This window comes from Strongylocentrotus purpuratus, unplaced genomic scaffold (assembly GCF_000002235.5).
Source record: "Strongylocentrotus purpuratus isolate Spur 01 unplaced genomic scaffold, Spur_5.0 spur5_scaffold_11, whole genome shotgun sequence".
Classification (NCBI taxonomy): Eukaryota; Metazoa; Echinodermata; class Echinoidea; order Camarodonta; family Strongylocentrotidae; genus Strongylocentrotus; species Strongylocentrotus purpuratus.
The window spans coordinates 16997269-17141447 of NW_022145596.1; the positions used below are offsets into that span (position 1 = coordinate 16997269).

At 37.5% G+C, this 144179-nt stretch overlaps 3 protein-coding genes across 3 annotated transcripts; 2 read left to right on the top strand and 1 right to left on the bottom strand.

The window, feature by feature from the left end:
* Positions 1-338: 338 nt before the first annotated feature.
* Positions 339-9967, top strand: LOC105440229 (coiled-coil domain-containing protein 158-like). Its single transcript, XM_030981303.1, has 10 exons — positions 339-423; positions 1444-1581; positions 2370-2441; positions 3108-3235; positions 3968-4231; positions 4861-4930; positions 5529-5638; positions 6072-6162; positions 7993-8330; positions 9853-9967. The coding sequence occupies exons 2-10, from the start codon at positions 1483-1485 to the stop codon at positions 9965-9967; spliced, it is 1287 nt and encodes a 428-aa protein (XP_030837163.1). The 5' UTR covers positions 339-423; positions 1444-1482.
* On the top strand, positions 7488-24604 carry LOC592956 (myosin heavy chain, striated muscle). Its single transcript, XM_011670150.2, has 17 exons — positions 7488-7596; positions 7993-8330; positions 9853-9963; positions 11149-11263; positions 11846-11965; positions 12402-12590; positions 13389-14084; positions 14267-14435; positions 14935-15047; positions 15930-16088; positions 16637-16729; positions 17421-17795; positions 18462-18616; positions 19166-19275; positions 20242-21006; positions 21539-21646; positions 23048-24604. The coding sequence occupies exons 4-17, from the start codon at positions 11183-11185 to the stop codon at positions 23137-23139; spliced, it is 3225 nt and encodes a 1074-aa protein (XP_011668452.2). The 5' UTR covers positions 7488-7596; positions 7993-8330; positions 9853-9963; positions 11149-11182; the 3' UTR covers positions 23140-24604.
* A 6-nt stretch (positions 24605-24610) lies between these two features.
* LOC581546 (probable dolichyl pyrophosphate Glc1Man9GlcNAc2 alpha-1,3-glucosyltransferase) lies at positions 24611-61976 on the bottom strand. Its single transcript, XM_030980828.1, has 12 exons — positions 61893-61976; positions 52964-53042; positions 52462-52655; positions 40758-40870; positions 39155-39222; positions 30374-30500; positions 29723-29826; positions 28941-29204; positions 28199-28338; positions 27099-27196; positions 26662-26734; positions 24611-25538 (listed from the first exon to the last, which is right to left on the bottom strand). The coding sequence occupies exons 1-12, from the start codon at positions 61958-61960 to the stop codon at positions 25277-25279; spliced, it is 1590 nt and encodes a 529-aa protein (XP_030836688.1). The 5' UTR covers positions 61961-61976; the 3' UTR covers positions 24611-25276.
* Between the last annotated feature and the right edge of the window lie 82203 nt (positions 61977-144179).

The window sequence follows — 144179 nt, forward strand, 5'->3', positions numbered from 1 at the left end:
CAAAATTATATTTGCAATTTAATATGTAAGTAGGAGAGGGATGAATATATAGATATTACAAAAAGTCAAATAAAAATCACACCACACTAATAATGACCACGCCCCCACCACGCCCCTCGCTCCAAAGGAAAATTCTTTGTTTTTGTGTTTATTTTGTTCTTAAATTAAACTGGATTGAATAACTTTATAACTCATTCTTTCTGCTCATTATAAAATGAATAATTTGTTTTATATATATTTTTGTTATTGTGAATATTCTCTTTCATTAAAAACACTTGTGTGAATACAAATTCAAATAATTCTATGATCTCTTCTCTGAAATTGGCAACAAACTTTGCGCACATAATTCAAAATTAACATAATAATAAGAAAAACACCTGCCGAGTATTTACAACCGGAAGTGTCATCCGGAGCTAAATTTGGGTAAGACGAAGACCGAGTACTGGAAATGAATGTATTAAATTATAAACGAAACAAATAGAACGATAATAACGATAATAGTATCAATCGAGTGTTTTAAAATCAAACTTGAAAGTATTCTAGGCCTATTTGTACCTCATCATGCGAACGGTTGTTTATTACGAAGCGCTCATGAAATGCGCGCCCGAGCTTCGGGGCACCGTAGCCGTAGTAGCGTCGATGTATGTGGGTCGTATAACGGCGTGCTGTGCAGTGCAGTAACTGAGCTGAGTATGAGTGACTATGTGTACACTCCACTGCAATCGTTGTGATTTGTGAGTTGCCATTGTCTGCCTGGTTGTGTGTGACAAGCTGTGCCCAATCTAGACGTTTCAAATAACCGTCTGCCATGGTCATTCTTTAATAAAACTGACATTTTATAAGGGGATTCACTAGGTACAGACAGGAATGATTAGATATCAGACAGGAATTGGGTTAAAACACCTTTAATAAGGCGACAACGGCCTTAGAAACAACAATCAGAATCTTACAGACAACCGTCCATTTTCTCGTCTCTCGATCCCCATCCCGATCATATCGGTATCGGTATCGGTTATCACGATATCAATCCCTATAATTTGACAACCTTCCCCATCATGGCATAGATCTACATAGAGGCGGCCAGCGCCAGTGGAGCTGGAGCCAGATGTAATCTCAGTGGAACAACCGTTGTTATCAGAGACTGAAGCCCTCAATCTATGCATGCTCAATCATGACTTTGGCTGTGTAGGCCTAGTGTTGGTGAATATGTGATATAGACCGTCTAGGTCTAATGATGAGATGTCTTCTTCTTCCTGAGTCATGTGAGGGATGGGGGGCTTCAGTCAACAAGCTGATAATTCTGTCATTTTCATGTAAAAAGTTTTAAAATATTCAAAATATAATGAAGGGGATTGAAGCTAACAAGGAAGAGGAGGAAGAAAGAGAAGAAAAAAAAGTTGTGACATGAGCTTAACAGTCAAAACATATTTCCTCTCCTAAAAGATTTCAGATATGATGGAGTAGTGTGACCTGACCAACCAGATGGCATCTTTTGTTCCATCACCTACCCACAGCTCCCTGACCACCTCGCCAAATCTACGCAGTAACCTTCAGATGGTACACGTTCAAACCAAGAGACAGGTAAGGATGATATCAAATCTTGGGGTAATATTTTTAATGTAGTTATTGCATGCAAAGCACGCCATCTTGAAATATGTGTAGCATGAGTTACATTGAACTTGGTAAACAACTATGCTAATGATGTTGCACTTAGCTATCCTCCTTGCATCTTATAGTACATGTAAAAGACGAGTTTCAATGAACAAGTTCAGTATTCTTTGATTCTGTGATATCTCCTTTGTGAGCATTTGGAAGACATTTTCTATCTAGACCTGTGATCAAGGGTTGAAATGGATACTTTTACTTCAAAATAAACCTGGGCTGGAGAATCTAGAAGCTATATTTGTATTAAAAAGGGTGAAGTCTGGCACAGCAGAACAATACTCTATGCAGCATATGAATACATAACAAAATAAATTTCTGACTTTGATAAAATTTACCTCACAGTAACAAGCAACAACAAAAAAAAATAGTAGAAACCAGAACTGCACTGCATGAAATCTTATCAGTTGATGTGTTTTGTTTACCCCCAACCCTTTGTTTCCAACCTCTGCTGCACATATCTCGTTCTATGTCTGTTTCAATTACGACGATTGATCTCTTTATTTCTGACTACCTTTATATACTTTTCTGATTCATCTTTATAAACCACGCATCTTGTTTATGGAAACTTTCTGCTCACAATCTTCTCCCTCCTTCATAACACACTGTCCTATTTAACCGCTTTGTTATGGTACCCTATTGCACGTATGTTGTTTTGGTTTCTGTAATGTTATGTATGCAAGGCACACATTCTTGATGTATTACAGGATCTGCTGGACGAGAAAACATATCAACTGGAAGAAATAAAAACAGACATGAATCTGGCTGATTTCGCAGAGGTAAATGATTTTATGTAGTATGTACATATTAAATGAGCTGGAGTGCTTAATATTGTTTGACTGAAAAAGGAGTATTGGTAACTTTATAATTGACAATAGAACAAGGTGAGAACTTGCATTTTCAATGAAATAAATATAACTTGTAGTTCTGTAGTTATACTTATGATCTTTCTTTATTTGAATGTCAAATGGAATCTGAAATAATGAATAAACACATGCAGTTAACAACTAAATCATTTATACCCTTACATAGTTTTGTAATTTTTCTAAGTATGGGAAAAAATGGCTTGTCCTGATTTATGTTTCTTGAGAAAGTTACATATTAAAGGTTACATTGAAAAGTATTCCACATTTTTTAGTTAAGAAAAAATAAAATCAAAGTTACATGGATTGTAATGAATATAAAACTCATTTGTTACCTGCACATGTTTATTACTGTCAAAGTTCTAAAATTGTATTTATTAGTGGCTGCGCCTTGCAAAACAAATTCATATTTGATATATTGCTGGTGGCGTATTGGAAAATAAAGATGTTGAAAGCCATTGACAACTACAAACACAGTTCAGCAAAAAATTTAGAAGATATATCCCTTCTGTTTAGCCTTCATTATTTGCAAGTGAAATTTCTCAGAGACTTGTAATGAAATAACCATTTTTCTTGTTATAGACCACATCATATGGCAGACCTGCATCCAGGGGGCATTCTTTGTCCCCCTCTCGTAACCTGTCACCCTCTCCTAGCCTTTCACCTATTGGTGGGATCTCCATTGAACATAGAATGATATCTGATCTACGGTAAGTCAAAAGAGAGTGAGAAAGCAGTGAAATTGTTTCACATCAAAGTGCTTTGAATATAAAATCATATAAATCCATGACTTGTACACAGACACCTAAACTTTCCCAGTTGTCTCCCTCTGAGTTTAAATTCTGAGGTTTCATATGATATAACAATAATGTGACATATTTTGAAATCCATCATAAAATGTGTGCACTTTATGTACATGTATGCGCAGGAGTTCAATTTCAGTGCTGAATGGCCGTGTTGGTGTGGATAATGCTGCGGAACTCTTGCATAAGTATTTTTATAAAGTAATATTGGCAAAACATTTCCAGATATCCAATGTATTATATATAGTCAGTCCCTGTCATGGTTATATTTAACTGAACCAAGTTTAGCTAAATGGAAAACTTAGAATTGCTAGTTCTTGTATGCACTTGAATGTGTGATATTTCAAATGTACATATAGTGTATGTAACATAGATATTCTTGGATTGTTTGTAATGCTGTGTAAAGCTTGAAAATCAAGTGTTATGATCCCCTGTAGCTCGTCCTTTAATCAATAATATATGGAGGCTTAGTAGAGCTTAAAATAATAAAGTCCCCTAAGCTTCATACTGGAATCATCAAGTTTCTGTAGGCGATATTTGTTTTAAAGTTCTTGTTTTATATAATCTATTATTTTAAAATCTTATTTTGGGTTTATTTTTATTTTTTTAAATATGATTTTTGTATAAATATTAATGTAGAAACCAGTTGGATAGTCAAGCCTCGGAGAATTCCAAACTGAGACAACAAATTGAATCTGCAACGTCAAGACAAACATACATCCCTTCAGTCCAAAGATCTTCTGCCACCCCTACTCTGAACCATGGAACAGTCCCAAGGAGCCTGTCAGACTCCTACGTCTCAATGACACCCACAGTGAGGGAGACGGTAGAGTCCATTCTCGCAAGGGGGAGTAGGAGATCTCCCATTGATAATGTATCACTGCATACAGAGTCTGCTACTGAGTAAGCACATTGCATTTGTTCTTCTTTATCTGAATGTTTCTATACTTTTACTAATCTCTGCATGGAAACACCTGATTTTGGGGTGCAGCAATACAGATGTACAGCAATACGGATATACTTGTATCAATAATGTATAAAAAGAGTGTTCATGTCAATGAAGATACCCTTGATTTTTACACAACTGAAATATTAATGAGTGTACACACAAGTTTTTTCTGTTTCAAGCAAAGAAAGTTGAGCATTACATTAGTGTACTACTGTTTTTGCTCGTTTTATTTTATTTATATAGCCAGGTTAACTGGGCCCATTTCACAAAACTTGTCATCAGTGACAAACAAAAGTTTTTGTCATAAGCTAGTGAAATCCTTGCTTCTGATTGGTTATCAGCAGATTTGTCACTGATTTTTGTTTTTTGTCATTGAAAAATTTCTTTGTGAAACGGGTCCCAGTACTTTCAATAAATTGTAGCATCTTCAATTTCACTCTTCTTGTAAGCTTCCTTCAGAACCAATCCAGTTTCAAAAGGTCTACAGTGTGTGTGTATTTATATAATGGGATTGAGATATTTTTCCTGTATAGCTGTAGACTGTATAGATATAAACTGTTCCTTTTGTTCTTCTTCTCAATAGGGTTCTTCTAAGAAAGCAACTTTCTGACGCCAGAGCTGAGATGACGGTCCTCAATGAGAGACTTAGAAATGTAAGTCATGCATTAGTTATGAATACAATCATTTTTGTTACTGTTTTGTTAGATGTACCTGTATATGGTGATCAGTTGATTTGATGATTATCACCAAGTGAGTTTGCATTTTGTTGATAAAAACTTTAATCATATAAATTAATTGGTGTGCAGGTCATGGTATGGTAAACTTTTTTTGTGTTTGAGCCTCTGTACAAATAATTTCAATTAATAAATGATAGTGCATTGAATGTAATTAGAAAGTCCAGGGGGTGTTTCACAAAGATCGATTTTAAGTTGGACTTAAATATGGCAAGCCATTCATGCCACTGGTTGCTCTCACCATTGGTCTCTTAATTATGATCTTTAGATAATATTTTTCCCTTCAATAATGAAGTATCAAATCAGGTAAATTCTGGAGATTTGTGACCACGATTTATACCTCCCTTGAGAAAACAATTCCAGGAATGGTTAGAGGAACTAGTGTCATGAAAGGCCTGCCATAGTTAAGTCCAACTTAAAGTCGATCTTAGTCATTGTGAAACACCCCCCAGGATGCTTTATACACGGTAGTGAAAATTTACCACTGGTAAGTCCCATGTACATGTCCTCCTTACAGGCAGAAACCAACGGTGATCAGCAGAAGGCGCAGTTCAGGTCAGCTATCGAGGACCTTCAGGCAAGGCTCAACGAAACCATCGTAGGCAGAGATTCAGTGCTAGACCTCAGGTAGGTTAGATCGAGGGTTAGACTTTTAGATTACTTTTCAAGCCAAATCAACATAACTTTTGTCATTTTGGGGTGGGGGGGGGGGGGTGGATGGAGACTGTTTTGTTAGTCATCTAAATCTTATACTATTAAGTCATGTATTGCAGATCTTATCTAGGACTTGTATTATAAAGTTATATACTATTTCAACATTTCATTACCAAAATTGTAATGCCCTCAAAAGTATGTAAGCACAAAATTTATTAGCTCTGCACCACAAAGTGGTCTCTCTAAGTCTCCATGCGAATAGTTAAAGTAAGAATTGTTCACTCGTAAACACATGTGTGTAATGATTCATTTTTTATATGCATCTCAGTGATTATTTTTTCATAAATTTGGCATTATGATAGCATTTCTCTTAAATTCCAAAAATATATTCAAATTAATCTTTTAGAAAGAAGGAGTCAGAAGGCCAAGAGAAGATGATTGCTCAACTTCGGCAATCAGTAAAAGACTTGGATGCAGTAATACGGCACCACGAAAAGGTCAGTAGAAAAGACTAACACATAACTTGCTGTTTTACTACCGATTTTAATTGTTTTTGTGTGTACAGTAATTGGGTTTGTACAGACGTGTATCAGTTTTTGTGTATTTTTTTTTCTGTCTGGGGACCGACCTTTAAATGGAATTGGTAGTTAGTTTCCATGTGCAGTAGGTCATAATTCCCTGAAACCAAACTTGGTGTTAGTCTCATACACAGCAAACCCGTCGTCCCATCAAGAAATACCCCCAAGTCCTCAGGTAAGGGAAATGATAATGACCTTATCATATGGGGCGATTGGTGGAAAATGCAGAGCATTACACGTTGGTCATAAAACTGAAGGCTAATCCTGTTGATTGACAACATCTGGTATCAGTTAAACACCAGAATTTATGATGTCAAATTCTCCATGAGAGCCCACTACTGTGCGTCTTTAATGTTATCATCCCAGAAAATGTGTGTCAATTTTCAAACCAAAGTCCGTCTTAGCCAGGTGAAAACAGAGCTGAATGAGTGAATATATATGTACGAGACAAACTCATATCTCCCTATCCAAGTTGTAGCTGACAGGGAAAATAGTAACAATATTATCAACAATTACGATTAGTTTATTGATTTAGGTAAAGCTTAGGGTTAGGTAAAGTGTTTTGTGTAAGGTTGAAGTGAGGCATTTGGTTTGTGTTGAAACAATTTTTCTTGGCCAGGACATGTGTTGTACAACAATGTTTACAGGTCATGTAAAGACTTATGTATAGGTGCTAATAGGCCCTTTTGAAGCTGTCGAAAGCACATTGAGTGACACATGACTTGACTGTCAAGAGGTACCCCTCAATTAGTCAATGGTCAGTCAAGTGTGTCAGAGACCACCATCAATATAGAGCCTCACAACAGGATTCTCGGCCACTATGAGTCTCTTAATTGAAGCTCTTGTTCCTAATGCCAGCCTTTGTGTTTCCACAAATGAAGGATTAAAGTGGCCCTGTCACCAGGTGAATGAATGCTGTAATAACTGTTGAGGTTTAGCCCATAGGTAATTAGGGATGTAACTGCTTGCTTAACATTGTGTTCTTTACTTGTTAATGAGAGGAACATGTTCCTAGTTTTAGTAACTGACAAGTTCAGAGGATGAAAGTGAAAGAAAAGAGTGTGACGTAGGTGTCCTACTCTTGACTGATTGATCTATTCATGGCAGGACAAAGGGGTGATATGGTTCTTGCATTTCAGAGCATCTATCATTTATTCACTATCTTGCACTCTAATGTCGGTCTTCAAGGCATGCTACAGGTACCTGCTTTTTCATCTTCTAGTTTGTAGGATGCATATGTGCTTGGCTCAAGTAGCGACTTCTGATTTTCGACAAAGTGATACATTTCTCTTGACATGAACAGAACTGTCTTTAATCATTGCTGCTCTTCTTCAAACTGACATTCTTTTATAAGTAGGTGGCCTGGATAAAACGTAACACTGGTGATTGTTATCATTACTCTTTTGACAGAGTAAAGGGAACATTTTCCGGAACGTTTATTTGTGCGATTATGAACAGAATCATTGCCTTGTATTGTAGCATCAGATCTGTCTTCACTTATGTACTTTTGTTCTATTAGTGGTTAATTTTATCATCAATGGACAGATTTTTCCCTTTTATTAATTGTGACTTGTGTGTGAAGAGTATTTGTGAAGCAAATGACCAGTGATGTGTGCCTCATTCCTGGTCTGTTCTTGTATATGTCATGTCAGACCGACAGGTTTTACACTTTTCATTTTGATGTCTCTTGGCCCTTTTTCTACAGTCACTTCATCATTGCCATGACAACCGCTTAATTTCTCCTCACAGAACCTCCTGGAAGCCAATCACAGAGCAGACTCAACCCAGCAGACAGCCTCATCCTGCTCCTCCGCTCTGCAGCAGATCCGCTCCTTGCTCTCGGCCAATCAACAACCACACCCCAGGGGCTCACTGCAGTACCCCTCCCCCACCAGACCTGGGGACGACCTCACTCGAACCCTGCCACCTTCCCATGTTGTGAGGCTAGTGGAGGAGAGTCTGAGAGGTAGACTAGAAGCTATCAGAGAGCTGGAGAGGTCTGTGACAGACCTGAAGAGGGAACTAGCGGCTGTGAGGAAAGAGGCTGAGGAGCAGACTAGAGCACTGTCCGTTGAAAACAGAGAAAAGTGAGTTGCAGTTAACTGCTTCCAGATCAGATCCTGTATTGTACCAATGCTATCTTAATGCAGGGTTAGATATAAAGGTAGTCATAAAGGAAAATAGCAAGACTTTGATTAGTGTGTTCATGTAATTGTTAAAATTATGAGGTTCTTATGAAATGTAAGAATGCAATAATTTCATAATTTCATGATATTACTCAGCAACCAAAAGTCTTTTATTTTTGATGAAATTCCCCTATGTTTTAAATGTGGAGCCTATTTTTATGCCTCCGTTACGAAGTATCCAGAGGCATTATGTTTTCGGTTGTCTGTCCGTCCGTCCATACGTCCATACGTCCCGTTCTTGTGATCGCGTTATCTGAAGAACCAATTGATGGATTCCTGTCAAACTTTAGTCATGTATGTATCTTGCAGAGCCAATGAACTGACTAGATTTTGGGGTCACAAGGTTGAAGGTCAAAGGTCACAGGGCTCATTATGTATGCAAAAACAGCTCGTGATCGCGTTATCTCAAGAACCGATTGATGGATTCCTGCCAAACTTTGGTCATGTATGTATCTTGCAGAGCCAATGAACTGAGTAGATTTTGGGGTCACGAGGTCAAAGGTCAAAGGTCACATGGCTCATTATGTATGCAAAAACAGCTTGTGATCGCGTTATCTCAAGAACCGATTGATGGATTCCTGCCAAACTTAGGTCATATATGTCACTTGCAGAGCTAATAGACTGATTAGATTTTGGGGTCATGAGGTCAAGGTCAAAGGTCATGCGGCTCATTATGTATGCAAAAATAGCTTGTGATCGCATTATCATTAGAACAGATTGATGGATTCCTGCCAAACTTAGATCATGTATGTATCTTGCAGAGCCGATGAACTGAGTAGATTCTTGGGTTATGAGGTCAAAGGTCATGGGCTCACTATGTATGCAAAAATAGCTTGTGAACGCATTCTCATTAGAACTGACAGATGGATTACTATTAAACTCAGGACATCTTGCAGAGCCAATGAACTGAGTAGATTTTAGGGTCATAAGGTCAAAGATCAAAGGGTCATATATGTATTTGAGAAATTGCTTGTAATCACAATATTCTGAGAACCTGTTGTTAATGGATTACAATTGAACTTGAATTTGAAAAATTTCTTCTGTTTTGGTTTGAAAACTTGCTCTATGACGGAGGCATCATTTTCGACTGTGCGCAGTTGAAGTTCCATCTAGTTAAATGTGAGTTTCTTCACTGATGTATTCCTTTATATAATGTCTTCACATTCCCTCAGTAAGCCTTATCAGCCTTGAGACATGAAGAGAGTATTGAGGGTTGATTTCAGGATGGGACGACCTGTTGATCTATATGAATATAATATTTTCAAAGATTGTAAACATTGTAAGGATAAAACTGCAATTTACAGTACCTTTGTAGAACCAGGTATTCTTCATGTGATAATTGCTTGATTTAGAAAAGAACAAAATAAGAAATTTTAGAGATTTTTTAATAAGATTTATGTGATGCCCATTCATTGATTCACAGACTTTTGCATGCGACAGAGGATCATAGCAAGCAACTGGAAACTCTCACTGATAGAGCCACCAACGCTCGACAGCAAGCAGCCGGGCTGCAGACACAGTTAGCAGAATTACAGTAAATGTCCTCAACATTTAAAATCAGGGCCCCGTTTCATAAATATTGTTATCAATATCAAATGCTAAATTCCTATGACGAATCTGCTCTCGGCCAATCAAATGCCATTATATCCTGCATCAAAAATGTGTCGGCTTTTGATTGGTTGAGAGCTCGTCACATGACCAAAAATATTTGAGCTATTTTTAGAAAGTACTATATGAGAGTACTATTTTGGTTTACTATTTGGGAGTTGAACAAAACTGGGATTTTGTTTTTTTAATTGAATCAATTTTTTTTTTTCAAATCTTAATTTAATGAAAATAAAATATTTTAAATCTTTTTAGATAAAAATTGACATTTTTTTTGTTCTAAATTTTTTTTCCCCAAAATGTTTTTTTTTTTTTTTTTTTTTTTTTAATAATTTTTTTTATGCAGGATATAAAACAAATATACCATGCCTTCTATTCGAGGTACTGGTTAAACTATGGGCCTCGGTGACTCCAAAAGTACCATTTGCTTCGGGGCTGTGCCCCTCAGCAAATAGTACTATTGGAGTCATCTCTTGCGCATAGTTTTAACCAGAACCTCTCAAGGCAGTGTATATTTGTATACTATTTTAGTAGCTTATAAAATATTATCTCAACTTGTTATTGATAACAAGTTTTATGAAACAGGGCCCTGACTTCTGTATCACGCTGAAACATCTGGCCCTGTTATTGTACACCTCAAGGAAGTTAAGAGATTCTTACAAATCATATCCTCATAAGTTATGCATAAGTCATATTTTAACTACTGCATATTGCTAGAAATTTACATTTTTGAACTTTGATGCAATTTTAATTATACAACAAATTAAATCAATAATGCATTAATCACCATAGTAATTAGCTCCATAGTATACACAAATAATTATTTATAAAAAGCAATGGGTGGCAAGGAATTGCCCTTTCCCAGAACTGATATCCCTGTATCTTAATATTGCCGCTCTTCTTATCAACTGACCTGTGGCTTTGCCTTGAAATGATGTTTGTTTCTTTGATCAAACAAATTACCAGTTTAATAGGTAACCTGGAATGTGAAGATGTGAAGGGCTGAATTATCTAATTTCCATAGGTTTAACACAGGGACCACAAATAAGTATATTTCCATCGCTACGGGTGATCGATGGTCTCTTGTCAATCTATTTTCTTTCTCAATGTTTAGAGAGCAGTCCAGCAGGCAGTTATCCCTCAAGACCATGGAGCTTGCTACTCTGGTTGGTCAGTATGAAGCATTCAAGAAAGAGGCTGAGAAGGAGAGACACCAATCTCATCAAAAGGTACTCAGTTATTCTTGCCATCCCATCCTGGTATACAATGAAAGTCATAATATGTTCTGTTGTATCGTTTGATTTAAGTCTCATTGAAGTAATTTGACATAATTTCGACACAACCTGTCTCTTTCTAGAAAATTCTAGAGCAGTCCACCAAGCGGTTATAACTTAAGACCATGTGGTGGCACGTTTTACATAGTAATTGGAACAGATAGATAGATTTTTATGAAAGGATGTCAGGTGATGTTGGTGAAAAATGTATGATGCTATGTTGAGCAATTAAGTGTAGTGACTTCAAAGACAAAACTGAAAAACATCATGGTTAGTGTATGGAGGATTTTGATATAAAAATAGAAAAGGATTAAAAAATTACTTTGCTTTACTAAATTTTCTTCATGTATAAATATTGAATCTGAGATTCTGGATATTCATTAGGAAACTCATATCATTCCATTATGTTTTATTTTCTTTCATTCAATACAAATCAATATTTTTCTTTCTATTACCGGTATCATAATACGAAACAACAAATGAACAGCATTTCAAATTCAGAAACAAAAAAGTTTTGTTTTCATGTTACCATGATAGATTGATGACCTTACAGCAGAATTGGATGCAGATAGAAATAACATGCAAGCAGCTAGGGAAGAGATATCCAAACAACAACTCCAACTTGCCGATGCCAACCTTACTCTACAGTCTAACAAGGTGAGAAGACAAATTATTTGACTAGAGATGTCGGTTCTTTTCTCAGAGCAATTAGCTATGAAAGTTGATTTTCCATCAAAAGACTTTGGTTGCTTTGACTAATTGAATGTTTTTGTAGATTTGTCTTTTTATTTTGTTAATTTTATAAAGAATATTCAGGTAGTATACTAATACAGAAGTTGTATTCTGTTTTTAAATAAATGTAATGCTTTAATCATTCACCAAGAGGATCTGTTCACTATGCTGAATTTTCTAAACTGGAAACTATTGCAAGCTTAGTCCTGAAAAACAAAACAAAAAATGTGTGATATTCTGAGTAAATGAATGATATGAATCAAAAGTGACCAAATTTGACCAGTCATTTGACCAGTCATTTGACCAGTCATTCGGATCTAGGAGTGAGTTGTCTGATAATTTTCTTCATATCTTGTATTAGGAAACCTATGCTTCCCTCACCACCCAGCTGAATGAAGAGAAGGAGAAGACCAGCGAGTTGAGGTCACAAGATGGTCAAAGGTTGACCAACATCCAGAGAGAGCTTGAAGCAAGGTCACTAGAGGTCAGACACATGCAGGAGATGTTAGAAGCGCAGAAAGCAGAGGCCGAGGCAGTACTGAGACAGAAGGTGGGTATGATACAGATATTGACTGGTAGGGTGTGCGGTATACAATTTGTTGGACCCCCGAAGGGATTTATATTTTGCCTAGAGGTTATATTTTCACAAACAGCGCAGCGCTGAAGGCAAATATGATCATGAGGGAAATCATCACTCATATACGGTCAAATGCGCATAGCTAAGACAATGCAATCAATGAATGGGTACGCACTAGTGCGCAGAGTTGCTTGAATACGGTATGACACAAAAATATACTAATTTGACTGGTCGGTCAATATAACATTAAAATTAACCGTGAGTGAAATATGCTCATTACGACCCTCGCAGTCGATATCACGCGACAAGCTTTTGACCAGTTACAACTTTGTTTTCATTGTTATGTACAGGCTCATGTACAAAATTTCTGTAGTTTATTCATTCAATTTCTTTTCATATGCCAGTTTAGGCTATTTCGAAATATCCTTTTCATTTTTTTCCCCCTGATATTTATATTGTACAGACTGTATAGTTTGCTGGGAATCAGATGGGTGTTAGCTTTTATCCAAAAACACAGAGTTAGTGTCATTTTTTTCTTTCAGCAGATGATATTGTCCTGTAAAATGTCTCAGTTTCTTTTCAGGCTCAGTAGATTAAGTCAGCTGGTATCCCCAAATGATATAAAATCAGTACCTTTTTTCATGACATTTGATAAAGTATCAGATAAATCTGAAATATGGTGAAACAGTTAATACAGCTCATAGCGTGTCATATCTTTGTAGGGTGTCTTAGAAATGTTTTTTCATCCTTCTTTCATGATGGTGTTCACAGATTTTTGACGTGCAATGCGAGGAGCAGAAGAAAGCAGTGGACAAGACCAGTCAACTCCTGGCTGACCTTGAATCCCATCGATCTGAGAACAGCAGACTCTCCCTCGAGATGATGAAGAAGACTTCCGAGTGGGAACAGGCCAACCAGAGCAGAGATAGACTCGCCACTGTGCTGGAGGAGACATCTGCTAAGCTCGAGGAGCTACAGAGCACCCATGGGGACCTCACAAAACAACTGGTGGAGAAGTCTAAGATGATTGATATTCTCACGCAGGAGAGGGACCACTATCAGCAGATGTCTATGGAGAGAATCAAGGAGCTAGGCTCGGCTACCAGTCTCCAGAACAGATTACAGAGCCAGGTTACAGAGAGGGAGCACGAGTACCAGATGATGTATCAAGAGAAGGTGAATCTGACTCAAGTCATCGAGTCCAGTGAAAGGACAAGTTCTGATGCGAGGCAGGAGAAGGATAATCTCATCAAACTCCTGGATGAGAAGACTAAGCAGTGCGAAGAGGTCAAAGGTATGAAGGATGACCTGAACAGGAAGTTGAAGGTCAGAGAGAAGAGAATTCAGTCTCTTGATCTGGAAGTGAAGACATTGTCGGAAGCTGTCAAAGAGAAACACGGTGAGGTGGAGAAGGTGATTGAGGGAAAGGCAGGACTGTTGGAGGGATTTAAGACTTTTCAACAGAAGGTTAGTCCATAAATTCTGTATCATCATGGCATTTGTCATCAATAAAGATGGCCTTTAACTAATGTGCCCTGTTCCAAAAGCACAATCAAATCTTTAACAAATCTAAAAAGTGATAGACATAACTTGATACCACCTGCAGAATAGTTTCAATAGTACTGATACCATCTTGATTGACTCTCCAGGTCACGCATTTGACCAGTGAGAAAGACGTCCTGGAGACCCGTTACCTGGATCTTGAGGCATCCCAAGAGAAGACCAGGAGCAAACTACAGCTCCAAATCCAAGGCCTGGAGCATGATCTCCGGATGACCCTGGAGGCTCTCAGGGCCACCAAGTCTACCGATGCGAGGGGTAAGATTCTTTGTAGATCTTCAAAGGTCTTTAGAGTTAGTATATGTCAAACATGGGCCATCTACAGATCTGCATCAAGGCCTGGAGCATGATCTCCGGTTGAACCTGGAGGCTCTCAGGGCCACCAAGTCTACCGATGCAAGGGGTATTGATTTATGGTGGACTTAGGGGTTGTGTCGCAGATTCGACAGAGACTAAATACTGCACACGGTATTGCAGTGAATCATGGAATTGATTGTTCAAATATCAGTAAAATACACACCAACTCTGACGTTTGCTCACATGAACACAATTGATTCAAATGTCTGCTATATTCTCCTTTTACCACATGTATTTCTTTGTACGTATATCATAAATACTTCATATTTTAAACTAATTATTATGTACATTAGTTCAAAATGGCTTATCTTGCTTAAGGTAATGACATATTAGTAGCCCCTTTACTAAGCTGTGTTTTATAAAACTGTTGTGAAATGTATGCCTTCCTCGTGTTTCCTAGCTGTGGATATAGCAGACAGTGTGCAGCAAGAGTTACTGACCAAAAGACACCAGGTAGACTTCTTACAGATCAGGATACATGGACTGGAGGAGAACCTTGGTGCAGCTATCAAGGTATGATTAGACTAGAGTCTAGGTTCAAGAGGTCAGATATCAAAGGTCACAGAGTGGTATGATTGTAAACAAATCTCAGGAAATATCCTTCACAACATTTCATAGGTTTTAGACAATCCTTATTCAGGTACACAAGAATAAAAATGACGGCTTCATGGATTTTCTGGGTTTAAATGGTCCCACAAGACCCAAGACGAAATCTTGTTACTGCAATAACCAGATAACCAAGGACCAAGAGGCTTAGTCTGGAGGAGATAACATGAGATTTTGAGATAATCAGAACACAGCACAATTAATGATCAAGAGCCAATTGGAAACTGATATGTGGAAGCCTACGGAAAAGGCAGATGCATTCATCTATTTGTATTTCATATTGTTGTGGATTCTGCGTACATACATCCATCATAAGAACCTAGACAAGTTTTATACTAAAACTTATTCCTCCTTTTGGAGAGGAATTTGCTGCAATTTTTTGTTGTTGTTCGCAACAGTTCAATTTCAATTTATTTATGTTTCAAACAAAACATTTCAAATCAATTATAATTATTTACAACAAATTTAGGAATACATTGGAAATGGGGGGGGGGGGGGGTCTACTAAAAAGCGATGCTTGTACAAGTGTGGACGCTTCAAATGATACTTAGGAATAATGAGTAATTAAATTAACAAGTCCGTAACTACAAAAGGAACTACAAAATAGGGGGGAAAAAAGGGGGGGGGGGATGCCAACAGAGACGAGAACGGGACAAGACAGTACCTTACATGACAAAGATAGGAGAACAGTTGGATTCATTTCTTGTCATACATGTACATGTAGCTCTCAGAATGTTTAAGAATTCTTTCTTCTTTTTCATACGACTCTTTTGATAACTCCCGATGCAGGAGAAGTCTCTGTTGGAGACTGAGAAGGCCCTCCTGGAGGAGCAGGTCTTCAAGCTGAAGGAGCAGATGGAGCGATTCCAACGCAAGCTCAAGAGTCTGTCCGACAAAAGGACATCACAGAAAGACATTGTAACCAAATTAGAAACTGCCCTTGAAAAGGTAGGACCTGCTTTACCAGTAAATACAGTCATTAGGAATAATTTGGTATGTTTTGGTTTCGATTGAACAAGAATGTCGTTGCTGTTTATTTACCAAGCTGTATTGCTACAGAGCATACATACTGAGATTGTATCCAAGGGATTTAACATAGTAGTTTAACAAAACTTTTCTCAAATTTGGAAATAATAGTTGAAACCATGATCAAAAACTCTTGTTTGTGGTGCTAAATTTTACCTGTTCTTCCAAATAAGTATTGTGTTATTATCTCTTGGAAAAGTATTACAGGAAAAAACTCATCTGGTGAATTAATCTTCAAAACTTTAGCATGCTAGAAAGTGGTCCAGAGTCGTGGAAGTTTCATGCTTCTTAATAAATGAATCATAACAGAGAACAAAATGGAAGACTTGGATCTTCCGTGCCTTGAAAAATGCCATCATTACCAACTGCCAAAAGTTTAATTTAGCAAAACTTTCTGATTAAACAGTGATGTACCACATTTGATGTGACTCATTAGGTATACATGTTTTGGTATGATTTGAATGTTCCAGGCTGCTTTGAAACACACCGATGCCCAGCGACTGATTGAGGAGCAAGAACAAGCCATCGCTAAGATGACTCTCAGACATCAACTAGAACTCAAGGTATGTCTACTAGACCACAGTCCTACTTCACCTCAGTCCTACTTTAGATATATGATAGAGAAAAGTCAAATTGATTTGGATGAAATTGGACCATATTTAAAAACAAACACTATTTATGCTCGTTAAGACAAAGATAAGTGAATGGGTTTTTTATATTTGTTTTAGAGCGGGACTGCACTACTTGTAGATACTTGCACCCTCTAAATAGCCAGCAATGCCTAAGCGGTACCCATTGATCCCATTGTTGTTGTTGGGAACAGTCACTATTCATATATATAAACTTCACAGGGAACATAAATTTCTGTAGTGATTAAAGAATTCAGTGCTGCTGTTCATGATCATTTGTAGTAGAGATTTGATTTCGAAGCAACCTCCAAAAGATAGATTCTAATCTGATTACATGTGAGAATTTTGGACAGAGCATGGTCCCAGAATCATTCACTTGGTGTGAGGCAAATCTGTTCAGTGTAGAATTAGGGCAGTTATTAGTATCTGCACGTAAATGCAGACACTATTCCTGATTGTCGTGTTCAAGGAAAGTGCCATCCATGATTTCTGTCTCCCGAGAGCCTGGAAGACATTAAATTCCTGTCAAAATGGTAAAGATTTACTCTCCTGGGGCTCTAGGCAGATGATTTGTTTCACGGAATGTAACCCAGACTATTGTCTATATTCATGATCATGATTAAAGGCACTCCAAAGAACCCTTGCCACCAGCAGAGCCTCATCCTCCAGGACCACACCCAACCAATCCTCCATGTCCACCCAGCAGAGAATGACCACCAGGGGTTCATCGTCCAAGACCACGCCCAACCAATCCTCAATGTCCACCCAGCAGAGGATGACCACGGTGGAGAAGGTCCAGACATCGGAGTCCGCCACCACCCTCACCAAGATCCAGCAGTCCTTGGGCAAGGCCTCGACCGGAGTGGTAGCCAGTCATTTTTTGCAGTCGGCCAGCGTTCAGGCCATGGAGGGACTGGTGGGGAGAAACTACATCAGTCCTATCCCGGTGGTTGTCATGAACACGTCTGGGATACAGGGAGATCACCAACCAGACAGACATGTGAGTGCCAAGACACCTTATAACTTGTATTGAATCACAAAAACTAAACAATTCTCATCCTCTATTTGGCAGAGTTCTTTATTTTCACTGAACCACTCGGTGCCCATTATTTAGCTGGATATTGAAAGATCTTGTTTGTTGCATACTGCTCGACTCATGTTTTGACTCATGCTTACTTGTTTTCACACCTCCTTACAGAATTTCAATGCATGAAATGAAATGACTTAAAAAAAAAAAGAAGATATACAAGCGTTAAATGTCCTTTTATGAAGTGTTTCAATTTTACTTTGGGGACATTTGTGAGGTGGTACATTGTCTCATGGTGGAGCGAACCGTAAGGCTTTGATGCTACATGTACTAATTAAGTTGACTTCATGCAGGGACTAAAGTCATGTTATTAAATTTAAGGGAACTTTTAGACCTCATTTTAACTTCTTTTGTTAAACTCGACTTTAAACTAGGCTTAAACCTGTTGTTTAGTTTGAATTCTTGTAGAATGTATGCCTAAATGTACCTTCTTTGAACAATCTAAATTCTTCACCAAGTCTTTTCTCTCTGCCACAGTTAAGAAAGATTTTGCATCATATAGGCTAAACCATGAGAACTGCCTTTTGATTGATTGATTGATTGATTCTTAACATTCCCCGTTATTGATTCATTCTCCAGGAGACATCGGGAGCAGTGGAAGAAGCCCACAACGTCTCCTCGGAGCTGAAGGATCTTCTGGAGGAGGTCAAGAGTGTCTTCTCTGCCAACATGGCTGCCTTGAAGGATACACAGTCCGGTCACAAGGAGGCTAGTATTCATACCGGAATAGACAGGTAGGTTGACAGTTAAAAACCAAAACATAAGACAGTTTCTCTAGAGTGTTGTTGTTCTCTTATGCTACACCTTCAATGATATCTTAGATTTTGTATGTAATTACTAGAACTGAAGAGTTAAGACGACATTTGATATTTAAATTACCAAGAAAAGTATAAGGTTAGTACTTCATAGGTAGCAAATATGAATACAAAAGATAAGTTTCTGTCCATCCAGTGTTAAAGAATGGAAGGATTATGCTAATCATATTGGATCCAGACTATTTTTAACTGAAAATTATTTTCCATAAGCTGTGTAAAAAAATGGGGACAACATTACAATTTTTGGTAGAGAAATGATTTCTCCTACCAACCAAACTTTGTTTTTCGTTCCCAGTTTACTGAGCATGATGTTAATTTTTGTTTTTTGGTGCCCTGAAGTATCCACTATTGTTATCAAAAATGCTGGAAATGTTGCTCTGAAGTTTTGTGTATCATGGCAGTAATTGAGCTGTCAAGTGGAAACTGAATACATGTATGTTCCTATTTGATTCTTTCCCTCCAATTTAGAATCGGTCTGAAAGAAAAATCGACCTTCAACTCAGTGAATGGGCATGGTGTTTATCAGCTCGTGGAACCAGCGAGAGATTCCCACTCAGTCCCTCCTCCAAACACAGAAGGTTAGTCAAGCTATCTTTACCTTCTCATGTTGGTTTTAAAGAAAAAGTTGAGTTCTAGTCATGCGATTGCATTGTGAAAGAAACGGTGTGGAATCGATCAGAAAAAGTTGATCATGTAGCATATAAGTATTGGTGTGTACTGGTTCTGAAGTCATCAAAATGATAAGAAATTTGGCCCAGGCTTGGTAAAGTTACAAGCACTGATCACAGAAAGATGTATATTCGACTACATGAACATGTGGTATAAAAATCTGTCCCGATTTTTATGATGTTACATGCCATATTTAGAATATTAAGGCATTTGAAGAGCCATGATTTTTAGGGAACATTTTTATTCTGATGTTCTTCCACACTTGCATAATACAATGATAATGCTCACAAATTAGTTTTCACCTCTATCCAGAACTCAACCTTCTCTTTAAACAGTAGTTAACCTCTTGCCTACTGGAACCAGGTGACTCCTGTATTAAGCTTATGGGAAAGAGAGAATTCAATAGTCGATGGGTTCCTAAATGAAGGAAAGCTGGTAGTAATTAATGGAGGTAGAGGATATCTGTAAACATTTAACATCACCTATAATGGCTACAGTGTTGTCCCATGATAGATGAAGGCTGGCAGGAGATCTCTTGAATCATTATGTCTTTATGTATTAGAGTTTAGATTTGGTGATTATAAGAATTTGACGAAACAAGTGATTTTGGTTGGAAGAGAGAAAACTCTTTGCCATGTGCTATTGTGCCTGGCATTTTTGTCTACTCAATTTGGGCTTATCAACAGATTTAAAATGTGTATGTTTTTTGTATTCAAATTATTAAGGGAGGTAATCCTCATTAGGTAAAGTTATAAATTGTAAACATGTGTTGTAAGAAAAGTCTTACCCATGAGTTCCGTGGGTTCTCTATGTCTGCGACATGATGCAATGAGATTTTCACCGACACCCATGTCAATCTCTGTTCCTTTGTGCAGATATGTTAGACCCTCCACTCCTGACATCATCCCCGTACAAACTGGACAGCGAGAACACACCTCCTCCTCCTCCTGCCTACCAGCATCTCCATCTCAAGGGAGACGTGGAGCTGCAGACGCCCTCCTCCCCAGTCACCAATCTCCTCGGTCTTCACGGTAAAGTGCAGAGCGATACAGCCCTTCTGAAGCTGCAGGGACGTCACGCCAAACAGACGGATAGAGAAACATCCCTTGGACCTGCTGTAAACAGGGCTCAGAGACACTGCACGACAGGGGCCGCCGTCATTACACACAGTGCGAAAGACACCACTGAACGTTCCGTGAGAAGCACGGTGACTAAATCGTATAGTGTGAACAGACCTGCAAAGCATAGTTCAAACACTGGTAATGTCAGAGACAGTGCGTGTACCACCAAACGTGAAGCGTCGGGTACAGTCCGTCCTGGTGTCCATGGTGTCCATGGTGCTTCAGAGTATCAAGGTTCAAGAGAAACTGCGTTCACACGTAAAGTTAATCATTCCCATGAGACGGGTTCTACCACCGCCAGTGACATCTCGGTTCCACTCAGGATTGAAGTCCCAGAGCCAGGGCACGTTCACACGAGGGAAGCTAGACTTGGTAGTAAAGACCTTGAGGCACTTAATCAGAGGAACAGAATTGAGAGCGGCTATGGAGATGTGGAGATGATCAGTGAATTGATCATTACCGATGATGATGATGATGATGACAATAGCTCCATCACTACAGTCACTTCTTACAGTACTGGTAAGTGTTGTGACATTGATATACTTTAGATACCATTTTCAAAAGCAATGAAGATGAAGAAACAAATGGGAGATGTTACATGTAGTTATTCAGCGCTAGAGAGCTGTGTTAAGATGCATTAAAATCACCCCAAGAAATTATCTACCGGTATTCTAAAAGAACTTCAGTGAACAAACGTATACATTTTACACCTTTCAAAAGAACTGATTAATTGGAACTAATTCTTAATTGCTATATTTCCAGTGTGGGTTTGTTATTGAATAAAGTAGACTTAATTGTAGGCAAATACAGATATATTAGCATAGTCCACAACACAATTCTTTAAGTCGTAAGAAGAAATGCCAGAAGAAATACTTTACTTCTTTCTGTAGGACAATTGTTTACTTTCATTGACTTGAATATTGATTTCAAGTTCAGTTAATAATGTGAAGCTACATACATTGTACATGACACAGAGCAAACTAATCACATATACATGGAGCAAAGAATTATTAACTGTTTGTATTTTGTATATTTTCCCATAATCCTTCAGATGTCACAAGCAACGACCAGCCTGATCGGTCTGACAGCTTGAAGAGTCTGAAGGAAAGACTAGCTGCTCTCTCACAAATGGGTAATCAACTACAGAAAGGAAATAAAGGTAAGTTTCCAACTCTGTTTTACAGAATGATTGACGGCACTTATGTCCTTTGGCAAGGCATTTATCTTCAATTGCCACACTCGACCCAGGTGAGGTAAATGGGTGCCTGGCAGGAATTAATCCCTTGAAATGCTAGAACGCTGTAATGGCAGCTAGGCTAAAGCCAGGGTAATAATAAATGTGCCTTTGAATTGAATTGTCTAGATAGACGGCGCTATAGAAATGTCTATTATTATTATTATTGATAACTCACTCATTTAACCCTATGTTAACTGGGGGGGGGGGGTCAATTTGACCCCCCCCTGTAGAAATTTCGCGACTACTCCGAAACCGCGGCAGATATAAAATTTTCCTTTCATGACTTTTTACTTTCGAGTCTTACGCTTCTTTAAAACGATTTTTTCGAAAATCGGACCTACGGTTACAAGGTCACGTGACCTTTTGTCTTTGCATGTCAGCCCGAAAATCGCTCATTTTCGTGATTTGTCTACAAAACGTATGTAAAAGTCATTTTTCCTAAAAATAGATAAAACATTGGTTATTCAGTCTTGTTTGAAGTTTAGATGTTTGTTTTGGGGTCAAAATAGTTGAATTGTAGTTATAAATGAAATAAAACAACAAAAACAATAAAATACATAAGTTAAAAAAACAATAAAATACATAAGAAATTATAAAAACAAGAGATAACATAAGGAATAACCTGGCTCTTCCAATTTTTTGTGTCGTATTATTATTCCAAATGGTCTAATAAATATATGTAGTGAAAAAGAATATGTAAACATGAATAATCTATGATTTATGGGCAGAAATGTGAATTTGATGACCTTATTTGCATAAATTACCATAAATATGCAAATGAGTGAATTTTTAAAAAATTTGAAATTACTATAGTATTCTATACACTTCACTTGATGTGTATGCAAATTTTCGCGGCGATCGGCGGTGAAACGGCCGAGATCTTAGGGGGGGGGGTCAAATTGACCCCCCCCAGTAAAAACCTGGTCTGAAATAGCCCAGTTAAAATAGGGTTAAGGCACGTTTCCCTTTAAATTCTACTGCATCAAGGTGTCTTTGAAAGAAGTTGTTTACTTTGTTGTTTATGAGGAATTGTGCAAGCCTGAGAAATGTTGCTGTAACTAAGTATAGGGATCACATAGGTTTAAGTATCCAGCTGCTAAAAGACTCTAAAATTTACTTTATAAACATGTGTCTGTTTAGGTGTGCACTTGTAATAAATATAAACATTCTGAGAATTAATATTTAAAACAGGCGTCTGGTTTTTATTCCAGTTTATGTATTCAACACTTCTTCCATCTTTACTAGACCTTTAAAGAGTTGATCAGTACCAGTAGACTGTACAAAGTTTAATATTTATGCATGATGTTTATGCTCTCTTCACAGAAATGGCCGGCCTAATAAGGCGTCAGGACGACAAGCTCAAACGCTGCAGACAGGAGGAACGCAATGCCAAAAGAATTATCAACTCAAAATAGAAATCAATTAAAGAACATAGTTTAAGCTTTCTTTAAAAGTTGCAAGTCGAGAACTCATTATTTCTACTTCTAAATAACAGCACATGAACTTGCAGGTTTTTATGATATAGTAATTAATGCTTTCATGAGAATTTGCATATCAAGAATTCATCATTTCAACTTCTTAATAACAGTCCATGAACTTCCAGATTTTTATAATTTATTCATCAGGTTTTAAGATCCACCCGTATTTAAAATGCGGTGTAGTTACATTTTGCAATTGTATTGCCTCACTACTGTACCATGCTCTTGAACTATATGAAATATCGGTACTTGAAAGATTTTGGAGGCTGAAGTTTTTTCAAATGATTAATCTACACTTTATCTATTTATTACAAGTGCCAAAAAAAGTAGTTTGCCTGATGATTCGTTTCACTCGTACTTTGATAATCCTTGCAACTCTTTCTCTCTCTTGCTTACAAACTCTTCTCTGTATATTTTCTTACTCTTTTCCGATCTCCTCTGTCGTTTCTATTCCTCTTCCTCTCTCTCTCTCCTACCCTTGAGATAATGCAGAGCCCGAGTGCGTGACTCTGTAATTTTTTAAAATCTACAATGTGCTTCACACTATGAAAGTGTGATTAAGTGTTTCTTATATTTTTTATTCCAGTACAAACTTTGTACATATACATTCTAATGTCTCTTCCAGTTCCAGTTCAAGTTCAGACTTATTTATAATTAAATTTTAAAACTTGTAAACTATCACCTTATTGTTATTTATTGTGCTCTTTTGTAAATAATATTTAGTGTCACATAACGTAATAATAAAATATTGGTGCAATATTCATTCATTCATCGAAGCATGTGCTTAATCCATAGAAACAGTACAATCAAAGTATTATTTTGTAATGATGTGTTCATTTGTCTCCCTTTCACAATAATTGTAATGTATGCACATGTTCGTCTTCACCAACATATAGATGTAATATGCAAGGATTCTTTTGGTGTATCAAGTCCGCCACAAATTTTACAACCCCCGAGTTTGCAGATCATAAAAGAAAATACAAGTATAATGTAATGCTATTTATTTCTGATTGAGGTTATATGAATGGTGATTTTTGACCTTGGGGAATAACCTGAGCCTCCCGATGGTAGAGAAGGCCTGATCGGTATATACCCAATTCTTTCATTGCCATAGGCTTGATACAAGAGCCACCTGATTCCAGTTGGCATCAGGTTAATATGACTATTCATTACTAGACTCTGGCTCATCCGGGAAGAATGAATGTATCTAGAAAGAAATCAATTTCTATCACAATTCTTTTTTCATGGAGTTGTATGGTGTACGCAGGCCTTGTAACTCGGTGTAAAAGACACACAAAATATTATACAGCAAGAGAATCGTAGCAAAATCACTTTCTCATTTCATTCGTGCAAGCAACATTAGTAAATGGTGTAACAAACTGAAATAAATTGAATGTTCACATTTTTCTTTTGAAACTAGTATTTATTTATTGCTTTGTGAAATATCAGACCAGTAACATGACATGACATGATTAAAAGATAATTTGAATTTACAAAACAACAGTAATTTGCATTGTGCATGTTACATGTGGCACAGCAAGTGGCACAGTTGGCTTATGCTCCCCTAACCTTTGGAATTCAAATCTAAGTTCTCCTATTTATTGCAGAATCGTTCCATATATTTTTTTAGTAATAATCCATGATATTTGTCAATAATTTTTGGTGGGTATTCTATATAATAACAAAAACTCTTTTTGATCATCAGAATGAAAGCAAAACATATCTGAAGCTTTTTTAAATGATTCTTGTCAAACTATCTTGCATGGCCTCGACGAGTCGCATCTTTGGAAGATAATAAACATCTATATTTATGTACTGTAATATCAAATCAAACATAATTTTTTAACATTGCAAGAAGATGGCAATTCAATGTAAATTTGGAATGATAGAGAAACGAGAAGTACCCATAGAGAAACGAGAAGTATTCTTGTTTTATGTAGAAATTGCCTCTACTTTATAAAATCTATCAAAGTTGAGGGTTCAAAGAAACAAAGGAAAAAGAGTAAGCTACAAATATAAGTACCTTCACCACATAAATTTGTATCAAATAGTGTTTTATCAAATTGACTTGAATCTATTCTTGCTTGCTATGTTCTACTTTCGTACCCCCTCTCTTGAGTGTAGTCCAGTATAGTCGCAGCCATGAGTATATTACACCTACGGAGCAATAAACGGACATCAGTAACAGAGGGAGGAATGCCAGTGTTTGTGACAGCCCCAATATAGGGTGTATAATGTCGCAGTAAACGTACAGGGGGACCAGCCCCACAATGTACATGGTGTCAATGGGATTCAGCAAGGGGAGGTGTGGAAGGGAGAACGTGTAGTTGATGGGTCTGCAGATAAGATATAGGGAAGATAAAGGAAGGATGTGGTTATGGTGATACATAATTTCAAGCAAAATCATTTATTTACAACACTCTAAAATGTATTTTTAAGATGGCCAATGAAGAAGCCAGACCTACACATTTCAAGCATAAACAAGCACAAATTCAAAGTATTTCTAGATGATTAAAGATAAGGCCTGATCTAGACAATGACTATCAAGGAATATATATAACCCAGTAAATTGTATTCTTGTTTTTTCTCTCATTCAAAGAAAAGGAGGGATAATTCATGAAGATTCTATCAACACTCTAACTCGTGGCTTCTTGAACTCCAGACTGCGGTATTCAATTGTAACAATTCCCCTTAGATCAGATATAGATCTAGAACAAGCCTCAACTTCTTTAAAATGACAAAAGCCGTCACTTATAAATTTTAGGAGTAGAATTTCAGTGTCTGAAACAAAATTTAATAATGTTTAAGTTGTGTCTGGCTTTCTAGCAATTAATAGTACATATATATTGTTCTGCTTTCTTTGGATATCGTGTGTGAAAATTTACAGTCATAGGTTCTGAAACTTCTTTGTAAGAAATGAAATCTAGTGCCGTATTAATATCGTTGCAGAATGAGCTATTCTCAAATCAACAGATATAACGGTCAAATTAATTTTGAATTGCGTACACAAAAATTCTCGAGTCTAGAATATAAATATCTGGAGAACATTTAACATTTATTTGTTGAAAGCCAGTTTCTATTTTTTCATTTGGTTGGAAGTTTCTAATAACAGACCCCTTCAATATAACACTGGATTACTGGAACTTCAGGTTTATAGGTCTGCAAAAGGGACAAACCATCTTTTAACATTATTTTGCTTCTTTGTAACTTTTGGTAGTTGTTTCATATATATATGAGGAGGCGCGATAGCTCAGTCGGTAGAGCAGTGGTCTCGTTATCCGGTGACCTGGGTTCAAAACCAAGTCGATGCCCTAGTGCCCTTTGGCAAGGCACTAATCCTCATTACCAGGTCCCTCGGAGAGGACCTTAAGCCGTCGGTCTTCTGGTTGCTTACTAGCAAGCATTTATTGCTTTCTTAGCTGTCAGGTAAAATAACCACCACTATCAATATTGACTCACCTGTAACAAGAGTCCATGCTCACAAAGCAGAAGCTGGTATATGCTATCATCAGACAGACTTTGATGGGTGTTTCTGTAAAAGAATTGGAGAGAAATATGGGGTTTACAATTTGATGGTAGGGATGTTTTGACTGTATCATTGTGTCTCTAGCAGAGGGGTGGAAATACACATTTTGTTCAAAGTGTCCACTGTTCTGAGGTTTGTAATTAAAGAAGGATAAAGAAATAAGAAAGGGAAATTACAAACTTATCTCTGATAAACATTTTTAACTAAAAAAACAAACTATTACATGCATAGTTATAGAAACATATACATGTACCTGATGTTTCCTTTGACATGCAAGGGATAACATTAATGTTAAAAATCTACACATGACAACATTTAATTTTAATGATTACATTTTCAAAAATAAACTGAATTAAAGATATATTCTTACCAGCTGGTGTAAACAGAAGAGGGAAGAGTGAAAAATGTCCCACAGTAGATAATAGAAGGAAGACCTGAGCATCTTTAAAGCTTTGTACAGCTAGTAAACTGGAAAGAAAATGACGCAAGGAAATGATACTGTCATCACAAATACCGGTAAAGAATAAGAACAATAGTATTCATCATTTATACTATGTACTAAATGAATGTGGATATTTCAATATCAGTACCGGTAATGCATTTGATCATCGCATTCTAAGTTTGCACACAAGTTTAAGGTCATATCAATGGAGGCTATTTTTTTAAGTTTAAATATTTCACTATTATGTACTTGCATTTTTTACACGCAAAAATTAAATAAATAGGGAGATATTTATTGCAAAGCAATATGGTAGAGATCACTTTACAAAATATGGCTTCTATTTTTTTAAGCTGAAGGATATCCTTTTTTTCTAGTTACACCACCGAGGATTAAAAAACAACAACTTATAAGCAATAAAAAAAAAAACCCATTGTGAGTTTACTTCTATAAAGACAAGGGGAACATTCATGGACAAGACAGCTTTCTCATGGATATGCCAACAAAAGATAACAAGTACAGACTCAAGCTGTGTCCTATTTGTAACCTGAGGGGCACAATCATTAGCAGGGTTCCTTTTTCATGGACATACCATACAAAGAAGAAGAAGAAAAACATGAACAACCCAAAACAAAGTGTATTTTCTTTCTTATCTGAGGGGCACAATCATTAGCAGCCACCTTTCTTATGGACATGCTAACCTAAGATTAAGAAACACATACACTGTAATGCATGATGCATCTTGTCTGTTACCTGAGGGGCACAATCATTAGCAGGACAGCTTTTTCATGGACATCCCAGCCAAAGATAAATAGTTGAAGGCACATAATGTATCTTTTGAATGCCTGGGGACACAATCATTAGCGGGACAGCTTTCTCTAGGACATTCAAACCATAAGAATCATAGCCATTTCTAACCTGAGGAGCACAATCATTAGCAGGACTGCTTTCTCATGGACATATGTGTATCATCCGAAATATAAAATATAAATAAACCCAAAAGCACATAATGTTATGTATCTTTTGAATACCTGAGGGGCACAATCATTAGCAGGACAGCTTTTTCATGGACGTGCCAGCCGAAGATGAATGAACTGAAGGCACATAATGTGATAGAACGGATGAAGCCTTTAGGACCACCTGGGTACCGCCATAGATGCAGCAAGGACGGCTGTTCAGTAAAAGAGAAGAGAGAGGGAGGGAGGGAGGGAGGGAGGGAGGGAGTGGGGGAGGGGGGGGGGTTACATGTGTTACGCTTACATAATCCAAGATATATGTATATACTTCAGTAAAATATAATATCTTGGCTGAGGCCAATAAGGCAGCAAAGACAAAGCAGTTGAATATGAAGAAAAAAACATGTAACTGATTTGTTTTTTTCTTCTGAATACCGTAGTTCATTTCAGCTTTGATGAAACCTTCAGTTTCTCTTCAGAGATACATGTACTATGCCTACTCTATGAAATGCAGAAGAGTTCATTCAAAGCTGTAGCAGCAGATGTATGTAACCACAATCTTTTCTCTTATATCCATTGAGAAATTGTTGTGGGTTCTAGTTCCACAGTATCATACTTATAACAGCATTTTCCTCTTTGGGGTATTCTACTTCCAAAATGAGGATACTACATGTACATGTAATATTTAAAATAAAAAAATTCCTTTTATATCTAGGATCATTTCAAGAGATTACCGGACAGAAAAGTAAATTAAAATATCTACATGCCACATAATGAAAAAAGCTAATTCTATGATAAAGCTCATCCTTTTGCTTACCAACATTGTAAGCCCTGTCAGCGCAAAAGTGGCTATAGGTGGGACTGAGGGTAGAACCGTGTGTTCAAACTCCTGCACCAGACCCGCTGTCATGGACGCCTTGTGCTTGAGGACATCGCCAGAGACCACTCCAGTCTTGACACCTACAACGGTCAGGGCCTTGTCGGCCACGTTGTAGAGGGCCCAGAAGTTGGGTGCCCAGTAGGCGTGGCAGAGACCCCGCTTGAATGGGAACAACCGGGAGAGGACCTGAGGGAGCTGATCCTAAGAAAGAAAGAGATGAGAAATATTGGAATAAATCAAATAAAAATAGGGGGGAAAATGCTTTATTCAATACATCAAGCAAAGAACTACTGAGATGGTAATATGATATAACAATTACTTTTAACCTCCAGAAGACTAATACTGTAACATCTTAAGGTTTAAAACTAGAGGGAGTACATAATCATTGTAAAAATAAACTCTGTTTAAAGGCTTAATAAATTGCTATGATAAAAAACAACTGCATGGCATTGATATCTAGAATAAAAAGTTCTTGTGAAGGCTTGATGAAATAGGGATGTCTCAAATTCCAAAACATGTATGCCTGATAAATGTACCTTATCTCAAGGAAGATAAGGATGGGTATATCGAAATACACATTAGTACGGTCATGCGGTTAGGAGAGAAAAGGGCCATTGGCTTCAGACAACAACGCTCTTCCAGGATGCTAGCTCAAAACCTTGCGGCAGACCTTGCAAAACCTGGAAGGAAGCACTAGATCAAACGCTAATTACACTTACCATAGCAATGAATGGACCGAAAGACAAGGCACACACCGATATCACCAGGACACCTAAACAGAGAAATCTCACAGGAGAAAAACTTGTCCATTTTACACCGCCATCTGCAGGTACAAAAAAAGTTGATGAAAGCTGTGTCAACATTCAACTTAACAGTGATAGTGGACTTAACAACTGCTTTCAACATTCTTTCTTGCTCTACTGAATTCTCCTTGGAATTTTGTGGGTACGATATATTTCAACGAACTGCAAATGGATGTGGCACACTGTACTATTTTGCAGTTCTGTTTCTACATCTACATTGAATATGAATATTAGGTCAGAAGCACATCCTTTTAAATATAATTAACATCCTCCCAGCTCTCAGAACATAATACGAACAGAGCACTTTACAAAGAGTAAGTACAAATTCATGCCTTGTTCTAATCAAGGATTCACAATTGTACTAGAACAAATCTTTCAAAAATTTACGACAACCGGAAAGTGTTTATGTGTCTTTCCCTCTCAACTTTTTGCTTAATAATAAAATTACATTAGGAAATCCGGACAAGCAAATTCTCATTATGAAAATCAATCAAGATTATAATTACGGTAGAGATAGAGAGAGACGAAGGCAAATAGAGAGAGAGAGAGAGAGCGAGAGCAATTTACTTTTGTTTGACGCAGTAAAACAGTATGTCCTCAGAAGATAGACAAAGTATGCCGGAGCCACGTAGATATAGATGTGCTTGAAGTTCAGCAGCACAGCAAACCAAAAAGCTCCCTCTAGTGTTCGATCCTATGAAAGGTAAAACAAATATCATAAATAAAGAAATACTAAATGATTATCAACCATACACTCATATTTTTTGGTTTCAAACCTGTGATCATTTTTAATTTTGTTGTCAGATTAGTGATATTGATTTATGCAATCAAGGATATAATATCTTGTATCATAAGCAATATAGTTCGATATCATTGTCCAAAAGAATACGGCCCATAGAGGAAAAGAAAAGATTGAAAGTGAAGAAAAGAAAGAGAGTGAGTGGAGTAGAGAGGAATTATAGTGAAGAATAAGAGAAAGACAGAGAGAGAGAGAAAGTGAAAGAGAGACTGAGTGAGAGAGAGAGAGAGAGAGACTGAGAGAATAAGAAGAAGTGAAAGAGAGAGAGAGAGAGAGTGAGAGAGAGGAAGTGACAAAGATTAAAGAATACTCAGGACTAAAGGAAGAACAAGATTGATGGATAAACACTATCACCACATGGGAATAATAAAAGCAAGGATTACAGGGAAAAAGTGAAATAATGTAATAAAATGAGAAGATGATCCAAGTGACATGTATTCCACACCCCATACTGTTAGAATGTCTACATCATACACATCTCAAGGGCTTCTAATAGTACAGGCATACCTGTAATGGTACACCTTCCAAAACCGCAAAAGATCCTAAAATAAATCTCGTGGGGGAAGGAAGGATACACGGCCTCAAGATACATCAAGCAGTTTTCTTTGAATTCTATTTCATCTCGTTGAAGAGTAGATCTATCGGGTCTCTCAGAAAGCTAACAGTAAATGTGCTTCTTTTTGTTCAAAAGTTCATCAGTCTTCACATACCGTTTTGTTAGTTTGCAGACACACACCCTTGTCAGCTATTGTGCGCACCGGTGTCTGCAAAATAAGGCTACAATAGGCTCTGTACTTAAGCTGCTCCAGACACAGCCAGAAACTGGCAGATCTAGGCTGTGCTCAAGGCTGTAGGAATTGTGATAACGTGTCAAATTAGAGTCTGTGCTTCCAGACTACAGTCTCTTATACGTACATTCAACGCTGACAAAAACCAGCCTGAAGGCTAAAAACTCTTGAGTGATTGCAGTAATCAACATTTTTCCTCCTGGAATAATTTCCTAGAATTGAATCAATAGCCTTTGGCTTAGAGGATGCAATATCATTTTATAATACAGAGCAATTGTCAAGTTAAATACTCGAATACTGGCATCATTTTTGTGTCATTCCTTTATAAAAAGGAAAATAAGCTTTAAAATACTTAGGGGGATGATAGAGAGAGTGACATTGTTTTTAATGACAAGTTTTTGATAACATTTTCACCAGGTATATTGTTTTTAGAGACATTAAAAATTTATCTTAATAATGTTGCAATGAAAGAAATGTATTATTGTTGCCTATTTGAAGTACAATATATGATCAAGTTAGCCCTAAAAAAAAAAATTAAAAAATCTGTCCTGAAAAGGGTTAAAATTGTCTAACATCAAGTGTGACAGGTGGTATAGTCAAGTTTAGTTAAATGTTTGAAATTAAAAAATGTATACTTTTCAATGCAATATACATGTGCATGTTTTTGGGGGTTTAACTTCAAAACCTACATGAAAGTATACCTTTCACATTGAGTCTTAGTCTTTTGAAATGTCACATAATTGTTATGGAATACTGATTACACATTTTGTTACAGATATTCTTCATTGCTCTTCTATGCACTCGCTGGGGTGTGAAGTTGTGAACATTCTTGAGTAAAACTGTCTTTGTCTTATTCATGAATTCATCCTGCCTTTATGGATTGATCCACAAAGACTGACTTTTGGTGAGAGAATGGTAATTGAACCTCTCTCCCAGAATATCACATTCAATGTCCTGGATGTTTTGCATTAGTGACCTTTGAATAATGGAGTTTCACCACTCTAGGTGGGAATAAAACACAATTAAAACGATTCGTTTTCATCCAAGCTCATGAAATACTTCAGATCAAAAGTGGAGTGTATGTTACAGAAGTAGGAGTCGTGGAATCACCAGGGGAAAGCCTGGTAAATGATCCTCTCTCTTGGAGTGTGACAATTTTCAAGACCTACATTTTCATGCACTACTGACGATCTTTGGAAGATGTCAATGCACCACTCAAGATAGCAACATCAGGGAATTTCAAATCCCCTATGAGATTATTTTGCAGGCAGGGAGACTTAAGGGTTTATTGGTGATTCTGGGAAGAGTGGTGCATGATCCTTTCTCAAGGAGCATGACCCATTGCCAGACCTTGAATTAAATACACTTTTGATCTATGCATGATAATGATGCACCACTCTTGGTTAGAACATAGTAGAATGAAATTAACACCTTGTAATAAGAGTGGTGCATGATCCTTTCTCAAGGAGCATGACCCATTGCCAGACCTTGAATTAAATACACTTTTGATCTATGCATGATAATGATGCACCACTTTTGGTTAGAACATAGTAGAATGAAATTAACACCTTGTAATAAGAGTGGTGCATGATCCTTTCTCAAAGAGCATAACACATTGCCAGACCTAGAATTAAATTTGATCTATGCATGATGATGATGCACCAATTTTGGTTAGAACATAGTAGAATGAAATTAACACCTTGTAATAAGAGTGGTGCATGATCCTTTCTCAAGGATCATGACACATGAATAGACCTAGAATTAAATGCACTTTTGATCTATGAATAATAATGATGCACCACTCTTGGTTAGAACATAGTAGAATGAAATTAACACCTTGTAATAAGAGTGGTGCATGATCCTTTCTCAAGGAGCATGACCCATTGCCAGACCTAGAATTAAATACACTTTTGATCTATACATGATAATGATGCACCACTTTTGGTTAGAACATGGTAGAATGAAATTAACACCTTGTAATAAGAGTGGTGCATGATCCTTTCTCAAGGAGCATGACACATGAATAGACCTAGAATTAAATGCACTTTTGATCTATGAATAATAATGATGCACCACTCTTGGTTAGAACATGGCAGAATGAAATTAGCACCTTGTTATTCCTGCAACCCTTGCCATTCCTGTGATCATGACATTTTAAAGACCAATATATGATGTGCATAATTATGAGGAAAATACAAGCTCTTTGGGGGAGAAGAATGGTAACCGGTCCTCTGTCTACAATGTGACTAACTGCTAAGTAATCTAACAGGAGCAATTACAAGATTTTTATTAACTGGCTGACAATTTCAAATAAGATTATCAGCTTATGTTTGCAGGGTTTAATTCTTTCTTTAAAGACATGACTTTGATGTTCAGACATAATGAATAAAATATCTTTTAGCAGAGAATGGTAACCAGTCCTCTCTTTTGGAGCATGGCACCTTGTCAGACATATCGTCGCTGTTTTCACGAAGTGACGGTAGTGGAAAAAAATTGTATTCACTTTGCGTTACGATTTTCCTCACTACCGTCACTTCGTGAAAACAAGGACGATATATGTCATGCACGGGTAATTTTTGATGGTGATGCACCAATCTGAATAGGAACATATCAAAATGAAATAACACCACCATACTCATGAATACTTTTGTCTTTATTGAAATTTACAGACAACACTCTCATATGCAAGCAGGGAAAATAGGAATCTTTGGGGAGAGAACAGTAATCGATCTCTCTTTTTATAACTTTCTGCACTAGTAATTTTTTAATGTGTTTCATGAGTTTCACAGAACACAGTTGAAAATATTGCCTCCGCACCCCGTCTAATTCTCACTTCCGCTTTAACGCATTTCAAGTTATCGCGGTAACAAGATATTTTATGGCATTTTCCAATACTTTTATGACCCTACGACCTTTGAACTAGATTTTCTACCTTGCTGGTCTTCAGAATATGATGATGCACCAGTCCTCTCTGAGAGTATTAAAGTCCCACTGCACTTCTTACAGCTACATGCGCCCTCTATATAGCAAACAATGCCTAAGCGGTGCCCGTTGGTCCCCTATGATCCTCTTTTTCTTAGGTTAATTGAGAGCTGATTTGATGAGATAACCACCTGTCAGTGACCTTGCAGGAAGGTCTAATCCCCCTGGCCAAACTACCTGTAGTACAGACAGGCTTCAAAGGAGGGTGGAGAAGGGAAACTGCTAAGCTTAACAATTTACCATTCTTGTAACATTTCTTGAAGCATTTCAAGGAAAGAGGAAAGAGAATATAGATGATACCTGTTCTCCAATTGGAAAACTGTGACAGTAAAAACTGCTAAATTCATATACCCTTTCATCTTCTTTCTATTTTCTGAGGCGTCAGGAAAAAGGAGTAGGTATAGATTAAAGCTTCCATGTGAAAGTACTACATGTATTTAGATTACCGTGTCTGAAAAAGAATGATTGTTATTGATATCCTGCATATTTGGAGATGGAAGTGGTTCTAAACCTAGATTTGTGCCTTTTTGCGGCACTGATATAGAATAGCTAATAGAATCTCACCCTCACGCATTCATTTCCCAAACACGATTTCACCCCCCAGCGAAACGAGACAGGCCAAATATGTGCAAAGCATACAGACAAATGCCCCCCTATCGGATAACAAATCCGCCGCCAAAATGGCTTTAGTTCACACTGCACCAATCACCCAAGCCATTTATCAGTCCACGGTGGCATCGCTAATGGATCTCCGCCAGCAGTTGATCCCCTCCGTCAAATCCCCAGTGAAGTCGTAAACCGGCTATGAACTGCTTGACGACACTCCTGTAAGGCAATATCCTGGACGGACAACCTCGGTGAGTCCCTCTACACCCATCTCCCTTCAGACGGAGGCGGACAGTAATGTGATCGGTCTACAGCCAGCCGACACATGACGGCTCTCCACGGGTCAGGGAATTGTGGGATAAAGCAGACAACTGACCATATCGCAGGATTTCGGTAAACAAGAAAGGTGCCGCTGATTTATTAGCAGTGAACGTTTTTACCCCCTCATGAAGAAGCTCTGCTCCTAAGCCTAGTCTCTAGTAAAGACAGCCTTCATCTCAAGTCATTCAGGGATCTTTATCCATATCATTGTTCTACATATTCTATCACACTGATCTCTATGTAGGTTTCTGGGCTGAGGACCACAAGACGTTCTGATCTGCCGTTACTCTGACACCGTATCACTGTCATCCAACTGTTATTTTTAATGATATCTGACCCAATGTTTCGGATTAACGGAATTAAGATGGCTCACTGATTTCCCAGGAGCAAATATCTTAATCACAATCAGATCATGCTACACTTATGATTTGAAAATGACTGATGGTTTGAGAGAATGAGAGTGCTTAGGTGTTAGCATACTGTATCTCTATAATATCAGGGCCCCGTCCAACAAACAGTTGCGATTAATCAGAAATTATCAGGTATCTGTGATTGATATCGATCGCAACTATGTACATAAGGGCAAGGAGACTATAAACTTACAATTGATTGGAGGACTGGCGATTGATTCGAATCAATCACAACTCTTTATAAGACAGGTCCCAGTTATGTACATGTAGCTGGACCAGTCTCTGTCTTGTTTTGTGTGATCTTGACCTCGGTTCTGACACTAGTACCACAGTCACCTTAGTGAGACCAGTTCAGTTCTTGTCTTATCTTTTTATGTAATTTTTATGTAATTTTCCTGTCCTTTGTGTCCCGTTTTGTCATTCTTTTCTTCTTGTAATTTTTTTGGATTATTTTGATACTTTAAAACAGTTTACGAAAATATGTTATTATATTATATCTATTTTACTGTGATTATTAAGACACTTTAAAATGATTCATGATAATAATGTTCATATCATATTTATTCTTGGGAACCTACAAAAACAAGCTATGCTTTCCAGTAGGTTCCCTTTTCATTTCATAATTTTGATCTTACTTTGTCAACTATATTCTTTATTGTGCAAACAATTGTTATATGAAATGAATAAATAAAATTAATTAATCAATCAATCAATCAATCAATCAATCAATCAATCAATCAATCAATCAATCAATCAATCAATCAATCAATCAATCAATCAATCAATCAATCAATCAATCAATCAATCAGTAGTCAATGTAATGAAATGTTTTTCACCTGGTCTTGGTGGGACCATGGTCTCAAAGACAAAAAGCCTAATATACAACAAAGAGTTTGGGCCCTGTTTATTCAGAGTATCAATTGATCACATTCAAGAGCAACTCACCTACGTGTACTCAATGGGAGTAATATCAATTTTTGTAAAGAAATTTTGGCTTGCACCCGATAAATAAAGATTGTGAGCTCAATCTTGTAATTGTATTGTATTGTATTATTTATTCTGCACTTTCAAGAAATATAACAATATAAACATGGTAAATACAAAATTGGAATGACAAAAACTGTGCAAATACAAATTTTTGTAGCAATATGCTGAGTGCAAAAGATGGCGGCCAGGGAAGAAGAGAGCAAACTTAATTACTGTAACCGTAGAGGTCCCTCCGCCCAACCAACTGATGCACTCAGAGACTGGTAAAAATATAGCAAAAGGACAAATAAGAGAGTAACAAATCAAGGATAAACAATAAGAATATAAAAAAAGGCGCGGCACGAGCATATCTAACGCAAACATAGAAATTATATGTAACATATTAGAAAATTTACATATTAGAAAATTGATGACAAGACAGAAAAAATCTTGAAACCAACAAGATTTGAACCTGCCATCTACTGCTTGCCAGGCAGCCACTCTCCATTTCATAAGTGTGTAGATTAACGCAAAACTGGGGCGATCATGGATCTTGAAACAAGGCTAATCCTGTCAGTTGGATTATGGAGACAAGGCTGTGTGTAAGGGGAAGACAAAGGCATTCACACTGCAAGAAAAGACCCTATTTTTTTTTAATGCTGGCCAAAACTCTGCTGGTTTTCGCAGTGTAAATGCTCGCTTTCAAAACAATGGTGAATTAGTCCTGTTTTTTCTCATGTGACTCGCCCCCCTTCTGCACTGTCACATTTAGTGAAGCAACAAGTTGCACATGGGTACAACTCACAACAATCAGAAACAGGGGACACAGACGGTCCTGTATGGGTTTTCCCAAACTGTATTTACAAAAAATAATAATAAATTGGGTTTTCTCCAGTGTAAATGGGGCTAGAGGGTTAGGGAAAGAGGAGATTGGATGTTGGAAAAGATGGGGAGAAGTGTCAGGGTCACTTTTTATTGCTTTACCGCGGATTAATTCCAACTGGAGGCAAGTCCTCTATAAATTGCTCCCAACTGACCGTTTGATGTATGCCTGGGGGGAGGGGGAAGGGGTAACTGCACACTCATCTCTGGTCGATCGTCATTCGCTTTCCAAGGAAAGAGGCCAGTTTTCCTTTCGGCTGGCCTTTTTACTTGTCCTGATTTTCTTGAATTAAGCTCCATTTATGAAGAATTATGCATTTTGACTACTCAAAAAGACTGGGGGGTAAGTCCACACTTATCTCTGGTTGATCGTTATTCCTTGTCCAAGGAAAGAGGGTTGTTTTCCTTTCCGGCTGGACTTACGTAAATTTAGCTTCATTTACGAAGAATCATGCATTTTGACGACTAAAAAATTGGATAGATGGGCTACTGGGAATATATTAGATATTGATGAGAGCACTCTGACAGATATAGATATGCACTTGTGTTTTCTCGTTCATCAGATTCGATTCTACTTTTTTATGCAAAAAAACAAACATGTACCAGTGCATGGGAAAATGAATATGTTGATATCTTGAAATAAATACAGAAATTCATGTTAAATATAAATCTTCTTTGTTGACTGCCATGAAAGTACACAGAGGGTACATAATTTATCACAGCCATTTTTTTAATACCTCATTTTAACATACCATTTATCATACACAAATAAATTATGTTTGTAAATGAAGTTTAACATTTTGGAGGATATGACCCCTACAGCCCCCCCCCCCCCCCCCCCCCCCCCGCAAAAAAGGAAAGAAAAATGCTAAAACAGTTGTAGACAGCAATTTGGTTACCAGAGTCAACAGATTTATAGAAAGAAAGAAAGAAAACATTACTAATTGAAAGCCGATATCCCTCTACAAATCCTGTTCTCACTTCTAAATACAAATGAATAATTTTGAAAAAACGTCCTTGAGACTTAAAAAAAAAATAACAATTCAAATACAATCCTAAAACTGGAAATGAACTATTACTACAGTTCCAAGCACTGATTTATATTGTCAATGAATCGTAACACTTACTCTCTGGTCATCGAGCACCCAAGAAAGGGCTTTAGGTCGTCGTTCAGGGGCAATCTTATCTGTACCCCATCTGTATCAAGCTGCCAAAGATTTGGGTTAAGACAATAGGCCTGTCTTCTTCATCAGTTCGAGGTTGTCAAATAACCCGCTATTTTCAGACTCAGAATATTATCCCGAAGCTTGAAATTGCGTCTTCACCAGACTGATATGCTCCTCACAAACGAGCTCAGACGGGCACAAATTAGCCCGTTATTTCCCAAATAGCGGGATATTTTGTAAACAAGACCGACATTTCCCCATGATATTTTCTCAACCAAATATCCTGCTAATTGCAACTACGAGCTGATGAAGACGCAAATTAACTGGCTAATTTGCGGTCGGGATAGATAAAATTAGAGGGTCATCTGGCAAACTTGAGCTGATGAAGACAGGCCTAATGATTGGAACAAATTGAAAGAGGGATGTACCTGGCATATCCTTGTGATGGATAACAGCATTAACCCAAAGAGAAAGCCATTGTACTGAAAATGAATGTCTGACAAATGAAGAACGGGTCAAGGAAATCTTAACCACTCAGTGTACACATCTTTATACAAGAATATATCTTCAGTTCAATTTTTGTTAAAAATGTATATTAAGCACTTTTAAAGTAGTACTTGTAAGTCAACTACGGGCCCATGCCAGACTCTTATGATTTTAGTTGATAAAAAGAAATCAACAAATCAATTATAGAAGCACAGTTTGTTTGAAATGAAGTTAATAAGCACATCATACATGTACAGTAGGTGACTAAGATAATATATTACCCGGCAGTGTTACAAATTAGCATTCGTTAACCTGAAATTCTTCACCTCTGATCCAAAATTCAGACCTCTGATCCAAAATTCAGACGACTGATTCAAATTTTCTCTACATCAACAAACGTTTCATGGTCGCACTGTTTTGACGCTTGTACTTATCGTAAATCGCCTTTAACAAGTAATTTATAGCATGACTTAACCAAAATAAGTTGTCAACACATGTATTGGTGACATGCCTACAACTCTGACAGAACAATTGAATTCCCTCTTGACATTTCCGCAAGCAGAAAACAAGATGGATAAGAATAATATTAACCACCTCAATTACAAATATTTAGGCATCAATGAGGAGCCAGGAGGGCGTTAACACATATCATTTCACATAGGATGAATTTGCTCTCTTTTACAGAAGATCAATTGCTCTCAACAGATGCTTACAACATGCCCGCAAATCTTACTGAATATTCCAATTCCGTCTTGTCTTTCCACATGCAGAAAATAAGACAGATAAGAATAACATAACCACTTCAATGACAAATATTAAAGAGAAGGTTGAGTTCTGGGAAGAGGTGAAATTTGTGAGCGTTATCATTGTATTATGCAAGTGTGAAAGAACATCAGATAAAAAAAATCAGATAAAAAAAATGTTCCCTGAAAAGCATGGCTCTTCAAATGCCTTAATATTATAGATATGGGATGTAACATCATAAAAATTGGGACAGATTTTTATGCCACATGTCCCATATACATCTTTCTGTGTACAGTGCTTGTAACTTTACCAAGACTGGGCCAAATTTCTTATCATTTTGATGATTCCAGAACATTGCAGTACACGTCACCAATACTTACTTGCTATTATGATCAACTTTTTCTGATCGATTCCACACCGTTTCTTTCACAATGCAATCGCATGACCAGAACTCAACTTTATCTTTAAACATCTCAGTACTATTAAGGCATTGATAACATTGACTGCTGAGAGTCAGAAGGGCGTTAAAACATATCATTTTACATAGGATTAATAACCTTCTCGCTCTCAACAGATGCTTACAGCATGCCTACAACTCGGACTAAATACTTGAATTCACTCTTATCCTTCCACATGCAGAAAATAAGATGGATATTAACAACATTAAACACTCCAATAATGAATATTAAGGCATTGATGAAATTTTCTGCTGAGAGTGAGAGCAGAAAGGGCGTTAACACACATCATTTACATAGGATTAATGACTTTCTCGCTCTCACAGATGCTATTTCAAGAGGATACGATCAATGATGAGAAGACCAAAGTTAGCGACGAGGAGGATGGAGAGAGTGAAGCCGGGCTGAGACCACCCCCGTACACCGTCCTCCCGCGGCTTGGGTAGAGTTAGGCAAAATCTGCAAATCAAAGAACATTCATTTTGGTAAAGCGGTAGAGTTAGGCAGATGGGTTTTGATGAATTGTTACAAAGCAACTGAAGTGCTGTTCTGTTTGTAGAGTTAGGAGAATATAGTACAGAAGGAAGATGGAATGAAAGTACATGTTGCTTGACACAAAAGAACATATACTGTTTGGAACCAGAAGAGTGTTTAATCATATCATTTTACACAGAGTTAACACTCTTCTGATCCATACAGATGACATTATAGAGAAAACTAAGATGGACACTGATGTAGAGAAGAGTAAGCCAAGAGAGTGATAAATCAGCAGATCAGATGAACAATAAAAGAAAGTGGACATACATGTACGTGTATGCACATCTCAAACACGTACCCTCCAAAATCATATTCATTTGAGTGGAAAAAAAAGGGTAAAAATGGAGAGAGAAAGAGAGAGAGAGAGAGGGAGAGAGAGAGAGAGAGAGTATAAAAAGGAGGGGGAGAAGGGTTTTAAAAAGAGAGTTTGAAAAGGAGGGGAGACAGAATTCGGACAGAGGGTGGGATAGGGATAGATAGATACACATGTAGAGAGAGAGAGAGAGAGAGAGATAACAAAAAAAATCATGTTGAAGATGTCTGACTAAGATGAAATTTCACACCTGTCTGAATTGTTGCTATCATACACAGAGAAATGCAAGAATTTGGATAAAAACCATGAAGTCTTGGTTCCCAATATAGTAAACAAAATGGCAGACAGACAAATTGTTCAAGAGTTGATCATTTCCCAACAAAATCACGATGGGAATGCCAAGTAACTAACATCAGACAGTAAGGTTTCGATGGTAACAAAAAACAAAACAAAAAAAGAATTAGAAAACAAATCATATGGTTAGTTTTATCAGGAAAATCCTTGGCTTCACAAGTAGATGTACATTACTGTATAAAAGTAGAAGAAATACTGAGCAAAGCATCACAGAAATAAATATAAGAATAAAACTTATCAAGAGGCCAATCACATGATCAAATTGGGTTGAGATGAATGAAAACAGTGTGCAAAACATGAAAAAATAAAGAAAAAAATGATGGGTTCAATGTCTTCCATCAGTCCAGGATTAAATCAGCAACTCACACCCAAACACACACGCACACACACAAAGAAGTAAACACCATTGTGAAGACAGTACAGTTATATTTAGAGTTGTATCAGCATTTAACTTTTAATGAAGTCAGCTTTATATTACCAGAGGGAACATTGAAGGGTCCTTGTGGATTCCATGGTTTGAATATAGAACCAGAAGTGTTATTTTTCACGCAGTTATTGAATTTTATTTCCATAATCTCATCGTGACTACCTTCATAAGCCCCCTCTGTTTTTTTGCACCTCTGTTTTTTCTTAACATCTCATTTTTGGTTTTGAAAAAAAAAAAATCAATTTCTAGAAATCATATGACGGGATCAATAAACTGGAGCATCTGCTGAGCCGGTTGATACCAATGAAATAAAAAGTTCATCTCTTAAGAGCAACTGTATACTCTTGTTTGTTGAAGTGATGATACCCTTAACAAATTAGATGATATTCAGACTTGAATTTGTTGAGTTGATGTAGTCAGAGAAAGACTATAACTTTGGAAAGCACTTTAATTCATTATTTTTCATTTAGTTATTTATGGATTTTTGAAGTATACAAGATATTCTCTCTTTACTCTTGCTTGTTGAAGTAATGATACCACTAACAATTCAGACAATGTATGGACTTGAATTTGTTGAGTAGATGTAATCAGAGAATGGATATAACTTTGGAAAGCACTTTATTTCATTATTTTTTATTTATTAATTTTTTGAAGTACCGGTATACAAGATGTTTTCTCTTTACCCTTGCTTGTTGAAGTAATGATACCACTATCAATTCAGATGATGTATGGACTTGAAATTGATAAGTAGATGTAGTCAGAGAAAGGTTATTACTTTGGAAAGCACTTTAATTTATAATTTTATTCATTTATGTATTTAATTTTTGAAATGCACCTTGTTGTCTATGCACTGTTTGCATCCTTCTGCAGGGCACAATATCTTTCACTTCAGTTTTCTCCCTCCTTATACAGTGAAACCTGTATATAAAGAGAATTATTAAAGAGAAATGAAAAATGGTCTTTATAGGGAGATGGTCTTTATGTACAAGTTTCTTTATTACATGTTTCAATGAGAAACCATTTTTCTAGGGAAACGAAAATGTGGTCTTTGTAGACAGGTGGTCTGTCTATACAGGTGGTTGCTAAAGCAGGTTTGACTGTAATGCATCCACTCTTATTGTTTGTATTTGAAACCCTTTCATTTCCTTATTACATACTGCCTACATGCATCTATAGTAGATATGAACACTGTTTGTTGGAATCCTTTTTAACGAGCCATTTATGTGCTTTTCATGATCCGCTTGCTTCAGATATCTCATTATATATGTTTTTATTGTGAAGATTATACAATATTGTCTTTTATCTTGACGTGGAAATAAATACAACACATGAAATGAAAAGTTTGCCAAAAAGAGATTTATCATAGAACTAGCATCTATCTGGTTATCAATCCCCTAGAATATGGATATACCGATATAGAGTGGAAGAGGAAGACGAGATGGGGGAGGTAAGGAGGGAGGGAAGGAGGGAGCGAAGGAGGGAAGGAGGGAAGGAGGGAGCGAAGGAGGGAGGGAAGGAGGGAGGGAGGGAGGGAAGGGGAGAGGGAGCAAAGGAGGGAGGGAAGGAGGGAGCAAAGGAGGGAGGGAAGGAGGGAGGGAAGGAGGGAGGGGAGGGAGGGAAGGAGGGAGGGAGGGAAGGGGAGAGGGAGGAAGGGAAGGAGAGAAGGAGGAAGGGAAGGAGAGAGGGAGGGAGGGAGAGAAGGAGGTAAGGAGAGAGGGAGAGAAATAAGGAGGGAGGGAGGAAGAGAGTGAAAGGGTGATATAAAAATAGAGGCATAAGATAAAGACATACATCATATTTTAAAAGACAAGAGATCAGTAGACATGAAGAAATAAAGAGATAGCATGTGTTTCAAATTCTTTCAAAGAAAAAAAGAGAAAGAGGGATGATTCAATCTCCCCAGCTCTTTGTGTCGCACACAAAATGATGAATAACTCTGCAACCGTGACTGAAGACACAGCATCATATTCTCACTCATATTTATTCAACACGATGAAAGAAATATCAGGACCTTCCCAAAATAGGAAATATGAATGAGTGAAATATTTATGAATTTAAACATATTTCAAAATGCAATGCACATATCCTCATTAAGTCCTTGAATACCAACTACAAGTCACTGCATCCAAAGTTGGCAAATACAGGATTAGTCTGGTGTGTGATTTTTTTCTCCAAATAATGTTTTTGCATTAAAGAAAGAATCATGAACCTTGGAATCCCATTGGACCTCTTTGATTTTTTCTCCAAATAATATTTTTGCATTAAAGAAAGAATCATGAACTTTGGAATCCCGTTGGACCTCTTTAGGCTCTCTCGGTGGGGGGAAAGTGGCGGGAGAGAAAAGAGTGAATGTTTATTTCAAAACCAATATTTTTCCACATCATTCCTAAGCCCTGACAACCTCTAAAAGCCCTTAAAACACTTTAAGTAATAATACTCTACCTCTCACTTGCTTACTTTCAAGTTTTTGAGCAATAAGCATGCTTTCCAGAAGGGCCCTTATGAAATGATCTGCCATATTGCAATACATTAATAACACATTCAGATGCTTTGTGCAAACTACTCAGCCGAGAACTGAATGACTCTCATGTTGCAGTCTTCAATTATTCAAGAGAATGAAATCCTCCAAATCTACTGTAGTTTCACATTAAATCAAGTGGAGTGAATATCTTTCCACGGTCAGAAGCTGTTTTTAATGGTCCCTTAAGTGCCATGCCAAAGTCAGATATACATGTACAACCAATATTTATATATTGTGTCTTATGCTATTATTTTTTTTCCTCTTCTAAATTCTTGAAATTCAATATGAATTCCAGAATTGTAAATACTCTTAAACATAAATTTTTAAGATGATACCATCTTTGGGCAAAAATAGTTTTATTTTTCTTCAGATCCAAACATTTCTGTGAATTTTAAGTACCCTGGAATGTTTGAAAGCAAACAATGAAACAAATAATCATACTTAAATGTTTGTCTCTTAAAATCTTCTTCATGAAACATGTCTTTCAACTAATAATAATATAATCTTTGAACAGTAGAGTATTTGCATAGTCAAGTTTGCAGATAAATATTGATTCTTAATTTTTGCATCAGGCTTGAATGAAACCTCCAGTTTACACAATGCAAAATAGTGAAATAGTAGCGGAAACATTCAGTCTTGTTCGCAAAATATATTTCTTGAATTTATACTCACTATAAAGGGTACAGCATTGAATAACAGCATATGAAGATGTCTTAATATTGATTTTTAGTTTTGTCAATCATGTTTCAAATGAAATCTACAGCTTACACAATGCCTTTGGTGAAAAAGCTGGGAAACAATAAATCTTTATACAATATATTCCTTCATATTATCACAATTAAAGATATAATGTATTCTTTTATTCAAATGCCCACTATAAATAGCACAGTATTGAAAATCATATTAATACAGACTTTCAGCTTTTGTTATCATGCTTGATATGTACATATACAGCTTACATAACGATGTTGGTAAAAGAATATAAGTGGGAAATAATCAATCTTGTTTCTCTCACATCTTTCTTTACTCTCACACAATAACAGATATATCTTTTTTCTACATATTGACTATAAGAGTGCAATATTGATCACAAGAATTTCATAATGACAATATCTTTCGATTCTCAGTTGTTATTATTCTGTTTGTATGTATAAAAACATACAATAAATAAAATGAAATAGCCGGGAAATAATGCCTTCTTGTTTCTGTAATATCTTTCTTTCATATCAGACAATATACTAAATGTGTCTTTTTCTTGACATGTTCATGGATAATATCATATGTGTGCACACATTTAACAATTTGGAACATACTGTACATGTACTGAGTGAAAGAGAGAATGAGTGAAAGAGAGAATGAGAAAAAGAAAAAGAGAAAGAAATAGAGAGAGAGAAAAAGAGAAAAAGAAAAATAGAGAGAGAAAAAGAGACAAAGAAAAAGAGATAGAGAGAGAGAAAGAGAAAAAGAAAAATAGAGAGAGAGAAAAAGAGAAAAAGAAAAAGAAAAAGAGATAGAGAGAGAAAGAGAGAAAGGAGGGGGGAGGGTGAATTATTCAAAGCAAGGTTGAGAGGGATTGAGAGAGACTGACAGAAGAAAGAAGAATGACAAGAAGGGGGAAAAACTCAGTCAAACATACTTATCACTAAAGAATACAAAAGTTAGATAAAAACAAGTTTATTTACAATGTGCCTCCGTCATTATCAAATGTATCATGCTGAAAAGGCTTAGGGATAATTTAAGGATTGTCATAAATATGAGATGGAAATGTGGAAAAGACGAACAGACAGTGAAACTACAGAGGTATTTTGCTTTCTCCTTATTCATGCTTACTTTGTGTGAATCATGCTAGGAATGTGACCCAAAATAAATACCGCAATGTTAACAAAAGAAATGCTATGTAGACAGTCTTTCGGGTCACAAATGTTGCGATTAGTGCAGCAAACCAGAAAGCTTGAATGCATCTTTCTGATTATGCTTCTAAAGGGATAACTTTAAGGATTATTATAAAAATGGAAATGTGGAAAAGATGGACAGACAGTGAAACTACAGAGGTATTTTTCTTGCTCATGATTCATGCTTACATTGTGAATGTTTCTGGGACTGTGACCCAAAATAAATACCATGATGTTGCCAAAAGAAACGCTATGTAGGCAGTCTCTCGGGTCACAAATGTTGCAATTAGTGCAGCGAGGCAGAAGGCTTGATTAACTTCATTGCATGCAAATTAGATCGACACGAGCCATGCATTCTTGACCGGTTTACTGTGTTTTCGTTAAGTATTTGACCTTGGTTTTGAGGATTATAAAAGAAGAAGATTTCAGTAAATAGCTACCTGGTTTTAAAGTTGTTGCCCTCGATTGTCAATCCAATCAAAATATTGATTCAGATAAAGATGAATAAAATAAAGCTTGGGGTAGGGTGGGGGCTAAATCCTAGGTGAGTATGAAAACACCCCAAAATACTCATGCATCTCAAATGTTTGTAACTTTGATTCTTTCTGCAAAGTGATGGTGGAGCAATGAAAACAAATCACAACTGATGTTTGGTCGGAATTTTTCCAACACGACCCACTTTTTATATACTTAGGCATACAAGAATTATGTAGTGCTGTTTTCCGACTGGATGCCTGATCTTATTTCAGTTCCCTCTATCTTTAATCTCTGTGCATTTCATTCTCTCTCCCTTTCTCAATCTATCTTTCTCTTCATTATTTTGTCCATGTTTATATTGTATGTAAAACCAGTGGAAAACAAATTTTTATGTAGAATATGGCCAATAAAACGTTGAATGTTGAATCTTCCCCCCCCCCCTCTCTATCTTTCACATTTTTCCTCACCTCACTTTGTCTCTCTTTTGAGATGTTTCCCACTTATTCTTTTTTGTTGGGTTCTTTGTAGCCTTTTATAGGCTGCACTGACCGCTCTCTTTCTGCCCTCCCTTAATGAATGCATAATAAAGGCTTGTGTTACGTCTAAAGTGATTGGGTCAATACGTCAAGTACTGACCACAGCACAGCTTACAAGTACTCTGACCATGCAAACGATCAGGTTGCCATGTTGACTAGCTCTAAATACATGAACTGATGGGCAATTTCGAGGCGAAAAAATGCAAAGAGAGAAAGAGAGAGAGAGAAAGAGAGAGAGAGAGAGAGATAGAGAGAGAGAGAGGGGGGGGGGCACAGAATACATGTATACAAAATGTGGAGGACAGAAAGTTGAACAAGGAGAGGGAACTGACAGAGGAAAAAAGAGAGAGGATTATTCTCCTATTTTTCAAAAAGGGGGACGGTTTGAATGCTCATGAGAAATTTGATATCACATAAATATCTTTTAGAGGATTCATATATCCCCTTTCACTGGAAAAAAAAGGCATGTAACCTTTAAAGGGCAATGTTCTTAACCACATCCACTAATCTTTCTCTTCTCTACATCTGAATTGCGTCATTAACAAGGAAGAAAGTCTTTCCTTTTCATTTCTCTTTATGTTCCTGTTTGTTACATCACCTTAAGAAAAATGGGGTGGGAGCGACTATATGTGTCCAAAAATATCAGTCAGACATTTATCAATGTTTTCTTATATAAAGAATAAATGTGTGTGATTAACATTAGTTACATCAATCCATGTCAACAACATAATATTGTTTTTTTGCTTTTAGAAGAAATTGTGAAAAGGAAATCACAAAACACATACTGTTTCATAAGAAAAGGAAAAGAGAGAGAGAGAGAGAGAGAGAGAGAGAGCGAGCAAGAGAGACTGAGGGAGATAGAGAGAGACATAGAGACAGAGCGAGAGAGAGAGAGAGAGAAAGAGAGAGAGAGATAGAAAGAGAGACTTAAGGGAGATAGAGAGAGAGAGAGAGAGAGAGAGAGAGAGAGAGAGATAGAGAGAGAGAGAGAGAGAGATAGAGAGAGAGAGAGAGGCAGATAGAGAGAGAGAGAGAGAGAAAGAAAAACTGAGGGAGACTGAGGGAGACTGAGGGAGATAGAGAGAGACATAGAGACAGAGCGAGAGAGAGAAAGAGAGAGAAAGAGAGAGAGAGATAGAAAGAGAGACTTAAGGAAGATAGAGAGAGAGAGAGAGAGAGAGAGAGAGAGATAGAGAGAGAGGCAGATAGAGAGAGAGAGAGAGAGAAAGAAAAAAAAAAGAGCGATTGTTAAATGCTCTTATGGGAGCGACTCTCCTAAAGCTCCTCGGAGACACAGAGGGAGCCTTTTCTTCCCGGTTGAGAGCAACAGGGTACAGCGATAAAATGTCAAGACGTTTGTTGCATCCACCATTTAACTCTATTTCCGAGGGCCTCTGGGGACTCAGGAGTTTAGCTGGGCAATCAACCGGTAACAGTACATGCTTAACCACAATAGCTTATTCCCTCGTCCCAACTGGGAAGTGAATTGTGATAGTCAATGTCAGACTTTAGGCAGGCATCTACAATTTTTTTGCTCACACTTCTCTCCTAAATTGGCTTTAAGTGCCGTACATTGTACATGTAGATGTGAACAGATAAGCTGGAGTGCTTTGAAATCTAATCCTGTATCAAATTTCAAATGCCAGAGGTAAAGTCCGAGCCCCTGAAACTGTACACTTTCCTGGATATGAACGAAATTAAAGAATAACTACCAGTAGATTTACCTTCATTTGTCTCTATATCTACGTTATTCAGTTAGGCCTGGCTCTAAAGTCACGTTTAACAGAAGGAAACACTTAGATGTAGACCTTAGACTAACCATTTTTGTTAAACCCTTATTGTTAAACCCAATTTTGAATAATAGCCTACACCCAGCACGGGGTTCAAACTTTCCTTGAATACGAGCCATAGAGTTGATTTTCAATTCAGCTTGCTGGACCGTTAAAGAGGGCTTGTGCAGTACACAAGGACTCCCCAAGTTTCACTCCAGTTCCTGAAAAAGTTTACAATGAAGAAGTTTACAATGTAAACAGGGACTCACATAGACCCCCGATATTTCTCTCCAGCCTCCACAAATTTCCTTTCTGCAAGATAAGACTTGACTTAGGTGTTTTGGTAAAAAATTTCCCCCAAAATGATGAGCTCCTCATCAACCTTCTCTAAAGAGGTTTAGTAGCATTGACATGCTGAGACAGAGAGAGGCCACCTTCTACATAATATCTTTACCTCATAATACCGGTAAAATATCAATAATAGCTATGATTTCATTGCACCTGTTTTGTGTCAGATTCTTCCCTGAAAATACTTATGAGCAAAGTGAGGCAGATGGCGTTGGTGTTATTGATCTCGACATCAAGGGTATGTTTATGTAATGACTTTTGGAAGGTTGTCCTCAGTTCTCGTTTCTAATATCATGCACTGTGATATTTCTATTTCATGCAAGACTAACAAGATCGATCAATCGCTGTGAGAGATTAAATAGATCTATACACTCTAACTTTGAATGAGGTTTAGTAAAAGAGAAAATAAAACTCATTTGAATTATCACCTATTATCTATTTCAAGAAAATGGCCCCCCTTCAAAATGTTTACAAATGGAATTGTCTTCAATTGCTAGTCTGTGATTTAAACTAAAGCAAACTAACCCTTCTTTATATACCCCATGTTTGATTCTAAGAGGATACAAAGTAATATTAAAGTGACTTGGTAACATTGTTAAGGTTGATGAAAAAAATTACTTAATTGTTGTATAAAATGTTACTTACTATATTCCCTCTACTGTACTAACCCTCTGACATGCAAAAAATCCTGAAAAAATTCTCAAACCACAAAGATATCTATGGTTTTCTTTGAAGGAGTCGATGTACGACTCCCTCTAACAGTGATTAACAGTTAATTCTCACAACCATTTTTGAATTTTCCCAACCGTTTTTCCATGAAAAAAAGACATAAAACAGGCTATACAATATCTGTCAACACCTAAATGTCTGGAATGGAATATAGAGCCATTTTATTGCTTTGTGAGATTTCCATTCACCTAAAATGTAATTAAATATTGTAATAATATAGATGGGAGAATTAAGGAATCGATCTGATCAGTTTTTCCCAATTTGTACCATGAATAATAGTCTGTTTTCACTTAAATTTTCAGATTATCTTTTATTGTACATCTAGCATTGAAGTCACTACCTTAGCACCACTATCTCTCATCTGAACAATGTTACCAAGTCCCTTTAAGTGAATAAATCTAATAAAAAAAGCATGATTTTTTTCACAAAGTATGTTCATATCTACTGAAGATGGTATAATGTTCTCAAAAGAAAATCGGGACAAAAACAGAATGAGAAAGAGCAAAATTTATGCTTTACAGAAGATCCAAAGAGCCCCTGGAAGTAATAAAATGGAAAAATTATTCTCCCTTCAAAACCTGAATGAAGAAAACCTTTGGACATTAATCGCATTTGAAAAGCAATTACTGTTTTATAAGATGGGCATCATCTAGTGAAATTGGATTTCCCGGCCAAATGAAGAAAGAAAAGTGAAAAAAAGAGAGTCTTTGATTGAAGATCATTACCTAGTCGCGATCTCTTTGATTCACAGAAAGATTGGCCTGTTTAGTTTAAATCTAAATGAAAGAAAGAGAATGAGGAGATGAGCCCAATATTAACATACTTTCATTGAATCCCCCTTCATAAGAAAATAAGGATAATGTGATGACACAATTAGGCCTCTTCTTTCAAGCGCTCCTCCTGGAGTAGAAACCGACCGGGCAAGGGGGATTTACGGAAACCGGATTCCTACCAGCGAATCAATTGAGAACAAACGAGGTAGTCTGCTAGAGTGACAGAATCAGATCCGTTTCAAGGAAGAAGGAGAAACTATGGGTAACTAGAGCAACGACCCGGTTGTGACCAACAACATCTTGTGTTACCACATTTAGAAAAAGGTCTTGCATTCTGACTTCTTGCACCTCTGCAATTTGGTATTCGTGTACAAATTACAACGCAACTATGAGTGCTAACAATATTCTCATTCTATTTAGCTCTCTCCAGTAGACTATACACACACACAAAAGAAAAACAAACGTGACCATCCATTTCAATATTATGTGATAGCACAATTCAAACTAACAGAGGATGATAGATGATAATTTGCACTTTAATTGAAATTGTTTAGTTTAAGTTAAAGTTCCTTTCTTTCAATCATAAAACAAAGACAATTATAAAAGGTGATGTATAATTTATACATAATTGGACCTAACCACACTCACTCTTTTCTATCATGACTCTAGGGATGTCTAGCTTCTATCTCATGTGTGAGGTTGTATGCAATTATGTATAAATTATACATCCACTTTTTATTATTTTGTAGGTTTTATGACTGAAAGAAAAGAACTTTAACTTAAAATAAATTATTTCATTTCAGGTACAAAATAACACCTTTCCTCCTCAGATAGTTTAAAGAAATGTAAAGTACATTAATGAACGAATGAATGAATACATGTAGATAGAAAGGCATATAGATGGGAAAAATAAATAAAATAAATCAAATAATTAAACAAACAAATCAATTAATTCATCAATAAATGTATAAAAACAAACAATTTTTTTTTAACCCAGGGAAGTCTCATCAGCATCAATGCTGTTCTCACTGAGGGCCTTACAAAATACCCCAGCAATTGCCAGGTACCCATTTACACCTGGGTGGAGAGTGGCAAATGCGGATTAATGCCTTGTCAAAAGACGTAGTGCCTGGCTGGGCTGTGATGCAAACCCTCAAACCATGGATTGACAATCAAGTGAATGGACCACTTTACCATGACACCCCTAACTATGTAAATAGTAAGTAAATAAATTAATAAACACAAATATATACACAAATTGAAGAATATATAAATATTTAATAATATTAGCATGTGTTTGGGCAGACTGCACAGCACAAAGTGAAAATGCAAAAACAAAGGACAAGCCCCGTGATTTTTTAAGAGACTTACTCTTTGACTGCATAAGCCAGGACGAGATCCGTTACGATGACAGAGAGACGCTGAAACAGGATAGTGGCCGACGAGGCATAGCCAAGGTTATTGACCTTTAGCATCTCGGGGTCAAAGAGCACTGCGATCTGTGACAGGAGGTACTCAAACCACGCAAAGAATGGTGGGTAATCCAGGGTCCATTCCGAAGTGTCCTTCAAGAAGAAGACACAATTTTGAGAAGTGTGAATAGCTTTCTCCTTTTCTACAATAAACTGTAGGACATGCCTTATAACTTAAACTCTCCACTCATTGATATAATTTGGTACAAGAGTTATTAGTTTTAAATATTTTGTTACTACAACACTTACTTCGATTTGGTGTAAGAGTTGTTAGTTTTTAATATTTTGTTGTCAAATAAAAAACATGTACATGTTGAAATACGTTCCCATAAATTGTATTCCTTTTTCAACAATGAAGTGAAAATGAATCTTTCACTACTACACTCTTCAAATTTACTTACTTCAAAATACCATTTGGAAATGGGAAGGCTGTGTGTGATGGCTAGCCAGTTACGATGCACTTCAAAATCAGTTGATCGACTGTATGAAAATAGAATTTTAAAAATGTTGACAGAAAAATAAGAATTAGGGGATATAATATAAGAATTCATATCATTTTCTCATTGAATGCTGAGAGTTTTTTGTTGTTGATGACTTTTTCTTTGTGCAATGGCCAAACTCTTCTCAATTTGTATAAAATGTTGAAACACAGGCACATTAAAATGTTCAAATGATCACTATTGATCATTGACCATGATACCATCAACAAAAACACATCTAGATACACAGGAGAAATGTTTTCAGACTTACAAAAACCCTAAATATATCGATAGCACTATTGCCAAGTAGAGCATGTATTTGAGAAAAGAATACTGCCACTCGAGTCCTATGTGGTGAACACATAAAAAGTTTAATCTTATAGGGGAGGAAAATGTACACCATCGATACCAAATTGCTCGGACAATACACCCAATAATATGCAATGCTTGGGGCTACAATATATTATATTTCCCGCTGAATTTATTGGCTCATCCGTTACGCTATTTTGATGAACTTTCAGTCAAGCGCCCTTGTGAGGGGCCTACGGGTAGAGGGACGCTGACGCGGAGTCGTAGGATGTCGGAAAACTGTGAAAGTACTGATTTGCTTGTAAGAGCATTGTTACTCCGCAATGATAATCGCCTTGCCTAAAGCAATAGACATGATTTATTGCAAAGGGTAAGAATTATGATGGCAAAATGAGAGGAGATATTACGAAATAACAGCGACCTAGAAAGCGGTAGATGGCGATACCTTTATACTTGTCTTATGATTGTACTTCAAATGAATATACACAGAAAAGAATCATCCCGTAAATTGAGAATGGTCCCTTTATACTGTGCAATCTGAAACACGTATGCTTGTTTCCTACACCAATATGTCTATACGTGGCCAACTACATCAAACTGAAATCTCAAGTAAAACACTGTCAATTCAATACAAATTCTGTCTTTTCTTCCACATATGAAGCAAATGAGTTCATCACAAAAAAATGCACACAAATTCCTTTATACTCATGACAAAGATGGCATCCAAGTGACAACAAAAGCAAAAGAATGAGTGCAGTGAACAGTTGAATTATTTAGGAAAATAAGTACTATCAAAATAATTCAATTTATTGATCTTTTGCTAGAAACATATACACCAGATTGGATTTGTATTCAAAAGATAAGTTGGACAATATTAAATTGTACCATGCTTGATGAGAGCGATTTGCTTTCTAAACTCTTTAAACAAAAATAAATAAAAAGGAGCAACTATTTGACTATAATTTCTGTCAGTAGGTTGTTACTGAATAAGACATCTGAACACAAAACTGAACACTGGTAGCCACACAAATATATATTCTAAAAATTTCAATTCTCCCTCTCATTTGTTCCAAAATGAAGGCCTCTAAACTACAGAGCAATGATGAATAACAAAATAACTTACATAAAATTGTGTTATCCTTGTGATTGGAAAGTAACATTAAAGCCAATAAAATACCTAAAAACAGCCTTGCCTCCTTGAACCTTCAAAAGCAAGTATCTTTATAGTACTCCTGCTTGCAATGAAATTTCATATTACACTAACATTACATGAAGCAAAATATTATGAAGGCAACCACCGTTCCTTGCTATTTCATTCAAAATCAGTTCATGATCTGCCACATAGTCTAACCTTACTAATTGGAACAGAAGACATGTTTTTCTTCCCCAGGGGCGACATGAACAAAATTGAGGCAGCCAAAATAAATCTAGCCTATTTCGAGGTTCACCAAAAACAAGATTCAGTATCAGCTGCTCTGCTCGATGCATTCGCTTGTTTTTCTAGGGATCGACAAAATGATCTTTGCATCCAATGATGAAAGAAAGATTTCCCGAGTTTTTGGGGCGACTTTATTATCCAGGCCCCTAGGGGGAAGGATTACCCGACGTTGCAGGCCAAACAATGTTCAGTGTGGTGGAAATGAATGTAATGAAGACTGGTTGCAGTTTCTGTCATGTGAAGATCAGTCAGCTCACTACAGAAAACAAATAATAAACTACCCCGTTCTCCCACCTAGGTTTAATTGAGAAAAAGAAGCTGCAGTTATGAATGAAAAGCAAGTGCAGTCAATCTTATTCCCATCAAAGAGCTGCAAAACAGGCAAACTGAGAGACATTTTTTTTTACCCCAACGAAAAAAAAGATCATATTTGTTTGTTTTTTAAATAAATGGATTTAGACAGATTAAAGGTTAAGAATAGTATTGGACATGCCCTAATTTAAAAAAATGAAATGGAAGCTCTTATTACCAATCATGTGAAAGAAATATGTTTTGACTTATACAGTACATGATGATAATTTTTTTTCCAGGAAACCGCCTACTAATTGATATATTTGGTAAATTAATTTATCTATTGGTATGTGAGAGATAAACGCACGTGTCATGCACTTGAGGGTAGTCCGATATACATCATTCTGTGTACAGTGATTGTAACTTTACCAAGACTGGGCCAAATTTCTTATCATTTTGATGATTCCAGAACCTTGCAGTACACACCAACACTTATATGCTAGATGATCAACCTTTTCTGATTGATTCCACAACGTTTCTTTCACAATGCAATCGCATGACCATAACTGGTCTTTATATTTAAGAGCATGCAACCACAACATTTCTGTAAGAAATTTTAAAGCACATGTTGAAGCATCATGTGACATTGTGTCTCTCTATTTTTCTTTCTCTTTCTTGATGTGTGATTTTTTGAATTCCATTGCTTTTCGTCAGAAGAATACAGGTGTATGTACCGTTTTAAAAGAGAGATAGAGAGATAGAGAGAAAGAGAGAGAGAGAGAAAGAGAGAGAGAGAGAGAGAGAGAGAGAGAGAGAGAGAGAGAGAGAAAGAGAGAGAGAGAGAGAGAGAAGAGAGAGAGAGAGAGAAAGAGAGAGAGAGATAGAGAGATAGAGAGAAAGAGAGAGAGATAGAGAGAAAGAGAGAGATAGAGAGAAAGAGAGAGAGAGAGAGAGAGAAGAGAGAAAGAGAGAGAGAGAGATAGAGAGAAAGAGAGAGAGAGAGAGATAGAGAGAAAGAGAGAGAGAGAGAGAAGAATGGACCAATAAATAGAATAATATAGAAATAGAAAGAGATGGAAAGACAGAGATGGAAAGACAGACAGATGGAGGACTGAGAGATAGATTTGATTTGATTCATTTACATGTGATACATTTTTCTAATTCAGTAAATGTTATTGTATAGAAAATGTATAAGAAATTAAGTTTAGAATGAGTGAAAATATTTGTATACATGTATATGAATAAGATAAGCATGATATAAACGGATAGGAAGGATGGATACTTGCTCCATTTTTGCAAATTTCTTAATCACCAATTTCCTCTCATTCTCATTTAGGTCACTGATTCTTTAATTATTTCTACTTTATAATCCTCTTGAAATGAACCAGAAATCTACAGTTCAGAAAAACGACCATTTCATTTACCAGTACAAAAATAGATGAAGCCAATGAATAATGCAACGTTTTATTAAAAATGATTGCTTCTTTTTCCAGTTGATAAACAAAATTTAATTATAATCATTGAGCTCCTATATTATCAACCATAAAACTATTATCTCATAGAAACATGATTAATAAAATTAAAGAAATATTTAAAAACTAACAAATGGGCCATGGGTATTAAGAATGGATTAACTAAATTTTACACAACAACATTACATGCAAAATTGCAAATGGATGCATTATATACAATCACCAACTTAATACAAATATTCTGAAAGCTTCTTCCTGCTGTTAAAATGCAAGGTCAGCATAATATATTTAAATGTGGATTTAGAAATTATGGATTAAATTGTATGGATTATTGAGAATACTGAAAATGGCAGCCCAAGGGCTGAAATATATTCAGTTTATAATAAAAGCACATGAAATACATAGGAATATTAAAACAATTTTTAAACTAAGCTAACAAGAATACATTCAAAGATAAGATTAATAAGATATATAATTATTACAAGAACTAAGTATGACCAGCATTATTCTGAAAGTTAACACACACAGCCATGTTTTTGTAATCATACTGAAACTTAAGAAATGACAGAAATCTTGAGGAAAACAAAATAAAAACCAGTATAGGTGAACTTTTGAAAGGTTTGGAAGTAGATACAGGTATGCGGAAGAAGCATAACTGAAAGTTTAAAGCCACAGCAACAAAGTTACAATATAAAGTTTGTAAAGATTTTTAATATGGTGATGAGAGAATACAGACATTCACCCTTTAATCTAAATGCTGATAATTCCCTGTGTTTTCAGATGGAATATTCCTCATTTTTATGAGAAAATAAAATTCTTTCTCAACAATTTTTTCTCATACTGTCCTCTAGACAGATGTCATATGAGCCCTTTTGGAAAGGTGATATTGCATTTTTTCGCTTTTGATGAGCCCGCTCCCCCCCCCCCCCCCTTAAAAAAAAGAAAAAAAAAGAAAAGGTGATCTGTATTTTGTAGCCAGGTGGTGAGTATCAAGCAATATATATGTGGTCAATTCCAGCATAACGGACATGAATTTCAGACCTATATTTCCCTATTTCAAAGAGTCTGACAACATCTTTAAAAAGTCTAAACCAGAGTTGAGTCATATGACCTTTTTTGTCCATCTAGAGCAGAGATGCCAACCTTCTTCAACAAAAAAAGTATTCTTAAGAGCAAAAAACAGTATTTTTGAAAAAATCTCTCAACTTAACATATCGCCCAATCGAGCAGCTTAAAAAACCTAGCAGTACCACGTTTACGTACCCGGATCGGAGCGCGACGTGCATACATTACACGTAGGTTGTTCGCAATGTGCGCAGTTTGGGGCCCGTATCACCATCCTGCATGCATCGATTGAAGATGTAGGTGCTTAATACACTTACGACACAAAGCCCATGATCAGAAATTAAGAAAAATGTCACTAAAAAAAAAAAAAATAAAAAAAATAAAGGAAACAAAAATTAAAATAAAATAAATTTTAAAAAAATTAAAAAAAACGTAACAAAACATACAAAAACGTACTGCCGTATTCATAGCGAAAATACGGAACAAATATGGCAAAAACGGAACAGTTGGCATCTCTGCTAGAGCAGCGTTTATTAACCTTTTTATAGTCACAGCACCCTTTTGAGAAATAAACAAATTTTGTGTCACCCCAACTCCAGATTCACTATAGAATATTCAGAGTATCAGTGACATTCCCAGGAAATTACACAGTATTCCACTTGATAGTTGAAGAAAAAATGGACTCTTTGTAACTGCAAAACAAAATGGACAAGGAATTTTTGTTACCTGTGTGACCAGTTGAAATGTCTGTGAATTGAAATATTCAATGAGTCTAATAAAAGATTATTCTCCAGGCCAAGCTCTAAATGTGTTGTAAAACTATCAGATTAAACATTTCCTTCCTTGTCAGAGCTAAAACAGTGGAGTAACAGACTTGACAATTTTATCAATTTAGCTATTCAATATTATTTTTGGGGTACTCACTCACAAAACAACAATGTCAACATGTTTCATTCAATTTTTAAATGTCAATTTCACAATCAAATTCTCAATACATTTACAAGTAACTGAATATTTTACTTATTAGTCACACAGAAGATTAAAGTCGTCATGGTATTATTTTTAGACAAGATCTCTACAACACTTAAATAAGGTTTAGATATAAATACATTCCCTCTAGAGATTTGTGATAGAAAATCAGTTGCAGTGTTTAAAATTAATCTTAAAACATATCTGTTAATTCAGCATATAACCAATTGGTGACATTTTTGTGTGTTCTTTCTTACTTCTGTTCCTTTGTTTATAATGCAGATGCTTTAATTTCTCTTTTTTTGATTCACAAGTGCGCCTTGATCATTTTGATTTCAAGTGGATTCTGCGCCTAATAAATCTTATTATTATTATCATTACTATTCACAAGCTAATTTTAATTGGCACCTGCTCTCATGCCTTTCTTTCTTTCTTTCTTTCTTTCACATTCTCTCTTACACTTTTTTTTTTATTACTTGATCTGCATGTTAAACATTCTACTGCCATTATATCAGTAAGAAAAACACACCATGTTATAGCCCACTCATAGCAGCATTAATATATTTTAAAGTTAATAGCCTATACATGATTTTGAGCTTGAAATCGGCTGGAAATAACAGAACCGATTTTTTTTTATGGTTATTATGGTGACAGTATGATTTAGAGGAGTCATATCTAAAATTAAGTAGATCTAGATCTACAATCTATTACACCAATAATTTGCACTCCAGGAAAGCGTCAATTGAGTCAATGCTAATGCGTATTGACCTCTAGCACTGCATACTTGCTGATAGGCAGGTATAACACACAAATACACACACCACACACTACTACATACTAATGCACACAATAAAACCGATGTGGCTGATCAGCAAATTTGACACTAGACTTATAATTTGAATTTTTACATCATTCTTTTTAAAGATAAAGGTGAGTTCTGGTAATGCGATTGCATTGTGAAAGAAAAGGTGTGGAATGGATCAGAAAAAGTTGATCATAATAGCATGTAAGTATTGGTGTGTACTGCAAGGTTCTGGAGTCATCAAAATCATCAAATAAATTTGGCCCAGTCTTGGTAAAGTAACAATCACTGTACACAGAAAGATGTATATGGGACAACACAAATGGTGTCGGGGCTCGTACTCAGAGATGCCAACCTTCTTCAACAAAAAAAAGTATTCTTAAGAGTAGTGGCTCCGGTCTGCGGCCGATCGGCGGGAACTGCCGATTCTATTTTTATTGGAATACTCACAGAATACTTCAATACCCTCAATAAAGAGTCCATATACTTACTTATTAAATAGAAGTCACAAATAACCAAACTGACCCACAGCGTGGTCAGCATTGACCATGTTTCGAAATGCTTCGAGTTCCCCGGTTTGCGGGCACGCAGTACCGGTTTGCGGCACGCGTACGTCACAAAGCTTTATGCGCTACGTCACGATGAAAGCATGTACCAAATTACTACGGGTAACCCAAATTCTCATGTTTATCTGTTGCTACGGTAAATTTGTGAAGTTTTAAACAATTTCACCTTTTCCTCGAATGGATCATCCCATACGGGGGTACGTACTACTAGAAACTATCGGGTCATAGGGGGTACACACATCAGCACACATACCATCATACACGATCCCGCATGTTATGTGTGTATTAACACCCCCCCGCCGCAAACCAGAAAAACACGTAATTACGTGCCGGTTTGCGGTCACCCCATGCAACTAGCCATGCGGTGGCACAATCAAAATATCTGCGATAGGAGACAGACCACAGCCATCATACTTCCACAAAAACATCAAATTTCACCTCCAATCGGACAAATATCGGACAAATAGAGCTACAATATTGATCTAGTCATGCCTCGATCTCTTAACTTAAAAGTTAGCACCTGCTGGAATTTTCATCGGCGACTGGTGCCGTAGATTTCCGACATCGCTGACGGATACTCCGTACCGATAGGAGCACCTGCTACGGACATTTTCGGCAAAGCAGAACTTACCGTGGAATCCACGGTAGGTTTCAATGATTATTATCGAGTCATATTCATTTTATTTTTGAAACAAATACCCCTGGCCGCAAACCGGGCGATGCCGCAAACCGGAGACTCTACTCAAGAGCAAAAAACAGTATTTTTGAAAAAATCTCTCAACTTAACATATCACCCAATCGAGGAGCTTAAAAAACCAGGCAGTACCACGTATACGTACCCGGATCGGAGCGCGACATGCATACATTACACGTGGGTTGTTCGCAATGTGCGCAGTTTGGGGCCCGATGTAGGTGCATAATACACTTACGACACAAAGCCCATGATCAGAAATTAAGAAAAACATCACAAAAAAAACCAAAAAAATAGATTCTGTGAGAATTCATTTTCTTTTTTTACTCAGGTTTAACTTTAACATCGGTAACTTGAAAAAAATTGTATTTTACTGCTATTTAGGTGTCATCAATTGTCACTGAAGTACCAATTTTGAGTGAAATCAGTTGAGTTTTGTACAGTGGTGTTTGAAATGTTGAGAATCAATAAAACAGCTTAGTTTTAATACACAGCCAGGATAGTAATGCTGCTATGTGTGAATAATTTTGTATTTTTCTCCCATTTTATTTGTTTTGCGTACTGTCGATTTGCAGGATGTGTGTGAAAGATTTGTACTCGTTAGTGCTAAATATGGTATGAAATCATTGTAGGCAGTGGTGGATCCAGGGGACTCGGGGGCCCCCAATTTTACCTTTTAGTTTAGATGGGCCCCCTCCCCTGGCGCTCGAGCGGAGGGGGGAGGGGGGGGGGTGCGTTTTTTCCAAATTTTAGAGGGTCCCCCCAAAAAAAATTAGTGCTCACTACCCCCCCCCCCCCCCCCCCCCCCCCCCCCCCCCAACCCCCCCCCCCCCCCCTCTCCCCACTGAGTAAATTATCGGCTGGCACGATTTTCCCAAATTTTCGGGAGCATAAAAAAAAATTGTGCTCACTTTCCCCCAAATGAGCAAATTATCGGCCAGCTATTTCGCCGCTAAATATTTTCTCACAAATTGGGCCCCCTCCCCTGCCGCCGGCTGGATCCCCCCCTGATTGTAGGAGTGCTTTCAGAAGAATCCATGTAGACTACTGTAAAAAGAACAGGAAGGATCAGTCCTCATTTACTTTACTAACACCTTTCAAAATACATGGGACTACATACAATTTTTCAAGTAACATTTCTACAGCCTGAACCGCTAAACACGATTCATGTAGTCCTCAATTGCAGCTAATACATTGTATTCAATATCATAATTAAATAATCGTATTAGATTTACTCTTCAAACTTACTATGACGGAATAAGCAGACATTTCAGTGTTGATAAACACGCCACGACTACCCAGATGTAGGCTGCCATTTTGATGAAATGTCTCCCTCTTTGGTTAAATGATCTGAGGGACAACATGTTTCGAGTCCACAAACTGAACCAATACAAGTTCGAATGAGGTTGAAACCTTAAAAAACATTAGGACTAGGCCTATATACTAAGATCCTAAAACGTTTATATTTTGTTTTTAATTTATACATTGCGTCCCTTTCGGGATATGCCGAAAGATTTTTCTCTTTATGGACAAATTATTTCCTTTTCATCTCTCTCCAGTAACGGGGAAGGGGGAGGGGTAGGCTTTTTTTTTTGGTAGCCCGGTGTGTCTCCTCTGTAAATTTATAATTACATTTGCCCTTTTTCCCAGATTTGGTTCACGAGCTTATCAATATCATGTTATCCCCACTTCTACACTATTCCTACATGTCCAAGTGAGCATCACTGGTACATAATAAAAAAAAATTTTATTTTTTTAAAGGCAACAAAACAACAACACTAAAAAGAACAAAGAACAAAGCCCTCCCCCCCCAAAAAAAAAAATACTTGATAAATTTAAAATAGGCGGCCTTATAGGCCTATCGTAATTATTGCGCTATCTGAGAAAGGGAGAGAGAGTGAGAGAGAGTGAGAGAGAGAGAGGAGAGAGAGAGAGAAGGGGGAAAAGGGGGCAGTTTGCATTACATGTAGTGGAAAGGGAATGGGTGGAGAAGCAGTTCCATTTTCCTGTCATTGCTAGATAAGTAATTGATAAGAGAGATTATGAAGGCAAGTGTATATACGAACAACCAATTTTCATTTCGTAATTTAAAATCTATCAAGAAATCACATTTTGGGGGTCACAAGGGCGTTTAACGCAGTATGTTGTAAAGAGCTAAATAGAAGAAAAACAAATATTTAGAACACACGTCTAACTTGCTCGCACTTATAAAATGAATTATGCTAGAAAATAAATGGGGTTTTATGAGAAAAAAACCCAGCATTGCGTGATTTAAGAAGCGTTCTTTTGATTTGGCGTTTAACGGCGCGAGTTGATTCACAGTGAATGACTTCTGAAGATTTCTGACATTTCAGGTGTTGGTCATGAAGACGAAGAACCCAATGTCGCTCGCTCGCTCTCTAATACCCCCCCCCCCCCCCCCGCTTTCCCCCGTCTCTCTCTCTCTCTCTCTCTCTCTCTCTTTCTCTCTCTCTTTCTCTCTCTCTCTCTGTCTCTCTCTCACTCACACATACTCTCTCTCTCTCTCTCTACACACACACATACAACATACATAATATTTATATATATATTATATATATATTTGTATATGATATATAACTAAGAATAATAATATACCGTACTTATATAGCGCATATATATCACAATATGTCTCTATGCGCTGTAAGAAAGAGCAAGAAGGAAAAGTGGATAGAGTAGCATAAGAAGAGTGAGATATGCTCAACATACTTTCTCTCGTTAACATTGGAAAGTATTTTCACCATTTAAACTGATACTGATCATCCTGAAGAGTATCAAAGATGGGGCTTATAATCAAAGATTGCGAGGCAAGAACTTACAAAAAGATATCGGCTTTTCCGTTATACATGGAGCATCGGGAACGTGATCCGTAACGTATGATAAATAAATTCCCTCCAAAAGACATAAAAATATATATAATTATGAACCTTCGAAATTGTTACGTAGGCTAAATCATGAGATTCGATAATTCGTTTATTTGAACAGTTCTACAGAGATTTTGGCAAACCATAATGCTATTTCAAGCTGGCCCCACAGCGCCGATCACTTCTGCTCATATAAAGAGAGAAATTAACAAAAAAGAAAGGAAAAGAAGACAGCTGTGAAATATGATGACTTACTCTCGTAAACTCTTTCACCGGTTTAAGAGTCATTCCGCAACTCATATTTTTTCAAATTTTACAGCTCTTTCTGCTTCCCCTCAGAGTGCCCCTTACCTGCCCCCTTCGAAAAAAAGTGCGCTGCCCCTCCTGGACAGTTCAAAGACGATCCTTCCGAATCGATTATTGATCATAAATGTTTATATTTATTCAATATCTAACCTAGCATGACCCAACAAGAGATATTTTTTTTCAAAATGATGACATTTCGGGGCTGCCGGCGGACGTCGAAATCGAATATCCACGCTGTTTGGGGCACAATTATTGTGATATGACGAACTGATGACGGCGTGTAATAACCGAGCTCGTCACGTGTATGTCCTCCTGTATTTCTCCTCATCCTCGCCAAATGTCAACAGAATTAAATTTCACGACTTCATCGACGCCCAGGTTCTGGCCCGACGAGGGAGTATAGAAAAAATAAAATAAAAATAAAATCGTATACATCTCGGCCTTGGGAGCGCATCGGAGGCGTTGGAAATCTATTAATACGCCTCCGTATAATTGGGCGCGTAAATGGATAGAATTACTCCCCGACGACTGCCTACGAAGAGTGGCGGGTATCAAGTTGTAAGCCCCAAAAGATCCTCGCTAACACCGTTCCTCCAAGCTCATCCTGGACGCCAGTAACAGTGGAGACACACGGGTTTTACGGATTCAAGTTCGGAGAAGAAGATTAAACAGGAAAGAAATCTATTTGGACGAAGAAAGGGGATTTTTTTTGTTTTGTTATAACGAGTGAAAATGAGATATGCAGATTCAACCAGAAGATTTATTGGAAATGTCAAAGATCTAGCTATGGTACATCCTTTGAAAGGAGGGGAAAAACAGATTAACAATGTTCTAGTCAGTGACAAAATTCAAATTCTCAATTCCCTATGGAAATAACCTCTCCAAGCCATGATTGTGTTTAGAAGTAAAAATGTATTAAAGTTATTGATGATATATTCTAATCTGTAAATGGAGGAATGGGGGGGGGGGGGGGGGGGGGCAACTGCACAAAGTTGCTTTTAAAGAATTATGAAAATACAAATTTAGTTTGTTTTGAAGTATTTTTTGTTCTTTCTGTAAATTTGTAAGTTTGAGATGCTTTTTGACCCTTTTACCTCTTGCGATTCTTAGTTATTTCACCCCCTTGTTTTAATATTCTATACCTTCATCGTTATACACATTTTTAGGCCGTTCTATCTCGGAAAACTTATCAATAAATCTGTTTCTACAAAATCTCCTGACCCATAAAACGTCCTAGCGATACCCCTAGATGGAGTCACCCTACACCCCAGCCCCCACTCACAATCCCACTCCTAACAATCTTTGATACCCTGCTCCCAACGACTCGATCCCAGATGACCTCTCGCAGAGTGTAAATTCTCGCCGTCCGTCTATTAATGATCGAGGGTATGATACGGTGGATGACAGCCCGACATCGCCGTACCTTTCCCTGGTCGAGAGGGAAGGCGATCGGGTGTCGAGCACAGGTCGATTTATCTCAACGATTCGATCATCTTTCAACTTCTCATCATCGGGGATCATCTCGAATTTGGGAAGTAGAGCACGGCGGAGAGGTAATCGTTACCAGTCTCGTTACCAGTCTAACAAGTTCAAGGTGCGTTGAACGATCCGCGCATTTCTTGACACATTTTTGGCGCCAAAAAATGAAGCCGCCTAAACGAGACAGGAAAAAAATAAGAGCTCCCAAAATACGTTTGACGTGTTGGAGCTTGTGATATTTAATGTGGATGGCTTGTCTCACCAATTGCAAATGAAGTGTCTCTGTCGTATTGATTTTTCTTTTCTAGGAATCGACTGCCTTTTTTTTCCCTCAAACATGTTCTTCATCCATGCTAATTTCAATAAAACACAATATCAGTGAAAAAAATGGCACCGCGAAACGATTTACAATTGGGTTATTCTTGACAAACACCGTCGACCGTTTTTTTTAGAAAAATAGAGAAGGGGTGGGGGGGGGGGGTGTGCAAAGTGAGTAAATTGCCCAGCGGAATGATGTTCTTGTATGGGTGTTGATCTGTGTGGTGAAAAGAGGGTTAGCATGTCCCCTCTCCACCCCTCCCCCATGAGCCCCCCCCTCCTCTCCCGCGGGCCCTGATGAGATGTATCTATATTCTGCTTATGCCCCTCTCACCACCGAAATCTAATGTTGTTTTTACTTTACTATGTGCATCCATGCGATTTGAAATGGTCAGTGACTGTTTCTGAGAGTACTCGTCTTCCTCATCTCGATGCTGATCCAGAAGTTGGATACTTGGGAGGAGCTTCAAAGAGATTGGAATCGCTCATCCTTTCATCCTTAGTGGTAATTACCACTGACGATTAAGATGATCTCGCCTCTCAATTGGGGCTTCATTATATCTAAATACATTTACCAGAATCACTTGCGTATAAGTATAATTTTTGATATTATGAAGATTCAAGTCAATTTCAATTAGAATCATGAATCATTTGATACTTGGGAGGAGTCTCAAAGAGATTGGAATCGCTCATCCTTCATTCTTAGTTCTTATTTTCCTCTGGTATTAAGATGATCTCTACCCCCCAATTTCGCCTCTCGGTTGGTGCTTTATTATATCTAAATATATTTACCAGAATCATTTGCGCATAAGTAAGATTTAAGAAGATTCAAGTCATGGGTTGAAAATAGAGTGAGAGCGCTACTTATTACTGAGTTTGATATAAAATCTTTGAAAAAGGATGTCTATGTGGAAAACAATGATTATCAATATCTCATAGGCATTGTATAATGCCCCTATTTGTAGCATACGTGGATCCAACAATAATTGATTGGGAATTACACTGGTTTTATAGTGTGAGTTGGGGGGGGGGCGCCTGTCTTTCTTAGTCGATGTAATCCAATTGCAAAGAAAAAAAAACGGGGTACGGGTGTGGGATGAATGGAGAAATCGCCCCTTTTCTAAAAATACGTGGCTTTCCCTTCTTCCTCTCCCTCACTTTCCCGCTATTCCTTTTTACCATTCGATTGGAGATAATGAAGGGGGGGGGGGGGACACGTCCGCTGTAGCTACGCCACTGGCCCTTATAACAAATTTCCATTGTCTAAATACTTGACGTACGACAGTTTTATTCTAGTAGACCCTTAGCAAGATTCAGAAATATTTGTAGATCATTCTCATGAAGTTTAAATCCTTTATTTGTATTTTCAGTTAAAGTAAGTAAAAGCAAATTTGGGGTGCGGTTCAGCAACAAATCTAGACATTGAGTGGTTGATGTTCGACTGCAGACATAACGACACTAAATTACCTTTTTATTCCTTGTATGTCCTGGATTGAGGCACTTTTTTACTTTTCAGAATTTCTTATTTTATCCGAAATTTTATGGAACTTAGAATATGTCTATAATGCAGATTATGCATAATGTGTACTTCCAATTACTTTAAATTCTAACTCCGTGTATTTTTCAGTAGAGGATCCAATATTTGTATACGGGGGGGGGGGGGGGGGGAGGGGTATTTCAATCTGCCAACAAAGAAACTGGACCGGGGCACAGTTAAGCATACTTTGACCGGGGGCACCTAACTGTGTGTATGATATCTTTTTGTAAGGTTTTTAGGAACATTATCTGGTCTTCTCCTTCGGGTAGCTGATAAGAAATTAGACATTTCATCTTCGATACCAGTATCGATTGCGCATAACACGTCATTAACTAAAGGTCAACATGAATGTGATACAGCGTAAACTCTTTGCCATCGGAAAGTGTTATGGGGAAACAGAAATTCTAACTCTGTTGGATGAAACACAGCAAGTATATTTCGGAAATGCAGAAGCTTGGCATTTTTCATGATAGCAAAACTGCGCAAGCTAGGCCTCGTCATTGTGTGCGTTCATCTGGACAAATATTGGTACCTGCAGTTTAAAAACGAGTGATGATAACACAGAAATCTCGCTTACGTCAACATGATTATTTCAAAGAAAAATACATGGGAAATAGGGGTAAGTACATTGTTTTAAGGAATATTTAAAGAACATTACCCCGAAATTACCTTCCGTCTCCAGTCTAGCGTGCACATCCACTAGACGGCAAGTGCAGAGGCCGGTAGCGGAGCAATTTGAGGAGATGTGGTGGGCGGAGAAAAAACCCTAGAACAGTCTGGAGAAGAGGGGAAAAATGAACTGCCGTAGGGAGGGCAAGGCCGGCCCCTCTAGTGTCTAATGATGCGGATATGGGCTTTTACCTTAATGCCCGTAGATTATTATTGAAGGAAAAATATGCGAGGGGTGGGAGGAGGGTGGGTAGCGGTAAAGGAGGGGGGGGGGGGTTGTGATGAAAAAAAATGAAAGCGCGGGGAAAAGTGGGGAAAAGTGGAAGAAAAAGGAAAAAAATAGAGGGAGATGGACAAAATGAATGTGTGTGAAAGATAAAGAGAGAGAGAGAGGGAGGCAAAGGATGGGAGAGTAGAATGGAGTGAGGGGAGGGTGGCAAGGGGGGGGGGGGGGGTCGGCAGGGAGGGCAGGGAGATAAAGATAGAGGGGTAATAGAGAGGAAAAGAGGAAAAGAATATGAGAGAGAAAGAAAGAGTGAAAGGGAGAGGGGAGGGGGTGAGAGAGAGAGAATAGGGAAAGAGAGGGAGAGAAGAGGAGAGAGAAGAGGAGAGAGAGAGAGAGAGAGAGAGAGAGAGGAAAGAGACTGAAGAGGAGCGAGAAAAAGAGAGTGACGAGAGAGAGGAATGGATAACAAAATGGCTGCCGGGGATTATGATATTCATCCTACCCTCTTTCAACAAACAAAGTGCACCTGCACAATGGGAATCTAATCGGTTTCATTAATTTCTAATGATTTTGAATACACCGCTCCCCTGACTTGAGGTTCATAAGAAAACGTTACCCTCCGAGCAAGTCATTAGAGAAAGACGAAACGGCGCAACCGGGTCGTTGAACAGAGAATAAAGAAATTCCATCCGTTAAGATATTGCACTTATTGTGCCTCGTTGAAAACGAGCTGCTATAGCTTCAGCAAAAGGTGAAGGTAAGCTGAGAGATAAATTGAAATAAAAGGATGATGGGCAGATAAAAGATGGAGTCAGCGTTTGTTTATTTTAATATGAAAGCGGTATTATCGGGATAAATGGAGAAATACATCAACAACGAAAGAGAAGTGACTTAAGATAATTGTTAGGGGGTACTTCAAAAAGAGAAAGGGAATCGAAAGAGGAAAAATGTGCAAATTCTGTGGCAAATGAGAAGGTGAAGGACAATGGAGCTATCATGACAGAAATAAGAGACTGTGGTGAGACTTAAATGCGCAAAAGGAGGGCACGTAAGGAGTTCAACTTTCCGACGCCACATACAGTTTATTTTTCACTTTCCCATCTTAAAGGGGAAGTCCACCCTGATATCAAGTTGCTTTTAATGGAGACTAATAATGAGAGAAACAATTTTGTGAAAGTTTAAGCAAAAATAGATTTAAACAAAAGAAAGTTATGAACAGTTGAAGGTGCAATAAATATGACACGAATCGGCAACTCTGTGATGTATCTTGCGAGCTCCCCTCCCATTTGCCCTGCGCTAAGAAAACTTCAAAAATCTATATTTTCCGTTAAAATAGTTTTCAATCATAAATTCACCATAAATATAATTATCGCAAATATGTTTTGTTTATACAGCCCCTGTATGGAACAAATATTCCATCATCAATAACTATTAAAGAAAATGAAAGTTTATAACAAAAAAATGTACAGAGCAAGTTGGAGAGGAGCTTACAGTGTTCCAAATTTGTGTTTCACCGATGACAACTTCAAAAATTCATAACTTCCTATTTTTAGTCGGATAGTGCTCAAACTTTCACTGATTTGTTTCTCTTATTTCCGTGCTTTTATTAAAAACCAACTTTATATCAAGGTGGACTTCCCCCTATAAAGAGAAGATTGAGGTCTGGTGAAAAATGAAAAATTCATTGTGAGCTTATTCATCTTCTATATATCAGTTTTGAATTATATCGAATAAAACATATTCCTTTCAAAGATTGCTCTTCAAATGCCCTGATTTTCGAAATGTGACTAGAAATGATTCCAAGACTCTGCAGTATAGGCTATACCGATTGTGTATGTACCTCAAAATCAATCTTTTCAGATATAATTGCTTCTAGACAGTTACTTTTACAATACGAATGATACCTTATAAACAACGATTAATCGTAACCTATTTGCGATTGGTTGGAGGACTTGCGATTGATTCGGATCAATCCCAACTCTTAACAACACGGGGCCCTTAACTCAGCGTTATCCTTATACTGAAGAGCAATATGTCAAGTTAGCTCACTGTATTCTTTTGAGTATACGTTTATGTAATACCTTTAATAATCATAGGAGAAACATCCTTACTTTTCTTTACGTTTCGTAAAAAGTAGTATACTAAGTATGAAATACGTTCAGAGTCAGACTATATATTTATTGGTTCTCGAGTGTTATGCACATTTTTCTCTATTCCTGTAAAATAATATTTTATTTTCTGGATGATTTGAAATCCATCCTCATCTTAACTATTGAAATTAGACTACTTTCGAATGTGTAAAAATATTGTAATAAGGAAAAGAAAAATAATGATAACAAAAAATATGAAAACATGTACACTTGGGACAAAAAAACCCGACAATGAAAACCGAACCACCGCCTTAATCATGCACGTGGAATCAAAACGGTTAAAGTGTTCGGATGCAACTCAAATCCCTCGGATAGCCGTTCCCCCATCGTCCTGGCCCCTGACTTAATATGTGTTCGAGATATTTCATATGCACAGTTTTATCCGATAATCATGGGTATTTGCATATAAACGAATTGATAGGGACGGGTAGATAGCCTATATTGGAAGCAGAGATCTACCCATTCTATTATCCTCCGTAGAAGAAATGGCGCCTACTAAACAGGTCAGGGAGCAAAGGCCAGCTTGAAAAAGATTGGGGAAAAGAGAAAGAAGAAGAAGTTTCCCTATTCCACAGATTACTACAATCTACGACGATGGAGTTAATATCACTTAAAGATTCTCTTTAAAGAGAAGGTTGAGTTTTGGGGAGAGGTGAACAATAATTTGTGAGCGTTTTCATTGTTGTTTTGAAAGTGTGGAAGAACATCAGATAATGATATAAATACAATTTTAACGCTTTTGCTCTGCTGCCATCCACGTGCAAACGAACAAACAAACAACAGCAACGTGCGATATAAATAGAGATGCAAAAAAAACAAATGAAAGTACGGAAACATTCTAAGAACATCTTCAAAAATGATTGGGAGTACGTTAGGATAAACTAAAACGAAGAAAAAAAATACTTAGAGGAAATCAATTAACGAGAACATAGTCGAGGAGAAGGAGGAGAAGAATAAACCACTCCGAAAGCGAAGAGAAAATGGGAATGGATGAAATGAAATAAATATTTTCCATGAAAACAAATATGTCGTCAAGAGGCTTAAGGGAATGTGGAAAGGAAATTAAAAACCGCAGAATCTAGGCAGAGCCGTAGTCAAAGAAGAGAGACAAAAAAAAGCGGTTTCAGATTGAGAATTTGTAGAAATTAGCTAGCGCAACTCTTGAATCTATACATGTAATCTGACACCTGCAATAACATTGCGAAGAAAAATTACGTGAGTGTGAGAAGTGTCAGAGTGCATCTTATTTCCGTGCTATTATGACAAATAGAAATATCATACACATTTCAGTCAGACATCTATCTACTTAAATGAGTCGATGTTGTAACAAGATTAAGTAAATCAACAATATAACAAAAACATGTGTATGAAAAACATACAAAAATAATTAAGTGATAGGGAATTTATAACAAAAATACAATAACATGATGATTTGATAATGCAACTATATTATAATTAAACAAATGCAATAATGATAAATGTATGTAGTCTAGAATCCATATTTTGGCTCGTCACGCATGTAATATTTTCGCTAAGTGGCTTCATTACCATGCCTTTGGCTCCTGCAGCCGCCCATTCAAGTGCATTATAAAGAACAAATCCTACTATTTACTAGGGACCCAATTTACTACATGTGTCGAGAGGGACAACTTCAGAAAAAATGGCTTGTCTAAGTACAAATATGATATGAGCCGCGATTGGCATATACAATTCTATAATATTGATACTTTTTTTATCCTCTCTATTTCCATTTTATTTTCAAAGGTCGTGGTTCGATCCCGACACGGCATTAATGTCCTTTGGCAAGGCGTTAATCCTCATTTGCCACACACGACCCAGGTGAGGTAAATGAGTACCTGGCAGGAATTACTTTCCTTGAAATGCTGGAGCGCTATAATGGTAGGTATAGGCTAAAACCGGGGTAATAATTAGTGCGCCTCGGAATAGAATTGCTAGATAGACGGCGCTATAGAAATGCCTATCATTATATTAATGTAATCAAATTTAATGCATAAATCTTAATCATGAAGTGCCATGCCACAAATTATTTCATTCATCTGTTAAAAATAATTGTACTTCAATGTAGTAGTAGTAGTAGTATTTATTTTCGTATAAAAAACATAGTAGAAATGCATAAAATACGATGGATAGCCCACATTCAGCTAACCCGACATGGGAAAGCTGGTCTTCCGTGGGGTCCGTGGGGTCAATAGACAGAATGCGAATAGTATACATTGAATGTTGCTTACAATGAGCTTACAACACGGAATGTATGCAATACCATATTCATCAATTTCCAAAAAACAAAGGTCTTCTCTTCTTGAAATTTTTACCACTCGACAAAATCTTTAATTTCGGGCTCCAATTGCAGTACATATTAACTAATTAACATAAAATCATTAACAGAAAATTTGTAATTGTTTTGTGCAGACAAAATAATACGAAGCAGATAAATATAAGCAAATATCTTAATTTATTTACATATTGTGGTAGCAATGAAAACTTAGCAATCATCCGTGAAGTTATGATACACAAGACGCAATGAAAGAGGGAGTCATATTGGACTACATTGTCTTCACGCTTTTCATTGAAAAGAGTAATGCCTAGTGCACAATATTAAAATCATCCTGCGATTCGATTTTCGAAGAAATTGGTATTACATTTAGATATGGAAATCTAAAAATGTATCACCTTCCCTATTTAGTTTCTGAATGATGATAAGAACATTAACAGCCGGAAAAGTTAATACATTTAAGCTAGTCAGAATTAAGCTGAATCGGCTTCAATTCGTGGACAATTGCACAAATATGGTGTGACGTCACTACGATTCTGAGCCGATTTGCCCGTTCCCTCTCCATAGAAGCTTGAAATCCCTTGAAATTCAGATTTTTATTAAGCAAATGAGTATTCAAATCATCGATCATTGAGATTTATAAGTTCGAATGTTCATATTTAAATACTATTGCAAATCATCCCTATATCGGATCGTGGTCAGATCGTATAGTGTACGATGGGCTTGAGTTTTCTTATCCCTTTTTATCGACGAAAATGGCTCTAGAAGACACGACTGACGTATCGTCTTATAACAGAAGAACGTACGATTTTGATAAATTTTTATTTTCACTGAATGTCGTGAGTTGAACTCCACTCTGAAGTGAGGCAATGTCGTGCCCTCTCGTATTTGTTGGCGCTCTATTACTCAAAATCCATCATCTATTATTTCAGCCTAACTAAACTGAGTGAAGATCGGACTTCCGTGAAAAAGGGTTGACTGGGAATAGGATAGTTTTAAATAGTTACCATGGAAATAATATGCGTTGTTCCTACACGGTGAATATTCTCAGGAGATCTCTTACTCTCTCTTTCTTGTCTGCATCATCTGTCTCTCTTTCTGTCTCTGTTTCTGAAGCCCTTTCTGTTTATTTATTCATCTTGCTCTATCCTCCTCTCTCTTTCGCGCACTTTCCATAATGCTTTGAAAAACTTAACACAATTCGTTATCTTTCTTATCTTCTGAAGCAAACCATGATCTCTTTACCATTACCTTTCATGTATGTACCCTTCCTATTGCACTTTGTATATATATATATATATATATATATATATCATGTATTTCATCTTTTGCACAAGCTGCGCCTTGAGCATTTGACTGTCAAGTGGATTTGGCGCCTTATAAATCTTATGTATTATTATTATTATTATTTGTAACATTTCACACTCTCCCATCATGTATCGTCGAGTCATTTAGCCTGACCGTTGACCTTTAACTTTTCTCCTAGTTAATGTTTGTATGGTTCGTTTAGGCCTACACTTCTTGTGGAAAGAATCTAGAAAACAAAATGGCGCACATCGGGAAGAATAAACATTACAGTGAAAAAATGACAATTATATTGACGACAGTAAAAACATCGATGATTCTAAACGAATAGGACAGAACAAAAAACAAGAGTTTGGTCGAACTTTACGAGATCACGTGACTGACATCTTCGGGGAGGAAACTAGATCGGATGGAACGAGTCGAGGACAAAATACACCGTCGTCAAGACGTCGCCAAACAGGATCTAATGGACTAGATACAAAGTGAAAAATTAGGTCAATACTGCATAATCAAGACTAGGTATAGAGAAAGGAAAATTCGCTTATTGTCTGTTGACATATATATTTTTTTATTTGCTCTAAAAACGTGCGTGAATTGCAGAGTATTTTATTGTCGTCGCTTTAAGTGGTAGAAATGGGAATAAGACAAGCAACTGGCTGTATTAAATTTCACCAATTTGCGGTAATGACCTTTTTTACTTTAATCACTAAAGAATAGACTGATGTCTACACTATAGCGAGTCCCCTTTTTTAATATGTCTTTTATCCATATCACAAAAGTAATTTCCCTGAAAATTCAGCATCAGGAAATGCATAAGCTATATATTCTGTTTCAATCTGAATGGAAATCCAACCTAATTAGCAAGTTGATCGAGATAAATCAGTATAACAGGTTGGTGAAAGCTATTAGAAAGGTTCTTGGAATTACAAACGAAATTCGTATGTATTGCAATTTCCTCCCACACACAAACTAAACCAACAATAATTATACTATCCTGCTTTTATACAATTTACCATGATATCGAAGAAAAGCTGGAGTGCCTCTTTCTTTTCAGTATTCATTTCATTCTCTGTCTAATAGATTTTCACATTTTCCAAGACATTTTCATACAATGATCTCATCGAATATGCATAACATAAGCACGGATGAGGAGATAATTATTGCTTAGAGTATACCTCGATCTAGAACAATAATAAATATTTCTTCCGCAAACCCGGTATGCAATTAGCATTTCAATACCCGAATGATGATGAAAAAGTAATTGATTTGGGAGTTATGTTGGCAGAAATGAGGCAATATTGGTAATCATTCCACAATGATTGTGCCAATGACCAGTGGTTTGATGTTTTTTTTCTTCTCTCTTCTCCATTATTTTATCACATTTGTTCTCTCCGAGAGTATTTTGTTTCTAACTCAATTATTATTTTTTATAATGACAATCGTATCACGCCTACTCGTATGGGTATCGTTATTGTCAAATGCAATTTATTTTGACGAAAAAAATACCCAACATAATTTTTTCTGGGATCAAGCAAACAAGAATTACAGAATAAAACCCATGATGGAGCGAAATATTGGTTCTTTTTAAAAAGTAATTTATTTCATTGAGCACAGATAATATGACTCTAATCATGATAATCGAGCGGGAAAATCCTTTCTCGAGACGAGTTCATAATTTCGGTGTCCCGCCCTATATGGTGGCACAATTTTTTGGAGCAGACGACAAATGTATTTGAAGCAGAATCCGAATTAGGTTAACGATACTTCAGTTGGTGCTTGGCTAAAAAGGGAGAAATAGAAGAGGGAGAGAGAGAGAGAGAGAGAGAGAGAAAGAGAGAAAAGGTTGATATGGTCTGGGGAGTCTTAAGAGATATTGAAGGAGAAAATCTCCTTGATCGACAAGAAAATCTTGAGGCTACCTGGCCTCTATATATCTTTTTAGTTGGAATATAATATACAAAGAGAAAAGAAAATCCGGTTAAATTGACGACACAGTTACATGGATCATCTTGTTGCCACAATAAAGATTAGTTACCTTTCGTCAATACCATACTTGATATTTAGGCTCGAGTACTATGAACTTTTTCAACCACTCTCCCTTAAAAGTAAAATGTGCAGTGGCAAGAAATTGAGAGTACGAGAACATAGTCTTAAGTAGAATAATGACAGTCAGGATTACGAGCCCAATATCACCAGATGACGTCTTTGGACCGTCTTCAAATTGTTTCAAGCCCGCGTATATTCCAAGAAAAAAAAAATCAGCGATCAGAGAAAATAAGGAAGATACGTTATAACAGTGAAAGTATAATTTTGTTACCAAAACATTCTAGACAAGGAATAAAAGCTTTTCTGAATATAAAATGAGGGACGCCCAAATATCGGTGCCATTAACATTCATATGAAGGCTGCAGCTCAACCCCCCCCCCCCCCGATAATTTTATTAAAAAAGAAATAAGCTCATAAAGTTAAAGAGTCTTTAAAAAATGAAATAATGGAAGTATCGTCATGTAAGCTGCTCGTTCTATATACCTCATCGTGCTCAGGAATTTCTATGGTATTGAGAAAACCTCCTAGCACAAATTGCTTAAAGATATTTTCAGTAATATCGAATTATGGCTGTAATTTATTTAACTGGAAATAGCTATTACGTCCATCAACTCAAGTCTAGTCCTTTGCGGCAAGTGTTGTGATTAACTCTATAAATAGCTCAATAAGTACCGAGGCGCAATTTTGGAACCGTTAAAGACATAAGCGAGCACATGCGATTTGAAATCGATCGAATTAAACATGGTCAAAGAAAGTGATTGAGGGCAGTGACGCAGCCCGTAGGAGGGAGGTTGTGAAAGGCGATTAAACAACTCTCCAACGTCATCAAATACCCTTTTCATTGATGGCTCCCTTTATTCTTTCTGAAAATAAAGGATTGAAGTGTTTTAAAAAGTGCATAAATATTCGTTATATCACCTATTCTCTCCCATTTTTTTTAATAGGAACAAATGATTATCGTTTTGATGTTTAAGACACTTTTGCAAAAACCTTTTTTTTCTTCTTCTTCTAGAAAGTCGTCTTTTCTGTCACATTGATATTTAATCTTGTCTTTATATAAGTATAGAAGAAATGGTACGAATAACGTCCCGAATATTTATAAAGTCCTCTCTTAGTTATAAATGACCGTTACCTTCAAAATCCACTTTGCAATATCGACAAAGATCAAGTTTTCCGCGAGAAATGAAATTACATGTTCTTAATGGAAAGCATGAAAAGGCAGAATTTCTAAAAACAACAAAAAGATGAGCGACCATCCCGCGATAAAAATGCCCCCAAGAAATCGCTGCTGATCGTATTTCTTTCTCTACCCCCTGACAAGCCAGAAGAAGGTGGAGAAGGAGAAGGAGAAGAAGAAGAAGCAGAAGAAGAAGAAGAAGAAGAAGAAGAAGAAGAAGAAGAGAAAAGAAGAAGAAGAAGAAGAAGAAGAAGAAGAAGAAGAAGAAGATGAAGAAGAAGATGGAGAAGAAGAAGATGGAGAAGAAGAAGAAGAAGAAGAAGAAGAAGAAGAAGCAGAAGAAGAAGGAGAAAAAGAAGAAGAAGAAGAAGACGAAGAAGATGAAGAAGAAGAAGATGAAGAAGAAGAAGAAGAAGAAGAAGAAGAAGAAGATGAAGGAGAAGAAGACGAAGAAGATGAAGGAGAAGAATAAGAAGAAGAAGGAGAAGAAGAAGAAGAAGAAGATGAAGAAAAAGAAGAAGAAGAAGGGGAAAGAGAGAGAGAGAGAGAGAGAGGGAGAGAGAGAGAGAGAGAGTGGGTGGGGGGGGGGGGGAGAAAGAAAGAGAACTGGGGGGGGGGGGGGGTGTGGAGAAAACAACACGAGATCTCTGTTACGAAAGAAGAAGAAAGAGCACTGCCCTAATATTTCGTAATGATAAAGTCTTTATATCAGAATGTTTTTTTTGACGAATCCATTATCAGCTTGTACCTTTTGAGAAATCAAATTTCAATCCCTTATTGTATATCTCACACAAATCATGTTCGGGCTATTTAATATATTACTGTGAGGTTCGCCTATATCAAAATATAATGGAAAAGGCCATTGGAAAATTATGCTTTCAATCGAATGTTTGAAAGACTTTGCGATGGTGTTAAAAATAAAAGAACAACTTTCGTCCCTCTCGACATAAAAAAAAACCCGTTTCCCAGGGAAGATTTATCTGTGAATTCGCGTTATCCATGACCTCAAGAGTAATGAAATTTCGTATGGGCCAGTAATCGGTAGATTTTGCTTTTAATCCAGTCAAGTATGAAAGCATCATCATTCCTTTGGTAGCGTGGTTTCTGAGATGGCTCTTCATGTTATGAGGACCTCTATCACTGTTTCCGCAGTAATTCAGTTCGTCGCCGTATTTCTTTAGTCTATTAATTATTTTGTAAATATAATACCCTGTGTGTTTGAATCATATTCAAGCAAATGATTTCCGAGTGGAGGCTTTTTAAGGCACTCAGTCGATGCGAATGTGAGTAAATAGCGCCATCTTACACCAGACCGATTACATGTTCACCCGACTATTTTGATATCTGAAGAAGATGTTGAGTTAGTGATATAGAGAGTGATTAGCGTAAGAACGAAACCGTCTCGGGTAACGTATTATAAACTCGGCCATGCGCGGATGCAACTTTTAATAATGGCCCCAAAATTATTTAAGGGAATCGATTTGCTTTATTCGAACCGATTAGGTTCCAGCGGGGGAAAAACAACCCAAGGAGAATAATTATTGTGATTTTTCTCTTCTCTACCCCGTCACTGAGAGAGAATTGGTGACATTTCCCTAGTCCAGTCCCTTCGACCACATTTTTATCTGACAATCCTTCATCCGAATATCGTATGAAGTTGAAGGTCGAAAATGGACATGGTCGCAAATAAATTCCACCTACATTTTTCATTAGGGACAACGGCTTCTATCGTATTTTTCAAATGTTAGTTTAAAAGTGAAAAATGTGAAACATAATAACATCATAGTAAATGTAGCATGATTTCGAGCTAATGTCGAGCATAATACATTAGCAAAGTGGAAAATTAAAGGTCGGAATTATCTTCTGTTGTATTTCAACAAAGTTGATTGGAAGAATGGATAGCTTGTCAATACATTGACAAAATACGTTGCCATTGTTAATCGAAACACATTGAACTCATATGATGTTTGTTTAATGACGTACGAATTTCATCATCTTCATGAAGGAAATCCGAATCCATATGTATTTATGTACTTGCTTTCACAGCCATGTTGGTGTTGCATTTTGGTGTTGTCTGAATAATGAGGAATTTCGTAACATTTCTTACTCGATGGCGTATCCACACATCGGCTTCGGGCATAATACCCCCTCCCCTCCCCTTGCTCCTGATTGCCCCTCCCCCCAATTCACTTCGGGTCTTATTTGACCTTCATAATGGTGTGCTCAAACTTTCATCTTCTTCGCAGTTCATCATCATAATCACGGTAGACTCACGCTTGATTGCCCGACATAGCGAGCGATGGCTACTAATGGGTCAGCTTAGCTACTGGAATCAAAATGTCAAATTCTAGCCTGCCACATCCACGTCAGAGATGATAGGAGTGGAAGGAAGGACCAGGAAAGAAGAAGCTAAACTCATCATGCTCTAGTTCTCTGCCCAGCGTCTTGGAAAATCGTCCAACATCCATCGAATACCTCCTTGCAAACATTTGTTGTCAGTGTGACGCTGTATTATTATTGGTGATATTTTGTACATAATGTTTTTTCTTTTGGATACAGACTTGCTGAAAAAAGCCATGCGGATGAAAGCAGGTTTTCAATTTTGTTTTATCACCGTATCGAAATAAATAAAACTAACATTAAAAAAAAAATGATTTAGCATTACATTAATAAAAATAAAGTTTTTCTTTCGCCGTCGTATATTCAGTGACTTAAACTTAAACTTAAACCAACCTACTTTCTTGATCTTGTAGGCGAGGACCATGTGGATGAGAAAAGTTTAATCTAATTCGGGAACGGTTTTAGTAAAGTTATTAATGTACGAGGTTTCATGTCAACCTACATCATGCCTGCCACGCAATCGATGAGTTCTGAAAACACTGCTTTCCATCACGTTATCATGCGACATTCTGTTTTTAGGAAGAAACAGAACAAATATAGATGGCGATTACAAGATTTCAAATTCTTCTTTAACTCTTCTTTCAAAGGGATCTCTTACTAAACCAAATCCTGCTTGCTACAAAATAGATGCAAATTCCAAGACCTGTGGTTTTCATCAGGTCAAGCTGTCTTAGGAAGAAGTAGAAATAGTTGTTCAAGATTACCGAGATTTTCATAAATCCTTTAAGATTTTGATATTCAAAGGGGCTCCATGTGAAACTAGATCCTACCTGCAACGAAATGGATACATTTCGAGGAACTGCTTTCCATCAGGTTTCCATAAGACAATCTGTTTAAGGGAGAAGCAGATAAAAAAAAAAAGTCGATTCCAGATGTTTGATTTTTCTATGATTTTGATTTCAGAGGGGTTTCATGATAGACTAGATCCTACCTTGCATAAAATAGCAGGATAATAAGGAAACTGCGTTGGTTTTCCAAGTAACGAGCTATTAAGAAACGGAATTTTCTAACGTTACGAAAATGAACCCATAAAAAGAGGCGCTGGTTAATTTAAAACCCAGTATTATCATTAGGCGAAAACCATCACAATGAGGTTTGTCAATGGGGCGTCGAAGACAATTTGACGACAGAAAAACAATATTTGCCGACAGGGGTTAAAAAGGCCATGATTATTAATTGAAAATACAGTTTTCCAAGAAGACATGAGGGAATGGGGGGGGGGGGGGGTTGGGGGCAGTGGCGCTATGGAACATAAGCCTTTCCGACAAGGGCAAGGCATTTTCAATTTCCAGAGAGCTGGAAAACGGATTTGCAATAACAAAGTGGAAACAAACAAAACTGGCAAAAAGCTGAAGATAACCTTGACTGTACATGTTATATCTCCTTTGTTGTAAAACAATGCTGAAATGATGTATCGTTGGTACAAATTGAAAAACATCGATCTATCCTTGTGCATGAAAATAGAAAACGTTGAAAACGTTAAGTAAAAAACATTCCTTTTTTATGATGGAAAGTGGTGAAGAGAGACTGAATTGATGTAAGGTATCTATGCTTCATATTCAATGCAGATATTTTTGGAACGAATTAGGTAGAAAAACTGTGATTGATATACTGATAAAGGGTTAACAAAACAAATCAACAACAGAGAAATCGGTAGGGGAAGGTTGGTATTAAGGGCATTGGTGACAGCGGAGTAGCGCGAGACAAAGGGGGGGGGGGGGGAGAGGGGGGGGGGGGGGGGAGGGGGGAGGGGGTGCATGGTACCTGCCCCTGTAGCTAGCTATTGGCTGACGGAGTAAGACATTTGAGGATTCACATTGTGCTTTGACCACGTGTCACACAATCATGATTACCTGTATGTTTTGGTTTCAATGGGTACGAATGTATCCATGCTAAATATAACCTCCATTGGGTTCTAATAGGCTCCTCAGAAAACATTTCAAGAAGCCGGAAGCTCGTGAAAAAAAGATCAATGAATAGTACAGCGGTACTACAGCTATGTCCAAGATGCTTACTTTAAACTGTCACCCGGTCTCTCTCTCTCTCTCTCTCTCTCTCCTCTCTCTCCCTCCCTCCTCTCTCTCCCCTCTCTCTCTCTGTCTTTGGAGGTATACTTGCATTTGGGAGAGATACATACACATAAGGGAGGGTAAGAGGGACAGAGAGAGAGAGAGAAGCTAGAGATAGTGGATCTCAACTGGAATGGAAGAGAAAAACGACCCAGATGAACTGCATACGAAAGCTGGATTGAGGTGTGAGTTTCAGCGCCAGTAAGGGCATGACGGGCTCGCGCGCGGGAACTGACGGGTATAAATCAATAAAAACCTACATAAATATTCGATCGAGATAGTATCTGTTTCCCCGAAAATGACGGCTTACACACTCGCTTCGATCTGATCTCAACGTGTTGAATATTTGAATGTGATTGCACTGCTATGTGCGGAGGTGGTGGCAGCATCGACGTGACTTGCTTGTGGAGCCAAGGGTTGATATAGAGAAAGAGAGAGAGAAAGAGAGAGCGAGAGGTATATAGAAGGAGAAAAAGAGAAAGATATATATAATTATATGGAGAGGAAGAGAAAGAGAACGAGAGAGAGAAAGAGAGAAAAAAAGAGAAAGAGATAGAGAGTGAGAGAATTCCTTCTAATACATGCACATGCCTACCCTACGCCGCGCCGCGGCGTCCGCTAGATGACGCGCCCCATCCCCCTCCCACACCCACACGCGCGCGCACACACATATGTGCTTGCGTGCGCCACCGTACTCACAGCTCAAAAGAAGAAAGAAAGAAAAGGAAACAAGAAGAAGAAAGAGAGAATTAGGAAAAGAAATACACAGTAGGGGTGAGAGAAAGTTCCTAAAGGCAAACATGCTTGACCTTTAACCCAAAGTAACTCTACATCAGCCTTAGATATACATTTATACAAAATATTTTGAATTAAATCCTCTCTCAGAAGAAAAGTACGACTCCAATGATAACTATGACTTATATTCTTTTTCTATAGCAACCTCTACCAACACCTATCAACAGATTGTTCACAGAAAGAGAAATTTGTTGTCAATTTATTCTGATAAAGATATTATTCTGATTATTCTATTCTGATACTCGATCGTATTTCCAGCAAGTTTGTAATGTTATAATAATTGTTTCGCTCAACTGAATGTTTTGGTTTCCATTATGAGAACTTATTAGTTTTTTTTTTCTTTTTAATACACCGACAACAGATATGTAATTGCTACTTTAAGTGCTTAGAATGGTTCGAAATGTAGGTCAATAAATCAATTAAAAATCGTGAAAGACTGAATATGGTGAACAACAAGCTCTTTAATAACGCATGCATGTTTAGCCGATTTACACCCACTCTTTCTAGTAGCGATTATCAACGGTTGAAATGCAATCAAGGTCATTTTAATGATGAATTTTTCTGTGTCTTCCTGAAGATTACGTCGTTACCAAAGCACCGATCCATTTTTGAGATAGGCCTACCCATTTCTTCGCATCGAGCATGATGGTAATAATCATTTTCGATCGAACCCTCGATTGTATTAGTTATGGCCCAGCTGCCTCAGATAATTGCAGATTGTGTTCTTGTTCTAGAAAATCATGTAACAGAGGATTTCCATTTATATTAAAATCCAAGCCATTTGTGCAACGATCTTGATGACAAGTGAGTTCCTCATGATAACAACTTAATTTATATGCAATCTAGCATAAGTCTCATGGCTTTGCATACCACAATTACTAATGTTTTATCTTTGTATTTTTTACAATCCACGATTGAATATTTTTCCGTTGAAAGTTTGATCGAACGAACAGTAATCTAGCAATCAATTTTGTTGTTGAAATTTTTATCCTACAGATGTGACTTTCATGTCGGATTCCCTCGAAATTAGCTGGATAATACGATCGTGAATGCAGTAAAATAATGATGAATGTGTGTGTTTTCTTTATATCGCGGTTAAAATTAGTAAAGGAAAAATAAATACTTTGTATACTTCACAATATCGACTTGTACAGCTTATTGTCCTGCTATTCATATGATAAAATGACTAATTAGAAGGCCATTCAGTAAGGGTTTTTACAATCTCCTGTTCCTCTTTTTTGTCTTCAATTTGCCTTTCCACATTCCCCATATCCTTAATGGCTTTTCATTACGGAGGCCATTTTTTGGCTATTTTTTGTCGTTTGGTCGGAAAGGGCACATGTAGAGGGCCAATGGTAGCTAACCACGAAAATGTGTATTTTTACAGGTAATTTTAAATACGACTCCTTGAAAATACAGATATAGAGAGCACTGAGCTCAAACGCCCCTATACATGGATTAGAAAACACAATCCTATTTAAATTTATATGCGGAAGGGCCCAAGTAGATGGCGATGACAGCAGACGTACATCCCAAGAAAAGGGCAGTTTGTGACCGTATCATCATTTTAGTCTTCCTTGCATCATTTAAAAGCTAACATTTCTCTTTTTTCTTCAGCCATGAAAGCAAAAACGTTAAGAAACTTTCAATAAAAATTGTTGGCGCCCTTTTGCTGATTTATTTATCTGATATTCGCAAGCAATTTTTAAAGATTTGTACTTTTTCTTTTCCTTTTATACTCAGTTGAACCCAGTTTAAAATTTGCATCCAGCTACGTACCGCAGGGTTGGGTGTGTGTGTGTGTGTGGGGGGGGGGGGAAGGTGAAGCAATGTACTAAACACGCGTCGTGCTAATTATTGGTTGAAGATGATACTGACTAAACATGTGCCCCTTTGAGCAATGGAACAAAGTATAAGACCAAAATATGGCTATGGATAAAGGCATTACCTGGTTTGTAACATACGGCAGAAGTCGATAACCTCGTCAAAGGCACACATATGGACGGGGAAAAAAATTTCGGTGACAATTTTCGTCTTTCTCAAACGCCGCTCTTTATTACGTCATTGTTACAGGATATTCCGACAACCTCGCATCCGGGTGTGGTGTATTTGAACTTCTCAAAGGACCCCACGACTGGGTTAGGATTACCCTCCCACCGGCCCAACGGCTTCCCGCCATTTCCACCGGGATATGAGATTGAAACGTTCAGTCAGTGCCCCTTTTCTCTCTTTTGAATGAAACTCAATACCCGCCTAACCCAATTCCCTTTGTTTTCCTTCCCGTAATTCGGCGATTCGAGGTGTAAAATTGTCCACCCTATATTTGAAGTTTAATATTTCGCCCAAAGAAGTGAATTTCGTTCACTATCACTGACGTCAATCATAAATATCGTCATTGCCGGTTAGTTTTTTTTCTTCAAAATCTGATACTAGTATGAGATTTTCGTGAACATGGTGAATATCAAGACAACAAAGGAAAATTGTAGAAGGTTGATTACATATATTCATAATACATCTACAACATAATGAAAAAGGCTTTTGAGGCATTTATCAGAAAAGCCCCAATCTAACAAAATTACGTGTAAAAAAAAAAAAGGAAATCAATCGGGAGAACTTTAACAGCTTACAGGCCTAGTTCTTTATACTTGTGAGTTATGGCACATTCACCGTACATTAAATACATGAAAACATCACATTGGAAGCAATCAATTAAAAAGAATGCCCACAGGCATTCCAAGAAATTGTATGCAACAAAATCAGGACGGATGTTTCCCCGTTTTCTATTTTTCTGAAAAATCCAAAGACGCAAAATCCCAATCGTTTCTCATTTCTACCCGTTTAATATTTTTCATAAAAATCCAAGGACGCCGAACCCCGATCGTTTCCTATGTTAATCTTACTGTCAAAAAATGAGTGAGCATGTACAGATTACTTAGCTGAGAGCAGAATTTTCTGTATGTAATCACATTGTGAACTAACTAGGGACAGATTGTGAAAATTCAACAAATCTTCAGGGACTTGCTTTTCCCTCTGTCACATAAATTTATCGAACTACATTTATTTTTCGTGATAAAGATCTATGACCGAAAAAGCCAAGAATATTTTGAGGTCACGTCACTGGTACTAAGTAACAAAACATACTCTTGCGACTATTGCTCCAATCTAATTTGTTTTACACTGCCTGAATGTATACCTAAATTCGACCCTTGGTCAAAACATTATACCTCACCTTAACCCTAAATCTGAGCCTAAACCCTAATGCATCCCTAACAATAACCTTATATCTCTGTCGAAACAAAGAACGAGATTAAATATCAAAGGAACATACATATCAATGTAAACAAGAATCGCCATTATTTAATTTGATTTAAGAATATAAATTTGAGTGTAAACGTTTAAGCTATTCATACCCTTTATACCACGTTTTGTAATTCATTTTTAAAAGTTTTTGAGAAATTCACTTGTACCGATATATATTTCTTGGGAATGTGACATATCAAAACTTATTCAACAAAGGCCCTAGTTCAATGACCTCGTTTAATGACCTCAATATTTTAAAGTGACTATCGTCTCATTTCTTTGTAACAAATTAATTTGCTTGCTGTATTTGCTATTTTTGCATATTTTTGGCTTGTTTCACGTTGTACATCATCATATGTCAAGGCATTCTTGCCAGCCTATTATTATTGTTACGTCCTTCACCATTACAACCACTTCAACCAAATGTTAGTTTTATTTATGGGAACCTATAATCTACAAGCTGAGCTTTTTAATAGGTTCCTCACATTTCACTCTGTATAACCTTCCATTCATTACAATTAATTTCGACGTCTTTTCAAAGAATTAATTATATAATGTGACACTCTGGGTATATTTCATATTATGTTCTAATTTTGTCAATTATGTGAATTCTTTTTTTTTAATGTGAGACAAAAAAAACTTGAAACTTGGAACTTGAATCCACCTGTCATTCTTGAGTGGCGAAAAACATAGAAACATTTACAAGGGTTAAGAATAATTCATTTGTGAAAGGTAAGGCAATGAACTAGATGAGTAAGGAAACATGTATGTATGGATTGCGGTAATGTAAGATGTATCAGAATCGTCTCAAATGCCTTATATCTACTCCAACGGTCCGAATAATATAACAAAAACAGGAAGCAACTTCGAGTCCACGGTTTAGAATATCAATCATACCCACCACTAGGCTACTACATGCTACAACCAAGCAGTTCCGAAATCCCTTGATTGCGGCACATATCTCTACTAGCACCCCCTCCCATTGTCATAACTGACCCTCCATTTTTCCAAATAATTCAAGTTTTCCACCATTTCATTCAAATTAACATCTTTGGTTTTGTTACTAAATCGCTTATCTGGTTATCCTCACTTTGATATTTTTGCTTTTGGCTAATTTATTATGCTATTTATGTTGTCAGTCGAAGTTATACGTACAAACCATACATTATTTTTAACTGAATATGAGAAGGGACTTAAATATGGGTTCCAATATTTTCATTATTGGGCATTGTTTTTGTGATAAAGCTGCTGATTTTTAAGCTCTCGTGATCATACTCCTTAAAGATAGAGTTGAGTTCTGGTCATGCGATTGCACTGAGAAAGAAACGGTGTGGAATCGATCTGCACAAGTTGATCATGAAGCATATAAGTTGATCATGAAGCATATAAGTATTTATGTGCACTGCAAGGTTCTGGAATCATCAACATGATAAGAAATTTAACCCAGTCGTGGTAAAGTAACAAGCTCTGTACACAGTAAGATATATGTGGGACTACACAAACATGTGGCATACAAAATTTTATATATGTTTTGTTCTTCCACACTGTCTTGCATAATAACAATAATAACGCTCACAAATTATTGTTTACCTCTCCCAAGAACTCAACCTTCTCTTTAAGCCCTCATGATCATTATCCTTTACTCTGATCAGTCGGGGAATGATATCATGCTGAAACCTTGGTGAACTTAATCTGGCCACATCACACCTCTGCAAAGCAGTCATCTCAAATCCGGGCACCAGGGGTTTGAAGTAGTGCGGGCAGTTAATGGTCATGCAAGACAACCTTTATTATTCAAGAAACACGAGCCGAAGATACCATCCATGTTTAATTCCAAACTTTCACTCAGAAATAAACGTGATCGCATTTGTTGAATTTGTGATGAGATCATCCCCAATTAAATGGTTCATTAGAGGTACTTTTAATGCGTTTCATGAAGGACCTTCCGCTATGTTTTTCTTTTCTTCATTTTTTCGAGTGCATATTGAATTATGGATTTTAATGTAATTGGATTTCTTATAAAACCTCTCATGATGTACATTTTTGGCTGACGATATTGCAAACATGCTAACTTAAAAACATAGAAATTAGAATGCATCTCATGGCCGCCATGACTTGTATTTGATTGATTAAATAAGAGCTAAGCATTGCAAAGGCAGCAAAGAGAAGAATTGAGTATCATACTGTGACATCATACTGGCCGAGTTGTCAAGGTTGCTGGTTTTAAACAATTTTGTGCTCAACAAATCGCGTGGTGATCACACCATCACCAAACACTGATATTGCCCTGCTCCAGCCCGTTGCTTGGGTGAATTTGCGGTAACCCTCATGCGCAGGCTCTGTTGTTTGGAACCAATAACCTGGACGACGAACGAATATGAAGTTATTACTTCGTTATTAATATATAGGAAGAGACCGGTGAGCCATTATGCTTGACGAGAGGGCTTCGCGAAAAAAAATGACTAAGTTCAAATTTATATTGTTTTTTTAAATCTCTGAAACAGATATGAACAGGACAGCAAAAAGCAGTAAACTTATCTGGATCAAGATCGCAAATACTTTCAAGAAATTTCATTAACGTCTTGGATAGCCTATAATTCATGTTTGGATTATGACGTCATGGTACACATCGCACATTTCTGTAGATCATGAACAAGACTATTGAAAATGTCTTTTGTTCATTTTGCGAAAGTCCGCGCAATCATGTTTCTGGAATTCATCAAAAAAATCTAATGTAAGAATCTTTTTTAAATGTTTTTACATTTTTTAAATCTCCCTGTGCTACATTGCATATTATTAGATAGATGTCACAGAGAAGGCCTCAAGATTATTTGCCCGTGTCCAGTGCAAGATTAATCTGTGCAGGTCTTGAAAGTGTTGTCAAGCAACTAATCAGGACATGAAATGTTAATTGTGTTAAGCCGTTGTTTTGCACAAAGCAATCCTTCCGTATATAATTGGTGTGTATTGTTTTGTGCAAAATTGCACGTTTGGAAAACGAGCAACAGTGTATAGAGGCGAAGAAAATAACCGAGTGTTAACAATTTTTGCATTTGTTTTCTTTATTTCTAACTCCAGCGTTACGGACATATTGTAATTCAAGACATTTTTCGATCACAAAATTCATCTACTGCCATCTTCGAGGATGCTGCCAAACCCATCATGACTGTAATCTTGCAAATGAATACGTCATCCATTCCAGGGAGATTGGAGCGAGGATCCAGCACATGCATGCTGACGTAATCAATCGCGAAGGAAGATGACGGATTCAGGGGGAAAGAAGAAGATGAACGGTTGAGTAGCTGGGGCAAGATGCATGATGTTCTTGTTAAGCTGCTTGATGTCTGGCCTGTTTAATCACCCCTCCCTGAATGATTTGGGCTGATTGCCACGCCGCGCCGGTTGGTGGTCGTCAGTGTTCGAAGGACTTCATCACGAAGGGGTCGCCATAGGATGCGGGAGCATCCCTCCCGCATCATTCCATTATTTTCCATGATTTCGACTCTTACCTCATACAAATACAAGACATGTTAGACAAATATGTAACCACCCTCTCCAACAATATCCAAATTTGTGGTGAAAGTCACCAGAAACAAACTCTTTCTTGAAGATGAGACGTAGCATGGCATGAATGACTTCGTGTCTTTAAAAAAATATGCTTTGATCTATGATAATACGGGAGTTTTACAGATAGCACATGGTACAAATGACCCCAAATATCCACAGATCTTTTACACATGGAGAAGTTCCACTTTGAGCATCTTAGAATAATAACTGCCAAAGTCCTAGATGTGCTTCATGAATACCTTTTGTTTGACCTCTTGAAAAAAATACTTCCACCTGCGTATCCTAGAATGTACCGTTGGTGCATAAATGAATAATGTTACATAACTTTCATGAGCGTATATCCAGTATTCATCTCTGTGGGTTTTACCATTTTGCTGCAAATGACCTTCAATCTGCCCATGCGCAGATTGTATCTGTGAACTGGCTTATAAGACTATAGATAAACTCTCTTTGAAATATTTGTTCAGAAAGACGTTTGACTATCGGTTTATATGTCATACCGAATGTATGGTCTATGAATTAATGAGAATGAGTCTGTTATGAAGATTATTTCTTTTACGCAAAGAGAAACGGAAGGGTAAAAGAGCAAAAGTGCAAAAGCTCATCGAAGATTGTGGAAACAATGTTTTCACGAAGTGACGGTAGTGAGGAAAATCGTAACGCAAAGTGAATGCATTTTTTTTCACTACCGTCACTTCGTGAAAACAGCGACGAATTATACCCACTTAGTGTGTGAGATTTAAGATGTAATATGAAATGGCTGAACCCTATTTACCAATATTTAATGATATATTATTTTAAATGGTATTACAAGAAGAGCATTCTGGTAGGGATTTCGAGAAGAAAGACTTTGACTATTTCAGTATCAGAGGCCGAATGTATGTTAAAGAGGTGACCGAGATCGATTAGGAAATGATAAGTGGCCCTACTCGCAAATGCAAAGGAAATGTAGAAGAAAAAAAACAAGCCTCTAATAATCTGAAGAGAGAGATATAGAGAGAGGGAGAAAGAGAGAGAGAGAGAGAGAGAGAGAGAGAGAGAGAGAGGGGGGAAGGAAAGAAGAAGTACAGATCGCAATAAAGAAAACTGACACACGAAGGAAGAATGTATGTTTCCCAAACGAATTCTTAGAGCCCGATTGACGTCATCAGCTAGGAACGAAAAGCAACATTTTGCAACATGATTACTTCTAGACGTAAGCCTATTTCAGATGGGTCTTGAATGACAAATTAGCTTAATATAGTGTACGCTCATGATCTGGGGTTTTAGGTTTTTTTTAGGGGGGTTTACACACAAAAAAATTCCAAAGGGGGGGGGGTTTAACCCCCCAAACCCCCCCCCCCCCTGCGTACGCGCCTGATTCCAGTGGTCCTACATTCATCTAGTTGACCTCATGTCCACTCATGATAAGGTCAACATTTCCATTTTTATACCAAATATAAACATGATCTCAGTCGTGATTACTTCTACATTGTATTGCAAGTGCAGTCGGGAAACATGTAGCCACGAGCACGACGACCGAACGAGGAGTTTTGAAAGTTTAGGTTTTATCGGTTATTCGCACTTCATGAAATAATGAATGAGGAATACCACGAAATGAAGCATAATTATGAAGAACTACCCCTTACACCACGATGCACATTTTTGTTATCAGTAATCTGTATTCTATTAAGACATTTTAGATTCAAACTATAGTTAAGTGAAATACGTTTATCATTAAGAATGATAAATATTATCGGATAAAGGCATGTACTCCCGGATAAAGCTTGTGTTCCCGCGCTAAAAACGGAGCCCATAGAGACGACATTAAAGGTAAAGACCAGTTATGGTCAAGCGATTGCATTGTGAAAGAAACGTTGTGGAATCGATCAGAAAAGGTTGATCATCTAGCATCTATAGCATCTGCAAGGTTCTGGAATCATCAAAATGATAAGAAATTTGGCCCATTCTTCGTAAAGTTACAAGCACTATACACAGAAAGATGTATATGGGACTACCCTATATCTCTCACAAACCATGAGAGAAACAATTTTACCAAATATATGAATTAGTAGGCGGTTTCCCGGCAAATTTTTTATCATCATGTATTAGTCAAAACATATTCTTTCACATGATTGGTAATGAGAGCTTCCATTTCATTTTTTGAAATTGGGGCGTTTCCAATACTGGTCTTTACCTTTAAGATGCAGCGAACACCCCACACGATGAAGGTTAACGCCATACGCCCCTTGGATGTTGGATGTGGATCTTGAGGCAATCTTGGTAATGATGAAGATCGCACCTGTGTCTGGCATGTCAGAATCATCATCATCATCTTACGAATCGCTCAATGAGACTGGTATAGGATAGAAAAAAAGAAAAAGAAAAACTCTCTAAGGTTGCGGCGGGAAACATCCATGTGACTTGGAAGCAGGAGGACTGTGAATGTGTGTGTGCCCTATACAATAAAGTGTGTGTGAGTGTGCGCGTGTGTGTGTGTGTGTGTGCGAAAGAGAGAGAGAGAATGAAAAAGAGGGAGAGAGAGAGAAAGAGAGGGAGAGAGAGAGAGAGAGAGAGAAAGAATGAGGATGGATAAATAGTGATTTATAAGAGTGTGTGTTGAAGAGAAAGAATGAATAGGGTGTGTGTGCGTGTGTGTGTGTGTGGGAGAGAGAGAGATATAAAGTGAAACAAAGATAGATAGTGAAACAGAGACAGAGAGAGACAGAGAGAGAGACAGAGACAGACAGACAGACATAGCAAAAGTGGGCAGGCGTATTTTGTGAGTAAGTGTGCGTGTGTGTGATAGACAGAAAATACACGGAGAGACACGAGAGAGATTTACAGATAGAGAGAGAGAGAGAGAGAGAGAGAGAATTCTTTTCTCTACAAATAGAAGTATTTTTTTCCTGTCAATGGGCCAAGGAGAAGCATCACCTATCACGATATTTCCAATAACGCTGGGGCAAAAACTATCAAATCGCATCAGAAAACAAAATCTATTGAAACACTTAAAAATTGTGATTCTTTTGTTCCTTCAATGTTATTTTGATTAAACGCCAGTTTTTGTAATGCATGATTTCAATTGTGTTATTTTAAGGGGAAAAAGTGCTTTCAAACAAAGTTGTTTTGATAGATGATGAATCTTTTTGTATAATAGCAGAGGAGGGTGCTCGGATAATCAGATGATAAGATGTCACGAAATGTCCACATTTGAGAATTTTAAATTCTAACCAGACGAGACAAAACAAAAAAATAGCAAAACTAAACAGCGCACAGACAAAGAGTCTAGGTGTCGAGGCATCTTATACATTAATTCTTTAATAACCTTTTGTAATTGCAGAGAGGCATTAATGTGATTGAGCTTGTCGAACATTAAGATGACACAATAACATAAATCATTCCAACGAATAGTTGATGGCATATCACCTGAGGAATTCCGATGACAAACGTCTAGATTTTAAAACCTCGTCAGCCATGATCGCCCCTAGACGGATGAACGCGGCAACTGGAGGGCTTTTGTCCTCAAAAATGGGCGCGATCCGGAATAAAATCAAGACCCGACTCTGCAGGCGTACCTGTGACATATCGATGTGTCTTAAATTATGACAAGTTTACCTGAAATAACCGATTTCCCGTCGACTCCATCCATTACAATTTTATGAAACTCGCTGACGATGTGAAGAGTTCGACACGCGACGCGACGCGGCCCTGTTTGCTCGGATTGGCGACACTTTGCGTCGATTTTCCGGGAGAGATGTGACATTAGCAAGCTATATTTGGAAGAATGTTTGTATGGTCGATATCATGTACCGAGGTGATAGAATTTTGGAACCGCACTATGGAAGTTCTTTAGAGGTTTGTCCAGTCCGATGAAGAGGGTGAAATCTATTCAATTGTTTTTGTATTCTATATGATAGAAATAAAATAATAAACAATAAAGTGCCAGATGAGATAAAAAAGGGTTTAGGCTATAGCACAGTAATAAAAGATCTAGGATTTGTTTGTTTTGTTGTAAGTTAAGCGACCTATTGCGTGCTGTTTCTCAGTCCCAGTAATTAAAGCTTCATGCAAACGCACTATTTGTTGTCTTATGAGTAAAGATTGATCACGTGGTTTTTAAATTAACCACGTGTTCAACGCATCACTGGTTGGTCAGGTGATTAAACAAGCATTCCAAACTCTGAAGAAAACACACACACTTTAAGATCTCATATCCGGGTGTAAAAACATGTATTAATAAGCCTATACGGGTCACTTACCTATTAACACTATATTTTCTATACTTTTCATACTCTTATATGCGATCTGATGGTGTAGTGTGCCATTAGTATTGACGGGTCAGATACATTAGATAAGATTTCATCCTTTCCATAAACTTATCCTTTTGGCGTGGCTATTCATTCCGGATCAGATACCCAATACTCGTTTTCCTTTATTTTTTCCACAAACCTATCCGTCTTGGGGACAGAGAACGAGCTAAAAGCACGGATCTGATTTAGTTGAAATGGGTTTCCATCTATATTTTATAAACATATCCGTGTTGAATATATAACTATCCGTTCCGGATCAGATACCCAACACTGTTTTCGACGTTTTGAGAAATTTAAACACGATGATCGGATTAGAGGGGAAAATTGCGTTGTACTAAGGTCTTTCGATAACAAAACAAAACATCTTCTACAACAATACGAAACAAAGGAGACAGCACGAAACAAATTTAGATCCCTCCCCCCCAAAAAAAACAACACAACAACAACACAATCTACCCCAATTCCATTTTGTAGAATGCTCCACCGAATTTTTAAGGAATTTTAAGATCTATAGCCTGTACATTTTCTGGCTACGTGTTAAGCTGCGTAGACTTCGCTTTAGCTCATGTCGCATCCGTCCTTTTGCGTAGGTATTTTTTCGCGACTCGGAACAAACAAACTAAAAGGAAGGACGTTGTCTCCAAATTCCCTTATTTAGAACGCATCACAACAATTCTAGGAAAATGTTAATATGCACGTTACTTCTACGTTATCTAACAAACCACTTCTTGAGCTCATCCTTTTGCAAATGTATTTTCCCGGAATCATTCTAAAACGACCCCCAAAATACAACAAAAATAAACTTTAAAAAAAACAGAACAAACAACCTGAAATAACGTTAGAAAGTATCGACCCCAAAGTATCCTTATACATGTTATATCACCAAAATACAGGCTACATCTACTTGATATAATATGGCTACTTAATATATTTGCGACCTTCTAGAGAGGTGTTTTTCTTCTGTTTCTCCATCTTTGCGACCAACAAAGACAGGAAGAAAGAAAGAAGACACCCCCTCCAAAAATTAGAAAGAATTGACCCCAAAGTCTTCTTATACATGTTATATTACCAAAGTTTTGGGTAGATACATGCTATACCTACATGCTATGGTATGGCTACCTATTTGCGACCTTTTACAGAGGTGTTTTTCTTCAGTTTCTCCATCTTTGCGACCAACAAAGACAGGAAGAAAGAAAGAAGACCCCCCCCCCCCCCCAAAAAAAAAAAAAAAGAAAGAATGAAAAAAAAAAAGAAAACGAAAAAAGAACGAACTCGGATGCGGTGTCAATTTCTACATATCAATCACCAAATGGACAGCGATTCCTCTCGGTAAATGCAGTGGCATCCGCTCCGGTGACGAGTCGAGTTTTTTGGTTGTCAATTTTGAAATTATTTGCTTTACATTACACCATCTCGCACGTCTGGGTCTATGGGATATAGAACGAAGGGTAAGGAGAAAAAACAATGACAATGTGCTATTTCGGAATACCGTGTGAATGCTTCGATGTTTGTTCACTTTTGTCCCCTTTATTTCTTGACACGATTTTGAATTGCACCGTTTTTTGTGAACAATCGACGTAACTTTAGGCGACTTACTAGACTGTTTTATTATTAATTTTGAATTTCATGACATGGTTTTGAGTTTCAAGATTTTGATTAGTATAAGGGATTTCATGTAACTTAGTAGCCTTCGGGATATACATGTAATATTTCAACGTTTCGATTTCATTTTGTATTATGCTTATTTGTGTAATTGCTTGTACCTCTGTCAAAACACAAAGTGATCTTTTTTGTTAGGTGGAAAGAAAAGTTATCAGTATTGATTGCTAGCACATATCAATTTATTTTAAAAACATTTTTTTAATCTAAAGAAGACCTATCGAATAACGGTAGTTTACTTTTGGGTAAGGAAACATCTCAACGCCGGGTTAGGAAACTTTTTTTGTGTACGTCATCATGACGATTTTTACAATACTGATCAGGTTAAAATATACTTTGTGATTTTAACGTTAAAACAAATGTATTGATCAAGTCAATTAATCATTATGTATTTAGTATCCTTAATCGGATAATCATTTCAAATGAAATGTCTAGTAAAAATGCAACAATGTCCATGTACGTTGTTAGGTAAGATCATGCTTCTTTCATTGTAGTCAACATTTAGCAATTAATGCTACTAACACTCTAAAAACTGAAACGTTAAATGTCAATTTAAAAGGGCCGAGGAGTGACCACTCTTTCAAAATGTCAGATTGTTTCTTTTAACCTGCTAGATTCAACCTTTATAGTGTTGGATCCAGCACGTTCAAAGTGTAAATCTACCATTTTGAAAGAGTGGTCACTCCTCGGCTCTTTTAAATGGTGATTTAACATTTCAGTTTTAAGTAATAATTGTTTGTAGATTTGTATAAAAAGAGTTGATTATTAACATTAATAACCCTTTTATTTTTGTTCACTCTAAGAGCCATACTACAAAGCATGGTTAACGATATTTGACATTTGAAATACATGGGAATAAAAAACCAATGGTACACAAGTCTACATGTCTCTTCAAGACGTAATGTCTCTTTTTACATGTCTCTTCGGCGTAAATATTCACAATTGAATGACACACGCCCTTAAAACTAAAACAACAACAACAACACAGGCGTATATGACAAGCAATGTAAAAAAAACAAACACTAGGCCTCTATCCATAAACTTGACAATAACATAATAATTAAGCGTTATTTGTCTTTTCATTTACTTCTGTAACGAAGGAGAGGAAAAATTTCATAATGAAACAAGTTCGCACTTATTATAGAATACCTGAGGGCTGGAAAAGTACACGTAAACTAGGAAATGTGTCTCAAAACACTTGGTATGGGAATAGAAACTGCTGGTACACAAGTCTACTTGTTTCCTCAAGACCGATGTATGACAAATTATTGCAAATTTGTGTATTAACCGCAATCCTGTTGCATGATAACGTTGATACCCTATAGCTTTCACTTTATGACATCGGACATTAAGGTATTATCAATCATGTATGACATCTCACTTATCGGTTTTATCAGTGACTTAGAAATTATGTTTTTTATAAGTGCATGGTTTTATTGAACATGATGAACGTAAGAGAGCAAATAAGTTTTCCAATGTTTGAAAATGAAGAGTTACATTAAAAAATGTACTTTTGAGCGTAGGAATGCATTGCCATGAAATTTACCCTGTCATTAGGCAAATAAAGATAACAGCATGTTAAACGTGTTCTTCTTCGTAGACCTGGGAGGAAGGTGGAATTCAGTGAATTTATCGTCTGAAGTAAGAAAAGGATTACTCTTAATCAGGGTTGAGTGGGTTTTACTTCCAATCGTTACGTTGACATGGGATGCAGTGCACTCGCTCACTTTCAGTCCTAATCATTTGATTGAATCTAGCTATCCTCAGAATAAGATCGTTGTGCATAGAAATCTAATTAATCAATCTGAAATTGCAGTACCCGTCTTCAAATTAACGTCGTATAGCACAGATCCTCCTTGTAGATCCGCTGGGTGGTTCAAATAGAACTCGGTGACACTTGGAAGGTCGAAGTGATCCGTTCATCTGTTCCCTCCCCTTTTCTCCTATTCTTCTTATTCAAAGATCGATTTACATCTTCCTTTCTTCTCTTGTCTCAACGTATTTTGACATTTTCGTCTGTCTTCAAATTTAAACCCAATCCATCTTACGCGTGGTTCCTATAATCGCCGGCATCGTCTAAGCCATCTTTATCCTAACTTTCTCATTTTAATCCATTGCTTATCCACTTATCTCTATTCCAACATTCTTACCCTCTCGATTTTTTTATGTTTCGGTCTTAAATGCATTCTGTTTGGTAATGATTTAGTAGTAGAGGTAACTGAAAAATCCGTAGAATAAATACATTTTGTAGCAGAAACTTATTATGCTCTTTTAATCAGGCCAATATTTTAAGAAATTGAGAGATTCCTCTGTCATGTCTATTTCCGTGCACATTTTTTTGTAATGTAAGTTAGGATTGCTGACGATAGAGTTTCGTAGAAAACGGAAGTGAAATGTTTAGTTATCCGTGTTCTTGTTTCATGTCTTCCACAACGTCAATCATTGGAGTGCTTTTCCATAATGTTTGTTCGTATGAATCATTTAAAAGCCACTATGAGGAAATGCACTTTGATATATCCGCCCACAATCTGGTTCATTGCAGAAATCTCGAATGATCTTTTTAAACTGAAAAGAAGTTCGAGAAGAATTCAAAAACAAACGAACAAATAAAAAATAAATAGAGAACTAGAGGAACCCTTAGGATGTACGTGTATGTTTGGGCGCGAATGTGCGTGTGGGTGTTTTAGGGCATTTGCCTGTGTATTGTGCTCGTGCGTGTGCGTGTGTTGTGTGTGCGTGTGTGTGTTTGTGAGGGGGGAGGGGGTCGTGGAGTAACCAATGAAAAGAAATAATGACTCGTGACCCCGTTGATAATCACCCTGACCCTCAACTGTAATGCACTCCTTAATGTGGATGAAGATCCCCCATCCCCCACCGGCAATGTGTCTTATGGCGCCGAAGCCCAGATTAGCAAGCCTAAACGAACAGACAGGGATGATCATGAACCTCATTCACGTCATCATCCCTTCCTTCCCATCCTCCCAAAGTCTCAAACAACCCTCTCTGACATTAATCACCCAATATCTCAATCGAACATCCTCCCCATAAATGCCATAAAGTACCAAGATAGATGCATTATTATGTCCTGGAGATATATCATATATTTCTGTAAATCACCATGACTGTAGTAACTTCCGTCATTAGATATATCTATATAATTAGCAGTATATTTTGTTGTTCTAGCGGTAATACAAAGCGTTTGTAAAAGTTAAGGGGGTAAAATCAATGACTATTTTTCTTCACTTTCCTTTTTCGGTAGAGACATATGAGGGTGCAACACAATCAAAATATATTAAAGATATTTTACTTTAACGACTGCATTTTTGAGAAATCACACAGGTTGTTAAGGGATATATCGGCAACGGGGATCCACATATCCAATCCAGGACTTTATAAAGCGCAAATATCTAGTTGCCTAATCAATGGCGCTGAATACTATTATGTGGCGACGTTCGATCCAGGCTTTCTTTCATCAAAAGTAGAGGGGCTTGAGTTTCAATGAAGGTTATTTTTAGGTTTACGTTTATTGTTCGGTTTCTGTTAGTGTTATGACAAGGGTTGAATTTAAGAATTCGATACACTCTAAATAATGAAAAGTTAGATAACCATTCATAAGGGCCGAGGAGTGACCACCTTTCTTGAAAATGTCAGATTCTAATATTCTATATTCATCTTTCACAGTTCTGGACTCGGCATGCACAAAGTGCCAATCTATCATTTGAAAAAGTGTTCCTTTGAAAGTGTGATATAACATTTACGTTTTAAGAGTGTAGCTATTGCATGTGTTATACAGAAAATGTATAAAGAAAAGAGAACGCTTTGAGTTTTTCAGTTGATCGCTCAACATCAGTCTTGTATGGGCCAAATGCATCCATAGATAGCATTCTTAAACACAAATCAACAAATAGATATTAAGTTGAACATATTAGGACTAAATAGAATTTTGTAGGAAATTATTATTGTTTGGTCTTAACGATATTAGTATACAGAGTGCGTCCCAGAAAAAACGAAATCGAGAATTATCGATGTTTTATCATAACTTTATCACAATTATAATTAATAGATGACACATATTTTTAAAGCTTAGATCCTCTTCTTTCATTTAATGCAATTCATATGATGCATATTTCACGCATGAGTGATTAAAATCAATTTGAAGAGAGGGAACCAAAAAAGTCATTTGGCGGACGATATCTGAATTTCAAAGAAAAAATCACATTTCTAAAAAGTTCATTTTTCGCCCTTTCATATGACACCTCAATCAGGAAAAATGAGCAAGGAATAACAAAGTTCTGTTTGTTTAAAGTGATGCTTGCATTTCCACAATTTGATTTTAAAAGTTCGTTTTCACTGGCTGCCTGCCGTAGCAACAAGCAGAATCGACAAAAGACTTAACTCTGTCTCGTTGACGATCAGCCATAAACGAAAGACTTCATGCATGGCTCATTCGTTTTTTCTGGGACGCACTGTATAGTAAATAATACGTGATATTTTGTCGAACCAAAGGCCATAGGAAAGGACATCTACCACCTCGACCACCGCCCTGCTGGACTTCTACTTCCGGACAACTATCTCTAGGACAATTACACCCGGACAATTTTTTCAAACAATTACCTGATAGGCAGCTATACTTTAGAGGATAGAAGTAGAGGGGTATTGTCCTATATGAGATAATTGTTAGGCACTACAATCCGGCAAATAGTCGTATGAATAAACTTGGTTTTAGGATCCACAGGAAACTTCTTGAAATCGATTATCGCGTAAGACGCTGTATAAATCATGACTACATTCAACTGCACACGTCTATTTTTTCAAATCCTCTCTCCAGACAACCAAACTCTTTTTTTATCATTCGGTAAATCTTTAATCATCGGCGTCAATATACTCACGGTACTGGTGGTCGGTTCATTCACTGGTGCATCGACCAGTGCATTGACACCTTCTGTCAACAGTCAACGTTCATATGAAGGTTTATTTTCCTAAGGTTACGTCCATACCAAATTTTGTGTTCCCAAATTCTGTCATTCTGAATTGATCATAGAAATCGAGGATTCTTTGAATTTTTTTCTCTTCAACAACACAATAATCGTTTGGAATATTTTTGGAAAACGGACCCTACGATCTACATCTTGCAAGGCGTGTTTAGTGTATCAGGACCGCTTCATAAATTTGGAATCATAACTTAATGTTTGTATTCGCAGATAATTCTGTTTAAGCTTACACTCTTTGACACTAGGGACATTTAAATTTGCACGTCGACTGATACGTGCGACGTCCTTTTAATGCACTGGCAGCGCCTTAAAAGGACGTCACAGTGCCTTAAAAGGACGTCACAGTGCCTTAAAAGGACGTCACAATATTATTGTAGCAGTCCATCATGTCGACGTGCAAATCTAAAAGTCCCTACTTACTCGGATCACGAACTATCCAACTTGAACATGAAGAAGTGAAATTCATATCTGGAAGACCAATAGTTTTGAACACAAGTCAAACATGAAGCTTCAGACAATAATATATTGTTTGAGAAAGAGAGAGGGAGGGAGGGAGGGAGGGGGAGAGAGAGAGAGAGGGGGGGGGAGCGCAGCGTTTTTGTGTTGCTTGTTACAGTGAGAAGCTTTGTGTTTGAGATTTATTTTTAAAAAGCCACGTGGACACTCATCTTTTGTTGAAATACTGACGGAATCAAACAAGTTATGAAATTTTTCTGTCGATATACTCGCCAGTTTTCCTGATCAATCAGAATATACAAAATTTCCGAACCTAACCAGAAGAAAATGTTGTATGAACGCACTATTGCATATGCCTGGCATCGCAGCATGTGTCGGTTAATTGAACACAGACAGGTAATGTGCAGTGAGGAGTGTTTACTTTTAAATGCATATAATTCAATAAGGCAACGAATTATCGAAAAGTCTAGACACATTTCTCGCCTCTCTACCGTGCCTGCACTTCTGTAAACCCATTTCACATTTGTAAAAAAAAAAGAGACGGAGTAAAATATTCTCTACTTCATCCAGTCTCGTCGTTTTAGTATATGTTTTTTTTTTAAATTCAATTTCAAAAGACAAACAACAAATCAAGGGATGTCCTATTTTCAGAAGAAAAAAACACAATGAAAAATTGCAATATGTATGTCATTGTTGTTGCATTAAAAAACTTAGCACTTTTATCTCACAACTTATTTTCCATACCCTTTTGTTGAGGGGATGGGACAGTGGTGTTTCTGTGTGTGTGTGTGTGTGTGTGTGTGTGTGTGTGGGGGGGGGGGGTGGCATACTGTTTCACATGTATTACATCAAGAACATGAAAGTCTCTTTTAAGATGAGTGACATGTAGATGTCAGTTTGTTATTTATAGTTTTCGAATCGTTTTATGTCCCTTTGCTGTTATATATCAAAGGTGGCGTATACTTACTTCAAAGACGTTTAAATTACTCCCACTTTCAAAAGACGCACGCGTTCTTTTAAACATTTTGAGTATGTGTGCATACTTGTACCACTTCTAGCCCGTTGGAAGTGTATAGCTTCAAATGGACTTATATCCAAAACGTAGGTTCATCCAGCAAATGAAGGAGGACATTGGCCTATCCGCATTGGACGAATGTGATAAAACTAATGTTTCGTTCCACTCTGTTTGGGACGTGATACATTACTCTTCCTCCAGAAGCGAATTGATTACTTCATTCAAATGCACATACGTATAGCCTAAAGACAAAATATCTAGTAGACTTTTATGCTAAAACCAAGGGTGGAAGGTCTTCCTCTGTTTACCAACTCCTTTATCATCCTGAATCATAAATGTATAAATAAAACCTGCAACGTTAAAGTCATCCAAAGCTAGATTAGATAAGTACAATTCTTAATTGAAATTCACGCCTATCCACACACCCTCTTTCTTTGTCGGTATGCTTCGCTTCCTCACTCCATCTCTCTGTTTACTCATGCTTCTCCGTTCCCGCCCCCTCCCGTGTCTCTTTCTTTCTCTTTTCGTATACTTTAACCCAGTTCTACGAGATGATAACGTAATACGTGCTTCACCCGCATCTGTCGGAGCCACAAGGGCGTTCGTTACCTCATGTACCTTAATACACAGGGTTAACGTCCTTCTGGCTCGTAACTGATGATTTATTCATAATTGTTACGATTGCCATTACTTTACATGACCCTTAAAAGCGCCAACATATTGGACGTAGCTCCTTTCTTTCTCTTTTCGTATAGTTTAACCCAGTTCTACGAGATGATAACGTTATACATACTTCACTTGCATTTCATCTGTCGGAGCCACAAGGGCGTTCGTTACCTCATGCACCTTTAATACACAGGGTTAACGTCCTTCTGGCACTTAACTGATGATTTATTCATAATTGTTACGATTGCCATTACTTTACATGACCCTTAAAAGCGCCAACATATTTGACGTAGCTCCTTTCTATTTTTGTATAGTTTAACCCAGTTCTACGAGATGATAACGTAATACGTACATGTACTTCACTCGCATTTCATCTGTCGGAGCCACAAGGGCGTTCGTTATTTCATGTACCTTTAATACACAGGCTTAACGTCCTTCTGGCTCGTAACTGATGATTTATTCATAATTGTTACGATTGCCATTACTTTACATGACCTTTAAAAGCGCCAAAATAGTTGACGGAGCTCCATTATTCATCCCATGTCACTCGAGCTCTTAGAGTGCCTTCCGGTGCAGAGCTCATTCACATTCCGTGTGCATGAAACGACTCGACGCTCCATCAAAACATCACTTTACCTCAATTCCACGACAGAGTGGGTAAATTGAAAAGTTAAGTTCTTCCAACTTTAAACACACATGACTGATGGAGTGAATCAATAATTTTGATGGATCACAAGGAATTAGAAATAAGGTTCGAAAATGCTTTTCATTCAGTTTATCTAGAAGAATATAACAGAAAATGTTGCCTAAATTTACAAGTATGTCGCTGCCGAGTTTTGCACCATCACTCTATTACTTGAAAAGTAGAATGTGCGAAAGAGAATCGGGCAGTCGGGAGCACATGCGAGTGGCTAAAATAATGGCGTGATAACTGAAAATGATTGTGCACACAAGCCTGAATCCGCTAACGGGGGTAATGATACAATATATAAAAGCGTTTAAAAACACCATCGATGTATCAAGCGGTATAACAATCCAGAATATTGTTATTATCATTATTAAAAGTATGGTGAAAACTTCATGTTGTTTGGAGGTGCGTAAAATAAAAGCGTTTTTTCTTAAACCTTTATTATTCTTTCTAGCTCTTTCATACAATGACTTGGTAGTGTTGATGTCACTAAAGAGGTAGGATTTGATGTCCCGCACTGTCTTCTCTCCCGTGCCGCCCATTCCCTCCTCATAAACATGAGCACATTCAAGCGATGGATTGATGGATTTGAGCATATTTCAGCCTTCTTATCCCCCAATTCAAATCATAAGTCTGCAATAGAGATGAGAAGGAAAAGAAGAGTCAGGGGATAGAATTTCAAGCGAACTGGAGGCTCGCAATAAGGCATTTCGTTTGAATGTTTATGAGAGTGATCACATTACACCCATCGCAAGGAGCGCCATGGGCTTTGCGCTTTTGCAATCGGAGAAAAATAAACGAAGAGCGAAGAAGCAGCCAGATTGCAATGAGCATGGTCTTTCTAAAAGGATTCGAGAGAGAAAAAAAAATCGAACTGATTGCCAAAATTGATCTTGATATCCTACCCACTCATGATATCACCATTTAGATATTTGAGCCCCGTTTCATAAACTCTACAATGGTGCAAACATGCTAAAGAAATATTCAATTTTTGACCTGAAAGATTTCTGGGCGAGGTCGACAATCTCATATAGTTTGTAGTGTTTCCACGATATCTAAGAATATCGTATGCTATTTCGTTTCAGAAGGAGTTGTTTATTCCTTTCCACTTATCAAATTCTAAAAAGCATGACGACAGTTAGCAGTACTGAAGTTTTGTAAACTCGATTCTATTTAGAGTACATCTTACAATAGATGATACTATCTTTTTACGTCACGAATATTTTTCAAGATTAGTCTGGTTTTGTGCAGTATACCTTACTTTGAAAATGTGTGGTTGATACATTAGGAAGTAATCCTATACAAGCCACGGAATTTTTAAAGTTTCGGGTAACACAAAGCATATGCTCGTCGAACAATGTATACAATGCATTACAAGATATAAGATACAAGATACAAGATATTTTACGTATATCTTAACACTTTAAAAATAAAGAGTTGGTTGTGCCGAACTGCAAGATTTTTTTTCTCGGTCACTCATGTTCGTCTGTTTAATAAACGAGAACGTTATCTATAGCTTTCCCTTTGTTATACGCTTGGAAGTTACACTTCTGAAATGTTAAATGTCAATTTAAAAGGGCCGAGGAGTGACCACTCTTTCAAAATGTCAGATTGTTTCTTTTAACCTGCTAGATTCAACCTTTATATTGTTGGATCCAGCATGTTCAAAGTGTTAATCTACCATTTTGAAAGAGTGGTCACTCCTCGGCCCTTTTAAATGGAGATTTAACATTTCAGTTTTTAGAGTGTACCTATACCTGTGACGACACCTTAACTGGATATTTCTTGAGATATGGCGAGTGAAACGAAAAGTAAATTAAGAAAAAGTGAAGCACAGACAACCCAACTCTATTTTGTAGCATATTAAACGATTTGAGATTGATTTATGCATATTTTAAACATTGCAGTTTTTACTAAAATGTTTTTAGTAGTTTCAAGTGACTCGGTAACATTGTTGAAGGTTGATGAAAAATACATAGTTTTAGTATGAAATGTTACTTAATTATCCTTCTACTGTACTAACCCTCTAACATGCAAACAATCCAGACAAATTCTCAAACCACAAAGATATTTATGGTTTCTTTGGAGGCGTCACTGTGCGACACCCTCTGACGGTAAATTCTCCCAACTATTTTTGAATTTTTCAACCATTAAAATGTAATTAAATGGTAATAGTATAGTTGGGAGAATTAAGGAATCGATCAGATCAGTTTCCCAATTTGTATCGTTATTAATGGTCTGTTTCTACTCAAACTTTCAGATTATCTTTAATTGTACATCTAGCATTGAATTCACTACCTTAGCACCATTTTCTCTCATCTGAACAATGTTACCAAGTCCCTTTAAGAACATTCGATCGAATGTCAGGCTAATTCTAAGGAACATCGTACATTGTTAGTACGCACGAAGGTTTCTCCTGTATCACTATAAAACGGCAGAGCTTTACCGAAAGCAAAGATGCTTTCCAGCAGTCCTATAGATTCATGAATCATTCAATGGTATTAAATGTTTTTGATGTCATCATGCTTGCGTTACGAAATGCAAAAAGGAGAACGGAAATCCACTATCCAGTGCCCTTTTCGGAGGATCCTTTTTACCGAGGCGTAAACCCTGTGGGCATTTTTCAAACTGATAGTATAATGGATCGCTGTGGTCATGAGCATAGGTTAGCCGGCTCAATACTCGAATAAACAAGTCCTAGAGCAGATTGAAAAGCCTGTAAAAGCTGGTCATCCCATGACATTTGACAGGCGCACATTTACATGAATAAAATCCATAAAGCGAGGGGGTGGGGAACCACCACATTATTAAGAAGTCTGGACTTTGTTGTGTCTTAGATACACAGCGGATGCGACTGCACTCATTTTGTCCGCCATTTCCTCCTCTGTGGAGTCCGTATGTCTGGGTTCATTCATTATGAAGACATCTATTGATATTTACAAAGCTTGGAAACATTGGGGTTTAGTGTTACATTTTCCTTGCTTCTAATATAAATGTCTCTGAATGAATGAAGTTCATTGTGAATTCAAAGGGAGGGCACATGAAAAAGTTATTGCAATTAGGGCGATATCGATGCTTTTACTGTACTTGTACACTTAGAACATTAGAACATTCGTTGTCATGAACTTCTTGGACACTTTTGATGTACACTGCCAGCTTTCGAAAAAGAAGGGAGCCCTTGATTATTTATCAAAATTATAAGATGACAGTCGAAAAAGTGGTGTTTAAAGAATCAAAGGACTTAGCAACCATGTTTGTTTAAATTCATTTTGATCTTATAGAATTCATGTTAAATTCTTCTGTGATACTTTGGAGAAATGAACAGGTGTGTGTGTCTTAGTGTGTGAGTGGGGAAAGGGGGGGGGGGAGGGGGCTATGTTCATGATTCTGGATTTTCGGAACATTCTAGTTAATCACGTTATGTTGCAACGGCTTTGACATTGTGACCTTTTACTTCGATTTATTCTCTATCCTTGATCAACCTGCCCAAATTAATTTGGGATCGGAGGAGAGTTAAGTTTCTCTGATCTTTAACCGAATTTACTTGGGTAATTTAACCCTTATCCATCTATTAGAATAGTCTTCCAACCATATAGCTCCGTTTAGTCTCATTTGACAACGCCCCCTATCGTCAGAGTCAGCAGCCTAACATGTTAGCCTATGGACTTTTACAAAGACAAATCGTTAAAAATTAATTTTTTTGCTTAAACGAAAAGCACATCCACCCGACGTACATTATCACTAGCTCTTTCATTGGAACCCTCATGTCTTATTGACTTTTGAAAGTTCACCCACCGTTATTTCATCAAAATAGGTCGCAAGCTCGCCATTGCCTATATAACACATGTACAACAAGTCGAACTTTGGACTCTGGACTTTACCACGCGATTGTAAGGTTATAAGTCAAGCGCACGAAGGATAAGGAGCATGAATTATCATAGATCAGTTTTGATGTGTCCATTATGTCCATTTCATCCAACCCCCGTAATTTTTCCATTTAGTAGAGGCAAGCATTTTGCCGAGGTAAGCAAATACATGAGTATTCATAAACGGTCAGACAATACAGCCTTTTAGTACGTAACGTATAGTGAATGGGAATGGGCGATGATCCGTCCAAGAGGTAGAGGTCAGTGGTTTGTGCTGGCAATGTTCCAGCGAGCGAAAATGAGACAACCGGAGCAATATGTTCTAGTGCCAGAAGAGGGGGGGGGGGGGGTGGTACGTAACTTGTAGTGAATGGGAATGGGCGATGATCCGTCCAGGAGGTAGAGGTCAGTGGTTTGTGCTGGCAATGTTCCTGCGAGCGAAAATGAGACAACCGGAGCAATATGTTCTAGTGGCGGAAGAGGGGGGGGGGGGGGGGGTGGGGTTACAGGACAAGACCCATGATGGCATATGTTAAGTAACAAGTACCCAATCCCATTAATGATGCCCCTAGCAAAAATCCAGACGAAAAAGGCAACTGACTATAAAACGTGGTACACGTCACTTCCATGATGAAAATGGTGTAACATTACATATCACCGCCGAGAAGAATTGGTCTTTAAATATGAAACGACCTAAATCATTGAGCGTGTTTCCAGCTTTTCATCCGTTTACCATTATAAAGAGATACCTTAAATCATTCATCGTAACATTCCGGGTCTCATAAGCAACTGATTATTGTCGTCAAGACGATATTATAAATGGTAAAATATTCGTCTAGCAAACAGCCCCGACTAACGACATGATCAAGTCCGACATTATAGTCTCTCCTCCCATGCAATTTTGATACCCCAGTAACACCAGGGGACTGACGCCAGACCGACATCAGACAGACAACAGACAGACTCCAGATCAACGCCAGACCGACGGCAGATCGACGCCAGACCGACTCCTGACCGACTCCATACCGACGCCAGACCGACGCCAAACTGACGCCAGACCGACGTCAGATCGACGCCAGACCGACTCCTGACCGACGCCAGACCGAAGCAAGACCGACGCCAGACCGATATCAAACTGACAACAGACAGACTCCAGACCGAACAAAAAAGACATTACCCCGAATGGCTAAGAATCGGTCGGTTTTTAAATAGGTGTGGAGTGGGTGGAGTCGGTTTGACTGTATGAGTTATGAATGAGGTATAATATATGAAAGCTTTTCTTGTTCATGTTTTTAAAAGTTTTGATTTCGATTCCAATCTGTGCATAAGTACAGTGAATTTTCATCTCACTATAAACAAAAAAAAGGGAAGAACGATACAACACAAGTCTTATTGGGGTTTCATGTGGCATTGCAAAAGCTAGATCTGGGACTCATTTCACCAAACTTGTCATCAATGACAAACGACAGTTTTTGTTATAAGCTAGTGAAATTCTAGCTTCTGATTGGTTATCAGCAGATTTGTAGCTGATTTTTGACATTTGTCTTTGAAAACAGGCTTTGTGAAACGGGTCCCTGGTCCACGCATAGGACTGTCACCAACGCCAACCGCACAGGCGGTCACATCCAGCGATCATGCGCAGAGCAAAATTGTTTATTCAACGCGGATAAAAGGCAGGTTGTCGGAAAGAAACACTGCATTACCTTTGATTTAGAGGTAATCATATCCAGCAACATTCCTGGAAAATGAAACCTTGTTTGTTACGTTTTCTCTCTTGTCATACTTTTCTTCAAATGATAGAAATGTATTCTAAAAAAGTCCGGAAATCAAGTTTGTCGTCCATATAGCTGTTCCGCGAAAGACATACAGTCACATATCGCCTAGGGTAAAAGTTTATATCATTGACATGCAGTATTACTTTCTTGACAACATCTAGTATGTCTAGTATCTTGGAAATAGGGGTATACTGCTCATGAAGGGACGCAATATAGCATTTCACTACATTTGTGATAGCTTTGTTCTTCTTTTCATAATGAGTTCATCTTGAATAGGAATTTTGTAAAGTCGACATGAATTGGAATGGTATCAAGCTATACCATTGAAAATTGGAGCTTACAGTATGATGTTCACTGCCTGTATGTAGTTGAATATCTAATTCAAGGTCATTTTTTCTGAACGTTCAATTCTTTCTGGTGCACCAGTGACCAGTGTGACGGCAATATTGTGGTATTAACAAATCGTTCATGCAGCCTGAAGATTATTAGATCTTTTGTCATAATTGTGCCATATAAAACGATGACAGACGCTTTGACATGCCTAAATCTTTATATCATCATTTCATGCCAAAATAATATTCCTGTACAAATTGTGTGATAATGTGATAAAGATGATATCAGATTTATTGATTTTTGATGGTTCAACTCATGCGGTGATCCAGAGTTTTGACAAGGAGGGGGAGCAACATTTCTAAATTGTGCTGATAAGCAAAATGAAAAACAAATAAATATTAACATCACCTTAAGAGGGGCACATTCTTCGACATGTGTGATAAAATATACCTACAATGGGAGGGGTACGTGTCGGTTGTGCTCCCCGAAATCCGTCAGTCGTTCTAGCTTTTTTAAAATTCCTGGTTGATTATCTTTTGTTTAATCATTCACATCTATACCGCAACAAGAATTTAATTCAAGTAGCATCGTGACACAATAGATAGAATTGCACCCCTGAGTCTTGAGCAGGCGACAAGAACCCAATAAAACCTCGTTTCTGGCGCCATTATTAACCATCGACAAGCAACTTGTCCCTTAGCAACACTACGCGCATAGCTGATCAGCCATGGGGAGTGTAAAACAAGCCGTAAAGAGGTGTCTCTGCGTAGATACTAGGGACTTTGAGATTCGCACGAAGACAATGGGGTTTGCTACGATCGACGACCTTTTAATGCATGCCTTGAATGGACGTCACAAGTATCAGTCCACGCAAATCTAAAAGTCCCTATTGTTCATACGTTTGGACTTTCCGCCATTCCCATTTTACCGTTGCAAACGAGACGTCATGTCGATTGCCTGAATACTTGCGCCAATTAAGCATGTGAATTCTAAGCAGTAAGTCCGAACGCCAATCATAATACGCGTTGTGTACAAGATCATTCCTACATTCCGCCAAAGGCCGCGCCAGTTCGCTGACGCAGTCCTATTATTTTCGGCAGACAACGCCTCGCGCGCAACAGGTGTCACTCGAATCACGCTGCTGTCCACACTGCGTGACTTCGCCTGTTATTACTCTACGGGCAAGCCAGTATCACCTCATACAGTACGGACTGCTAAAGTGTTGTAATTGATCAAACTTTAAATCATTTGTGTCACAATTAGCAATGATAACAGTTGATTAATAGTAAAGTAAGACAAACTGCTAATACGTAGATGATTTTATCCTCTCTGCTTGGAGTCATGTTTTACATCAATGGAATATAACACATAATGTCCATAATTTAAATCCTACATGCCATCCGGTGAAAAAAAAGGTCATTTAGGGAACAAACCAAGAAACCAAGGAAATAATTAACATTTATTGAAACTATATGCAATATTATATTTCATATTTCTATTACACAAAAGTCTTTTAAAGAATCTCAAGCCTCTCTTATAATGATAATAATACACAATATTTATTAGGCGCTTAATACGGGTGTCTCTAAGCGCACTGTCGAATTCAGTCGTCTAAAAAGTATACAAATTAAATACTCTCACTCTTTTCATTCTCCATGTGACTGGTTGCAATGGTCAACGTTGCCAATTTGTTTGGGGGACTAGGAAAGCACGGTGGTACCAGGGGCAGTGGCGGCATCGCTTCAGGGGGGGGGGGGGTTGTTAGGGGCAATTACATCCCCTTAAAAATCTTGTTTGCATCCACACTGTTATGGATCGGAAATTTGACATTTTTAGGACGTTCCAAAGCATATGTCGGAAATTTAAACCAAATGGGCCTTTTGCGTTGATTTGTTGGCAACTTATGCTCGTCTGTAACTATGTCCCATCATCCCCAACCCCTTCGTTCAAATTATTCCAGCGACACCCCGTGGGCAATGAGCTCTTAGACAAGCGAACCAATCAGAGCTCATATTGTCTCGTATCACGTAGCGACAAGATCACTTGAGCTTCTCATCAGGATACTATCTTGAGTCCTCTTCAAAACGGGGATCAAGAGTTTAAAAGCCCCTTCTCAGAACCGACTTAGAATGCGTTCCCTCTTTAATACACCTCAGTCACATCGAGATACCGACTCCAATCCGACTCCAAACCGTCTCTGTCTCTGCCATTCGGGGAAAATGTAAGGATTTGTTCGGTTTGTTGTCTCGTTGGTGTGGCTCGGATATGATTCCTCAGTCAAACCGCGAAACCGACTCCAATCCGACTCGAAGCCGACAGATTGTTGGCCATTATGCCCCAGTCAAAGACCGACACCAAACCGACCCAAACCGAACAAAAACTAACATAACCCTGAATGGCTAACAGTCGATCGGCTAAGAATCGGGGTGGAGTCGGTTTGGCGGTCTGACCGACTCCAAACCGACATATTTTCGCCGTTCAGAGTAATGTACATTTTGTTTTCGTTCTGTTTCCCATCTCCCTGTTTGGTGTGACTGATCTACATTGTATTAGCTCCTAATATCTTCGGACATGGCCGATGATGCTTGGAGGTTCACTGGACATTTGAACATACATATGCATGGTGGTCATCAATGAAGTATGGACACTGTCTGGTAGAAGGTCATCGTGAATTATGTGAGAAGATTTGAGAAAGGAGATATGTTCTGAATATCGAAGGTGTATACGCCGTGTCATGAGCTCATTTTATACAGCAATGGTGAAAGTATTTGTCTTAGAATGTTTATTTCCAGGGTTTAATTTCAGTCATGAAAACTTATTTTTATTTGTTTGCCATCAATTCTGAGTCAAATAAAATTGAAACCAAAATTACATCAAAGTCAAAATCTTCAAATTCACATTAACATTGGATATCTTTAAGTATATTTCCTTACATTTTTACAAAATATTGAAATGCTTTTTTGGGGAAGTGTAGCAGAGAAAATCTTCAATACACTATAACTATATAACTAGAATAAAGAGTAAAACTTGGATACCCATCTTATAGTAAAGTTGTAGGCAATGGTCCTTTGGGTGATTCAAGAAAATTGTCATAAATCTTGTTTTATGGCAAAACATATTAATGTAATTGGACTCCTCGTGCCACTGCATCGTCTAATTGCCGTAATTGCAAAGTATTTATGACCAGAAGGTCGTTGATACTTGAGGAAATAGGTTCTCATCTTGTCGAAAGACAAACAACAAACATCTGAGCACAGATAGCAGTGGCGTATCCGGAAATGTATAATCGTGTGGGGGGGGGGGGGGGCGGTACATCTATTTATCCCCTCATGACTTAACGCTTTCGAAACATTTACAGTGATATATTGACATAATATTGTTTCTCGGGGGCGTACCCCGGCTACACACCACGGTGGATACGCCCCCTGAATGCAGACTGCTAGGATCGGGACAAAAACAACTCCTTCAGTTGGACAAAAATATTCACTTTTGCTTTCAGGAATTTGGACTGATCGATGCGAAATCAATCGATACGTAAGATCTAGGCGCAGGGGCCTAACTGCACACTTTGTACAGGTATAGTGCATGGTAAACATTTATTTTAAGCGCAAAGGGGAACAAAATTATAATTTTGTACCCCCATTTTTGTTGTTATGTTGGGCACAACCGCAACGATTGAGAAGATGAAAAAATCAACCAAGAGCAATTCAATCCACTTGTTCATTATTTATTGAAAATGCGAACAAACAAAAAAAGCCATATTCCGCAAACTAAGCGTATTTTCTGTCGGCAACACCATGAGGGTATTGACATTGTCGTTCAGTTGATTTCTTGAGATTTTTTGCGATCGTGGGGTTGGATAGAAGGATGAAACAAAATTGATGACGAGGTCAGTAGAACTAAAGAACATTAGAATTACAGGCGCAGACGATTGATTCAAAAGTGTACTAGGCAGAAATGGTTGAATTTAAAAAGCCCTAGACTAACCAGCATCCTCGAATACCGCATCCTCTGTACCAAAATTGAATTAAATCCATTAACCTTCCCCCTCCCCAATTGTGGTAGGAAAAAAACAAATTCTCTTGGTTACTTGTTCAAACTACGTCAGAGAAAGAAAGGAAGAAGGGGGGAGAGAGAGAGAGAGAGAGAAAGAGAGAAGAAGAGGAAAAGAGAGATAGAGAGAGCTGGAGGTGGGGGGGGGGGGGGGTTATAAGAACATTGAGGGGCAAATATTGGAGAGGAAGGGGAGAGCAAGAGAAAGGGAGAGAGAGAGAGAGACAGAGAGACAGAGATGGAAAGAGTGATGGGGAGAGAGGTAAAAAGGGAAAATATACTGAAAAAAGAGTGTGGAGAAAAAAGAAAACAATGAGGCAGATAGATAGAATGAGAGAGAGAAACAGACAGAGAGAGAGAGAGAGAGAGAGAGATGGAGAGAGAGAGAGAGCGAGAAAGGGAGAGATAGAGAGAGAGACAGACAGACAAACAGATATATATATATATATATAGAGAGAGAGAGAGAGAGAGAGAGAAATGAGAGACAGAAAGACAATGGGAATAAAACCATTTGAATTGAAATTGAATCGAATTGAAGAATGGCCTTTAAGGAAATTGATTGTTTTCTTTCTTCTGGAATGTATTTATGGACGGATTGCATTAGAATAACGAAGCGGTAAAAGCGCGCCTTTTGTTGCCTGCTGCAATATCGATCACAATTATTCCACTTCATCTTTCTTTCCGAGTCGCATAGAAAAAGCCGGCGTAATAATCCTCCCTCAGCCGAGTCTAATAAATGGTCATTTCTAACTTCCATTACTCTATCAACATTTTCACGGTCATCTCGTATTTATAGAAGAAGAAGAAAAAAAAATCATACAATTGAAATTGAACAAGCGAAGCACATAATACGTCAGAAATACATGTTCCATAAACGACCACCACCCAAAATAACTTTTAAATGCATTGCTGCAAAATATATTTAGATGGTACGGTTTGTTGGAAAAGGGTACCGATATGCTTAAAAACCCTTAATCAATTGACGATAGCCCCTGTATTTTTTAAGTTGCACCGAGAGGTATACAATTCTGACATATCTATAATTCGTCGCTGTTTTCACGAAGTGACGGTAGTGAAAAAAAATGCATTCACTTTGCGTTACGATTTTCTCACTACCGTCACTTCGTGAAAACAAGGACGATTATTGTTAAAGCTTGTACAAATGAAAGCATTTCGTGAACTTTAATTGGCACCAATGTGCACCTGTGATTCCTAATGAGTTTTATTTATTCAGGCAATTAGCCGCCTGGATTTTGATTGAGAATATTTTAAGTTTAGGAAAATGGCAACAAAATTCGCAACTGCCTGCATGGTTACTTTATAGTCTAAATGCCAACAACTCCTTTATTAACACTGCAGCTACATTGTGTAAGTGCCAGAATAAACTCAACAATAGTTATTAGTTACTATCGTCATATGCAGTAGGCTTGCGGGTGCACCATGTGAGAGAGAGAGAGAGAGAGAGAGAGAGAGAGAGAGAGGATTGAGGAGTCCTGAAAAAGGACTCTCGGTAATCTTTCTTGAGGGTGTGTAGTCTTGAAAAAGACAGTTGGTTATCTTTCTTAGCTAATAGTTCTAAGGAGAACTATAGCGCTTGGAGAGAATGAGCGGCGGGAGTGGCTCGACGTTTTGAACAGGTTGACTATCCGTCGTCAGGAGTGCACCCGCAATCCTACTGTATATCTACATCACCATGCAAGCCGACACTTACAAGCAGCATCTTACTATCGTCAGTTTTCACTATTTATATCTATTCTATTACATATGTGTAATATGAAGATGAAAGCTATTAATTAGCAAATATTAACAACTAGAATCCTATGTCAAATACAGGTAGAAAAAATACCAAAAATATGACAGATATTCGATTTAGGCAATATGAAGAAAAACCATTGGGAAAAAGAAATATCGTTATCTACAAGTACAAATATGTTCTATATAATTCTATACATTATATAATATATACTTTTGGAACGATTTTTTTTCTTCTTCTTCTTGAGTTATAAACATTGACTTCCAAACACCATACATCTCTTTAGCACGATCAAATAATGCTTCTTTTGTTCATTCGCTTTGTGAATCATTCAATTCGAAATGCTAAAAAAAAGAATTTAATATAATGGTCAAATCACGCACCCTTTCACTAGACGATCATGCCCTCTATTGTTCTATGAATGTATATCATATCGCAGGATGTTTACCTCTTTGCACAAGTAGAAATGACCTACAAAGAAACGAACCTGGATTATAACGAGTTCAAATGCAGAGATAGTAGGCCAGAAAGTAGATCATCAACTCATAATGAGATAAATCACCAATTTGAATATAAGGGTATAAGCCCCTGCCATGTTATTTAAAAGTACAGTTTACTGTTCGTTATTGCCAGTTGTGTAAGATAAATGCACACAGAACCCTAAAAATAAATCAAGTGAATCAAGAGAACAGAATAAAATGATATAAGAATATTTAACAAATCTTCAACAAGAAAGAATAGAAACAAACAAAACAAACACACAAACAAACAAAAAAACAAAGAAAAGCATATATCAGGGAACCACGTACATTTGGAATGCAATGAATTATTGATGTTGTATCATTATTCATAATCAAATCTTACTGATTTTTTCTTCAAATGCAGAACAAAGCAAAATTACAATGTTTTTCCTTCAGACAACGATGCATACAAGTTAAGAGAAAAGTTCATTATGACACCGTCATGACTGCTGGCATACAGAGCCAAATGAACAGTTGGTATTATTTTGATTGTGTCGGTATTTTGGTTTTTAATATGACAATTGATATAGCTTTGCCAGTTGCTCTTTGTACCTTTAGGTCATTATGGGGCTCATGTGATATTTTTTTACCTTTGATCTATTGAAAATTTGATTCACATCATTAATCGACTATTGGAGCACAATCAGTACGATAAGAAAAATAGATGGAAGATGACACTCAATTAAGCAGAGCCTAGGGAGATACCGGATTCAAGAAAACTGAGAGAAATATAAAGAAAGAAATATAAATATAAGTCCCTAAAGGTAAACAAATACCTTTGAGTACTAATGGGGCTCTTGTTAAATATTTCACCTTTGATCTCTTTAAAAGGTGAAGTCACATCATAAATCGACTATTAGAGTACAGTACCAACACTGGAAAATAGATTACGATGAAAGAGGACACTCAACAAAGCAGAGCCTAAAGAAAATGCCCGATTCAAGAAAACTGAGAGAAATAAATCTTCAAATCATTTTGAAAGAAAATAGGTTAATAAGAGGGATAAGAATATCGTATTTAGCCACTGTTTTTAATCGAGGAAACCCAATATAGGTAATCAATCAAATTGATGGAGTATTCAACTTCACGTTACCATTCAGAATTATGGTCACAATGATCCACATTCGAGGTTAGTGTCATAATGTTGATTTTTCATATGAGTAGTAAAAAAAAAAGGAACTACTTCATCTGCGATAAATTCTTTAATTCCTTAGCACCGGAACCCGCATTCAGCCACCCAGTCATAAATGGGGAAAGCCGCAATAATGAGAATTCACTCGCGTTTACACCGTTCATTTTGCATAATCACTCGGAGATATTCAAGGATTTGCATTATATATCCGGGATGAACGAAGCCTTGCGGGGAAACCTGGTGGTTCATTAAAAGTATTTGTCTGTCGCAATCACTCGGTAAGACCACATCTGGGTATTCCAATTGAAGCCTCATTTATCTGTAACACCCATATCTCTTGTAACCTCCTAACCGAGGACGGGTGGAATACGGACGAGTGAGACGAGGCCGCATGAGACGAGGACGAGTCAGAATATAATGTCCTAGTCACATAGGCCCGAATTCACAAAGGAGGTTTGTCGACAAACCTTGGTTTTCGTACGTCATGTGACGCGTTTTACGCGTTTTTTTACAAACCTGGTTTGTAAAGAACAAAAGGAGGTTTGGCGAAACAAAAGGAGGTTTGAGCTCAAACCTTGGTCTGAGCTCAAACCTTGCTTTATGAATTCGGGCCATAGAGTTGTGCATTGAATGTCTAGTGATTAATTTCTGTGAAACGTGGTTTATAATATACATGAAGAGGCCTATAAATAATCGCAGACATTTTGTACAGCAAATAACGTTTGTATTGATATGGTACAGGTGGTCTCCAGTCCTGATAAAGACGGAAAGACATTGATATGCCCACTGCGCACAAGGCGTTTATTTAGTGCCATTGTGATGGCGTGATCAATTATCTGCGCTACATGTCCCCGGTTGTAATATACGACAATAAAATTAACAAACGCAATGATTGAATGCACTTTGTACACAGTGCCACTCTGAAACGGCCCGTCAAAGACTGCGCCAGTTACTAAAGCAGTGCTACGCCAGTAAATAGGGACTTTTAGATTTGCACGACGGAGAACGTGGACTGCCCTTTTAAGGCAATGTGACGTCCTTTTAGGCACTGACAGTGACGTCACATTGCCCTAAAAGGGCAGTCCGCGTTCTCGTCGTGCAGAATCTAAAAGTCCCTATTGACGCCTCGTGTGCGACGGGCGTGTTAGAATCTAACGTAACTTAGACCTGTACACCGAATACCCTCAAAGCTACAATCAAATGAGAAGGGCCTACTTCGTTATGAACAGTCCGAATTTTTGACCTTTCTCTCTTGTAGAGCAACTACCAAAAAAACTTATCAATAGCTTTAGCCGTGTTCAGTTTTCAGTTTCATCTTTTTATTGTATTTGCTGAGTTAACTAATTACAGATCACGCAGTTCGCGTGCGACAAATACAAAGACATTATTTTACCCAATATGATGTCAAAGATATATCTATCTTATGTGTAGCATTGTTGTTGATTTGATTTATTACTTGCGGAAAAAATAGTGATTTTGATATCATGTGACTTTCGAAACTACTCTGCTTATCATAACATATAATCTAACGTGACATCTTCAAACAAATAAACCCTCTACATCCGTCTGAACATTAAATTATTACAGTGCCTTCTCACTTGCATGCCCACTCACGGCAGATGATAACATATTATAAATGACAGCTGATTTCAATCACTCTGTTTCGACAATTTTTCCTCTGAAATCGAATTAATAATGTTCTAACGAATTAATAATGTTCCTATGTCTAGACTGACATTGAAAGGCCGTGTGTACTCTATAATGTACTTAAATGTACTTTATATGTATTTAACAGATGGAAAATGGTGAAAATGAAATGGAGATGTAGATCCAGGATTATTTTCCAAGGGGCACAAGGTTGTTTTCAAAAGGTCGCCAAAGCTAAAGAAGAAAAAGAAAGTTGTCTGTGATTGGTTTAACGAAGAGGGCAAACACTGGAGGGCGAAGCGTCCCATGCGCCCTCACAGATCCGCCCCTGACAACAAAAATGATTGAAATGCCTTGTCCCTGAAAGAAATAATTTTACTTGTCGAATCGATTGCAATATTGTAATGATCTACAGTGGTTTACGAGAAAGAAAAATCTGTTGATGTTTTCAAAATCATCTCTAAGTACAAGTAAAAAGTCTTTCAAAGGTTATTGTATCAACTACGAATGTATCTACGTATCCAACGATGCGAACATGATCAAGAAAGTCCAATCTGCAATACCGTTATTCCTTTATCCACATGCACCATGGACACGTGGCATGGAAGAAATCTTGAGTGTGTGTGGGAGTCGAAGTGTGAGGGAGACTTTGAAGGTCTCAGTTATAAAAGATGTTTACATGTACCGCTGACGTAGCCCCTCCTGATTTTTTAGATTGTATAACTCGTGATTTTTTATGTTATTGACTACATAATAGTTTGTATATTTTGCGATGCGTTTTGCCGTTGATGTATACCTTTAATGAGCACACGATGCAACTGTAAGAAAGGAGGAGAAGAAGAAGAGATATACATCAGAGAGGAGGAGAGAACGAGAAAAACAAAGAGAAAGAGAATGAGAATGATAGTTGGAAAGCAAAGAGAGAGATAGAGAGAGAAAGAGAGAGAGAGAGAGAGAAGTGGATGGGCCAGAGTTACAAAGAGCAACAACAAAAAATTGCTAGAGAAAGAAAGAGATTGAGATGGAAAGAGAGAGGGAATAGCTATGTACAGAGAGAGAGAGAGAGAGAGAGAGATAGAAGGAAAGAATGAGAGACGCCTTATCAAGCCATGTCACTGGATTATCGCATCTAGTGACAATAATCATAATGAAGATCATTAATAATAATAAAAATTAGATCACGAACAAGGGGAAGATGTTATTAGGATTTGTTTAAATTTAAGAAAGAAAAAAAACTATAATCTTTTAGTACAATTTTGCTTCACTACTAAGAACCACAACAAAGAATTTCCTCAGTACAAAATGAGCAGGGAAGAAAGACAGATGAGGTTAATTTGAGAATAATGTAAGTCTATATAAGGACGGAGCCTGGTTAGTGTGCATGCACTTTTATCCAATTGATTAATCTCGGGGAGAAAAACAATCATTCCATTACTTACGGAGGTTGCGAGGGGGGGGAGAAGAGAGAGAAAGTTATGATGATGTATCTCCTAAGGAATCATCCAAGGGCATGGGCGAAGTGATCAAAGCTTCTTCTTTTTTAAAATATATAAACGTAATTCATTGTAATCATCACATCTAAAGACTGGTGATACATATTGCGATATGGGAATGTACAATCTAAACATTTTAAGAATCAGATATCATATACTATTACCCATAAAATTGGTATGGTGGTTCCTTACCACTCTTTTTGAACAGTTGTGATAATTTGGTTTATTTTTATCGTTTATGTCATCTCAGAACATGCTCTTTTGATTGATCAATAAAGTTCTGAGAAGATTTAAAGTATGTGCCTACTTCTGGTTATTAAAATGAAATAGTGCTTTGGGCGATCAATTAGTACATAATCCGAGTAGGGAAAGCAAATGTATACTCGGTATGCAAGTTCCTCTTACCGTCCTAGAACATATTTCCATTCATTGTGGTAATGCGTGGATAGCGCTTCGGGCATTCAATTATGCTTGTAATTAGAAAGAAATCAAAGAACCACCCAATACCCGAATGTTCCAATTTCATATCCGTGTATGAATGAACTTCACCCGAAGACGGATTGACACACATTTCTCTGTGCTATACGAACCAAAGACAGGGGAGATGCGAGGGGAACCGAGGACCTATATGTTGGCATTTCACCTTGTGATCTGCCGATGAAACGCCCCGGAGTGCAGGCGGCAATTTCTAACTTTACTTCATAAACACCCTCAGCGCGCCAATCCGCAAGTTGACACACGTTTAGCCTGGGCTGATCGTTTCTAATTGTGTTATGCTTCTGTCTATTGATTGCGTGTTATGACGAAGGATGCTCGGAGCAAAGCCAATTTTTTTCCTTCTTCTTACATTCTTTCTTCAACGTTTCTCTCTGTCTGTCTTTATCCTGTTTCCTTCTTTCTTTGCAACCCCTGAGAACCCTGGGTGATGACCTCCAGACATATAGGAGGCCGGTCTGTTTAAAAGGTCTTCAATCGCTACTCTTAACCGAGATTCATGTATTCTTATTCCATTTTCGAATGCAGTGGGTTGAAGGAGAGCAATGATTAGCGAGCACTAAAATACTTTGAGTGAATCTTTTTTTTTAAATGCAGGCTTTAAAATGGTAAAGATTGTTTGCTTTTTGAATAAATGCACCAACACACGGTTTATGCCAACATACACATTTTCGTTCCGGTCAGTAAAAATAAATACATACAATCTGTCAGTTTTAGGTTGAATTATAATCCAATATCTCAACCAAAAATTATTGAGAGAGGCATTATATAGACTGCTAATGGACTAGATTTAAATTACCAAAGTCAACCTTTTCTTTGCTAATAAGCGGAAAGTTTATTAACATTGAAAACAAAGAGAATAACAACTTTTGACATGTGCAATACTGGAAGAAAAGGGGAAACCAGCAATTAGTTGAGTAAGTTGGCAATACCAATAAAAAACCAAGAAAAAAAAAGAATCGATGAATTTCAATCTGAAGCGGTTATCATAAAATGCCAGCCACATGAGCTCGCTTATAGGCGTCTGAAGAAATAAAAAGAAGCAACACCTTTATTCCCCCTCCTTCTGGTGATTACCATGACGCAGAGGGGGGGATGCAGGTAGCATTAATCTCGCCTGTGGTCTACCGCGAGCCGCCCACAAAAAGGATGTTTATCGCGGGTGAGGTTTCAATCCATTTCAAAGCAGAACATTTAAGAGTAACCAATTTGAAACCCGTTACAAAAAAGAGACTGTTTCGTTTCGCAATTTGAATTCATATGGGAAAACCAACTCGCCACAATGTATTCATATTTTCACTGCGCATTCCGACCACGCTTTCAAATGATCTGGGATACATGTAATTTTACTTTTTTTTCTTCGATTTGACGATAAGAGTGTTATAGATATAATCCTTACGAGTATGACCGATGAATAATGATGAAAAGTAAATCGATCGGAGATTCTGAAAAATAAGATTTTTATATCGTTTCGACGTCAGTTTACATGACTTCGAAAGGAGTATGTGTTAGAGAGAGATATCACGATGACAAAAAAGATTGACAGAGAAACGGTCTTTGGCGATAAAGAAAGAGGAGAGTGAGAGTGTGTGTGCGTTTGCGTTTGTGTGTGTGAGAGAGAGAGATAGATAGAGACAGAGACAGAGAGAGACAGAGACAGACAGAGAGATAGAAAGAGAGAGAGAGATAGAGAGAGAGAGATAGAGAAATAGAGAGAGAGAGAGAGAGATGAAGAGAGAGAGAGAGGGAGAGGGAGAGATACATACAACTAAAATCATGTCAAAGGTAATGTTATGATTAAAAAGCAAGTAAATAATGTCATCGAACCTCCAAAGCGCGCCACAAAGAGCACAGAAATACATAAGCTATTATCAAATTATTGTCATACTCCTTTCAATCTATCATTGTTACGTGAAGTCTACTATTGCCTGTAAAATAACCGATTAATCGCATGCCCTTGAGAGAAAAGAGTTGGCGAAGTCCCCAGTGCCATATCTTGGTAATCTTGGTAAGATGTGAAACTCTCAAGGCGTGTCGAATCTTCTCTCACATCTCAAATAATAAGCACCCCTTTTCACATAATCTGCCGTCAGCTGGAAAATAGTTTTTAAATATTTCTTGGTGATGTAACGTACCCTTTTGAAGGTCGTTATTGCCGTGGGAGGGGTAGTGCACGGGGGTGTGAACCGGTCAAGTTGCTTGTGTCGTCGCCCGAGCCTGAGGAGAGAAACCGCCAACGGGGCTGAGCTTCGAGGGCGTTTTCATAAGAGTTTCTTCCCAAATCGGTTACTCTCCATTTCTATATTCATGTTAGCGTTCAAGTAGAAGCACTTGATAAATAAACTTACATAATATAGTGTGTTCAATAAACATATTGAAAATTCGAATGCACATTCAGAAAGCATTTCTTTTATAAATTAAATGATAAATTCATGGTATCAAGATATTCAGAACAGAAAGAATGACATCTAAGCTTCTTACCAGTTGATAATTTTTCCTTGAACCTGTGCAGATCTGATTCTTTAATTTGTCTGCTTCTCTGATCTTCCTGCCACTATCAACAAACAAAAAAAAACTACACCGCCGGAAATCGCCCTTGAACTTGAATAATATCACTCATAATATAACGAGTCTCTCCCCCATCCTCCCAACCCACACTTACCGAAGAAGCATTACCGATATGTTTGAAAGGAAAGATGACAATTCAATCAAGTAAAACTCAGTTTTCTTGACTTGGGTCGACCGACCTTCCTGGTTTTAAACTGTCTGAAAGAGATCTCTATTAATCAATGACACGTTACCCTGCACGAGCACAAACAAGGCACGCCTCCCCGTGGAGCTTGAAATAAAGTCATGACAAACAAAAATGTTATCCTTCATGATCCGGCCTCAATCAATCTCTCCGCAAGGAACTGGAGGTCCTGAGAAAGAGCTATCAACAGTCTTAAAGATGTACTTAAGTAGCCCTGCTGCTCATGCGATGACAATGTGAATAAAAAACCCCGTTGGAAAGCAACTTGGAAAGGTTGATTATGTAGTTTATAAGAGTATGATTACATACTGTGAGGAATAGATTAATAGTATTGAGAAATGGACTCATGCTTGCTAACAAAAAAACACACGCACTGCACACATACATGTACACACATATGGTCGTACACACACGTGGTGGTACAGATTTGTTCAACCTTCCCATCTATTTCTGGTAATATTTTGAACAAGGCACTTAAAAAGAATTCCTTGTCAGGGTATATTTCTATTACAATATTCATCCAAATCTACATGAATAGAGTGAGAAATCCGATGAATTATTTTCGTCTTTATCGGATCTTCCCATTGACTTTAACCACCCATTGCACGCTTCCGTCGATTCTATCGAGTCAATAACTCACCAAGTTTGAGGGTGTAGTGTTTAAACATACGATTTCGCGGCAGTGGTCTTTGCAATCAATTCATCTTCTTGGATGCCCAAAACGATCGTGTTTACTCGATCCAATTTATCCGTTTTGTATAAGCCCAGAGTTACACCCGCCAGCTATGTTTCAAAGTGTCGATTAAAATATCTCAATGTTGCCTGGATCGACTTGTTTTTAAAAATAAGACGCTTTAACGAATACAATTTATGCCATGCGTTGATCGCTTGCAGTGTTCTTTCCATACATTTTCAAATAGAGGGGTATAATACTTCACAAACGAATGATAAAGGGGGGGGGGGAGTGGGAATCAAATTGAATTTTGGCTCCACAAGCTCACTGCAAAATGTTCTGACCCCCCCCCCCCGAGTCTCTTACATATTCAAACATGGAGAGAAGGGTGGGGGGGGGGGAGCTTGTGTTTGAATTTCTAAATATCCTGAGTATAGGCTAATCCTGTAAGATTCGTACATTGACAAAAAGATGATAAATTTCTAACTTCAACCCTGGATCCAAGCTTAGTTTTTCAAAGCGATAAACAACGTTTTTCTGAGAGAAACTAAGTTTATCGTTTGATAAGTAGAGCTTCTCTGAAAAAAAACTCTGTTTATAGCCTATATAGACTTATCTTTTTTCCGTTAAACTTACTTTTTCGACCGATAAACAGAATTGTTGACGATAAACTGATTTCATCTGTCGAAAAAACTAAGTCTATCGGCATTTGGCTTGCCATATAGAGATGCAAGTGGGTGTAATGTTACATTTAGGATTCAGGTTAAGGTTTGAGCATGCATTGAGTTCAGGGTTGCGATTTGGCTAATATTAGATTTTCCCACTGAGCGAAAAAGGTCGTCGGGGTCTGTGTTATATACCATCATTAAAGAGAGAGAGAGAGAGAGAGAGAGAGTGAGAGAGAGAGAGAGAGAGAGAGAGAAAAGAGAGAGAGAGAGAGAGAGAGAGAGATAGAGAACGAGAGATATAAAGGAAAGAAGGATTATTTATTTGACCCTGTTTAAGAGTGAATTGAAATAGATCAGTAACCTTGTATTTTGTAGGTGTCAAAACAAATATCAGTACGGTCAACGGAAAGGAATTGACCTGCATAATTAGAAGCCACCTTCTCCTTCTTATGACCATCATTAGCCTAATCCCATCTAGTCTTTATTTATTTCCTCCTTGTTCAGCTTCATTTATTATTCAGTTGGAAGTTTCCGTGGCCTAATAATTTAGAATGTTGTAGGAAAACCCAGAAATAACAAACAGAAAAAGCAATCAAACAAACAAACGAACTAAGCCACAAACAGGTCAACGAGACAGGTGCAGTATTATAAGAAAACTTCATAGCTGAAAACAGAGTGGAAAAAACAACAACCATGGAAGCATGTTAAATAAAATCCATCACAATTAAATAGAAAGCAAACCAGCCCCCCAAAAGGAACAACAAATAAAGAATCCTATTTCATGAAGACATTAAATTCACCTACAAACTTTATTTCATATTTATCATCAATGAATGGTCATGAACGAGGAAACGGGTTACTTAATCAAAGATATAACAGGACAATATACAGAGGTATTATGCATATTATGAGAATGTAGCATGATCATAATGCATTTTTTTAAAACGTTTGATGCATGATTGCTCCTGGGTATGAACGAATTTTAGCCATTATCTGACGTACATGTAGCTTGATCCGGAGCCATATTAATTTGTAATCACAATATATCTGAATAATTAAACTATACAGATAGCACAGCTGATGCCGTCATACAGTTCTAAAAGTAATGTCTTGTATAAAACCTTGGTCTATAATGCATGGGTAAGAAATACTTTTATTTAAGATGTTTAAGCCCTTCGAAGGAAGGGGGAGGGGGAAGGGGAAGGGGGGGGGGGTGAAATCTCGCATAAACAGCCCCAAATCTGTATGAATCCATTGCTTATAATTTCATAGTACAAATTTGAAAAGTAATCAAAACATGAGAACATAATTAATACTTCTGTGAAAGTAAATAAAACCACCAATGAATAGACTAATGCACAAAAAAGCATATTGATAATTCTTTAAGTGCACACCCCGTTCGTGCAGCCAGTGAATATAGATAATATCGAAAGTTGCATGAAAGTATACGGGAGCGGTCATTCACTATATGCCTTCAAATGATATTGCTTTATTAATATGACCCTTTTAGAAATAACCACGCACTTACTGAGCAGTTTGTACAAATACGCGCACGTGACGTAAAATATATCCTCCTGATTTACTCCGACTTAATGAGAATGAATTTATGAGCACCCATTAAGAATATATGGCAGTCCAAAGTTCCATTTCCATAAACCCTTCCCTGATTTCATTTTCCGCGATGATCGTTAGTCCAGCAGAAAGAAAAAAAATCTTGAATAAAAAAAAAATGGAATCGTAAATTATGTATTGTTTTTCGTGATGAGGAGATGGCAGTATTGATTATACATTATTCTGTCATATATCATGGAAGTCAGTTAAGAGGAAATTTTAAGCATGACAGGTTTGCAGGAAGTGCAACACTTTGCGACTTATCATTTAATAGAGTAAACGCTCTCTTAGTTAATAACCATCATTAATCGATTGGTATTACCTCATCATTTACACAATGTCTAAAATGCATTAACAAAATCACTGGATATTTACAAACCCATTAATTTAATTTGATACTCTTTTGCAATTTCATTTTGTTCTTCTACCTCGCTGGTCATCCTGAATGCGTTCCATGCATGTGACTACTAAAAAGTCTCCTGTCCCCTCGTTTTTTCGATCACATTGTTTGTTCCTCATCAGCAGGGCCTTTTTCTTTCGTGTCAGTTCAAAATCGATAGCAAGACGTCTTGTCTCGTCTATTATCCGGCTCGGAGTTGATTCAAGTTAACCTACAAAAATGTACGCACAAGCGAAAGTGCCGATGGAGGTTAAAGCTGAGCTACTGGTGGTCATGCGATTCAATTGTAAAAGGTAACTGGAAACAATGAAGAAAGATAGATAGATAGATAGATAGAGAGAGAGAGATAGAGAGAGAAAGAGAGAGGGATAGAGAGAGAGAGAAAGAGAGACAGAGAGAGAGAGGAGAGAGAGATACATATATATATATATATATATATAGAGAGAGAGAGAGAGAGAGAGAGAGAGGGAGAGAGTGTGTGAGAGAGAGAGAGAGAGAGGGAGAGAGAGAGAGAGAGAGAGAGAGAGAGGGGGAGAGAGAGAGAGAGAGAGAGAGGGAGAGAGAGAGAGAGAGGGAGAGAGAGAGAGAGAGAGAGAGAGAGAGAGAGAGAGAGAGAGAGAGAGAAATCGATACATTCTACGTTATTAGAACTGATCAAACTTGAAAGGAATTTACCCAATCTTGTGGAAAATCACATGAACTGCATGCACACATAAATTGATATATGGGACTAGACGCATACACATCATGTACTTTGTATGGAAGTTTTCTCAACACTTTAGCTTAATTTTGGTTACATTAGGGATTTGTTTACATATCTGAAGACAATTCCTTTTATTATGGACATTCATAATACAGTCAAACCCGTTTTTATTGACCACCTGTGTGCAGAAAGACCATTTCTCTGTTTCCCTCGAAAATGGTCTCTCAATTAAACATGAACATAAAAACAACTGCCTATAAAGACCATTTTAATCTTGTCTCCTTTGAGCGGTCTTTATATACAGGATTCACCGTAACTATGATCTTCTTCCAAACTCATACATAGAGAAAGCTTACAATTTTTTTTCTCTCCATCTTTTCCAGAACTGAAATCTTCTCAGGACGTCTCAAATCTTCTCTTTAATGACTCGGCTGAACTACGATCGGCAGGATAATTTGCCTTCATTTAGCTACATTCAGAGATGCTTATGTATTGACTAGATAGCAGTAACAAGGAAGGGAAAACTACGTCAGAAATGCTTAATGAACCGCCCGAGGGAGAACAGGATTTAAAATTGGTCTGTCTTCTTCCTAATCTTCTTTTCTTCTTCTTCTTCGTTGCAAAGGTGAACAAACAATCTTCCTCCCTCAACTTGGTTCAATTATTAAGCACGTTACAAAAGGTATATCCCAATTCAGAAGATTGAAAATTTACTGTTTCTAGGGGTAATAATTATCAGGGGTCATAAAGAGTTAAAGGGATCGTTTATCAATGTCAAATCTGAGATGCACGGCCCCACTTGTTATCAGTGTCTGTGATATGGTGTAATATTGAAGCCCTCAAAAAATTGCGCTTCAAAATGATCAAGAAGTGCCTCAAAAAAGTAAAAATCTTTGAGTGACCGGTTTTACCATACTCGTTTTGCCCAATAGACTGTAGTGTTTGTCATTCCAATCATTAATATCTTGATAATCAGACAGGCGATCGGCTTGTAAAAGTCATGGGGTTCCTGACTGACCTAAAGGTTTATAAATATCATTGCAGCATGAGCTAAATCCAGAATTTTGTTTCAGAATATGTGACAAAGTTACTGGATCCCTTTAAATCCATCAAAAATGAGAGTGTACTACACTCCAAACAATTGGCTGCATACAATGTTGACTACTGGATTATCTAATTCCCATAGGCTTAACACAGGGACCACCAGGTTCCAGTAAGCAATGGGTTAAGAGTGGATTCCCATATTTTGAGTGTGGATTCCACTGCAAGTGAAGTGATCACTATACAACTACAACTTCCTTAATGGTGTATTTCCAAATCCGTACCCTAAAAATAGTACAAAACGATGTAGAACGCACTCTCCAAGTTAGATTGAAATATACTTCAAAGTGGTTGAATTATTCTTCTGAGGGTGGATTTTTTCACCATTTGAGCATGCAACATTCTATTTCTCAAAATGTAACTCACAAAAAGTGGATTTTCCACTCCTGAACATTTACAGAGAACATAACGAAATGTTTCAACCATTTATCCCAATAACGATAATTAAAATGAGACGCTGCCTAAAACCTACAGATATAGTGCATTATAATCCTCTATCATAAATCTAATGAGGTATTTCATTTTAAAAAGCCAGGCCTGCAAAGCGGTACAAAGCGATCCAGGTAAGTTGCAATAAATCGCATAATCTAGTTTATCCAGAGCGATATATTCTGTGAATAATTGAAATGGGCATAATGAAATGAATTGTGATTTATTTGCAATCAATCGATTGAAAGGAATCCAGGTCGGAAGAGTATTCCAAACGAAACCTGATCCCAAGCTAAAACAAATTAAATTTTTACCTGCGATGTTTTACAATCTTCATATTTCATCAAACCATACAAATGGGATATTGTTACCCAATACATGCAAGCAATGTAGCTCAATCCATTCAAAATTCATTAATTTGAAAGGAGAATAAACACGATATGTTTCTCCTCCTCTGGCTCGTCGCTTTTGAATACATCTTCCTTAATTACTGCGTTTTCATGACGAAACGAAACAGGATTTATTTCATATTCCGATATACTTAGACATGTACTCGATAAGTCTGAACTGTTCGCATGGTTCTGAGAAGACACTGTGTCATCGGAGTTAAGGAAACCTATACTCATATCGGTCAGACATATTTCACATTAAAACGAGACACGTCTAAATCGGGCTCCATTTCGTAATCTCAGTGCATCATATCACTTTCAGCCATTCCTGCTAATGGATAATTTAGAAATACATAAAATATTATATATTTGTTTGTTTGCCTGAGCTGTCAGAATTTTGGAGACAGTTTTTATGAAACATGTTCTATAGCTTAAAGGGATTGTTTAACAATGTTAAATCTGAGATACACGGCCTACGTGTTATCAGTGTTTGTCATATGGTGTAATATTGAAGCCCTAAAAAAATTGCGCATCAAAATGATCAAGAAGTGCCTCAAAAAAGTAAAAATCTTTGAGTGACCGGTTTTACCATACTCGTTTTCCCCAATAGACTGTAGTGTTATGAAAACCGTCAGGCGAACGGTTTTCAAAATTTGTAATTCCAATCATAAATATCTTGATAATCAGACAGGCGATCGGCTTGTAAAAGTCATGGGGTTCCTGACTGACCTAAAGGTTTATAATTATCATTGCATCATGAGCTAAATCCAGAATTTTGTTTCAGAATCTGAGACAAAGTTACCGGATCCCTTTAAGATGGTTAGCGCCAGATACAAGTCGATTTTTTTAACTACCATATTTTGTCTTGTCATTTCTTAGATTATAATTGTGTCTTATCTAACAGCATAAACGCCTAGTCCAGCTGCTGTTCAGTTGGGTAACGACGATATTTCATTACGTGATGGTGACGGTCGAATCGCATTTTATCCAACTGTAACATTGAGGCAATTTGAAACTTTTATCATTTTGATCACTCTGATTTATTTCTCTATATCTATCGTCACGGCCCCCCGATAGGGCGTCATTATAGAATAATAATAATAATAATAACAACATTCATAATGCGCACATATCCACCCCAAGGGATGCTCAAGGTGCCTAAAAAAAAGAAAAAAACATACGAAAGAACATGAGAACAGAACGAAAATAATTAAACATAATTAATCATAATCAAACAACGTTAATAATTACATCATATTGTGAAATACAGTAAAGTGCATCTTTACAAATAATTCAGACATTCGTTAGGTTTTCAAGAGTTTTTGGAACAAAAAAACTTTTCGTGTCATATCCAATCTAAGAGAGAGAGAGAGAGAGAGAGAGAGAGAGAGAAGGAGAAGAGAGAGAGAGAGAGAGAGAGAAGGAGAGAGACAGAGAGAGAGAGAGAGAGAGAGAGAGAGTAGGAGATATAGCGGAGAAAATGAAGAAAATACCAGAACGAACCCCTTTGCATACTTTTGTCTTACTCCAGAAGTCCGCAAAACTTAGGGTAAACCCCGATCTCAATCCTTTCACAGCAAATCTCCAAAATGGTAAACGTATTAGATGGGGGAGAAAATCGATTGCAAGGGAGCTTTTATCGGGGAATTATGATGCAAAAAAAAGAGAACGCCTGTAATTGGGTTCTTGAGATTGAGACAACTCGTATAATAAAACACTAATGGGTATCTACTGACGCAAGTGCACGCTATTATTTTACTCCATGCATTAATTCTAAGGATTCGGAAGTCCGACTCTTGTTACCGTTCGGGTATGGTACACTGTTAATTTTAGACAGCCGTGAAAGATTGAGCGATCATATTTAGCTAATTTGTTTCCTATAGCAATAATGATAATCGTGACCCTTATTTTATTCCACAAATTGTAATTCTTTCCAGAAGGAACATAATCAGCGTTTGTTTCTTTTATAATTTAATTAGGATATGATTCGTTTTGGCGCACCACTGGCGCATGCGCTAATCGCCTTTATTGCCTTGATTCGCTTAATCAATGAAGCAATCAGAATAAATTTCTCCTGAACAACAGAGATAGTTGCTAATTAAGTCATAATCACCGTTTATATGTTTAAAAACAATTAGGGCAGTAGCGTTTGAGAATCCTGTCGTTCATTCGCTGTATATCAAACTGATACAACATTTAGCTTGTCGATTCTAACCATCATTCCAAATAGGCTTTGGCGCCCTTTCTTGTTGAAGAATTGCGTCAGAGCTTATACAGGTTGACCTCCAGGGTAATAGGTTGGAGCCCGTAATGGGTCGTGATCAATATTTGGGAGAACAAAGATCTCGTCCAAGGTGATGGGTTAAATAAAGACCACTGTGGGTCGTGACTCGTATTGCTTGTAATCAATACTTGGGAGTACTAAGATGTTTTCCATGAGAGTTACATTTAGAGAATACACCCACTGACCTCCTAAGATAACGGGTTAAAATCAATGGATGAGATCATGATTCATTTGCTTGAGATCAATACTTGGATGACTAAATATGTCTTTCATGAGAGCGCACAATGGGAGAGATGCAGCAATTTAATAGATTTAAAAAATGTATATCATTACCGACCTAGTTGCGAAGACATTGCGTAGACATGTTAGGGATACAGGCATTACATGGAGGCGATTGGGGGGGGGGGGGGGGGTAATCCACTTGGATGAAACGTGCATTTAAACAAACCCTTAATAATGGAGGGTGTGTGTCTGGAGGGGGGGGGGTAAGCATTTTCATATTCACATTTTATTCCACCTCTTCGTCTATTCTTTATCTTATTCTTTTTCTACTATTTATCTATATTGGCCAGGGTATGAGCCCCGTGCTCCCGTCACTACACCATTATTTCCGAATATTCTAGAAATGTCATGCGTATCCTTCAAAACAATATATCCTACAAATGCACTGAAGATAATATGGTGCTTATGAAACAAAATATAGCTATGAATAAGCGAAATAATCTATACACATAATCAATCCGTTAATACCTCACTCTGGGGGTAGTTGTCCTTTCGAGCTTACAGGTAATGGTGGCGACTGGAGACAGGTGAATTATCGGTAGGGCCCGCAGCACTTTACCCTTATACAATAATGACAGTAGATTAGTTCTGTCTTCCTTTACTAAGCACTTCTAGAAATAAGAAGAACAAACCGCAAGGAGAATACCACCAGGTGGAATATTTAGAACACATAATCGATTTTATTATTTGACTTGTTTTGAGAAGAATATCATCTGCTTTTGATAATCCATTTAAGGATGGAGTATGAAGAGTGAAATTCAAGAACGATCATCGAACGAGAATGTACTAATCCGTGTTCCAGAAAAGTGTTTACAGATGAATTAGACTCTATTTTCTCTCAGTGTATATAATGAAGCAATCGATCGATCTCAGACTTGGCATACTTCTCCGTGTACACGTTGTAGCAATGCAGGTTTACATCTTGAACGCTATCATGATTATGGTGAGATGGCATATTGCTAATGAGCTGAATATGTCAATATGTGAAGAAGGTTTATAATTATGTTCCGTGTATGTTTTTGTGTTTTGCTTTTCAGGACAACCACGCCCGGACAACCATCATAGAAGTCAACCCACGGGATAGATACTTCCTAGGGCACAATTACTCATGAGACAAACACCTCATAGTCCCGCCGCGGCACTAAAGTCCTTTGCGGGCCAGACGTTACTCTACATTTGCCACTCTCCACCCAAGTGATAAATATGTACCCGGTAGGATGCGAAAGTTAATGTAGTTAAATGAGCAAGTGTGCGCTTGTTAAAATGACGCCTGATTGGAAAGCTCCCCAGGGAGTGGAAAATGTGCATACATTGTTTGCGGGTAAGCCTGAATCCAATGACCCGGGTAATAATATATCTGTAAAGCGCTTAGACACATCGTTGATGTTTTAAGCGCTATATAAAAGCCGAATATTATTATTACTATTTTTATTATTATTAATAAATGTTAGAGAGATTACGAACTCCAGACATCAACTCCTTAAAGCCCCACTGCACTACTTATAGCTACCTGCGCCCTCTATATAGCAAACAATGCCTAATCGGTGTCTGTTGGTCCCCCATAATCCCCTTTTTCTTATGTTAATTGAGAGCTGTTTTGATGAGTTAACCACCTGTTAGTGACCTTGCAGGGAGGTCTAATCCCCCTGGCAAAACTAGTGCAGACGGGCTTTAAGCAAAACTTTGCAAAATAAATCAAAGAAATCGTTAGAAATTATCATCTACGGGGCTGGGGTTAGAGATGTATTTCTTTTCTGAGAGTATTCTTTCTTTCTAGGGTAAGTATTTTCAAAGGGCATGTAGTGGCTTAAGTATCAGAGGGTAGAAGTTTGCAGTGATTTTCTCATGGCTAGTTGTCCGGTATAAAGAATCAAGGAAAGAGTTGTTCATTACAAAAAAAAGAAGCTTTATCCCTATTTTTGGCTTGACCTCCATACTATATAATACCAGGGGGGTGTTTCACAAGGATCCTAAGTTAAACTTATCTCTAAGTTGGACTTAAAAATTATGGAAAGCCGTTAGCATCTTTGAAAATATTTTGTAAAAGTTTGTTTAAGAGGTATAAAATGTTGATTCAAATGTTTTATTATCAAGGAGATTTCATGTTCTTGATCTGGAATTTATAAAAAGTCTAAAACACTTGAATTTTCGCTTTGAACATATTTTATTTTAAGGCTACAAATGGCTCTCCACAATATTTAAGTCCAACTTAGAGTTAAGTTCGACTTGGGATCTTTGTGAAACACCCCCTGTACTTCATAAAGCATGTAAGTGTTGCATCCACACTTTTATGATTATTAAACAAATAATGTCGTTCATGTTTATTATATCTTCATCATCATCACCAACATCATCACTAGCACCATCGCAGTCACGGCATTCACGACAGCCTTGCGATCATCACTACTACCGTCATCATTGCTCCCATCACCATGATCACACTACCATCAGAATCACCATCAATCATCAACATAAGTTCAAAGTCATTGCTGGATTCTGAAGAGTCATGCAAACTACCTGCCTCCGCCGTAAAGACAACATGTCTTCCGGTTGCAAGATGCCATGTCCTTTTCTCTCCATTGTGACGTTGTTGTATGTCAAAAAATAAGGAACGCTGAAGCACCTCCTATTAAAGAGAAGTTTGAGTTCTGGGAAGAGGTAAAAAATAATTTGTGAGCTTTACCATTGTTATTATGCAAGTGTGGAAGAACATCAGATAAGACATGTTCCCTGAAAAGCATGGCTCTTCAAATGCCTTCATATTCTAAATATGACATGAAACATCGTAAAAATCGGGGGGGGGGGGGGTAGGTTTTTCACCATGTGCTCGTGTAGTCCCATAAACATCATTCTGTGTACAGTGCTTGTAACTTTGCCAATATTTGGCCAAATTTCTTATCATTTTGATCATTCCAGAACCTTGCAATACACACGAATACTTATATACTAGATGATCAACCTTTTCTGATAGAATCCACACCGTTTCTTTCACAATGCAATCACATGACCAGAACTCAACTATATCTTTAAGCTTGACAAAAAAACATTCTCTTCTATTGATTCGAGGTTACACACGCTTAAATTGTATCGCGTTTTTTCCCTACGTAAAATGATCTTCTCAAGCACCATCACCATCACAACTATGGCCATTACGAAGGCCTTGACCACTTCCACCATCACCGCTACTGTCGCCATCATCATCGCTATCTCATTCACCATTGATACCACTTTCACTATTCCATCACCACCAACAACAACAGCGTCATCAGAATCACCATCAGCATATTCAAATCACCTTCACCATCATCGTTTCAAGTTCAAAGTCATTGCTGCATTCTGGACAGTCATGCAAACTGCACGCATCCGCGGTGAGGATAAAATGTCTTCCGGTTGCGAGATGCCATGTTCTTTTCATTCCATTAGGCATGTCAAGATGAAGAACGCGGAAGGAACTTCTATCAAGCCCTTCTTATTACCGACATATACAACCTTCCCTTCTCCTACCGATTCGAGGTTAAACACACTTTAATCGTACCGCGTTTCTCTCCCGCGTGCACTCAATCGGAAGATGCGCTGCGAACGTCAGGAACGATTTTACGCGCCATTGGGACTTCGATAATATTTTGACTTCTTAATGCCAGTTCCGCGGACATTCCCTTAACTCTTCGACTGCCCGAATCTTCGAGCCTAAGGTTTCCTATATTGTCCATTAAACCTTCAGCCTTTTTTTCAATTGATCTGTACTTTCGGTACCCTGTTTCCTTTCATTCTCTGTCTCATTCCATCTCTCTCACTCTCTTTATCTATCTCCCTTGAACTTCCTCTTTTTAATATTCCCCCCTATTTTGTAAACCTTTCAGGTGGACCCAACAAAATGCTCCTAGCTCCTTGCAGAGAACATATTTTATGACATCACCATGATGGTGGGCTACCATTTACATTTCATTTGTGAACAAAAATATAAAGAACATATGCGTTTTTTTGTATTAAACTGAATGTGATTCGATAAAAATAAACTTTGATAACGATAATTACACTCAAATTTGCAGGGTATTTCGAAAACCCTGCACCAAATAATATTAAGGAAAAGAGGAGATTCTGAAAAGTATGACATATATGTTATGTTATCTTACACCAGGAGTCTGTCTTGGTATGGACGTCACTCTTTTTGCTTGAAAACATCAATGACGGTTTTGTATCGACGTTAATGAGTTTTTCTGTTTATCATTGTATAAAGACAAGGACCCAGCGGCAGAGGAAATGAGGTCACAACTCATGTAATACTATGTTTGTGTATAAAATATGTCCGTTTGTGGAAGACGCACATAATGTATAGCTTTTAGTCTAGAATTCATTGACAAATATGGTTTAAAGGTAAAGACCAGTAATGGTCATGCGATTGCATTGTGAAAGAAACGTTGTGGAATCGATCAGAAAAGGTTGATCATCTAGCATATAAGTATTGGTGTGTACTGCAAGATTCTGGAATCATCAAAATGATAAGAAATTTGGCCCAGTTTTCGTAAAGTTACAAGCACTGTACACAGAAAGATGTATATGGGACTATACGCACACGTGCGTGACACGTGCGTTTATCTCTCACAGACCATGTAGATAAACTAATTTACCAAATATATCAATTAGTAGGCGGTTTCCCGGCAACATTTTTTATCATCGTGTATTAGTCAAAACATGACTGGTAATAAGAGCTCCATTTCATTTTTTGAAATTGGGGCGTTTCCAATACTGGTCTTTACCTTTAATCCCATTCTCAACAGAAAAAAGCTTGCTCATATCTTATTAATAGTGCTTGGGGGTTAACAGTAGCATTTGGTATGGCTTCCACGGCTGGCAATATCCAGTTGTGCATACTTGGGTGTGCTATGATTTCAAATGGCCAGAAATAGTTTCATGCCATCGTTTGGCATTGTCTGCTTTTCAGATATCTATTTAAAGGGATCCGGTAACTTTGTCTCAGATTCTGAAACAAAATTCTGGATTTAGCTCATGCTGCAATGATAATTATAAACCTTTAGGTCAGTCAGGAACCCCATGACTTTTACAAGCCGATCGCCTGTCTGATTATCGAGATATTTATGGTTGGAATTACACAGTCTATTGGGGAAAACGAGTATGGTAAAACCGGTCACTCAAAGATTTTTACTTTTTTGAGGCACTTCTTGATCATTTTGAAGCGCAATTTTTTAGGGCTTCAATATTACACCATATCAAAGACACTGTTAAATCTGAGATATACGGCCCTACGTGTTGTAGGGCCGTATATCTTAGATTTAACATTGTTAAACCATATGGTTAAACGATCCCTTTAAACGTTTCTGATTCATGAATCTTCATGCGATAACCAAGTTTCTGGAGAGAAAATGTTGCTTTTTGGATAAGATTTAATCCGATTGACCAATTGCAGTGGCTACCTCCTGCCTCAAGAATGGCCTTGGAAGATCTTGATTGGATTTTTACCGACAATAATTGTATGGAATCTTCATTTCCACACCTGTTCGCATGTTTACGTTATTAATAATACAATATCGACCGCTTTACTTCGGATTCAATGTTTATTACATGACATCCACGTCCCTGTCCTTGACAAATTTAGAATGTGTTAACAACCTCACTTGACTTTTGCCCCTCATGTATATTCTTCGAACGAAGGAAAACGTCGAACTAACAAGCTTGCTTTGAAAATATTTTCCATCTCGCACATGAGTAGATTCAATGTTATCCGCATGGAAAGTCCGAGGGATCAATATCGTCAATGTTTTTACAACATTTCTGAAATAATGACACGCTCTGCCGCAGAATGAGAGAGGTTACTTGCGATGTGATTTCAAGTTTTATCCTTCGTTTCTTTACAAAGAGATGTAGGAGCCATGAATAGGCGTCTGTAGTTTCCTGGTTTAAGGAGGGGGAGGGGGGAGGAGTGAGTAAAGATGAATGTTAAGATAGATATGTATGGGTGGGAGATACATATGTGTGTGTGTGTGTGTGTGTGTGTGCTCTCACCTCAGCATTCTTGTGGGGTTTTATGTGCGCTTCACATACCCCTTGTGAGGCATTTTTACTTTGTGGGGTATTTTTTCAGGACCCCACAGAGTAAAGTCTTTCAAATGACTGTATATTCGGTGTCCTATGCCCTGCGGGGCATTAGAAGTGGTACCCCATAAATGACTTTTTGTGAGCGTGTGCTAAAACTTGCACACTTTTTTATGGTAACATCGTAAGCACACCGCCGGGTTGTTATCACCAGGTTGTACATACCCCACTAGTAGGGGACCACAAGGTATATCTGGAACGCACAGAAATACCCCACAATCAGGTGCCCCACAAAGGCCCTGATGTGAGAATGTGTGTGTGTGTGTGTGTGTGTGGCAAGGGGGGGGGGGGTAAATGTGGATATTGCATATGCGCACTTAAGCATGACTGAAATTCAAGATATTGTATGAGAGGGGGTAAACCTACGACTACTGGAACACATGAATGTGCGTAGAATACATGGAATGTGCTTACTGATGAAACATTGTATGTTACCAGCATTTCATTTGCTTTTGCCCCAAAGAGTCATTAAAAAGATCGCGACTGGACTACATTCTCGGTGTCGCGACGGCAACATAATGCTTCAAGTGATCCTTGCAGGAAAAAAAAAGGAGAAGTAAGATGAAGAAGCAGGAAAAAGAATCATACGTCGTATTCATCATGCGATCCGGAGTACAATCAGCTCGGATATAACTCGAGACAGCACCGGCAATAATGTTTCCATCCATCTCGGCCGCAATGAAGCTTTAATCAAGACTGGATTATCTCATGCACGTGGGAACGACTTTTGAGATTAATACCTAAATAGATGTGACGTACTATATTTCGTTCAGGAGATGGGCAAATGAAGGGCATATTGGGCAGATGAAGATAGTGGCGTAGCAACAGGAGCATGGGGGTAGTGCCCCAATCGAGTGGTAAAAAAAAGGGGAAAAAAGAAAAAAGAAAAAGAAAAGAAAAGGGGTAACGGAGAAGGGGAAACGTTCAAGAACAGATCAGGCTTGGACCACTTTTCCTAGCTCGCCTCCCCCAGTCAGTTTTCATGTTTCATTTTCCGAGTCAAATCGGTACCGCCCTCATTTATCCAGTGCCCCCTTCGCCGATGGGTGGACTCAGGCTACGCCACTGAGATGAAGGGTATATTGGGCGTTGTTTAAATGTTGGATGTCATGGAAGGGATTTGACATTTGGCGACCATGATGTATGATGTTACAACAACATAAAGACGGGTAATTTATCAAGTTTATGTTGAGTAAAGAAGAACTGCGGCTGCTCTTTTTCAAATTTATATACACGATCATTCTGTATGGATTTTAATGTACGACACAAACTATTGACAAGCTAATGTGCGTTCTTTTTCTTATTTTAATCTGGGTATTGTTGATATCGTCTATTTTCGCCGTTGTGACCCTTACATTTGTCTCAGTCAAATATGACATTGTATGTGATTATTAGATTAGATTAGATTATTTTGAGACATTCAGCCTACCTGTATATGATATCCATGACGAGAATGATGCTGAAGTTCAGAATAATGTTATACTTTCCGTAATGATAAGTTTGAGAGAAGCCTTTATTCATAACCTAAAATTATTTAACCATGTAATATTTTCATCTTTTGTTAACCACAATATTTTCACTTTCTTTGATGTTTGAAAAATAAACTCGAACCTATACCTAAACTTTCATGTCATTTCTTCCGATAACCTTTTTCCTGACAGGCCTTTAATGATAGAAATATTATCTATTCAGTAGGCACATTATTTAGTAAATTTACCTCTGCTTTACTTACGTTAATTATATCTGCATTCGAACTGGTCCATATTAATTCTGCGCTGATAATATATAATTTGTAATCAATTTATAATACTTCGTTCGTATTGACTAAAGGATTACCAAAAAAATATTAAAGAATATCTTAATAAAGTTATCGATTCTAAAAGTTAGTTCCTTACTTAAAAAGAAACACAAAATAATTTAGCGATGGAGAAGAAAACTAAAGGGTAATGTCCTTTGGTGGAATGCGAAAACGCTGTTATTGGACAATATAACTCAATACTTAGATAAATTGATTGAATACACGTGGACAATATAGGGTGACTTGGAGCGTAATTGATTTTGGTCAAAATAACCTTAGCTATTTTTATCGTCAGAAATGAGAGTTTTATGATATTCGTGTTGCTGCCTTGTGTAAGCAATCAGTGAAAGCAAAACGTGTTTGTAATGCCAAGCAGCGAGAATATTTGAAGAGGCAGTGCGAAAAATGGCTAACCTTGATATAGTGATAATCAGATCTAATAGGATTACCACTAGTGCTGATTGTAAATCTCCCGAATAAAACTAAAGGATTTAGATAGCGACGCACGCCAGATGTTTTTGAAAATAAGATTTTAAAAAATTAAACTTGTTCTTATATTATCTAGCGCATCGCAATCGACCAGCTGTGCTTTACAAGCTATGGATATATATGTATTTATCGAGTTGTAGTACATTCAGGTATACACAAAAGACGCACACCACAAATCGCGCGCACACACACAAACCCTATAATTCCACCCACTGTTCTGCACCCACGCACACCTGTTGGGCGAGAAAACAAGGGGATATAAAAGAAAGTAAAATTAATATAAAACAAAATGAAAGAAAAGAACAAGTGGAAAAAAAGAAAGAAGAGGTAAGAATGGAAAAAACGGAAAGAAGATGAAGATGATGATAAATACGAAAGCGATGACTACGACGAATAATGATGATAACAATAATTATTATGATTATAATAATAACAATATGAAGACAAATAATAGGAAGAAGAGAAGATAAAGAAGACGAAAACGATAAGAAAAGCCTATGTGTAGGGATAACTCGTTATAACTGAAACGAAACAAAACATAGAAAAACAGAATAGAACAATTCAGAGGATCTTTTAAAATCTCGTATCACCGATCATATTTGCTTGATAATTAAATAAACTATTGGAGCTAAAATTCATAGCGAGAAACAAAGTCTGTAGATTAAAAGGTGTAGATAAAATTTAACGAAACGTATCAAGAAAGACTAGAGCCACTGAAACAAAGAAACTCTAAATTTCATTTTGTTCTGCGATATGAAATAAAAGGCGATGGATAAATTTGAAATAGCGACAAATAAGTCTTTCTTGTACCAACAACATATTAACCACAAACATGATGTACTTTGGGTAATCTGGGTTACACTTTACGATACATACCCAGTTGGAACAGAGTCTGTACATGTTTTCGTTTGCACTAAAATAAATCCGTGGAAAACATAATTTTCAATAAAGGTAAGTAAATCTTTCCCGGGAAGGTATGCATTAACCAAGAACACGATTTATTGTTGTAATCGAAAATAAAATCAAATGCCAAGCACGGTATTCTGCAAACGTTCTTTGGTTGTTTTTTGGAAATACCATTATTTTGACCTTTATCCACTGCAGCGGCATGAGTAACGTGAAATAAATCGAATCTTTCGGTTGAATGTCGAGATTCTATTGAATTATTTGGATGTCAAGACCCGGATTGTTATGCCTTTAGTCCCGGTAATTGTGATTTAACGAAGGTCAGGATGTTGCAGTCAAGCCCGTCATCAAAATCGAAGCTTTGTCTTGTTTTCCGCGACTCGTCGAATGAACCAGAAAGAAAAATACGCAAGAAACAGAGGGATATACACCCTGACTTTTGTCATTTGATTCTTCAAGTTGATCCAGGTTTTAGGCAGTTGGGAACGCAAATAAGGAAAGCAATGATTTGATAATTTATCTCAATCACAGATTGGGTAGTCCCTTGAGTTTGCAGCCTGATACTGACTGGATGGAACTGAAAATGCTGAATCTCCAAATTAACCTTGCCACGTATCCTCTTACAATCTCATCTTCCTCCATCCTGCTCGGTAGTTCAAGAGCATACAGCTATCTCTACGATCCTTGAATATAAACCATAAAGAAACCTGGAGAAGACAAATCATTACTGCCCTTAAAAAAATCATTAGCGAACTTCTAGAAAATGATTCAGTTATTGGAGAGAAATCAAATGCACAGCTTCCGATACTAACTGCCCTTGAATAAGTGAAATAAAATCGATTGTTCAAGATAATGCAAGCTAATGATTCCGTTACCTCTGAAACAGTCATAAATCAAGTTTATTTTTCTTCCAGTACTGTTAGCAAGATTTGTTTGTTTGTGATGCCGTATCATAAAGTGTGGTAAATTGGAATACATATTGAACGGTTGAATAAATAGTTTCAGTGGGTAGATGGTTATACATTCTTAAATCATATCAAGGAAAAAGGAATGATTGTGTTCACCGTCAATGTGCACGATTCGTAAAGGACCTACGGTGATTAACTCATAGCCTGCCACTAATGCTGCATGCACGCTATTGTTAAGGTGCCATGTACACGCTAGCAAGCTATTGCTCCTCTGCTTCTTGCATGATTGCACGTATATGTAATATCAGTTATTGTTCATGCCCATTGGACTGTGCCTAGTGTTTTGCACGCGCTATTGATAGTACCATCGCGTTAATCCGATTATCTTGTTATAAACTTGGCACTGCATTGATTTTGGGCTTGGCACTGCAGGAATTAACCCGGTGGCAGAATAAGAGTTAATAGGGACTTTTAGATTCGCACGAAGATAATGGGGATTGCTACGATCGACGTCCTTTTAATGCACTGCCTTGAATGGAAGTCACACGTATCAGTCCACGCAAATCTAAAAGTCCCTAATGCTAGAAGAAGACAGAGACCAGCAGAAACACCGAAATGAAAGTAAAAGTAATCAAGCGCCGAGAAAATAGGGCGTTGAAAAGTGAGCGGTCAACTTCAGAAGCGATATCAAGAGAGGGAACCCACTCGGTATCGTTTTCATGCAATTCAAGCGATACAACTCGATACACGACGGTATCAAGAGTCATGATTATTGAGCATTGAGACACTTCTGCCTGCACGATACTTTCTACGATCGAACGAAAGATCAATGTCAAGTCTACCTTTACATACATCGATAGACACTTGAGAAAACCGTATACAGCTTTATAAAGGCTACCTACGTAGCTCACTGCTGCTCCAGGTCGATTGCTGTTGATCCTACAGCAATGCGGAAAAAAGGACGATATCTTTGTTGATGCACGTGGTCATATTTCAAAGTTTTTTCTTTGAAGATAAACTTATTACATGGCAAAATTCCGGTAGACTGTTTCGATTTATTTGTTACTTAATATTTACCCCTAGCAATCAAAGGAAATTAAAAGTGTAAAGAGTCTTTACTTTGCTCTAACCTTTTCAACCTGTTCGCTTTCTATCACTTAATGCCGACGGCGGGTTAATTCGAACAATAACAGATTAAGCCTGGCGGTTACCAGGGATCTATGTATCAGGTTTTGATATATGTACAGCACTTGGTTACCTAATATACAGCTTAATTGATCCCTAGGGGCTCAGAGGGCATATTCAACCGAAATTATTTATATCAAATAGGAAACACATACATGTATACTTCCTCTAATGGCTAATGTTCTAATTCAATGAACCAAACTTCGCTTAATGCTAAAACAAGAAACAATACTTTTGTCATGTTACAGCAAAACAAAAAGAAACAACTGTATGCAGGGTATTATAAGGATTGTACGCAAAGCTCTCAGGAATCCTTCACGAGAAATGGGTCATAGTATAGTATTAATGACTGCTTTGAGAGAAATAGTTGTTTTTATACGCTCAAGGGAAGGTTAGAATTGTGCTATTACCCGAGGCGTGCCGAGGGGAATAGCCCAATTTTAACCTTCCCGAGAGCGTATAAAAACAACTATTTCTCGAATATTAAAGCAGTCATTAATACTTTTATATGCCGAAAAAAAAAAGAAAAAAAAAAGACTTTTGTCGAAGATGGGATTCGATCTCTTGCGTACAAAAGGTGATGTTACTTAAGTCAGCGCCCTCAAACCACTCGGCCAGCGCGCTCTGTCACTATGTACAGTAGTTTTTTTAATATATACATTAAAATGAATTGAAAACGGCTTCGCGTGGTCGATGCTTCGCCGCTGCTCCATTAAACGGGCCCTTCTTTTACTTTTGCAATGCATATTGGCACGAACTTAGATCAAGATCTATCGGCAGATGTTGTTTTTTTGTTTTTGGAAGTTTATTTTCGTCTTCATGTCAACAATGCAAGATAAAATTGTCGGTAAGATCGATCGAGATTCAATTGTATTGAAATTACCGACCAATTATTCGTCGCACACGTACGGTATCCTCGATCGCTCAGACCATTTTTTAACATGTAAACCTATGGGGTAACCATGGAGACTGACCTATTTTCCCAATAACCATGGTTATTGGGATTTTGAACTGTTTTTTAACCATGGTTACCAGGAATTTTCGGGAACAGTTAAAGTTTATGAATGCAATTTCGACCAATCAGATTGCTGGATTACTTAAGTGAGGTATATAAATGATGTTAATCCTGAATTTTTAAAAATGTCGATCTCAAAGTAATTGCCATTTATATCGAAAAAAGAAATATATATATATATGATACGAAAAAAAGGTATTCAATCGCAGTGGTGGTGGTTGTGTTGTTGTTGTTGTTGGTGTTTTGGAAGGTAAGACATGACTTGTGAACAGTTTTTAATTTTTTTTCAACAGGTATTATTTTGTGCTGTGCTCTCTCTCTCACCATCTCTCTCTCTCTCTCCTTACTTTCAGCACTACTTCATCGTGTCATCCTTCTAAAACATGCACTCGCGACATTAATGGCAATGATATTTGTTCAATGTTCCTATTTCTTTTGACTATGAAATTCATCTTGCTTTGTGAAGGTGTCTCGTCG

Coding starts and splice junctions, on each gene's coding strand:
- LOC581546 (XM_030980828.1), bottom strand. CDS start 61,960: ATGGCAGCCTACATCTGGGTAGTCGTGGCGTGTTTATCAACACTGAAA. Junction 52,656..52,963: donor TTTCCAAATGGTATTTTGAA/GTAAGTAAATTT, acceptor TTCTTCTTGAAG/GACACTTCGGAATGGACCCT. Junction 29,827..30,373: donor TTTTACTGCGTCAAACAAAA/GTAAATTGCTCT, acceptor TTGTACCTGCAG/ATGGCGGTGTAAAATGGACA.
- LOC592956 (XM_011670150.2), top strand. CDS start 11,183: ATGGAGCTTGCTACTCTGGTTGGTCAGTATGAAGCATTCAAGAAAGAG. Junction 11,966..12,401: donor TTACTCTACAGTCTAACAAG/GTGAGAAGACAA, acceptor ATCTTGTATTAG/GAAACCTATGCTTCCCTCAC. Junction 17,796..18,461: donor ATCACCAACCAGACAGACAT/GTGAGTGCCAAG, acceptor TTCATTCTCCAG/GAGACATCGGGAGCAGTGGA.
- LOC105440229 (XM_030981303.1), top strand. CDS start 1,483: ATGGCATCTTTTGTTCCATCACCTACCCACAGCTCCCTGACCACCTCG. Junction 5,639..6,071: donor GATTCAGTGCTAGACCTCAG/GTAGGTTAGATC, acceptor TTAATCTTTTAG/AAAGAAGGAGTCAGAAGGCC. Junction 8,331..9,852: donor TCCGTTGAAAACAGAGAAAA/GTGAGTTGCAGT, acceptor ATTGATTCACAG/ACTTTTGCATGCGACAGAGG.